The following is a 144,179-nucleotide window of genomic DNA, read 5'->3' on the forward strand; positions in this document are numbered from 1 at the left end:
ACAAATTGCATAAATACCTTGTCCGCTCAAGCAGCAGAGCTCATCGCTCTGACACAAGCCTGTATTCAAGCCACAAATAAAAAAGTCAACATATACACTGATTCACGTTATGCATTCGGAGTTGTACATGACTTCGGCGTGCTGTGGCGAGAGAGAGGTTATTTAACTTCTCACGGTGCCCACATTCAGCACGGACCCCTTATTCATGCCTTATTAGATGCAATACATCTACCCACTGCAATATCAATTATGAAATGTAAAGCTCATACGAAAGTTACCGATATCATTTCTCAAGGCAATGATCTAGCTGACAGAACAGCTAAACAGACTGCTCAAACTCAAACATCCGACATGACAAAGACAATAGTCCCGACATCAACATATTGCATGATGGTTAAGGATCCCGCTCTTGACGTAATCGACATACAGACACATGCTACACCAGACGAAATAAAGAAATGGACTGAATTAGGAGGGATCCAAACGGATCAAGGATGGATGACGAAGGAAAAATCTGTGTGGTTCCTTCCTGATTCAATGGTCCAAGTCGTTATTAACACTGTACATAGTCCAGCACATCTAGGAGAAAAAGCTATGCTAGATAGCATCCAACACATTTGGTTCAACAAACATTTACGAGCAGCAGCTAAACAAAAAGTCCGTACCTGTATGATCTGTTGTCAGTTTAACCCAGGTAAAAGCATTCCCGTAGAGCAGGGTGGATTTCAGCCTCCTGATCACCCTTTTGAAGTCCTCCAGATGGATTATATCCAGATGGAACGATGTCGAGGATTCAAATATGTTCTCGTAGTTGTCTGTGCTCTTTCCCGTTGGACAGAGGCATACCCGGTTTCAGATTACACTGCCCCGACTACTGCCAAACAGTTAGTTCGAGAATTCTTCCCACGGTACGGTTTACCACGTGTTGTCTACTCAGATAACGGCCAGCCGTTCTCATCCGAATTAATGAAACACGTTTCACTTTTGTTAGGCTATCAGTGGAAGTTTCACTGTGTCCGACACCCCGAGGCAGCAGGTCTCGTGGAAAGACATAACCAGACCCTGAAAATTAGATTGTCCAAAATATGCAGAGAGAAAGGTGTCGACTGGGTAGTAGCCTTACCCGTTGCACTCTTTTACATGAGAATGGTAGCACACTCTCGAACAGGGCTATCCCCTTATGAAGTGATCTTCGGTAGACCACCAAATATGTGGGGGACGCCTATACCACGCAAAATAACTGATATTGACTGTAATATGCTGACAGATTACTTGGCTTCCTTGATGTCTGCACTACAATCTTGTCGTTCACAGGTAGCTGCAGCCTTTCCCGACAACACCGAGTTGAAACCCCATGACGTAATTCCAGGGGATTTGGTTTTAGTGAGGAACTTTGATCGGAAGTCTCAACTGGATCCTAGGTGGAAGTCGCCTCAGCTCGTACTGCTAACGACGAGGACAGCCGTAAAGATCGAAGGTCGAAAAGGCTGGATACATTCAAGTCATATCAAGAAATTTCATGGACTACCATCAGACGTAAACGACACACCTTGCGTGTCTTCCCCGATTGACTCAAAACTTCCTTTGGTTGAACTGAATAGCCATGAACTATATAAACTAAAACTTAGGTCTAACAAGTCAGGCAATTTGATTGTTTAAGTCCTCTCCAAGGTGAAGCGGTCGAATTTGTCTCTGACATGTACCCCTTAGACCTGTATAGAGAAAGAAACAAAAGGATAAAGCTGAAACGACATGCGTACTGTAAATCACTGCGTAGTCATTGCACAGTGACGTTATTAATTCTGTTTTCCTTAAGTCTTTTAGTAATTACTGCAAGTATATTGTTGCACACATATTATCCTATTTCTAGACATGTTTATAATGTTACTGCTGAACATTCTTTTAGTGAATTACCTCCGCATGAATTGTCTTATAGATTTGCGCTGCGCAATAACACTTTTATTAGTATGTTACATCATTCCCATCAGGTTAGCAATGCTACAAATTGTTGGATATGTGGCCGACTCCCTCCCTATCAGAACTATAAAGGAATTCTACCTCTCTTTCCATACCCGTTCACACACAATGGCTCCTGTGGAGCATGGTTTAGTTTAATTAATTCCCTAGATTCGAATTCTGCAGTTTACCAGAATAACTGGGTATGGGGAAATCTGAACTTAGTTTTACTCAAAGCCTGCCACCCCAACAAGGAGGGACTTCCCAAAAGAACAGGAACTGATCTAGAAAATGAAGTGTATGGATTAGGTAATTTTACGCTTAATCTCATGATCTTGAATGTCGAATCCGAAGCTACTCCAATTTTGCCCGCCATGTCAGTATTTCCAGTAAAAGGTGAATTATGTGTAAGAAAGAATGGTTCCATACATATGGGCCATAGTAGATGCACCACTGTAATAGAATTTAGTGATCAAGGCAAGTCTACATTTAGAGCTTCCCGCCATTCCTACTTCATATGTGGTCAGACGGCATACATACGTTTGCCACTAGATTGGGATGGTACCTGCTACATCGGATTCCTTTTGCCACCTGTTTTCCTAGCTCCTCCTGATTATCACAGAAATACTCATTTAGTACACAATAGAGAAAGGAGAGATCTCCCAATAGTCGATTACACTGAGACCGCATGGGAAAAATACACAGATTTTAATAAAGGTCTCTTTCCCTATAAAGGTACAGTTACCAATAGTAAGCTGATACGTAGATTGACCAGAACCCTTGAAGCAGTAGTGAATGAAACTATTTCCGCCTTAGGCAATTTAACAGAAGAGCAGTCTGCTATGCGGATTGTTGTGCTTCAAAATCGTCTTGTCCTTGACGTCATCCTGGCCGATAGGGGCGGAGCTTGTAGGGTCATCGGATCAAGTTGTTGCATTTTCATACCAGAAAATTCGCCATCTGTATATAAAGCCATAACTCGCCTTCATAAGATTGTAAGCCAGATACACCAGAATCCAGGCACCTGGACTTGGTCCGGTTGGTTTTGGAGTGTATTATCTACCTTTGGATGGAAGGTCCTATCCTTCCTAGGTATTGGCTTCCTCATATTATTCAGTTGCTGTCTATGTCTACAATGTGGACCAGCGATCTGTGGTCTGTGTGCCACATCGTGTATTCCACCATCAAGATTTCATTCATCACGGAAGAAGAAAGAAGAACAAATGATGCTATATGAACAGATCGATGGATTAATGAAGATTGATATCTCTTGACGGGCAAGTAGGGGACAAGGAGGGAATGTGGAAATATGGATTTTTCTGGTCAGTTATGTCCCCTATCTTGGACCCCAACGGTTTCATGTATAAATCACAAGTACATGTATGTTCCCTCCAGTTCCAGTTATGAAGACGCAAACACATGTGCGTCCACCGCCAACATGTCCTCTTTCAGATCCGCCATGAATGGGCTGGATACTCCATTCCTAAGTATGAAAGGCCACCGCCTTTATATGGTTCACTTATGCCATTTTACAGTCCAGGCAAGTAGGCCCTGATTCTGCCATCAAGCTTTTCCTGCCTTCTGCCTCTGAAAGCTCCAGTTTGAGCTCGCATCTGTATCCATGAACTTTGTCCTCATTCTCTGCGCAGCTAACGGTGCCTGACATCAGCCTGTTGCCTGCCAAAAAACTGTATTTCACCTTGTGATTATCTGCTCCGCTCCCTACCCAATGCATTCCTGTCTAGTAGTTTAAGTAAACATTCTTCCAGCTACCGAGCAAAGGGCCCGGCTTCTCTGTCTTTATGCAAGTAATTCATAGCCCTGTTACTATGGAAGATTCCTGCCCTCGCATCTAGTGTAGACACTTAGACGCTTGTACACGCACTAACAGTCAGTATAGTCAGTATAGAATAAGATTCTACTCTAAGAGACCTCTCTTTTGGATAACATAGTTCTTTAAACATAGGATGTTAGATATGATTTGGGATTAGGTTGACTTGACCCTCCAGACTTCTGTCGCCACATGTAGAGCTAAATGTCAAGTCCCCTTCACCCCCTAGTTGCACGTCAATCACACGTCATGCTGCTGCGCGCGCATTTCTGCCAAGTATTTCTGCTGACATTGCGAAATTCTTTCATGGAACCACCCTATTATGACATCATACCTGATGACGTTCTTTAGTTACGCCCAGTTACACCCACTTTTGCTACGCATGTATGTTTTATCTTTACTATCAATTTTTACGCCTCCTGCATTTGTTTCACTGTAATGCCTATTGTATAAAAATGATTACCTATCAATAAAGTACGGTCTTCACTTCCTGAACCTTCGTGGTGATGGAATCTGGAGCTCATCAATTTAAATTGATTATGGAATAAAGCCCGTTCCGAACCTCTAATACCACGGATTCTGCCTCTTATTTTACTGAGCTATTGTTATAGATTTTCCGCATCAAATTAAGTCCCGGTAATTAAATTATTTACCACACCCCCAACAACTGCTACTACCCCTCGGTAGCTACCTGATTTGCTTTGATTTGGTTATTTGTAAAGCGCAACTGTCCCTCTGGCGGGAGCATCCTGGCACTATGCGGAGAAGGTAAATAGGAAACAGGAAGACATAAGAAAGACATGATGTGTCTCAGTTAAATTAGTGAGAGACAGAATGCATCGGTGGACCCAAAGATCCAGGTCTTCAGGGCTTTCCGAAAGTGTGTTTCTGATTCTGTCAACCTTCAATGTATTGGCATGCACGGATTCCTAGGACTGCCAGAGTTTTACCTCCTTTTCATTTAACCCTGTAGCCAGGTGGCTTAAGGAAGTTGGCTGAGGAGGGTCTAAGAGTCCTGACAGTGGTGTAAGGGGAAACTCTGGCCAATAGGTATTTTGGTCCTGAGTTTCTGAAGGCTCAGAAAGTAATTAATAGTACCTTAAACAGGATTATTGTATGAATGGGCAGCCAATGTAATTTTTATAGGGCTGCCGAGGCAGATGATTTACGAGACAATTTTAGCACTTGACGCACTGCTGCAAGTTGTACAATTTGTAGTTTTTTAAATACTTGTTTGTTGGCTCCTGCAAGTAGGCTATTGCAGTAGTCTAATGTGGATAAGATGAGAGCTACCGCCACTGTCTTCCTAGCAGAGAAGGGAATGTAATCAAAGATCTTTTTAAGAGTTTTAATAAGGTTAAAGCAGATTCCTGCAACTTCAAGAGCTTGAGGCCAAAAAAAAGAGAGGCATCACATTTTAACCCCAGATTCTAAGCCACTTCCACTGTGTTAGAAGGGGTCGGAGCGTCTTCTGACCACCACTGGATTGGCTTAAAGGGATTGTCCTTCCCTATTAGCAAGATCTCGGTTTTATCAGTATTGCATTTAAAATGATTTTCCTTCATCCAACTGATAACCTCTGTGAGGCATAACTTAAAGTTAAACTCTGCTTTATTATCATCTTCATCTAAGGACAAGATCAGAACTGGAGAACGTGGAGGGAACAAAGCACTTGAATCTCTGTGGGCATATCCTGGCTACGGTGTGTTTGCCTCCCTATAATGGGGTTAACTTAATCAATGAAGTCCAATGGCCAGCCTGCTCAACCTGCATGTAGTATTAAACTGCTCCACTTTCTGCTCAATTAAAGTTACACATATCCTAAAAATCCTTTCCTTTCTCCCTCTTCCCCCTTGGTGTGCAGCCAGACTGCACATTTGCCTCACCAGAGCATAGGGTGTAGCCATTTTATGGATGTAATGTGAGTTCCACCCCTTTTACAGTTTGCACCTGGTTACCACCTACTTCAAGATGATGGTATTTTGCACATGCAATTTCCCTGTTTTGTGACCATTTGCTAATTGGGAATGCTTAATACATACAACTAGCAATTTGCTAATGATAAGCCTGCATTAAAGAACTGCAGAAATAGACTGCAAAAAATACAGTTCAAGTCACTTTTCGGTCTGTTGTGCAAATCAATTTTATGAAATCCATAACGACCTGCCTGCTCAGCCTGCATTTAGTATAATCCCCCTCCTCTTTCTTCTCAAATAAAGTTACACACATACATGCCAACCTTCCTGATTCAAGTGGGAGACTACTGATTTCAAGGCTAGTCTCCTGCCTCCCAATTCTTGCATGCAGAAACCCGAATCCTTTGCCGGTTTCTGCAAACCGGGACTGGTCTAGTGAGACTCGTAGTATTCACTACCAGTAACATGCTCCTGCAGGCGAGTGCACAACAATGTTGTCATGCACTTTCTGTCTGCCATAGCGCCAGTAGTGGCCGCCATAAAATTAAAGTGGGGGATGCAGGGGATGGAGAGGTGGGGGAGGGAAAAGGGCGGGATATATTTGTTTTTAAAAAACTTACCTTTCCCTTCGCTACTGCTGCCGCTGCCTCCGACGCCCGCCACGGTGCTCTCCCAGCAGTCTCTGGGAAAGCAGGTTCCCTCCCCAATACAGGTGTCACTTTCATGCTATGAGAGCAGCACCAGGATTGGTGTAAGCGGCCTGGTCTGCCGCTCAGACAGTCCCTGGAAGCCTGCAGCTTTACTCCAACCCGGCTGTGAAAACAGCTGGGTTGGAGAAATAGAAATGCGCATGTCTGTTTGGCCAGTCTAATACTGCCGGCCAAACTTACATGTGCACTTCTAAGTGCCTACCACTCCTCCCGGCCATGCTACATCCTGCACTGCACACATGCGTAAGACAGTCCCAGAAAAATAAAAGGATGTTTTATTATCATTTTATTTTTCAGTGATTGACCAGTGGGGCAACGCTCCTCCTCCATTACGGAGGAGCCACCACTGCATAGCGCTTTCTCCATGCTCCTGACAGCTAAGGGAAAAAAAATATATATCTGCATTTCTGATATCCGATCCTGCAACAGCACACTTTCAAGTCCCATACATGACAACAGACCCGATTCAGGACTTGATATAGTCAATGGGAGAAATACAGTCTTCCGATAATTTTTCTAAAATCTCCCACTTTTATCCTCCAAAATGTTGGCAGGTATGGTTACACATATTCTAAAAATTGCTGCCTTTCTCCTCCTTGTCACTTGTTGCGCAACCAGGATGCACATTAGCCTCACCTGAGCATAGGGTGCAGCCATTTTATAAGTGTGTAGTGTGAGTTTCACCCCCTTTTATAATTTGCAATTGGTTACCACCTACTTCAAATTGATGTCATTTTGCACATGCAATTTACCTGTTTTGTAATCATTCGCTAACTGCAAATGCTTAATACATACAGTGATTCTTTAATTCTGAATTGTATTAAATTATTTTAGATACACGCCCAAAAATATTGATTCAGTAATTGTTCGGTTTGTTGTGCTAATTTAAGAAATCTTTCCTTTGAGCCATTTAGTACTTTCCAAAGGGCAATTTTAGTGGTCGAAACGCCATATGAGACTGTTGGTATTTGCGATTCATAAATCACATGTACTAAACAGTCACAAATAAAAAATGTTTGGAAATTCTAGCAATTGTACATGCAAATTAGCATCAAGTGGAAGCAGGTGGTAATCATCTGTAAAGTATAAAAGAAAGTGTTTCCTCTTTTTCTACTTTCACAGTGCTGCACTATATGTGAGAGCAAGGAGAATGGGGCTTCTGGAAATGCAGCATAGAAGGAGAAAGCAGCTGGAGAGAACTTTCAGGGTTAGAGCCATTTTATTGGAGGAGATTTAAATCAAGTACAGATTTAGTAGACAGGTCATTAATGAATGACACAAACTGAAATGTGTGCTCCTTCTTAATATATCACTACTCCGAAGTAAGGCACTGTACAATGAATGGCGTACTCTTCTAGCTGCCTATCATTGTGCATTGCATGTTCTGGTTTGAGATGCTAGGATAGCACTTCTTCGGATTTACTGTGATGCATTATGACATCTATCAGTAGGCGGTGATGCTGAGCTCGTAGAAGGTTCGCCCTCTATACATTTCTCAATATGTTCTTCAATGTGTTGTCATCTTCTTACCTAACTTAATCTGTCTGCACTGGAAATGTTTCAGCAAATAAGTAAGTAACTATTTATTACTCTATAAATGTGTTTTTGTATTAATTACATTCATATACATTAGAGATGTTGTTAGAATCCATGGTCTCTGGTTGGCGCAGGTATGCGCTTGCGACAAGCAGGGACCCTTTCCTCTAAGTCAGGGCAAAGGATTACTCTTAGAAAATAACCCCTGATCACCCTCTAGGTAACGTGGCACGAGCAGTCAGGCTAGATTCCAGAGGGCATGAGGTTAAGCATTTAAGGCGTCCCACAATAACCACCAACCCACCACACAGAGACACCAGACTGTATTTTGTAAAAATAAAGTTCTTTATATAAAGTTCTTTAAGCAGGCTTAAAAAATACACTCTTCGATTCAATCTTGCTCAAGTTACTTGTTCAGAATGTTCAAGGATGCCACAGTTCTTTAAATAGCAAATTTTGGTGCGATCTGCACCCTTTGGAGGTCTGTGCGCTTCGAAGTGCCTTTCGTACGGTTCGTACGGGTGTTGGTACACGTCGTACCACTCTTCGTACGGGCCGTACAGTCTTCGGGATGCTTCCTGCGCTTGCTCACGCTTCCCCCGTGGATCGGCGTACGCTGTACGGACCATACCGGTGAAGGTACGTGCCGAACAGCTGTCAGTACGCTTCGTACACCCAGGGCCGCTTCCCCTGTGATTCCTCACGCTTCCCGCTGGGATCAGTGTACGGGGAAGCCAGTCCGGGCCGACCAGGTGAAAGTACGCACCGTACAGGTGTCTGTACGCTCCATACCCTCAAGGCCGCTTCCCCTGCAATTACTCACGCTTCTCGCTGGGATCAGCGTACGGGGAAGCCAGTCCGGGCCGCACAGTGGAAGTACGCGCCGTACAGTTGGAAGTACGCATCGTACAGGGGCACACAGTACCTTAGTCTTTTGTGGGGAGTTCGCGGCGGCCTCAGAAGTCCGTAGAGGGGCGTCCCACGTCGCGTTGTAGTCCCGCTTGGGAAGTGGACGACGATGCTTCGTGGGGTGCTTCAGGACGTCGCAGCACACCTCGGGGGTCTTTTGTAGGGAGTTCGCAGCGGCCTCAGAAGTCTGTAGAGGGGCGTCCCACGTCGCGTTGTAGTCCCGCTTGGGAAGTGGACGACGATGCTTCGTGGGGCACTTCAGGACATCGCAGCACACCTTGGGGGTCAGAAGCAGGAGGGGCAGCTCGGGGTGATTTCTCAGCGTGCAGCACTGTCGCGTCGACCAGGATCGGCGAACCAGGGCACCGTCGGTCCTCACAGTGATCTCCACGGCCTGGGGTCGCAGAGGATCGGCGCTTGGACGTCAGTAGTCTCTTCTTCGCGTTGCGAGCTATGGCTCGAGGGGGCAGCTGTTTACTTTGTTTCAGCCAGGCAGGGCAGGCCTTCACGGTGCTCACAGCAGCACAGGCGGGCAGAAGTCACGTTGCTCAGCGAGATGGGGGCACACAGGTTCTCTGGGGTCAGCGTCAGCAATCCACCCACAGCAGCTTCCTTCTCTTCCAGGGAGGGGTAGCGCCCACTGTTCCTGGGGCGCAGTTCAGGGGGCATGTTCACAAGCAAGCCCTTGGAGATTGTTTTAAAAGCACAAGTTGAATTTCAAAGTCTTTCTCAGTCTTTTCCTCCTCTCCTTCAGCAGCAAGGCACCCACCACAGGCCAGTCTCTCAGGCTTAGAGACAGTACTCCTCCATGCAGCTTTCCCCGGTCCTTCTCTTCGGGCAGAGGTTCTTCTTGGCAAAACAGGATCTGATTTCTTAGGAGCAGGGCTCCTTCTTTTATACAGAGTTTCTTTTGTTCTTTGTCGCCAGGGGGCCTGTGCCTGGCTCAGTCCGGTTTTGGAGCACTTTGTTGTGGTGACTCTGCTCTTTCCTTTCAGTGCACAGGGCAGAGACATCAGCCGCTCCACAGGGGGCGGAGCCAGCATTGTGGTGGCAGAGCACAGGTCTATTCAGAGTCAAGGTGTACTCCTCCCACCCATCCTGGTGTAATCTCTCTACCCACCACCTGGCAGTCAGTCTGTCTCCTGGAATTCCCCAGCCCTGCCCCTCACTGAAACTAGGCAGCACACACACACAAAGCAGAGGCAGACTGAAATGGCTAAGCAAGTAAATACAAACTTTCTAAAAGTAGTATTTACAAACCCAGGATATTAAAATAAACTTTACTAAAAGAAGTATTTTATTATTCTGAGTTCAGGCATACTAAACTTGACTTTCTACCATGCTCTCTGAGTCCGCTGGGATTATAGCGTGTAATAATTCCAGCAGCCCATTCTGGCCTATGGAGAGCAGGTAGCCTTCAATAGTGAAAAACGGAAATGGCTGTAATTCACTATTAGGACATGCCACACACATCAGGGCATGTCCTACCTTATGCCCACAATGCACCCTGCCCTTGGGCCTACCAGAGGGGTGACTAATATGTAGTTAAGGGAAGGTTTAGGGACTGGCAAGTAGGTGCACTTGCGCAGTCAGCATGACAGTACCAGACCTAATATACACGTTTTACAAAACATTTAGTTTAACTGTTAGAACAATTCAGAGCAATGAAAATATGATTGATGGTCTGCAGCGCACACTTATTTCATACAATTTGCCTTAGTTCAAAAGACACCATGCCAACCCCAAATTTTAAAACCCTACCACAACCTACATTCATTTAATGAATGAGGAATAGAATAAAGTGTTTGACTAACACATCTGCCTATTACAGAACTACAGCTCACCTTATGTATTGCTATGTGTTATATTCCCTTATATACTTATATATTTATATGTACTGTTTCTTTAATCTGCTTCTTTTAAAATTCTTTCCCCGGCCTTTTGTTGCTCGAGTTGTCATGGCAAGCATTCTGTATTCTATTGGAGATCTCTGGAGTTTAAGACCAGAGCAGGAGTGCTGTGTTGTTCTCCTAAAGAATAAACCTTCATTTTATATTTAATGTTTCCTGGTGAACTTCGATTGAACCCTAGGATAAAGAAAAATCAGTTTATGGATTTGTTCCACATTTTGTTGAATAGTCATATCAAACACATTTTTTTAAATGAGCCAATAAAATGGTAGTAAAACAGGTGGTACTATGCGCAAGGTTTCCTTATACATACCTGTTTTTGGTGGTAGCGAGTATCCGTTTCACTCTCTACCCTGATACTCTCATGCAGCCGCTGCCCGTGCAGGTAAGAGCGGTGGGAAATGAAAAAACAACAGTTGATGGACAGAATGCAGAACAATGTCATACATTCACCCCAGTCCAGAGATCTGGGCCTAAATCCATCGTTTTTTTGCTCACCATGCCATTCCAGTTTCAACCCAGCCATATGCAAATCAGTCTTGACCCTGTGCCTTATGGGAACAGTCCATCCCGAACTGCCAAGCCAGGTCCTCCCTGGACTGAAACCAAGCTTCCTAGGACCGGTTTCGGGGTTTCACCCCTCTTCAGCCAGGATAGCTTGATTCGAGTAGCATGGAGAGCACGGGACTCACGTCTGAGCATACCCGTCCCACTCGGTGTGACAAATGCAAAAACAACAGTTGATGGACAGAATGCAGAACAATGTCATACATTCACCCCAGTGCAGAGATCTGGGCTGGGGGCTGGGTGGGGCGATTTTGAGAGACAAAAACGAGGGAAAATTTATTATTTACTTAATTTTCCCTCTCCATCTCCTGTCGAAATCCCCCCCCCACCCACCCGGCTCCACCGCTCTTACCTGCACGGGTCACGGCTACTTCAGGTGCAAAAGTACTTTCAAATGCCTCCCCAACTGGGGTGAATGTGCCTCAGTAGATTGTCTGCCCCGAGTGTGAGATTCTTCATACGGTTTGCAAAATGTTCTTGGGTTCTGGTGCACATTTAATGCCACCATTAAAAGATTTCTTCTGTCCTTTAGATTAAAACTCATACGACATTTATATTCCTTATTTTTGATGGATCAGGAACTGAGCGTACTTTTATGAAATAGTGTCCTTTAGTTTGCCACACTCCTCCACTAGGATTTCTAAGGAATTCTAAGGATCCTCACTTGCCATTGTAGTGGATATGAGCCAATAAGAATCGGCAAATCAATTCCTTTCAAATCTTCTCACAGCTCCTCTGACCTCTTCTGTGTAAAATGTAGCTTACTCCATATGTATGAGATCTTCAGCATGTCCCAAAGTAACTTTCCATAAAATTGTGAAACACTGTTTATCAACTTGCACAGTTGTGACAGTGAAGAAAACATTATTAGGAAAACGCAATATCAAAAAGCGATTTTTAGGAAATCACTAATTTAGTACTCTGCATCCGTGTTGCAGCTGCTATTAAGTAGGTCCTGGAAGAGGGGAGAATTGCAGGGTTCTGTAATGTCAATTCCTGTGCTGATGCATGATGGGGAATGAAGCCTTCTTGTATTCTATTAGATATATATTCTATATATATATTTTTAACTGTACAGTGCCCCGTTATTTAACTGCATAACGGGGCACTGCCAATGTGACTGGAACTCAGCTGCCACGGCCATAGACTCTGCCGCAGCCGTAATAGCGAAGCCCATTCCCTGGCGTTAGTCAGGACATTATTATGTGTATGAGCAGGGGTTACTGAGCCAACACTCACAGATATAGGCTGGTGGCGGCTGAATGAGGGGCGCAATGTACTGTTTGAATTCAAGGGACTGAGGGGCAGATTTACAATAACTGGCGCATCCCTGCATATTAGCAGGGATGCGCCAGTTATTTTGCGTGACTCAAAATCCTCCTTGCGCCACCATGGATGCGCCGCATTTACAATGCGGCGCACCATGGCGCACGGTTAGACAGATGCGTGATGCATCTGTTGCCGTAAGGGTGACGCAGTGCTGGAGTTGTGTCACAAGAGCGACGCAACTCCAGCACTGCTCAGGGGTGCCCTATACCTTATATGCTGCGTCACTCCTTACGCCTGCTTCAAGCAGGCGTAAGGATCTGACGCTGGGGGACGTAAAAGTGACTCAGTGAAATCTTTCAGATTTTACTGAGTCACTTTTACGAGGCTTCCTTGCGAGGGAACGCCCACCCTGCATACATTATACCTGATGCAGGTATAATGTAGCGCAGGGCTTTACAACGTGACGCATCTCACTAGATGCGTCACGTTGTAAATATGTCGCATATTGGCGCATTGTTTACGCCACCGCTGCGTCACAAAAGTGACGCAACGGTGGCGTAAAACCGTCGCAAGGGGCTTGTAAATCTGCCCAACTATATTTTAAAGTGGCTGATATGGACTAGGAGTACTGTGGGAGTTTGGTGCTGCGAATAATAATCAAGTATTACATATGAATTCACAGGCCTTCTTTTATGGCCAAGGAATATTTTTCAATGGGAGTCAGTCCTTCTGTATATAAAGACCTACAGCTGGTAACCCTTCGTCTGTAACCTGCATTGAAAAAGGCAATTTAGCCAAAACACGTCTGCTTTGAGCAAGAAACTTCCAAAAACCTGGAGTGGTGGCAAATAAACGTACGTGTCGTGAACCCAAGCAGTGTCAGTGCCCGTTCTTGATGGGGAGCAGGCAATTTGAATATATATATATATATATATATATATATATATATATATTACCTACTGGCGGTAGTTATAGTTAGGACCTATTTTCCATAGGAAATCCGCAACATTCTATTCCAAATAAGTCTGGCGCCGGTTGCCGAATCTTCGCGAAATTTTCCAAACTTTTGGCCAGCTCCGGTCCGCTCCTATCCTGAAAGTTTCGTGGTGATTCGTCAAGCAGGGGATGAGAAAAAAGGGGGGTCCCAAAACGCATTTTCCCCATGCAATTTCCCATAGGACCTGTTGACGCAGCCCGAACTGCTGAACGGAATTACACCAAATTTGGCAGAAAGGTAGACCTTGGTTCAGAGTCGTGCCTTTTGCTTAAATGGTGTAAATCCGTTCAGTAGTTCCTGAGAAAATCAAAAGTAAAATCACATATATATCTGGGCGGAGTCTAACCACACATCTCATCGTGAGATCTGATTGGCTGTCAGCACTTCAACAAAGAAGTGTTGGCAGCCATCTTGGGACCAATATACATGATAGCACCTCATTAAAAAGCATTGCAGTTAATAGAAGTTTTTAAGACTTAAGTTACATTATAAATCATTTGTTGATGGTACCATACTCATTTTAGGAATTGTGGTATGTTCTAAGGTGATTTTACCATGTGAAAAAGCCTTCTGCTGGGATATCATGAATCATGTTTGAGAGAAAACTATTTTCACATGCTTTTCCTACAGAGATTTGGAAGGTGATCTATCAGCTAAACTGAGAGCATATTTTCTGTAAATTCACATTATCTTTCTTAGTCATGTGAGAATGAAGTCTGACATTCTCAGTAAAACATATACATCCAACAAGGGCAGAGACTGTCAGTTGATTCATTTGTGTTCTACTGCAGCTTCCCAGAGTGTTCCAAAGAACAACTAGAGCGCTAACACTCCTACTTATGATAAACGTATGGCACACCTGAAGCCATCTTGATTGGAATAAAGTGGTAACTCTTAAAACATTTAATTTAAAAAGGAACAAAATGAGGGGGTTCATTTTGCCATAGAATGTATGACTAGTGCTGCAGAAAGAAAAATTAGGGCACATTTTGAGTGACTTCTCAAATCCTCTTCTATTTCATAAAGAATTCTGACATGCAGACTGAAACATGCACTTTCAATACCAGCAGCAGACTTCCCTGGTGAGCAGTAGCTTTACTACAGTGATCTAATGAGCAACTAGAGTGCTAACATTCTGAATTTATGGCAAATGTGTGACACATCTGAATGCCTTCTTCATTGAATCAAAGTAAAAAACTGACAGTATGCCTACTGAGGAGACTGTAGTAAATGAGGAAATTAGGAAACTTCATAACAAGTCTCCCAAGATGGCCACCAGAGACAAAAGAGCACAAATGTAGCACAAATATCACTGAGATGTAGCCCAGGTATAGCCCAATGGCAGAAATCCCAGAGTGTTTTAAAGAACAACTAGAGCGCTAACAGTCTTACTTGTGACAAAAGTATGGCACACCTGAAGCCATCTTAATTGGAATAAAGTGGTAACACTTAAAATATTTAATTTGCAAAGGAACACAATGAGGGGGTTCATTTTGCCATAGAAATTATGATTAGTGCTGCCGAAAGAAAAATTAGGGCACATTTTGACTTCTCAAATCCTCTTCTATTTCATTAAAAAGTTCTGACATGCAGACTGAAACATGCACTTTGAATACCAGCAGCAGACTTCCCTGGTGAGCAGTAGCTTTACTACAGTGATCTAATGAGGAAGTAGAGTGCTACCATTCAGAATTTATGGCAAATGTGTCACATCTGAATGCCTTCTTGATGGAACCAAAGTAAACAAGCATTGAAAATGTAATAGGTCTCGCCCTCGTTTAAGTTAAAGCAATTCTATTTGTAATTAGGTGGCTTTTTAGCTTGCTTTTATTCGTGTTTTTCAAAATTTCATGTACATAACATGCATATATGTATATGTATGCATGCATTTATATTTGTATTTATATAGATATGCAGATTATATATATGTTTATATATGTATGTTTATATATACACATACATATATATAAATGCATATGCATATATGAGCATATGTGTGCGTGTAGAGAGAGGTAGAGGTGTAGAGGTAGAGACGTAGAGGTAGAGAGGTAGAGGTAGAGAGGTAGAGAGAGGTAGAGAGGTAGAGAGTAGAGGATGAGTAATAGAGAGTAGAGAGAGGGTAGTAGAGAGTAGTAGAGAGAGTGAGTAGGAGAGAGTAGGAGAGTGAGTAGTAGAGAGTGAGTAGTAGAGAGTAGTAGAGAGTGAGAAGTAGAGAGTAGTAGAGAGTAGTAAAGAGTGAGTAGTAGAGTGAGTAGTAGAGAGTAGTAGAGAGTGAGTAGTAGAGAGTAGTAGAGAGTGAGTAGTAGAGAGTAGCAGAGAGTGAGTAGTGGAGACTGAGTAGCAGAGAGAGAGTAGTAGAGAATGAGTAGTAGAGTGAGAAGTAGAGAGTAGTAGAGAGAGAGTAGTAGAGAGTGAGTAGTAGAGAGTAGTAGAGAGTGAGTAGTAGAGAGTAGTAGAGAGAAGTAGAGAGAGAGTAGTAGAGAGTGAGTAGTTTCATTTCAAAAGCTTTATTTCGACAGTTTGTCATAAAAGCACAACAATACAAACACATAACAATCAATAAATAACACAGAATATAATACAATTGCAAGATAAAAAATTCTTAAATTCCATGACTGTCTGATATCTAAAAATTTTTAAGAAAAGTACATTACTGTAACAACTGTTTCCTTACAGATCTTATCCTCCAAGCCCAGCCCAAAAATTTAGCCAAGCAACAGGCATAGAAGGGACGGGCATCTGAACGCAATATGCGTAAAGCTTCCAGATAGGATCTTGTACCTAGACACCTACATAAGGGCTTCAACCATCTCGACCTGGGCACAGAATAAGCATAGCACTCAAACAACAAATGGGCTGTGGACTCAACCCTAGAATCACAAAAGGGGCAATAAGGAATAGTTTGGTATGGAGGTTTCCAAGTAGACGTGAACAGACCTAAAGGAAGAACGCCCACCCTAAATTTAAAGTATAATTCTCTGTCACCCGGGTTAAGGATTGAATCCAGGTAAGGTTCTCTACAAGGGATCTCCTTAACCAACAGAAACTGGGCGACAGATTTGCAATGGTTAGGGTTACACAACCTCTCATTATCCACCCAGAGCCAATAGATCTTCTTAAGCAATTGTTTTGAGGGTGCTGTTCTATTGACCCAGGCATCACCTAATCCCAGGTCCCAAAGGAGACGCTTAACCTCCCTGAGCCAGGTTACCTTATGCCAGCCAGATAAGGATAGAATTTCGCTAAGGGCATCTGCATAACTACTCAGTTCAGGGACATTCCATATCCTGGCCCATAATAAAAGGGGGCGTAGCCTAGCTTGCTCACAAATTGGGCGTGTGCCTGCATCTAGCAAGAGAGGAATTGTAGGGGTACTGTGGGGTAACCTCATAAGATCTTTGTGGAAATTATTTTCGAGGTGTGTCAAGATGTCAACTCTCTGTATACCCCACAGTTCCGCACCATACAATGCTGCACTCACCACCCTTGACCTATAAATATCAAGAAGTGCCCCTATAGGTTTTAAAGCTGAAGCACGATGTTCCTTGAGCAGGGCCCCTGAAACCCTCTTATGTCTCAGGAACACCTTCTGGTGATGCGCCTTCCAACTCATATTGGCACACAAACGAATACCTAGGTAGTCAAATTCATTGACTCTATCCAAGGGAACAGAGTCCAAGGTAGGGGGAACAACCGTTTTCCTAGGAGGATTAAGAACGAGGAATTTGGTCTTGCTTATGTTTATAGACAGGCCCTTGGTATCACAAAAGGCCTTAAAGCTAGAAAGCAGCTTTTGGATACCTACTGGTGACTTAGAAATTAGGAGGGTATCATCTGCAAAAAGGAGCGTAGGAATTTTCCTACCAGCCAAGGATGGTGCATCTGACGGCTGTTGAAGCAGATGCTCCACCACTCCGTTAACATAGAGAGAAAACAGAGTGGGGGCAAGCACGCATCCCTGGCGGACGCCCCTGTCTACGGAGATGCGAGATGTTTTATCCCCCTGGGTACCCCATCTAATCTGAGCAAAGTTGCTTTCATGAAACTTTATGAGCAAGGCCAACAAATAGGGGGGTATACCCAACCTACCTAAGACATTCCATAGTTGGGCTCGTGGGACCAGGTCGAAGGCAGTTCGCAAGTCTATAAAGACTAAATACAAGCTTCCCCCACCCAGCACAACCACCTTCCAATATATCATTAAAAGACGGAATGTCTGCTCGATGGTACCCATCCCTGATCTAAAACCTGCCTGGAAATCGGACAAAACCTGGTTTTCTTCGACCCACTGCAGGATCCTGCCTAGAACCACTTTGCCCGCAACCTTTTGCGTTGAGTCAAGCAGGCTAATAGGGCGATAGTTAGCTGGGTCGTCCCGACAGCCTTTTTTTAAAATAGGGACGACCTCAGCACGGCTCCATGAGTCAGGGAGAGAACCTCCCAACACTGCCTCATTCAGAAGAGAGGCAATTAATCTACTCCACAATGATGGATATTTCTTCAGCAAGTCGCCCGGAATTCCATCGGGACCAGCAGCCTTATTAGATACAATACGACTGATTGCCCCTTCAACTTCCTCTGTGCTGAAGGGGGAGGCATTGATAGAAATCTCAGCTGGTAAGCTGGCAAGAAGGCCCGTTTTAAGAAGGGGTACCCCACTTTGAACAGAGTACAGTTTGGAGAAGTGGGCAAACCAGAGATCGCCAGGAATATTACAAGTGAACTGAGAATCAAGAGGTTTATCCCTAGCTCTCAGCAGATCCCAGAACCCTTTGGAGTCTTTTCTGGTACTTGCCTCCGCTAAATCCCACCAAAAACTGAAATCATGGGCCTCCTTCGCCTCTGCCACAACTTTTTTATAGAGATTCCTCGCCAATCTAATATTGCCTGAATCCTTATTTTTCACTGCGGAAATAAGTTCCCCCTTGGCAACCCGACATTTAGAAGAATACCATTTATTTCTTGCCCTAGGAGCACCTTTCATAGAAACCTTCGCGCTGGATTGGGGTATAATAAACAAATCGCTTAGCACCGCAATGGTTTCTGTGAATAATGGTAAAACAGATTGGCTGGTGACACCCAGGGCATCCAGGCGCAGCCCCACCGCTAACATGGTGGTCCCTGCCTGTGCCATCCTTCCCTCATCCGCTGCTACTTTAGCCCATTTTAGGCGCCTACCACAGGCCGAGGGAACAAGCTCATGGGAGGATTTCCACTTATAGGGAATCTTAATTGGGTTCCCCACCTGCCAGGGCGGAATCAATGATAAGGAGAGAGGATTGTGGTCACTATCAAGAAGCAATGACATCCATATCATGATGGAATGACCACAAATTATAATTCAACACAATATAGTCTATTCTGGAGGTATGGCCTATCCTGTTATAAGTGTGCGCACCCAGAGTATCCGATTTAGATCGGCCATTAGTTGGTCTTAGGTCATGTTCCATACAGAGCGCGTTGATGTCTACCGCACTCTGGGTCCACTTAGGAATCGGATCTAGGGTCAGGATGGGAATACCTCTCCTTGTGTCCTCATCCCAAGTATCCAGTATATCCTCCACAGCCAATGGCTCAAAACAGCAATTAAAGTCGCCTGCCAGAAGAACATAAGAATCAATGCTGCAGGCGGCTAAATCGCTGTTTAATCCTGTAGAGGATAGTGTGGATGACCCGCCCCTGGCCCCCCTTAGATAGAGGTTAAAGACTTCCAACTTCCTACCCCCTGGGCATAGAATGGTTATCCTCTGAAGATCAGGAGAATGCGTGGACTTTTGATTTACACTTAAACCTAGAGCAATATTAACCCATATGAGAAGGCCACCTGACGGGCGACCTTTACCTCCATATTGATGGGAAGCTGGAACAAAGTAGGTCGTGAAGCCCACTCTATGCCTAGGCTCAAGACACCAGGTTTCCTGCAAAAGACAGATGTTGTAGGGGGCCAGAAAGGCATTCCATTCTGGAATTTCGAAGTTACGGGCGAGCCCTGCCACATTCCAACTTATGATCTTTATCAAGGGGTCGACTGAGGTAATCTGCCTTGGAGGGTAATCTAATGTAGCCAATTTAGTCACAAGTCCTGCCCCCCCCGCAGCAGATCTATTTGGCCTAGGTAATGGCTCAGTCTGATGGTGATAGGGAGCCATTGTTACATCAGTCAGCTTCCTAGTTGGAGGAACATTCTGGATTGGAAACAAGGGAATCACACAGGGTAGGGCCAGTTGGTCCATTACAACTTGGGAATCAGAAATACACAACGTATTTGAGGCCGCCTCCATAGGTAAAACAGACAACATTCCCTCTAAAGATGGAGGGCTAACAGCCGAGGGTTCAGTTAGCACACAAAAAGAGGAAGATGATTCATTGTGCCCTAATACCTGTGGTAAAGGATCCTGGGGAACGGGTTGACATGCGAGTCAATCTACCTCCTCAAGCCCAGCAAACCGATTAAAAGTGGAGAAGCCATTCCAATTTGTGGAGAAATCTTGGAATTTTTTGGGGTGGCTCCTCCAGTTGTGGTGGTGTACTAAGGACCAGTCCTCGTCACGTGTAGATCTAGAACACGGTGAATAAAAGAAGGACAATGGCCTAGGTGTAACGAGAGAACCTTCACCAATAGGCCAGGAACAGATGTGGTGTGCCGTAAAAGGATCTTCAAAGGTCACCACTATACAATCCCCAGGACTATATTTCCTTGAAGGGCCCACCCAAGGGGTTCTACGTACCATTAAAATTCTACTTCTCTGACCAATAGGGATTGGTCTATTCGCATTAAGCCAATGGATTATCTTATTCTTCAGAGACCAGTGGTTCTCGTGTTGGCCATTTCCTAACTGGGGGACACCCGTCAGCACAACCACATAATCATTGGCCTCTGGAGGAAGATCAATGTAACCCCCTCTAAAGTTATTCTTAGCAGGAGGGCTCTTAATTGAATGGAGCACCGCTTCCCTAGTAGGGGGTCTATGCAACACACCTGCATTAGGTTTAACTACTGGTTGGGGGATGGGACGCTTAGGAACTTTAGGTATGGAGGCGGTAGTACTAAGATGCACAGCCGCAGGCCCTAATGTAGGCACCGATCGTGCGATAACTGGTAGTGGAGGGGAAGATTGTGGGACTTGAAGGATCGAGTCATGGGGAGGTGGCTCAGCAACAGGAACGCCCTGGTTTTCTAGACTTCTCAGGCCGAGAGTGGCCAGAGCAATAATGCTCTTTTCCATCTCGAGTAAATTATTCTCAATGCGTGAGAGTCTAAGATCAAGAGGAGAAAGAAGTTTCTTAAGGGTTTCCCAAACTAAACTTATAAATTCCCCTTCATTCCTATCCCCACTCTCAACATGTAAGCCCTCTTCTTCTGCCTCGGTAGCCATAGAGGTGGTCAAGAAAGCAGGAACTGGCTCATCTTTAACCCCCTCATAATGTGAATGTTCCCCGGTCACACACCCTCCTATAGAATTTAAGACCGGAGCACTGGTCGCATTCAGATGATCAGCAATCGCAATTTTAGCCTTCTTACGACGGTAAGCAGACCGAGAGGTGCATTTTCTTTTAGCTTGATGATCTCTACTAAAAGTGCGCTTAGAAGAAAACATTGCAGAGGTAGGAATATTAGAACCAGTATCCTGCTTAAGAGGGATAGTGGAAAGGTTCGCTGCACTATCCTGCATCGATGGCTCCAAGGTGGGGGGTAGTACAGAGAAAGCCGGAGTGTGGTGGACATCAACATGTGTGACTACACATTGGGGGATAGCTGGACGTGGCGGGGTAACCGCGGTGGCTATATTGCCCAGGGAAGATTTTTTTGACAAATCAATTACCTCGGACAATCTCCTAGCAGACGCCAATTCCAGGGAAACACGAGTCTGAAGTTTAGAAATTTCATGGTCTATAGCTGTGTTGGTACGAGTAATAAAATCGTCCATAGGACCATTGATTGGAAGACCACCATTTGGGGCCTTGCTCTGTGTTAAACTGGTAGACATAGCTTAACAACCATAACAAGGGCAACCCCCTAACCTAACTGTGGGGATATAATAATAATAGATTGTATAACAATTACACTCAGCACAGACCCGCTGGTAAAATGCGAAAGAGGGTAGCCCAGACCAGACCTCACAGACCTCGAACGGCCTCAAACGGCCCGCTCTTTGCCCGGTCTTCGCCCCGCACGCGTCCCGCTTACGCGTGGGTGGGGAGACAGTTATAGTGGTCAAGGAGGGAGGGGCCGGGAAGAGCCAGCAGCTGCAGCAGATAATCAGCAAGGCAGTAGGGCTGCTGGTACTCGCAGTCCCGGGGATTTGTGCAGAAGAAAGTCACCGCTCCCGCACTTCTCCGCCCAACAGATGCCTCCGGTGAGTTGTAGGCTGGTAGCAAAGTTCGTGGACCAAGTCAGGTTCCGGGCGGCACCCGCGAAGCGGGGGCCGCGAGGCGCTTTATAGTGGGAGGGAGGGGCCGGGAAGAGCCAGCAGCTGCAGCAGATAATCAGCAAGGCAGTAGGGCTGCTGGTACTCGCAGTCCCGGGGATTTGTGCAGAAGAAAGTCACCGCTCCCGCACTTCTCCGCCCAACAGATGCCTCCGGTGAGTTGTAGGCTGGTAGCAAAGTTCGTGGACCAAGTCAGGTTCCGATCGGCTCCCGCGAAGCGGGGGCCGCGAGGCGCTTTATAGTGGGAGGGAGGGGCCGGGAAGAGCCAGCAGCTGCAGCAGATAATCAGCAAGGCAGTAGGGCTGCTGGTACTCGCAGTCCCGGGGATTTGTGCAGAAGAAAGTCACCGCTCCCGCACTTCTCCGCCCAACAGATGCCTCCGGTGAGTTGTAGGCTGGTAGCAAAGTTCGTGGACCAAGTCAGGTTCCGGGCGGCACCCGCGAAGCGGGGGCCGCGAGGCGCTTTATAGTGGGAGGGAGGGGCCGGGAAGAGCCAGCAGCTGCAGCAGATAATCAGCAAGGCAGTAGGGCTGCTGGTACTCGCAGTCCCGGGGATTTGTGCAGAAGAAAGTCACCGCTCCCGCACTTCTCCGCCCAACAGATGCCTCCGGTGAGTTGTAGGCTGGTAGCAAAGTTCGTGGACCAAGTCAGGTTCCGAGCGGCACCCCGTGAGTAGTAGAGAGTGAGTAGTAGAGAGTGAGTAGTAGAGAGTGAGTAGTAGAGAGTAGTAGTAGAGAGTGAGTAGTAGAGAGCAGTACAGAGTGAGTAGTAGAGAGTGATTAGTAGGGAGTAGTAGAGAGTGAGTAGTAGAGAGTAGTAGAGAGTGAGTAGTAGAATGAGTAGTAGGGAGTAGTAGAGAGTGAGTAGTAGAGTGAGTAGTAGAGAGCAAGTAGTAGAGAGTGTGTAGTAGAGAGAGAGTAGTAGAGAGTGAGTAGTAGAGAGTGCGTAGTAGAGAGAGTAGTAGAGAGTAGTAGAGTAGTAGAGAGTGAGTAGTAGAGAGTGAGTAGTAGAGAGTAGTAGAGAGTGAGTAGCAAAGAGAGTAGTAGAGAGTAGTAGAGTAGTAGAGAGTGAGCAGTAGAGTGAGTAGTAGAGAGTAGTAGAGAGTGAGTAGTAGAGAGTGAGTAGTAGAGAGAGAGTAGTAGAGAGTCGTAGAGTGAGTAGTAGAGAGTGAGTAGTAGAGAGAGAGTAGTAGAGAGTGAGTAGTAGAGTAGTAGAGAGTGAGTGGTAGAGAGTAGTAGAGAGTAGAAGAGTGAGTAGTAGAGAGTAGTAGAGACTGAGTAGTAGAGAGAGTAGTAGAGAGTGAGTAGTTGAGAGTGAGTAGTAGAGAGTGAGTAGTAGAGAGTAGTAGAGTGTAATAGAGTAGTAGAGAGTGAGTAGTAGAGAGTAGTAGTGAGTGAGTAGTCGAGAGAGAGTAGTAGAGAGTAGTAGAGAGTGAGTAGTAGAGTGAGTAGTAGGGAGTAGTAGAGAGTGAGTAGTAGAGTGAGTAGTAGAGTGAGTAGTAGAGAGCAAGTAGTAGAGAGCATGTAGTAGAGAGAGAGTAGTAGAGAGTGAGTAGTAGAGAGTGAGTAGTAGAAAGAGTAGTAGAGAGTAGAAGAGTAGTAGAGAGTGAGTAGAAGAGAGTGAGTAGTAGAGAGTAGTAGAGAGTGAGTAGTAGAGAGTAGAACAGAGTGAGTAGTAGAGGGTGATTAGTAGAGAGTAGTGGAGTAGTAGTGAGTGAGTAGTAGAGAGTAGGAGAGAGTGAGTAGTAGAGTGAGTAGTAGGGAGTAGTAGAGAGTGAGTAGTAGAGTGAGTAGTAGAGTGGGTAGTAGAGAGCAAGTAGTAGAGAGTGTGTAGTAGAGAGAGAGCGGTAGAGAGTAGTAGAGAGTGAGTAGTAGACAGTGAGTAGTAGAGAGAGTAGTAGAGAGTAGTAGAGTAGTAGAGAGTGAGTAGTAGATAGTTAGTAGTAGAGAGCAGTAGAGAGTGAGTAGCAGAGAGAGTAGTAGAGAGTAGTAGAGTAGTAGAGAGTGAGTAGTAGAGTGAGTAGTAGAGAGTAGTAGAGAGCGAGTAGTAGAGAGTGAGTAGTGGAGAGTGAGTAGTAGAGAGTGAGTAGTAGAGAGTGAGTAGTAGAGAGAGAGAGTAGTAGAGAGTAGTAGAGTGAGTAGAAGAGAGTGAGTAGTAGAGAGAGAGTAGTAGAGAGCAGTAGAGAGTGAGTAGTAGAGTAGTAGAGAGTGAGTGGTAGCGAGTAGTAGAGAGTAGTAGAGTGAGTAGTAGAGAGTAGTAGAGAGTGAGTAGTAGAGAGAGTAGTAGAGAGTGAGTAGTTGAGAGTGAGTAGTAGAGAGTGAGTAGTAGAGAGTAGTAGAGAGTAGTAGAGTAGTAGAGCGTGAGTAGTAGAGAGTGAGTAGTAGATAGGGAGTAGTAGAGGGAGAGGTAGAGAGAGGTAGAGAGGTAGAGATTAGAAGATGAGTAATAGAGAGTAGAGAATAGAGAGAGAGTAGTAGAGAGTAGTAGAGAGAGTGAGTAGGAGAGAGTAGTAGAGTGAGTAGTAGAGAGTGAGTAGTAGAGAGTAGTAGAGAGTGAGAAGTAGAGAGTAGTAGAGAGTAGTAAAGAGTGAGTAGTAGAGAGTAGTAGAGAGTGAGTATTAGAGAGTGAGTAGTAGAGAGTGAGTATTAGAGAGTGAGTAGTAGAGAGTGAGTACTGGAGAGTGAGTATTAGAGAGTGAGTAGTAGAGAGTAGTAGAGAATGAGTAGTAGAATGAGAAGTAGAGAGTAGTAGAGAGAGAGTATTAGAGAGTGAGTAGTAGAGAGTAGTAGAGAGTGAGTAGTAGAGAGTAGTAGAGAGAAGTAGAGAGAGAGTAGTAGAGAGTGAGTAGTAGAGAGTAGTAGAGAGTGAGTAGTAGAGAGTGAGTAATAGAGAGAGAGTAGTAGAGAGTGAGTAGTAGAGAGTAGTAGAGAGTGAGTAGTAGAGAGCAGTACAGAGTGAGTAGTAGAGAGTGATTAGTAGGGAGTAGTAGAGAGTGAGTAGTAGAGAGTAGTAGAGAGTGAGTAGTAGAATGAGTAGTAGGGAGTAGTAGAGAGTGAGTAGTAGAGTGAGTAGTAGAGTGAGTAGTAGAGAGCAAGTAGTAGAGAGTGTGTATTAGAGAGAGAGTAGTAGAGAGTAGTAGAGAGTGAGTAGTAGAGAGTGAGTAGTAGAGAGAGTAGTAGAGAGTAGTAGAGTAGTAGAGAGTGAGTAGTAGAGAGTAGTAGAGAGTGAGTAGCAGAGATAGTAGTAGAGAGTAGTAGAGTAGTAGAGAGTGAGCAGTAGAGTGAGTAGTAGAGAGTAGTAGAGAGCGAGTAGTAGAGAGTGAGTAGTGGAGAGTGTGTAGTAGAGTAGTAGAGAGTGAGTAGTAGAGAGTGAGTAGTAGAGAGAGAGTAGTAGAGAGTAGTAGAGTGAGTAGTAGAGAGTGAGTAGTAGAGAGAGAGTAGTAGAGAGTAGTAGAGAGTGAGTAGTAGAGCAGTAGAGAGTGAGTGGTAGAAAGTAGTAGAGAGTAGTAGAGTGAGTAGTAGAGAGTAGTAGAGACTGAGTAGTAGAGAGCGTAGTAGAGAGTAAGTAGATGAGAGTGAGTAGTAGAGAGTGAGTAGTAGAGAGTAGTACATTAGTAGAGAGTGAGTAGTAGAGAGTGCGTAGTAGAGAGTAGTAGAGAGTGAGTAGTAGAGAGTGAGTAGTAGAGAGAGAGAGTAGCAGAGAGTAGTAGAGAGTGAGTAGTAGGGAGTAGTAGAGAGTGAGTAGTAGAGTTAGTAGTATAGAGCAAGTAGTAGAGAGTGTGTAGTAGAGAGAGAGTAGTAGAGAGTAGTAGAGAGTGTGTAGTAGAGAGTGAGTAGCAGAAAGAGTAGTAGAGAGTTGTAGAGTAGTAGAGAGTGAGTAGTAGAGAGTGAGTAGTAGAGAGTCGTAGAGTAGTAGAGAGTGAGTAGTAGAGAGTGAGTAGTGGAGAGTAGTAGATAGTGAGTAGTAGAGAGTGAGTAGTTGAGAGAGAGTAGTAGAGAGTAGTAGAGAGTGAGTAGTAGAGTGAGTAGTAGGGAGTAGTAGAGAGTGCGTAGTAGAGTGAGTAATAGAGTGAGTAGTAGAGAGCAAGTAGTAGAGAGTGTGTAGTAGAGAGAGAGTAGTACAGAGTAGTAGAGTAGTAGAGAGTGAGTAGTAGAGAGTGAGTAGTAGAGAGTAGTAGAGAGTGAGTAGTAGAGAGTAGAACAGAGTGAGTAGTAGAGTGTGATTAGTAGAGAGTAGTGGAGTAGTAGCGAGTGAGTAGTAGAGAGTAGTAGAGAGTGAGTAGTAGAGTGAGTAGTAGAGAGTAGTAGAGAGTGAGTAGTAGAGAGTGAGTAGTAGAGAGAGTAGTAGAGAGTAGTAGAGTAGTAGAGAGTGAGTAGTAGAGAGTTATTAGTAGAGAGCAGTAGAGAGTGAGTAGCAGAGAGAGTAGTAGAGAGTAGTAGAGTAGTAGAGAGTGAGTAGTAGAGTGATTAGTAGAGAGAAGTAGAGAGCGAGTAGTAGAGAGTGAGTAGTGGAGAGTGAGTAGTAGAGTAGTAGAGAGTGAGTAGTAGAGAGTGAGTAGTAGAGAGGGAGAGTAGTAGAGAGTAGTAGAGTGAGTAGAAGAGAGTGAGTAGTAGAGAGAGAGTAGTAGAGAGCAGTAGAGAGTGAGTAGTAGAGTAGTAGAGAGTGAGTGGTAGAGAGTAGTAGAGTGAGTATTAGAGAGTAGTAGAGTGAGTAGTAGAGAGGGAGTAGTATAGAGAGAGTAGTAGAGAGTAGGAGAGAGTGAGTAGTAGAGTAGTAGAGAGTGAGTGGTAGAGAGTAGTAGAGAGCAGTAGAGTGAGTAGTAGAGAGTAGTAGAGAGTGAGTAGTAGAGAGTGAGTAGTAGAGAGTAGTAGTAGAGAGTAGTAGAGAGTAGTAGAGAGAGAGTAGTAGAGAGTGAGTAGTATAAAGTAGTAGTTTAATTTAAAAGGAACACAGTGAGGAGGTTCATTTTGCCACAGAAATTATGATTAGTGCGGAAAAAAGAAAATTAGGGCACATTTTGAGTGACTTCTCAAATCTTCTTCTATTTCTTAAAAAAATTCTGACATGCAGACTGAAACATGCACTTTCAATACCAGCCACAGACTTCCCTGGTGAGCAGTAGCTTTACTACAGTGATCTTATAAGCAACTAAAGTGCTAACATTCCGAATTTATGGCAAATGTGTGTCATATCTGAATGCCTTCTTGATGGAATGAAAGTAAAAAACCTGAAAGTATTTCCTACTGAGGAGACTGTTGTAAATGAGGAAATTAGGAAACCTCAAAACAAATAAGTCTCCCAAGATGGCCACCAGAGACAAAAGAGCCCAAATTTAGCACAAATATCACCGAGATGTAGCCCAAGTATAGCCCAATGACAGAATGTACCAGCGTGTTTTAAAGAACAACTAGAGCGCTAACAGTCTTACTTATGACAAAAGTATGGCACACCTGATGTCATCTTGATTGGAATAAAGTGGTAACACTTAAAACATTTAATTTGCAAACGAACAAAATGAGGGGGTTCATTTTGCCATAGACATTATGATTAGTGCTGCAGAAAGAAAGATTAGTGCACATTTTGACTTCTCAAATCCTTTTCCATTTCATTAAAAAATTCTGACATGCAGACTGAAACATGCACTTTGAATACCAGCAGCAGACTTCCTTGGTGAGCAGTAGCTTTACTACAGTCATCTAATGAGCAACTAGAGTGCTACCATTCAGAATTTATGGAAAAAGTGTGACACATCTGAATGCCTTCTTGATGGAATCAAAGTAAACAAGCATTGAAAATGCAATAGGTCTCGCCCTCGTTTAAGTTAAAGCAATTCTGTTTCTAATTAGGTGGCTTTTTAGCTTTGCTTGTATTAGAGTTTTTCAAACTTTCATGTACATACCATGCATATGTATGCATATATGTATATGTTTGCATGCATTTATATTTATATTCACTTAAAAAACCATAGGTGTCACACATGTTATAGTTAGGTGGACATTTCACTCGTAAAAAACCAATGAAATTCCCCCGTTATAGTTAGTTGAGATAACTATAACTCGCGCGCCCGCAATCCTCTGCTCATGACGTCACATATTACATCACTCATGACATGGTCAGTGGCATCACTCATGACATCACTGATGACATCATCCTTGTGATAGAGTGGCGGTCGCGCAAGTTATAGTTATCTCAACTAACTATAACGGGGGAATTTCATTGGTTTTTACGAGTGAAATGTCCACCTAACTATAACATGTGTGAAACCTATGGTTTTTTAAGTGAATTTGCAAGGTTTTTTAAATGCTAATTCCTAACTATAACGTGTGTGAAACCTATGGTTTTTTCGGTGAATTTGGACGGATTTTTAAATGCTAAGTTATGTATTCATTATTATATTTTTTATTTATTTATTTTACAATAAACTACGTTTTAAAATTGATTTTTTTTTTAATGGTTTTTCACCGTGCGCGCACGGTGTGCGCACGGGGCGTGCACCCCGCGATTTTAAAAAAAAAAAATTAAATTGTTTTTTTCTGCCTTCGGGGTCCTTCAGGGACCCCCTGACAAAGGCTAAGGGGTCAGGAACTCTCTAGCCTGCCTGCCCCCTTTTCACGTTCGCCACCTTCCTTTTTCACTCTCGCACACAAAACAAACAAAATGGCGGCCGACACTTCCTGATTTCGACCAATTCGAACGTTGACAGACATGTAACCACCAATCAGAATTACGCTCGCGCACGTTAGCATTTAAAAAAACCTTTGAAATTCACTGAAAAAAACATAGGTTTCAGAGACGTTATAGTTAGAAATTAGCATTTAAAAACATTAGAAATTCACAGAAAAAAACATAGGTTTCAGGGGTGTTATAGTTAGCTGCCCATTTCACTCATACAAAACCATAGAAATTCCTCCGTTATAGTTAATTCTGCTAACTATAACTCACGCGCCCGCAATGCACTGCTGATGATGTCACATATTGCATCATTCATGACATGGTCAGTGACATCACTGATGACATCACTGATGACATCAGGTATTATACACACATTATTTCCTTTCATGTAATGTTTCCCAGTATGTATTGGTATCATAGGTTATCTTCCAGAAATTATTTTACTCTTTGTGGAAATAACTATCTACATGGTTGCTTGTTTGCACGTTTTCAGAATGGAATACTCTATCCTTTATCACTATAATGCTTCTCTGCAATTCTATCTTGAGCCACTTCTACTTACTCCTCAGCCACTGTGCTTCTTAGTCAGCGCCCTCTTTCAAGCGAATCAATGATATTGTCCTTTAGGATCAGGTTGCCTCCTAGTGCATTAGCTGATAATGTGAGGAAGTGGAGGCTGTATTAAGAGGCATGACTTCAGTATCAGGAGGAACCTATGATGCACTAGTGAAGTTACTTAAAAAGGGAGAATTCCTTCCCAGACACGCTGTCAAAAGAAAAATTTGCATCTAAAAGGAGCATTGCTATAGAAGGACTAGTTATGGTTTCAAGATCAAACATTATAATTGCTCAGTTAACATGGTCCTTTGTGACCTGGCTGGAAATGAATCACTGTTAGCATGCAAAATCTAACCTAGAGGTGAGTCCAGTCAGGCTGCAGGTTAAAATATTAGAAATGATCATTAACAAAATCGGTTGGTGAGACACACACTTCAAAGGCAATTTTCCTTTATTTGGGTGCAGAACAGCATTAAGTCTATTCCACGTTACCATCCTATTTAGGGACAGCCCAAAATATTCTTCTGTATATCTCACATATAAATTAGATATGGTTTGTGTGAGAAATTAGGTTACTGCTTTGGGGGAGTGAAAGACTACTAAAGCAGCAACCACACTACTTGACAGGGTGAGGCAAAGCAAAACCCCAAATTAACCAGTGTTCAACCCTATTGTAGCTTGGCATAGAGCAGTTAGGCTTATCTTAGAAGCAATGTATAGGATAGTTATGCAGCGCTTCAAATAGTAATAAAGGGAAAACACCACATTAATTTAGAAAAATTGATTTTTAATAAATAAATCCAGACCGAAACAACAAAAATCCAATCAGTATAATCGGGGTGCATGTGATGGAAAATCTGGCGTTGAGAATCAGGCACACAATCGAGGAAATGTGCTAGTTCCAAGGAGCATTGAAATGACACAACTATAAGAAATTGGGCTGCTGGTTGAGAGGTAAAGCCCTACTCAAGCAGAAACCACAATCCTTATAAGAGTGAAATCACAAGCAAACTCTAAATTAACCTGTGCCCAACCCCCCTGGAAGCTTGGCACAGAGCAGTCAGGCTTAACTTAGAGGCAATGTGTAAAGTATTTGCGCTGCACATCAAACAGTAACACAGAGAAAACACACCACATTAGGATCCCACACCAGCTTTAGACATATAGATTATTGTTTAATATATAATTCAAGACAAAATGAAAAAAATCCAACCAGTTGCACCAAAGAGATGCAATTTTAAAGTTTTCAGTAAAATTAGGGCCAAAAATCACAAAGCGTCAACTGCGGCTAGTGAGTCGCGCCAGACCAGGACTAAGTCACAAGTTCAGGCTGACTGCGATGGAGTGCAGGCAAGCTACAGGGACCCAGTAAGGCCCGCTGAACAAGAGTACCTTGAGACCTGGTTTTGCAGAGCATTGAAGGTCCCAGGCTGAAAGATTTGTTGCACAGCAGAGGCGATGCATCAGTTACGAGGAGCTGCACAGCTGTGATGGCAGGGCAGGACTTACAGATTGGAGAGTCCAGGTGCTGGGTTCAAGGTTGTTCAAACATTCTCTTCCTGAAGCTGTAATCAGGGGGCCTGCCAACTAGCCCTTGGAATCACTTTGGGTTTCTGGGTTCAACAGATGCAGGTCCGGTGCTTCTCACCCAGGCAAGAGGGCAGCAGGCAGCAGGTCAGCACACCAGGGCAGCAGTTCCTTGAGAGCAGTAGTCCAGAAGAGTGGCAGTCCGTTCAGTCCAGACAGCAGTCGTTCTTCCTGGCAGAGTATCCACAGGTCCAGAAGTGTGCTCAAGAGGTGGTATCTGAAGTCCAATATTCATACCTGGTGCCCTTCCCTTGCATGGTGGAAGATGCCTTTATCAATTTGCTGTGAAGTACAAAGGCTTCCTGCCTTCCTTGCCCTGGCTCCAGACTCAGTACAGTGGGTATGCAGCCCTTTATGTGGAGGCAGGTCACATCCTATTCAAGTTTAAGTAGTGCTGTACCCAGCTCTGTCCTCTCATCCTGCCATTGAAGGCCTATCTAAGCACACCTAGGCTTTCTATTGTGTGTGGCTGTCTAGGAGGAATACTCAAAGCCCAACTGTCAGCTACACCCAGTCAGGTGGCCCAGAGACAGGCTACAGGCACTAAATGGCTAAGGCAAAAAAATGCCAACTTTCTAAAGGAGATAAGACATTGTTGAGCGAATGCACTCCTTCCCTTTATGCGTTAAGCTTATTTTCCAACTCAATCGATGAAATGCGTGTGAACAGGAGCTGTGAAAACGCCTCTAATCACAGCTTCGTGATAAAACGTCTCTCCCAAAGGGCACTTTCCTTCTGCACCCAACTGTCGCACTGCAAAAATGGAAATCATTCCTGAAACACTTCCTTTGGAATTACTTAATTTTTGCCAGTTCATCTGTCATAATCCAGAACCTTATCTCATATGACTTCCTCTTTACTTCACCACCACGGAGACAACATGTTTGTGCTATGATAATTTATTCAACATTTTCAAGTGCCGACCATTGCCAATCCAGGCTTTTACAGAGGCATGTGAGATCAAACATGTTTAAAAAAGGGGGCTTGTGTTGTATTTTCCCAATGCATTTCGAATCTTTACAATTCTTCGTCAGGGGTTAACTGAAATGAAATGAAAAGAACAGTTCAACTAGCTACTCAAACTCTCTAGTGCCAAAAAAACTTTACTCATTACTCTGCCTCCACCCACTCCCAAATTAAACTTTTGTTGCAAACCAACCACTGTTAACACTAAACAAAAAGTAAAACCCCCACCATATTCACAATCTTTACACCTATCAGAGTGTGCGTCCCGAATTTTACCATCAAACGCAGTAACCCACAACTCTCTCCTAACTAACAAATACCTCAAAATTCAGTGCCACCCTCCTTATCTATCATTTACCTTCTCAGCGCCACAACCGGCAGCATGACCTCACTTCCCTTCCTTTTCCCAAGACTCATGCTCGTTTTCTCTGCCACGGCCTGGCATGTCGGGTGGGATTCTGCCCAACACTGACTCAGTCCTGGGACCGACCAACACTCGGTCGGCGGTCCTGACTGCCTCGTTAGGATGTGACCAAACACTGTTCAGTCGCATTTTTATATTTCACTATGAAAGCATGCATTACAGCCGTAAACAGGCCGTAATTCATACTCCCATGGTGAAATGAGAAGTGCGGGGATCAACATGGGGGAACCTGTGGTGCCCCCTCAGCCTCCAACCGGAGGCCGTGCACCAAAGGGTTCCCTGTTGCTGGCCCCCAAATACGCTTTCTGACATGGTTTCAATATCGGACAGATCGGCATGGAAACCATTTCGGAAAAAGAGCATTGCAATCTCAAGGGCGGAAAGGCATGCCCTTGAGATTACTAGCAGGCTTCCGACTGGTAGATGTGCTCTCCGAGCCTGCCAGTAGCCAGCCAGAATGACCGGCCAGTTGCCTTTCTGACCACCTCCATCAAAATGAGGCGGTCGGAAAGGAAACCGAGTGGCCTATTATGATGCGGCAGGTCGAAGCCTTTACGGGCCGCATTGTTATCGGAACCCAAGTCTGACAGATTTAACAACAACCCTTGCTAAAAAGTTCTTTTGTCACCTGAGTAGTAAAAATTGACAGCATCCCTGACCTAACCAAAAATATTTGATACATATTAGTGATGCCTGTTGTGCTTGACCTATACAATGGGCTCCAGCAGGCTCCCTCTGTAAGACACCAAATGTTATCTGCAGAATCTTTATCTTGCACCGAAGAATCTTTGGTAATACTTTGGAAAAACCTCTGAAACACTTAAAATTAATTAACCAATTAATTCCTGCTGTTTCAAAATAGTGCAGTCGATTGGCCAGTAGTAGGCACTTCACACACAGTTCCCCATTATAAGTTGCTCATAGCAGTATCCCTCGGGTGATACAGCACCAGGCAACTAATTTTTACCAGTGCGTCAGTGTTCAGAATCATCAGGTCTGCAACCTACGGACCAGTAAATTGTGGACCCAGAGCCTAGACTTCCCTGCGAAGCTGCAGGGGCTGTGGACAGGTGCTGAGCCCCCTCCTCCATCCGCATTCCTCAACTGGGGGGAGCAGAAGAAGCGCTACCCAGCTGAAGTAAAAAGTAACCTGCATTCCTGAGACCCCTGCCCCCTATCACTCTCTCTTGGGCAAAAGTCAAAGCTACCATAACATTTGTCTCCTGATCCAAGCAGTTGGTAGACCTTTGCAGATTTGGCTCATTACTAACACAAGGGGGAAAACATGTGATATTGATTCAGGTATTACCAGGTCTCCATGTTATTGCCCATTCTAGGAAAAATGGCCCCAGTATCATCCCACAGAAAAAACGGGGAATGCATAATTGGGTCTTTGTGTTCACACCTTCACTTATTGATTAAAGATGCTCATAAGGGAGTATTATTACGCAAATTTAACACACTATAATCACGATTCTATACCCGGCCAAACTCTCCAGATATGGACAATTTTTTTATGGAAAAAATATTAGATGAATATAAAATCACAGATCCGATGAGGATAGCCAAGAACCCGAAGAAAGTGTGATATAAGGTTCTCCAGTGGCTTATAAAACAAAAAACCCAACTGTTGAAGTTCTATGGTATCCCACGGATACACGGCTCTACAAAATTGGCGGAGCTATACACTGGGGAGGTCAGATTGTTGCAAACAGGTGTAATAAAGAAATGGGAGGAAAATACGTACAGGCAAGTGAGAGACTTTCTTAACTCAGAGTCCTGGAAAAAGTGGCCGGAGATAGAGATTGGGCGGCTTCATTCAAGTGATATGCTTAAGTGGTCATTTATTCGAATCAATCACTTTTTAGAAAATATAGAGCGCTAAGAGTAGGATCAAAACTAAGTGAAGTGATACAAGAAACAACGGCTAAGCGGTCAGTAAGCAGCTGGGTGAAACGTTTTTATGAAAATAAATCTTCCGCTGTCTACGAAAAAGCCTGAGATAAATGGCAGAAGAAAGAAGGCTTCCAGATCCTTTGAGCGGTCTGGAATAGAAGGAATAAATTTAATGTAACAACAATAAGAGGCGCCAATTTTAGAAGAATGCAATTTTACACAAAATTATTGATATATAGGACACCATCATTTCTCCATAATATATACCCCCAGATTGAGGACAGATGTTTTCACTGCTCCAAGGTGGGAGGAGGTACTTGGTCTCATATTGTTTGGGATTTCCCAAAGATCAAGCAACTATGGGAAGAAACTGAGAAATATCTCAGAACTAATACAGCTCAAGCATTAACTATTGACAAATATATTGCAGTTCTGGGATGCACTCCAAGCATAACAATGGAGAAAATACAAGAGGAATGGTTATTCATATCAGCCCTGGTGGCAAGATCATTAATTCTACAAAATTGGTGAGTAATATTGTATCCACTTTCCAAGCCTGGAGGGCTAAACTTCATAAAGTTAAAGAGCTGGAGAGACGCAATTCTTTAAGATTAGGGTCTCTGATAAAATTTGAGAAACGCTAGAAGTCCATAGGAAATTAATCTGCGATTTGTTTAAAATGAAATGTTAAAGGGAAATTGTGCGAACTGTGGCTCTATTTGTCTATTTCTGATTTTATGTATTTTATTTATGAATTCTGGCATTATGATATTGATGTGATCTAAGGATGGATTATGCTTGTGGAAATATGTCAACCAAAAAATTGAAATTAAGCACCGTAAGCACTTTATTCTGTATATGTATGTTGAATTATGTACTGAACTCTCAATAAAAAATGAAAATAAAAGATCCTCATATGGGCGTGTAAATGATCAAAGTACTCCCATTTTACAGAGGGGTGAAGTGAGGGTTTCAACAAAAGAACAAAAGTCTATTGGAGAAACAAGCACTGGCAAAGCCACTAGGTTCTGACTATGCTCACTTAGGATTTAAGGTATTGTTAAGGCCACTGGATTTATGTGGCAGGAGAGGGCCTAATCATGTGACAAACAAAATAAAATGTAGAATTTACTAAAAATAAAAAACATATGAAAATTTTAATAATTATACAAATTATCATTTTAAATCAACAAACACATAATAATATATATTTAAACAATATAAAGTAAACTATAAAATGTATACATATACTATTCCCACTACACTTTATACAAGAGTAGGCAAAGTGTTGGACTCTGGATGGGTAAATTGTACTTTTCCCACTCCAGTCAGTGCAATACTAGGGAAGTGTTGGATTACAGAGGGGTAGAATTTACTATTCCCACTCCAGTCAGTGCAATAGTAGAGAAAGTGTTGGATTGGAGAGGGTTTCAAAATGTCCTATTCCCGCTCCAGCCAGTGCAAGATTAGAAACAGGCTAATTAACTTACAAAACACATATCTCGCATCTGAATGTTCATTTAAAAAACAATCAAACTATTAACATAAATAATTATCAATTTAATAAACATATTAACTAAAGATTAATTATTAATTAATTTGCTTCCCACCATATACCCCTATAAACCCCACAACCCACTACAGTACTAAAAATTGAAAAAATAAATAAAATACAATTTCAAACAACTAACAATTAAGCTACTATATGAAAAAAATAACAATAATTTAACAAACATTTGATAACATATGCAATTAAAATGCACACTAAAATACATACAAAATAATTAATAACTAATATTCTTACCCAACTATATTTTTGTAAACTATATTCATGATTTCAATATTTTTAAAATCGATATCACTTACCTTAAAATCCACATTCTTGACAACGATATTCTGACACATGATGTTTCTGCGTGAAGGTATTTCAGACGCAATATTTCTGTCTGACGATATTTAATTTCCGATATTTTGTCTGATCACCAAACGAGTTGGCAATATTTTATACTTGCCCAAAATATAAGAGAAAGAGAGCTACAAATCCAGAAATTAGAACACTTTTGAAATTTCAAAAGCAAGTTCCAATTCATTACAAATACAACATAGATATAGTACCAACCAAAAGCAGCTGTTAACACAAAAACTAGCTGCAGTATAAATAGCCAAGCACACCCACACCACCATGGATGGAGGACCTATACACTTCCAGTGCCTGGAGAAAATGTCCCTTTGCTCCAAAATATCTCGTGTTACACCATCAAAGGCAATAAGTGAGATGGCTCAGATGAACTGTGTTATGTATATCTGTATTATTATTTGCTTTGGAGATGCATTTACATGATGTTTCAGAGACCTGTCATGTATGTTATGCCATATTAGCAACTAATATGGGGGCATATTATCAAGGACGGCATTAAAATTATCGTCGCTTTAGCGGCAGGAAACTGCCACTAAAAGCGGCGATAATGGGCTTGATAATATGCCTCAGAGAATTCCAATAGAAGCCCTTGATCTGGTGTGAACATAGACTTCTATTGGAATTCCCTGCGGCATATTATCAAGCCCATTATCACCGCTTTAGCGGCAGTTTCCTGCCGCTAAAGCGGCGATAATTTTAACGCCGTCCTTGATAATATGCCCCATGTAAATTACGAATGTGTAAAGGAAGAGTACTGCATCATTCCATGCGTGGAAGAAGGAGATGGTGAGATGAAATAAATTAATATACAATTATGTGATGTAAAAACAGCTAGCATTTGTAATTGTTTAGAGTGAGAGAGTGAGTGAGTGACAGCATTTGTATTACTCCTGTTGCCTTTCCACACTACTGTAAGAAACTTTTTAATGTAAAAGGTGAGCCTTCTGCTTTTTTCTGAAATTTATTAGAGTGGGAATAACTCTGATATCTATGGGTATGTATTTATTTCTAACTCAATAAATGAAAAGCAACAACCTCCACAGGAGTTGAGACTGCATTTGGGGACCAGTAACTTTAACCCCTTGGATGCTCATGACGGAGCGGTTCCGTCATGAGCATCAGTTGGGCTGTGCTCATGACGGAACCGCTCCGTCATGAGGACAGCCCCTGGGGGAAGCGCTGGCGCTCCCCCCCTGGGGCACCGATCGTGCCCCCACAGACGGGGATGGCAGCGGAAGAGTTTCCGCTGCCACCCCCGAGCCCCCCCACGCTTCCTGGTGACGTCAGCGCGCACAGCGCGCGCTGGCGTCATCAGGAAGTGCTCGGACGCCTGGAAGCCATTTGCTTCCAGGCGTCCATAGAGGAAGGTGAGTGGTGTTTGCTCCGGTGGGGTGGCGGGGGCCTTGTAGAGTGTATTGAGGCGTCGGGGGAGAGGAAAGAGTATTTCCTCTCCCCTGATGTCTCAATACAGGGCATTCCTGCTCCACGATCGCGCACAGCGTCGCGATCGTGGAGCAGGGATGCCCCACTAGACACCAGGGATGTGTTTTTTTTTATTTTGGAAGCGACCCCTTGGGTAAGGGTCGCTTCCTGGGGCCAATTATTATCTGTAGACTTTTCTGCCCCCTCTGGGGGCAGATCGGTGTTTTTTTTTCACCGTTTCTGCTCCCAGGGGGGGCAGAAAAGCCCACTAGACACCAGGGATATTAGTATTTATGTTGGAAGCGACCCCTTGGGTAAGGGTCGCTTCCTGGGGCCAATTATTATTCTGTAGACTTTTCTGCCCCCTCTGGGGGCAGATCGGTGTTTTTTTTTCGCCGTTTCTGCTCCCAGGGGGGGCAGAAAAGCCCACTAGACACCAGGGATATTAGTATTTATGTTGGAAGCGACCCCTTGGGTAAGGGTCGCTTCCTTGGGGCCAATTTATATCTGAAGACTTTTCTGCCCCCTCTGGGGGCAGATCGGTGTTTTTTTTTCGCCGTTTCTGCTCCCAGGGGGGGGCAGAAAAGCCCACTAGACACCAGGGATATTAGTATTTATGTAGGAAGCGACCCCTTGGGTAAGGGTCGCTTCCTTGGGGCCATTTATTATTTGAAGACTTTTCTGCCCCCTCTGGGGGCAGATCGGTGTTTTTTTTTCGCCGTTTCTGCTCCCAGGGGGGGCAGAAAAGCCCACTAGACACTAGGGATATCAGTATTTATGAAGGAAGCGACCCCTTGGGCAAGGGTCGCTTCCTAGGGCCCCTAAATATTTGGAAGACTTTTCTGCCCCCTCTGGGGGCAGATCGGTGTTATTTTTTTGCCATTTCTGCTCCTGGGGGGGGGGGGGCAGAAAAGCCCACTAGACACCAGGGATATAAATATTATTGTAGGAAGCGACCCCTTGGGCAAGGGTCGCTTCCTTGGGCCCCTAAATTTTTTGAAGACTTTTCTGCCCGGGGGATCGGTTTTATTTTTTCGCCGTTTCTGCTCCCACGGGGGGCAGAAAAGCCCACTAGACCCCAGGGAATTAGTTCAAATAAAAATAGAAGTGACCCCTCGCTTCCAGGGTGCAATTTGTTTTCTGCCCCACCTGGCACACAACCCGATTGACCATTTGGGTAGTGACATAGCATGTTAGAATGTTTATTGTTATATTTTTTGTGATTTCCAATTGTAATGTTTTTTTTTTGTTTACTTTTTTGTTCTAGGTGAAGGCTTTTCTTCTTTTCACGTTGCCGTTTTGTGGCTGGTGGTTCTGCTGTTTGTGTAGTTTGGTAAGAGACTTATTTTTGTACAATGTAAATGTGTTTGATTTCTCTGCCTGTTTTTTTTTTGCAAATGGTGTAATAATAGCAGTATGTTTGGTTTTTGAGTGTCAAAAACTTTTTGCATTGGTGCTCGATGTGTATTTTGTTGTCTTGTGAGTAATTTGTTTTTTTTTCTTCTTTCTAGTTTGATATCGTTGGTCTTTGCTGTGTCACTGCAGAGTTTATTTCTGGTGAGTGCAGCTGTCTCTTGTAATTGGATTGTATAGTTTTTGAGTACATTGATCTTTGTGATAAAGGTACACAATTCTTTACTTACTTGGTGTGCACATTGTTGGTTGTTGTTGACTTGTTTGTGCAGTCTTCCATCTTAGTAGGTATAATGGCTAGCCGCAGGATGACTGCTCAGCAGGTTGTTGGTTTGCTGTTTGAGTCTTCCTCTGATATTGGGTCAGAGACTGACTCTGCTTCTGAGGGAGAGGGGGCAGGGGAAGATTCTGGCAGTGAGTTTTCTCTCCGTATGGGGTCATCGGATGATGAAGATACTCTTAGTGCGGATGAAGTGCCTGTGTTAGAGGAGGAGACTGATGTGCCGATAGTGCGGCAAGAGGCATCTGGGCTGCAGCCTGCGGCTGCAAGGCTTCCCGTTGGTGTAGTGCGGCAAGAGACATCTGGGCTGCAGGCTGGGACTGCAAGGCTTCCCGTTGGTGTAGTGCGGCAAGAGACATCTGGGCTGCAGGCTGGGGCTGCAAGCCTTTCCGTTGGTGTAGTGCGGCAAGAGACATCTGGGCTGCAGGCTGGGGCTGCAAGTCTTCCCGTTGAAAGTGATGACCTCTGGGTTGCCCCTGGCATGGTGCAGCCGGAATTTCCTGAGTTTACTGGTGTTCCAGGGTCTAGAGTGAATACCGAGAACTTTTTGCCTGTAAATTTTTTTCAGTTGTTTATGGACGATGTGTTTTTGGCAGAGATTGTTGAGCAGACTAATTTGTATGCCGAACAGTTTTTGAGGGACAACAGTGCCAGTCTTAAGCCACACTCTAGAGCTACCCGGTGGACTCCCACAAATGTTGAAGAGATGAAGAAGTTCTTGGGTTTAACTTTTTTGATGGGCTTGCTAAGGAAGCCATCATTGGCTTCATATTGGTCTAGCAGTCCCTTGATGGCAACGTCTATTTTTCCGGCAGTCATGAGTCGTGACAGGTATTTGCTTCTGCTTCGGATGATGCACTTTGTAGATAATGGTTTAGCGTTGCCACGAGATCACCCTGATTGTGACCGTCTTTTTAAGATTAGGCCTGTCCTTGATCACTTTGTTGATCGATTTTCTGAGATTTATGCCCCTGGTAGAGAAATTGCAGTGGATGAGTCTTTGGTGTTGTTCAAGGGCCGCTTGGTTTTTAGGCAATACATTCCTAGTAAGAGGGCACGCTATGGAATAAAGCTGTATATGCTGTGTGACAGTAGGACTGGATATGTCTCCAATTTCAGGGTGTACACCGGTAAGGAATCTAGGTTTAACCTCCCTGGTTGTCCGTCCACTTTTGGAGTGACTGAGAAAATTGTTTGGGAACTTGGAAGAGGATTTTTTAACAAAGGCCACCATTTATATGTAGATAACTTCTACACTGGTGTACGGTTGTTCAGGGAATTGGCCAAAGTGGACACTTTTGCTTGTGGCACAGTCCGCTGTAACCGTAAAGGTTTTCCGAAAGAACTTGTTTGTCAAAAGCTTGTGCGGGGACAGTGCAGTGCGTTGCGTTGCCAGGAGCTTCTTGCTGTGAAGTTTACAGACAGGAGAGATGTCTACATGCTGACTTCCATCCATGATGAAAGCACTGCACCTGTGACTGTTTGGGGTCAGGTCGCTGAAGCGCGCAAACCTGTATGTGTTTTAGACTATAATAGGTACATGGGTGGTGTTGACAGAGTAGATCAGAGGTTGGAACCTTACACTGCTCTTCGTAAGGCTTACATTTGGTACAAGAAGTTGGCTATCCATCTTTTCCACTTGGCAATGTTTAATGCTTTTGTTGTGTTCCAGGATTCTTGCCATGAGTCAAAGATGACTTTTGCTAAGTTTCAGGAGTCTGTAATAGGCAGCCTTGTTGTAGTGGAACAGGCAAGTGTTCCTAGAGTTGGACTGGTGGAGGATGTTGCTAGATTGAAAGAACGCCACTTTCCAGATCACATTCCTCCCACACCCGCAAAAGATTTTCCCAGTAGGAGATGTAGAGTCTGTTGGCGAAGAGGTACGCGGAAGGAGTGTCGTATGTACTGCCCCGATTGTCCCTCTCATCCTGCACTGTGTCTCTCTGCTTGTTTTAGAGCGTACCACACGCGAAAAAATTTTTGGGAGGATTCTTGAGTGGTAAAGTGAACTGGCTGGTCTGTATTCTTTGGATAATTTGATTCTGTTTCAAGGTTGGTGTTAGTGCAATGTATTTAGTTGCTGATTTTCTGTTAGAAAATTTGTATCTATTTGCAATTTGTTTGTGTTTTTATTTTTTTCTAAAAAAATCCAAAATGTGATGGCGGTGTGTGTAGGCTTGCGCTTGGCTGTTGGTGTGTGTGGACTGGCACTTGGTTGGTGGTGTGCGTGGAATGGTGCTTGGCTGACGGTGTGCGTGGACTGGCGGTGTGCATGGACTGGCGGTGTGCGTGGACTGGTGCGTGGCTGGTGGTGTGCGTGGCTGGTGGTGTGCGTGGAATGGTGCTTGGCTGGCGGTGTGCGTGGAATGGTGCTTGGCTGGTGGTGTGCGTGGAATGGTGCTTGGCTGGCGCTGTGCGTGGACTGGTTCTTGGCTGGCAGTGTGTGTGGACTGGTGGTGTGTGCGGACTGGTGTTTGGCTGGTGGTGTCCGTGGACTGGAGCTTGGCTGGTGGTGTCCGTGGACTGGAGCTTGTCTGGTGGTGTGTGTGGACTGGAGCTTGGCTGGCGGTGTGTGTGGAATGGTGCTTGTCTGGTGGTGTCCGTGGACTGGAGCTTGGCTGGCGGTGTAGGTGGATTGGCGATTGGCTGCCGGTGTGCCTGGACTGGCGATTGGATGGTGGTGTGCCTGGACTGGCGCTTGGCTAGCGGTGTGCGTGGACTGGCGTTTGGCTAGCGGTGTGTGTCGACCGGTGCTTGGCTGGCTGTGTGTGAGTAGTGACTTTCTGCTGGTCACTACACACACTGCTAGCTGAGTGCCACTCCACGCAATCCTTCTGCCTGTGTAGTTGCTGTGTCTGGATTGTGGGCGTGTGAAAGTGATGGGCCCTTGAATGGCGCTGTGTGCCGGTGTGAGTTTTGTTATGTGATGGGCCCGCGGCTGGCGGTGTGAATGGTTTTGTATGTCTCACACGTATGAAAGGTGTATGAATGGCCTGTAAAGAGGTTGGTGCCTTGTCGTGGCTTTACAGCTCACGAGCTGTGAGTCAATGGTTCAGTTTCTTGCCCTTTCAATTATTACCAGTGCATTTCATTTTTTGTGAAATCACTTGGTAATACAATTTTATCTACTGAACCATCACTCACCCTCGTGCCAAATCCAACCAGTATGTGCGTGTGCTTGCGGGTTAGATGACTGTGCAGTAATATTTGTTTTTTTGAAGCAGGGTGTACCTTGTCCCTTTTTGGTGATTTTTGTACTGTGTTGCTTTTGTACCTGGTGGTGCGAATGGTCTTGTTTGTATCACGTATGAAAGGTGTGTGAATGGCCTGTAAAGCGGTTGGTGCCTTGACGTGGCTTTACAGCTCACGAGCTGCAAGTCATTGGTTTGGATTTTTGTGAATTTAATTATTGACAGTGCATTTCATATTTGTGAAATCTCTTGTTAATAAAATTTAATACACTGAACCATGACTTGCCCTCGTGCCAAATCCAACCAGTATGTGTGTGTGTTTGAGGAATAGATGGTTGTGCAGGAATCTTTTTTTTTTGTTTCTCTGCCAAGGTACACTTTCCATGTAAGAATAACCCACCAACTGTAGATATTGTCGAAAACCTTTGGGAGTTCATGGTGATGTCTCTCTAGTGATTTGAAAAATATTTTTTATCCCCATTGTCCTGTAAACCTCAAATTGTCTGCCACATTTTCTTTGCAGTATTATTCCTAAATTCTCACGCTGTAGTAACAATAGGTAATCTGGTTATGCAAGGGGGGTTACTTTTGTTTTTTGCCCAGGGCTCGGCGGCCATCTAGGGAAACCTACCAAACCCAGGCATTTTTGAAAACTAGACACCCGGCGGCTTCCAGGGAGGTATGGCTTGCGTGGATCCCCCAACGTTTCCTTACCCAGAATCCCCTGCAAACCTCAATTTTTGCCCAAAAAATCACTTTTTTCACACATTTTGGGGTGGGAAAGTAGTGGCATCACCGGGCTCACACAAATTTACCACCACCCAGCGTTCCCCCAGGTCTCCCGGTAAAAATGGTGCCTCACTTGTGTGGGAGGCCCAAGTACCCGCGGCAGGCAAGGGCCCCAAAGGTAGTGAGGCCACCTCAAGATGGCCTATCGCCAAACCACCTGGTTTTGCAAGGGGGGTCACTTTGGTTTTTGGCCCGGTGCGCGGCGGCCATCTAGGGAAACCTACCAAACCCAGGCATTTTTGAAAACTAGACACCCGGCGGCTTCCAGGGAGGTATGGCTTGCGTGGATCCCCCAATGTTTCCTTACCCAGAATCCCCTGCAAACCTCAATTTTTGCTCAAAAAATCACTTTTTTCACACATTTTGGGGTGGGAAAGTAGTGGCATCACCGGGCTCACACAAATTTACCACCACCCAGCGTTCCCCCAGGTCTCCCGGTAAAAATGGTGCCTCACTTGTGTGGGAGGCCCAAGTACCCGCGGCAGGCAAGGGCCCCAAAGGTAGTGAGGCCACCTCAAGATGGCCTATCGCCAAACCACCTGGTTTTGCAAGGGGGGTCACTTTGGTTTTTGGCCCGGTGCGCGGCGGCCATCTAGGGAAACCTACCAAACCCAGGCATTTTTGAAAACTAGACACCCGGCGGCTTCCAGGGAGGTATGGCTTGCGTGGATCCCCCAACGTTTCCTTACCCAGAATCCCCTGCAAACCTCAATTTTTGCTCAAAAAATCACTTTTTTCACACATTTTGGGGTGGGAAAGTAGTGGCATCACCGGGCTCACACAAATTTACCACCACCCAGCGTTCCCCCAGGTCTCCCGGTAAAAATGGTGCCTCACTTGTGTGGGAGGCCCAAGTACCCGCGGCAGGCAAGGGCCCCAAACGTAGTGAGGCCACCTCAAGATGGCCTATCGCCAAACCACCTGGTTTTGCAAGGGGGGTCACTTTGGTTTTTGGCCCGGTGCGCGGCGGCCATCTAGGGAAACCTACCAAACCCAGGCATTTTTGAAAACTAGACACCCGGCGGCTTCCAGGGAGGTATGGCTTGCGTGGATCCCCCAACGTTTCCTTACCCAGAATCCCCTGCAAACCTCAATTTTTGCTCAAAAAATCACTTTTTTCACACATTTTGGGGTGGGAAAGTAGTGGCATCACCGGGCTCACACAAATTTACCACCACCCAGCGTTCCCCCAGGTCTCCCGGTAAAAATGGTGCCTCACTTGTGTGGGAGGCCCAAGTACCCGCGGCAGGCAAGGGCCCCAAACGTAGTGAGGCCACCTCAAGATGGCCTATCGCCAAACCACCTGGTTTTGCAAGGGGGGTCACTTTGGTTTTTGGCCCGGTGCGCGGCGGCCATCTAGGGAAACCTACCAAACCCAGGCATTTTTGAAAACTAGACACCCGGCGGCTTCCAGGGAGGTATGGCTTGCGTGGATCCCCCAACGTTTCCTTACCCAGAATCCCCTGCAAACCTCAATTTTTGCTCAAAAAATCACTTTTTTCACACATTTTGGGGTGGGAAAGTAGTGGCATCACCGGGCTCACACAAATTTACCACCACCCAGCGTTCCCCCAGGTCTCCCGGTAAAAATGGTGCCTCACTTGTGTGGGAGGCCCAAGTACCCGCGGCAGGCAAGGGCCCCAAACGTAGTGAGGCCACCTCAAGATGGCCTATCGCCAAACCACCTGGTTTTGCAAGGGGGGTCACTTTGGTTTTTGGCCCGGTGCGCGGCGGCCATCTAGGGAAACCTACCAAACCCAGGCATTTTTGAAAACTAGACACCCGGCGGCTTCCAGGGAGGTATGGCTTGCGTGGATCCCCCAACGTTTCCTTACCCAGAATCCCCTGCAAACCTCAATTTTTGCTCAAAAAATCACTTTTTTCACACATTTTGGGGTGGGAAAGTAGTGGCATCACCGGGCTCACACAAATTTACCACCACCCAGCGTTCCCCCAGGTCTCCCGGTAAAAATGGTGCCTCACTTGTGTGGGAGGCCCAAGTACCCGCGGCAGGCAAGGGCCCCAAAGGTAGTGAGGCCACCTCAAGATGGCCTATCGCCAAACCACCTGGTTTTGCAAGGGGGGTCACTTTGGTTTTTGGCCCGGTGCGCGGCGGCCATCTAGGGAAACCTACCAAACCCAGGCATTTTTGAAAACTAGACACCCGGCGGCTTCCAGGGAGGTATGGCTTGCGTGGATCCCCCAACGTTTCCTTACCCAGAATCCCCTGCAAACCTCAATTTTTGCTCAAAAAATCACTTTTTTCACACATTTTGGGGTGGGAAAGTAGTGGCATCACCGGGCTCACACAAATTTACCACCACCCAGCGTTCCCCCAGGTCTCCCGGTAAAAATGGTGCCTCACTTGTGTGGGAGGCCCAAGTACCCGCGGCAGGCAAGGGCCCCAAAGGTAGTGAGGCCACCTCAAGATGGCCTATCGCCAAACCACCTGGTTTTGCAAGGGGGGTCACTTTGGTTTTTGGCCCGGTGCGCGGCGGCCATCTAGGGAAACCTACCAAACCCAGGCATTTTTGAAAACTAGACACCCGGCGGCTTCCAGGGAGGTATGGCTTGCGTGGATCCCCCAACGTTTCCTTACCCAGAATCCCCTGCAAACCTCAATTTTTGCTCAAAAAATCACTTTTTTCACACATTTTGGGGTGGGAAAGTAGTGGCATCACCGGGCTCACACAAATTTACCACCACCCAGCGTTCCCCCAGGTCTCCCGGTAAAAATGGTGCCTCACTTGTGTGGGAGGCCCAAGTACCCGCGGCAGGCAAGGGCCCCAAACGTAGTGAGGCCACCTCAAGATGGCCTATCGCCAAACCACCTGGTTTTGCAAGGGGGGTCACTTTGGTTTTTGGCCCGGTGCGCGGCGGCCATCTAGGGAAACCTACCAAACCCAGGCATTTTTGAAAACTAGACACCCGGCGGCTTCCAGGGAGGTATGGCTTGCGTGGATCCCCCAACGTTTCCTTACCCAGAATCCCCTGCAAACCTCAATTTTTGCTCAAAAAATCACTTTTTTCACACATTTTGGGGTGGGAAAGTAGTGGCATCACCGGGCTCACACAAATTTACCACCACCCAGCGTTCCCCCAGGTCTCCCGGTAAAAATGGTGCCTCACTTGTGTGGGAGGCCCAAGTACCCGCGGCAGGCAAGGGCCCCAAACGTAGTGAGGCGACCTTTGGGATAGGCAATGTTGATGTTGCCTCACTACGTTTGGGGCCCTTGCCTGCCGCGGGTACTTGGGCCTCCCACACAAGTGAGGCACCATTTTTACCGGGAGACCTGGGGGAACGCTGGGTGGTGGTAAATTTGTGTGAGCCCGGTGATGCCACTACTTTCCCACCCCCAAATGTGTTAAAAATGTGATTTTTTGAGCAAAAATTGAGGTTTGCAGGGGATTCTGGGTAAGGAAACGTTGGGGGATCCACGCAAGCCATACCTCCCTGGAAGCCGCCGGGTGTCTAGTTTTCAAAAATGCCTGGGTTTGGTAGGTTTCCCTAGATGGCCGCCGCGCACCGGGCCAAAAACCAAAGTGACCCCCCTTGCAAAACCAGGTGGTTTGGCGATAGGCCATCTTGAGGTGGCCTCACTACGTTTGGGGCCCTTGCCTGCCGCGGGTACTTGGGCCTCCCACACAAGTGAGGCACCATTTTTACCGGGAGACCTGGGGGAACGCTGGGTGGTGGTAAATTTGTGTGAGCCCGGTGATGCCACTACTTTCCCACCCCAAAATGTGTGAAAAAAGTGATTTTTTGAGCAAAAATTGAGGTTTGCAGGGGATTCTGGGTAAGGAAACGTTGGGGGATCCACGCAAGCCATACCTCCCTGGAAGCCGCCGGGTGTCTAGTTTTCAAAAATGCCTGGGTTTGGTAGGTTTCCCTAGATGGCCGCCGCGCACCGGGCCAAAAACCAAAGTGACCCCCCTTGCAAAACCAGGTGGTTTGGCGATAGGCCATCTTGAGGTGGCCTCACTACGTTTGGGGCCCTTGCCTGCCGCGGGTACTTGGGCCTCCCACACAAGTGAGGCACCATTTTTACCGGGAGACCTGGGGGAACGCTGGGTGGTGGTAAATTTGTGTGAGCCCGGTGATGCCACTACTTTCCCACCCCCAAATGTGTTAAAAATGTGATTTTTTGAGCAAAAATTGAGGTTTGCAGGGGATTCTGGGTAAGGAAACGTTGGGGGATCCACGCAAGCCATACCTCCCTGGAAGCCGCCGGGTGTCTAGTTTTCAAAAATGCCTGGGTTTGGTAGGTTTCCCTAGATGGCCGCCGCGCACCGGGCCAAAAACCAAAGTGACCCCCCTTGCAAAACCAGGTGGTTTGGCGATAGGCCATCTTGAGGTGGCCTCACTACGTTTGGGGCCCTTGCCTGCCGCGGGTACTTGGGCCTCCCACACAAGTGAGGCACCATTTTTACCGGGAGACCTGGGGGAACGCTGGGTGGTGGTAAATTTGTGTGAGCCCGGTGATGCCACTACTTTCCCACCCCAAAATGTGTGAAAAAAGTGATTTTTTGAGCAAAAATTGAGGTTTGCAGGGGATTCTGGGTAAGGAAACGTTGGGGGATCCACGCAAGCCATACCTCCCTGGAAGCCGCCGGGTGTCTAGTTTTCAAAAATGCCTGGGTTTGGTAGGTTTCCCTAGATGGCCGCCGCGCACCGGGCCAAAAACCAAAGTGACCCCCCTTGCAAAACCAGGTGGTTTGGCGATAGGCCATCTTGAGGTGGCCTCACTACGTTTGGGGCCCTTGCCTGCCGCGGGTACTTGGGCCTCCCACACAAGTGAGGCACCATTTTTACCGGGAGACCTGGGGGAACGCTGGGTGGTGGTAAATTTGTGTGAGCCCGGTGATGCCACTACTTTCCCACCCCAAAATGTGTGAAAAAAGTGATTTTTTGAGCAAAAATTGAGGTTTGCAGGGGATTCTGGGTAAGGAAACGTTGGGGGATCCACGCAAGCCATACCTCCCTGGAAGCCGCCGGGTGTCTAGTTTTCAAAAATGCCTGGGTTTGGTAGGTTTCCCTAGATGGCCGCCGCGCACCGGGCCAAAAACCAAAGTGACCCCCCTTGCAAAACCAGGTGGTTTGGCGATAGGCCATCTTGAGGTGGCCTCACTACGTTTGGGGCCCTTGCCTGCCGCGGGTACTTGGGCCTCCCACACAAGTGAGGCACCATTTTTACCGGGAGACCTGGGGGAACGCTGGGTGGTGGTAAATTTGTGTGAGCCCGGTGATGCCACTACTTTCCCACCCCAAAATGTGTGAAAAAAGTGATTTTTTGAGCAAAAATTGAGGTTTGCAGGGGATTCTGGGTAAGGAAACGTTGGGGGATCCACGCAAGCCATACCTCCCTGGAAGCCGCCGGGTGTCTAGTTTTCAAAAATGCCTGGGTTTGGTAGGTTTCCCTAGATGGCCGCCGCGCACCGGGCCAAAAACCAAAGTGACCCCCCTTGCAAAACCAGGTGGTTTGGCGATAGGCCATCTTGAGGTGGCCTCACTACGTTTGGGGCCCTTGCCTGCCGCGGGTACTTGGGCCTCCCACACAAGTGAGGCACCATTTTTACCGGGAGACCTGGGGGAACGCTGGGTGGTGGTAAATTTGTGTGAGCCCGGTGATGCCACTACTTTCCCACCCCAAAATGTGTGAAAAAAGTGATTTTTTGAGCAAAAATTGAGGTTTGCAGGGGATTCTGGGTAAGGAAACGTTGGGGGATCCACGCAAGCCATACCTCCCTGGAAGCCGCCGGGTGTCTAGTTTTCAAAAATGCCTGGGTTTGGTAGGTTTCCCTAGATGGCCGCCGCGCACCGGGCCAAAAACCAAAGTGACCCCCCTTGCAAAACCAGGTGGTTTGGCGATAGGCCATCTTGAGGTGGCCTCACTACCTTTGGGGCCCTTGCCTGCCGCGGGTACTTGGGCCTCCCACACAAGTGAGGCACCATTTTTACCGGGAGACCTGGGGGAACGCTGGGTGGTGGTAAATTTGTGTGAGCCCGGTGATGCCACTACTTTCCCACCCCAAAATGTGTTAAAAAAGTGATTTTTTGAGCAAAAATTGAGGTTTGCAGGGGATTCTGGGTAAGGAAACGTTGGGGGATCCACGCAAGCCATACCTCCCTGGAAACCGCCGGGTGTCTAGTTTTCAGAAATGTATAGGTTTGGTAGGTTTCCCTAGGTGCCGGCAGGGCTAGGGTACAAAATCTACAGCTAGTCACTTTGCCAAAAAAAGGGTCATTTTTCACTCCAAAACCACGTTGCGTTTTGCGCCGTTTCCTGTCGCGGGCACTAGGCCGACCCGCACAAGTGAGGTACCATTTTTCTCGTAGGACTTTGGGGAACGCGGGGTGGGTGGAAATTTGTGGATCCACGCAGATTCCAGAACTTTCCATCACAGAAATGTGGGGAAAATGTGTTTTTTTTGTCAATTTTTTACGTTTGCAAGGGATTCTGGGTAACAGACCATGGTGGGAGGCAGTCAAGTCACCCCATCCTGGATTCCCCTGGGTGTCTAGTTTTCAGAAATGTATAGGTTTGCTAGGTTTCCCTAGGTGCCGGCAGGGCTAGGGTACAAAATCTACAGCTAGTCACTTTGCCAAAAAAAAGGGTCATTTTTCACTCCAAAACCACGTTGCGTTTTGCGCCGTTTCCTGTCGCGGGCACTAGGCCGACCCGCACAAGTGAGGTACCATTTTTCTCGTAGGACTTTGGGGAACGCGGGGTGGGTGGAAATTTGTGGATCCACGCAGATTCCAGAACTTTCCATCACAGAAATGTGGGGAAAATGTGTTTTTTTTGTCAATTTTTTACGTTTGCAAGGGATTCTGGGTAACAGACCATGGTGGGAGGCAGTCAAGTCACCCCATCCTGGATTCCCCTGGGTGTCTAGTTTTCAGAAATGTATAGGTTTGCTAGGTTTCCCTAGGTGCCGGCAGGGCTAGGGTACAAAATCTACAGCTAGTCACTTTGCCAAAAAAAGGGTCATTTTTCACTCCAAAACCACGTTGCGTTTTGCGCCGTTTCCTGTCGCGGGCACTAGGCCGACCCGCACAAGTGAGGTACCATTTTTCTCGTAGGACTTTGGGGAACGCGGGGTGGGTGGAAATTTGTGGATCCACGCAGATTCCAGAACTTTCCATCACAGAAATGTGGGGAAAATGTGTTTTTTTTGTCAATTTTTTACGTTTGCAAGGGATTCTGGGTAACAGACCATGGTGGGAGGCAGTCAAGTCACCCCATCCTGGATTCCCCTGGGTGTCTAGTTTTCAGAAATGTATAGGTTTGCTAGGTTTCCCTAGGTGCCGGCAGGGCTAGGGTACAAAATCTACAGCTAGTCACTTTGCCAAAAAAAGGGTCATTTTTCACTCCAAAACCACGTTGCGTTTTGCGCCGTTTCCTGTCGCGGGCACTAGGCCGACCCGCACAAGTGAGGTACCATTTTTCTCGTAGGACTTTGGGGAACGCGGGGTGGGTGGAAATTTGTGGATCCACGCAGATTCCAGAACTTTCCATCACAGAAATGTGGGGAAAATGTGTTTTTTTTGTCAATTTTTTACGTTTGCAAGGGATTCTGGGTAACAGACCATGGTGGGAGGCAGTCAAGTCACCCCATCCTGGATTCCCCTGGGTGTCTAGTTTTCAGAAATGTATAGGTTTGCTAGGTTTCCCTAGGTGCCGGCAGGGCTAGGGTACAAAATCTACAGCTAGTCACTTTGCCAAAAAAAGGGTCATTTTTCACTCCAAAACCACGTTGCGTTTTGCGCCGTTTCCTGTCGCGGGCACTAGGCCGACCCGCACAAGTGAGGTACCATTTTTCTCGTAGGACTTTGGGGAACGCGGGGTGGGTGGAAATTTGTGGATCCACGCAGATTCCAGAACTTTCCATCACAGAAATGTGGGGAAAATGTGTTTTTTTTGTCAATTTTTTACGTTTGCAAGGGATTCTGGGTAACAGACCATGGTGGGAGGCAGTCAAGTCACCCCATCCTGGATTCCCCTGGGTGTCTAGTTTTCAGAAATGTATAGGTTTGCTAGGTTTCCCTAGGTGCCGGCAGGGCTAGGGTACAAAATCTACAGCTAGTCACTTTGCCAAAAAAAGGGTCATTTTTCACTCCAAAACCATGTTGCGTTTTGCGCCGTTTCCTGTCGCGGGCACTAGGCCGACCCGCACAAGTGAGGTACCATTTTTCTCGTAGGACTTTGGGGAACGCGGGGTGGGTGGAAATTTGTGGATCCACGCAGATTCCAGAACTTTCCATCACAGAAATGTGGGGAAAATGTGTTTTTTTTGTCAATTTTTTATGTTTGCAAGGGATTCTGGGTAACAGACCATGGTGGGAGGCAGTCAAGTCACCCCATCCTGGATTCCCCTGGGTGTCTAGTTTTCAGAAATGTATAGGTTTGCTAGGTTTCCCTAGGTGCCGGCAGGGCTAGGGTACAAAATCTACAGCTAGTCACTTTGCCAAAAAAAGGGTCATTTTTCACTCCAAAACCATGTTGCGTTTTGCGCCGTTTCCTGTCGCGGGCACTAGGCCGACCCGCACAAGTGAGGTACCATTTTTCTCGTAGGACTTTGGGGAACGCGGGGTGGGTGGAAATTTGTGGATCCACGCAGATTCCAGAACTTTCCATCACAGAAATGTGGGGAAAATGTGTTTTTTTTGTCAATTTTTTACGTTTGCAAGGGATTCTGGGTAACAGACCATGGTGGGAGGCAGTCAAGTCACCCCATCCTGGATTCCCCTGGGTGTCTAGTTTTCAGAAATGTATAGGTTTGCTAGGTTTCCCTAGGTGCCGGCAGGGCTAGGGTACAAAATCTACAGCTAGTCACTTTGCCAAAAAAAGGGTCATTTTTCACTCCAAAACCACGTTGCGTTTTGCGCCGTTTCCTGTCGCGGGCACTAGGCCGACCCGCACAAGTGAGGTACCATTTTTCTCGTAGGACTTTGGGGAACGCGGGGTGGGTGGAAATTTGTGGATCCACGCAGATTCCAGAACTTTCCATCACAGAAATGTGGGGAAAATGTGTTTTTTTTGTCAATTTTTTACGTTTGCAAGGGATTCTGGGTAACAGACCATGGTGGGAGGCAGTCAAGTCACCCCATCCTGGATTCCCCTGGGTGTCTAGTTTTCAGAAATGTATAGGTTTGCTAGGTTTCCCTAGGTGCCGGCAGGGCTAGGGTACAAAATCTACAGCTAGTCACTTTGCCAAAAAAAGGGTCATTTTTCACTCCAAAACCATGTTGCGTTTTGCGCCGTTTCCTGTCGCGGGCACTAGGCCGACCCGCACAAGTGAGGTACCATTTTTCTCGTAGGACTTTGGGGAACGCGGGGTGGGTGGAAATTTGTGGATCCACACAGATTCCAGAACTTTCCATCACAGAAATGTGGGGAAAATGTGTTTTTTTTGTCAATTTTTTACGTTTGCAAGGGATTCTGGGTAACAGACCATGGTGGGAGGCAGTCAAGTCACCCCATCCTGGATTCCCCTGGGTGTCTAGTTTTCAGAAATGTATAGGTTTGCTAGGTTTCCCTAGGTGCCGGCAGGGCTAGGGTACAAAATCTACAGCTAGTCACTTTGCCAAAAAAAGGGTCATTTTTCACTCCAAAACCATGTTGCGTTTTGCGCCGTTTCCTGTCGCGGGCACTAGGCCGACCCGCACAAGTGAGGTACCATTTTTCTCGTAGGACTTTGGGGAACGCGGGGTGGGTGGAAATTTGTGGATCCACGCAGATTCCAGAACTTTCCATCACAGAAATGTGGGGAAAATGTGTTTTTTTTGTCAATTTTTTACGTTTGCAAGGGATTCTGGGTAACAGACCATGGTGGGAGGCAGTCAAGTCACCCCATCCTGGATTCCCCTGGGTGTCTAGTTTTCAGAAATGTATAGGTTTGCTAGGTTTCCCTAGGTGCCGGCAGGGCTAGGGTACAAAATCTACAGCTAGTCACTTTGCCAAAAAAAGGGTCATTTTTCACTCCAAAACCACGTTGCGTTTTGCGCCGTTTCCTGTCGCGGGCACTAGGCCGACCCGCACAAGTGAGGTACCATTTTTCTCGTAGGACTTTGGGGAACGCGGGGTGGGTGGAAATTTGTGGATCCACGCAGATTCCAGAACTTTGCATCACAGAAATGTGGGGAAAATGTGTTTTTTTTTTCAATTTTTTACGTTTGCAAGGGATTCTGGGTAACAGACCATGGTGGGAGGCAGTCAAGTCACCCCATCCTGGATTCCCCTGGGTGTCTAGTTTTCAGAAATGTATAGGTTTGCTAGGTTTCCCTAGGTGCCGGCAGGGCTAGGGTACAAAATCTACAGCTAGTCACTTTGCCAAAAAAAGGGTCATTTTTCACTCCAAAACCACGTTGCGTTTTGCGCCGTTTCCTGTCGCGGGCACTAGGCCGACCCGCACAAGTGAGGTACCATTTTTCTCGTAGGACTTTGGGGAACGCGGGGTGGGTGGAAATTTGTGGATCCACGCAGATTCCAGAACTTTGCATCACAGAAATGTGGGGAAAATGTGGTTTTTTTTTCAATTTTTTACGTTTGCAAGGGATTCTGGGTAACAGACCATGGTGGGAGGCAGTCAAGTCACCCCATCCTGGATTCCCCTGGGTGTCTAGTTTTCAGAAATGTATAGGTTTGCTAGGTTTCCCTAGGTGCCGGCAGGGCTAGGGTACAAAATCTACAGCTAGTCACTTTGCCAAAAAAAGGGTCATTTTTCACTCCAAAACCACGTTGCGTTTTGCGCCGTTTCCTGTCGCGGGCACTAGGCCGACCCGCACAAGTGAGGTACCATTTTTCTCGTAGGACTTTGGGGAACGCGGGGTGGGTGGAAATTTGTGGATCCACGCAGATTCCAGAACTTTGCATCACAGAAATGTGGGGAAAATGTGGTTTTTTTTTCAATTTTTTACGTTTGCAAGGGATTCTGGGTAACAGACCATGGTGGGAGGCAGTCAAGTCACCCCATCCTGGATTCCCCTGGGTGTCTAGTTTTCAAAAATGTATAGGTTTGCTAGGTTTCCCTAGGTGCCGGCAGGGCTAGGGTTCAAAAACTACAGCTAGACTCTTTGCAAAAAAAGTGTAAATTTTCAGTGTGAAAATGTGGTGTGTTCACCTTAGGTTTTGAGCCACTTCCTGTCGTGGGCACTATGCCTACCCACACAAGTGAGGTACCATTTTTCTCGGGAGACTTAGGGTAGTTCAAATTTGTAAAGCTACTGTTATTACCTGTTGATTTTTGATGCATTTCTCCCTTCCAAATGAAAGACATTGTGTAAAAAAAAAGTCATTTTGAAAAATGACCAATAATTGTCATGCAAATATGAGTATTCCCAATTTCGAAAATGTGCAAATATGCACTGTTTCTGAACTCTGTAATTTGTTCCCATTTCAGAAATACATAGGTGACTTTCATACCGATTTTTCCAAGTATACATTTTCCCACAATAATTGCTATATACCCGGACCAAAAAAAAAAAACATTACAAAATGCTGCTCATTTTTCTACTCTGGGTTCGTTGGGCTCTTGATGAACCTACAAGTCCTATATGTCCACACAACCAGGAAGGTCTACCGGATGTAACGGTACATTGCTTTCAAAGAGATGTCATAATTCGAAGAAGTTACAGGTAAAAACGTTGACTCAAGAGGCTGCTTTTTTCAACAAATTTTTAATTTCTCATATATTTGCCTGTAAATTTCTATAAAGAAACCTTGATGGATCTACGCAAATGACCCCTTGCTGAATTCAGAATTTTGTCTACTTTTCAAAAATGTATAGCTTTCCAGGATCCATTATTGTTTTGTTACCCTTTTCTACCGTTAACTGGAAGGAGGTTGAAAGCACAAAAAATAGCAAAAATAGGGTATGTCCCAGAAAAATGCCAAAACTGTGTAAAAAATGTTGGTTTTCTAACAAAAGTCTGTCATTCCCTAAAAGCTGGAGAAATTGTGATTTCAGCCCCACAAACCCTTTTTTGATACCATTTGCAGAGAAAAACCCAGAAGCTTTCATTTGCAGCCCATTTTTCACATTTTTCACAAAAAAAAAAAAAAATTGCTGTATTTTGACTAATTTCTGGGAACCCTCTAGGAGAATCCACAAACCCTGGGTACCTTTAGAATCCCCAAGATGTTGGAAGAAAAGGACGCAAATTTGGCGTGGATACCTAATGTGGTCAAAAAGTTACAGGGGCCTAAGCGCGCACTACCTCAAATAGCCCAAAAAGGGCTTAGCACAGGAGGGGAAAAGGCCTAGCAGCGAAGGGGTTAATTGAGGAGGCCTGTTGATCTCATGATTGGACACCGGATAATTAATTTTGGAGTCCAAGTAGCTTGTGATCTATTCATACAGGCATGTGCCAAAGCACAGAGCCTTTAATGTAGTACATTGTTTAATTTGGAGCCATTTCCCTGTCTGGATGAGGGTTCACATTTCTAGTATAATAATTGCAATCAGATCTCTGCTGTTTAACTCTAGCACATAAACCTGTAAATTACAGCCTAGTGATTAGAATATGCAGTTCAAAGCATTCAATTTTGGTTTGGGAAAAAGTCAGCTTTGAAAAAGGCCTGATCCTGGTTTACTGCCGAGAATAAAAGATACAGGCAGAGGCAGTCTATGTGAATCTATGAACCCAGACTGAATATACCCAGTGACTTCAAAAACCCATTAAGAAAGCCTGTCTGTTTTCCATGAGATGTATTTTCTACATATTGGCCCTGATAGAGGATGCCTTTTAGCCATACAACCTGTGCAAGACAGAAGTGTCACCAACACTGAGGTTGCTCTTTTACTATACTTCTGTGGAAAATGAACATTCCACTACACTGAGTGGATTTCATTCACTTTTGTGTCATTTTATTTCATAAATATTTCTCTACTTTGTGGAATTTTTCTTGTTTTGTGTTTTCACTTTATTACTGTTTCAGTTCTGTAAAAATACTTAACAATGGTCCTCTAACACAATCATGACTGCTTTTGTGCCTAACTACCAGAGGGTTAAGAACAGGTTAATTTAGTGACTTTTGAGGTTCACCCTGACAAGGAATGTGATTGTTGCTTCAGAAGGGTTTATAGCCCCCTCAATCAAAAACCCAATTTCTTACAGGTATGATGAGAGCTCCGTTGAGGCTGTTCTTGTATATAAAAGGGGTTTTGAAGGAAAGCTTGTGTGGAAGTCATCCAAGATGGTAGTGTATCTTTAATGTAACTGTGTGCTTCCTATTGAATAATTTGAGCATCTTCTGATAATGTTGATGATTTCAAAGCTCTTTCAATGCTTTCCTCAGTCCATTGTAGCAGTCTTGAAAATCACAAACAATTAGCAAAGGGTACTTTATGGGTTGATGGTCTCCTTTTCTTCACAGTGTGCCTGTGAGTAAAATGATTCCCACAAAGTTTATAACTCATTTTTCCCATATTGAAGAACAACTTCAGGTTGCAAAGTTTTAGATAGAAAACTCATATTTTTGAATTGTGTCAATAAAATCAGTGTGGTATTTTGTGAACTAACGTAGGTACTTATACGTCCCTTTGCAAAACAATGAATTGTGGTGGGTCACAATTCGACCTAAGTCATAAATATTAATGATATAGGTTGAAAAGTGTGTTCAACTACAATTTACTGCCATTGTAAGGGTGGTTGCTCCAGGAGTCAGCAGATCACCATGTCTGTGATTGCTATTTAATTAAGCAAACTGGTAAGACAGCCCTTTTCCTTACAGAAAACGGGACTGTTTTAAAAAGAAAATTTCCTCTTTTTGATTTGCCAGTGGTCCTGAGGGTCCCAAGGTCCAAGGGTAGACTTTCCCTTTTGCACATCCGTTGAGATCACAAAACATTGATATACAGCTCACTGATTTGATATTTTTAAGGGATGCCTAAAACAAGGCCTTTGAAATACCAAATCTGTGACCATTTCTAAACACATTTTAGTAAATGGGAAACACTTTTTCGTATCGCTAACTGTATTTAGTACATCTAAAAAAGGGCTTTATCTTTTGTAAACCCTCGGATTTACCAATTCAAAGGGTTTGCGAATGCTAATATCCTTTGTTCATCTGGCCCTAGTTTACAATACAAATAGCTGGACCGCCGGAAGGCATTAAAAAATATCCAGGTCATGGTTGGACATCGGCAGGTGGTAATCTCAAACTTCTCCTGCTCAGAATGTTCCTACCTAAATCAACAGCTTCTGTGGGACCTCGCCCAATATCTATCCAACTTCGCATCAAGTTTGCCAGGTGCAGCATGCTGCTTTGTCCCACTAGAAGACTTTTTCCTCCACTGTGCAGACTAAGGGGCATATTTGTCAAAGTTGTGAGTCACACTTGCCCAACACAAGGGGATAGAAGGGCGATCAAAAATCTAATTGAGATTTGTCAAGCTACACAAGGCCTTCTCTCGTGGCCCTGAGTGGCTTGATAAATCAAGGGTAACGCAAGGCAGCGCAAATCACCAATTTACATTACTTTGCGGCAGGGTGGCATTCCATGAGTGGAGCATGGGTGTTACCACACATTCACCCATGACACTGACACATTCCCAGATTTATCAAAATTGGTAGACCGAAGAATGTGTCAGAATTATACACCCCCCGATGTTCAACGAGGAAAAATATCTTTATTTCTCCTCATTATTTCCTCTATCTACGTGTGCTGCATTCTGAGAAAGATGAAATCAGTGATGTCATCTGTGATGTCACTGACCATGTCATGAGTGATGTAATATGTGAGATCGTTAGCAGTGCTGAATTTCAAAGATTTTGCACAAGTGAAAATTGAGCCTAACCTTTGTTTTTTTCAGTGAATTTCTAAGGGTTTTTTTTTCTAATTCCTAACTATAACGACCCTGTAACATTTGGTTTTGTTTACATGAGTGTCTATGTTTTTTTAACAAGTATTCCCATTTGCAGAGTGGTGGAGAAAGGGGGCAGGGCCTCCGACCAGTTCTCAAGAATCCTGCAAATGTCTGACGCCCCCTTCCACTGTTAAAAAATTCCCACAAGACCTGGCCCGCCCGGAGGACGATAATAAATGGCGTGCGGGAGCTCACGCTTCCTTTTTTTAAAACATTTTTGTTGAAATTGCAAAAGACGTACAAACACAATCTCCTCAAACGCTGGCTGGAAACACTTATATTGGACACATATACTACCTCTAAGGGCACTCTGGTGTGGGACCTATTTTCTACACGAACAGAAGAGCCCAGTGGTAAAAGACACTTAGCTCTATACTGAGTACCAAGCTATTGGCCAAACCTCCGCACGGTTTCCGCTTAACCATGTCACCGTTCCCTGCCCTTAGGGCTGAGTTGACCATCTCCATATATAATAATGGGAACATCCTCATCCAAGCCACGGACAGAAATCTCAAACGCTTTGACAATATCTTTATGAGGATTAAAAACACTCTTAATAACAAGACTGCTACCTCTACTCAGGACAATAACCTTACCTCTATACCTTCATCCTCTGCCTCGTGCACCGCTACTTCTTTCAATTCTATATCCCAAGCACTACCTTTGGGCTTACCCTCTGGAATGGCACTGGCTGCCCATTATGCCTCATCTGCCTGCTTGGTTGAGTCCACACTTCTACCTGTGTACCGAGCTGAAGGCTCCATCAACTCAGCAGACATGTCTAGCAGGCACACCACAATCACTGACATTCAGGTTATTCCTCCACTTGGCTTTGGGAACACCGCTCCTAGTCCAGTCCACACAGGGGTTGCTCCTAGGAATTCTCCTCTTCTCCCCCGCCTGACGTCTAATGGCGAGTCACCGGCACTTCACACTGTTCGACCCGTTAGCTGCGACACCATTAAGTCTGTTTTCACTTTTTACGTTATGTGGTCACATGATAATTTATAAAAACACTGGATTTGCATGTCACCCTTACTCGTGAACAAGGAGCAGAACGCTCTGAAACGTGTAGAGTGACTTGGCTATAAGAAATAAAATCACACTATAATGATTTTTGAGGCCTTGACGTATTGTTTCCTTGCACTTTGGAACACGATACAGTTTTGCATTTGTAGGGGTTCGTGACCCCGTCACGGTCCGCCATTGTTAGTGGCTCCGGCAACTACGCAAACAAGTTTGTTTGGATATATATTTTGAACACATTTTTTTGGGTGTAGTCCTTTGACTATTTTTTTACTTTCACTGTTTAAAATGAATTATGATACCATTGCTTGTTTATGAGTGTGAGCAAGGCAAAAGCTGAAATGGTTCGTTTGAAGCCATTAAAAACATATTTTGCAGCTTGTAAGGGTGTAAGAGTATTTTCTGCGGATTTGGTAGAAGTATGGGAAGGATTGAAGGGTTTCCGGTAACCCAACTCGGACCGCTCGTGAGTTTTACAGCCTCTAAAAAAACCTAACCGAGACTGGTGTGGCATATATATATATATGCGTGATATGTATGACCTACAACAAGAGGCTGGTAACTCAATGTCATCATTCAGCCAAGAAATAACAAGGCAAGATGTGGGGGCGTTAACATCTTTTAAACCCAAATCAACATTTTGCCCCATCATGATTAGAGACAACATTGATCTATTTCATGATAAGGTTGTACAGGAATTAAAAACTTTGTATAAAAGACAAGGGGCCATCAAAAGAAAGTATACTGCCCAGGACAATCAGTATTATCTTCTGATGAAGAAACTTCAGGACAACAAGGACATCATTATCAGACAATCTGACAAGGGTGGCAACATCGTTCTTTGGCCACGCAGTATGTACATGGCGGAAGCCTTTTGTCAATTGAATTTGACTGATTGTTACAGAAGGAGCGACATGGTTCTGGTCAAAGCCTTTTGGAATATGTTCTATTCGAACTTACTGGCATGGAAAAGCAAGGGGTTCTTAACATCGGACGAATTCCATTTTCTTAAGAATGACCATCCAGCCATGCCAGTACTTTATTTCATACCAAAGGTTCACAAGAATGCCCTACTGCCACCAGGGAGGCCAATCATATCAGCCCACAATAGTATCTTAGAGAATGCGAGTAAATATGTTGACTTTTTTCTACAAGAACTTGTGAGACATTTACCCTCATTCATTCTCGATACAGGTGACCTTCTGCGCAAATTGGAGGATGTTGTGTGGCATGATGACTATTTGCTTATTTCCCTTGATGTCTCTTCACTGTATACCAGTATTAACCACAGAGACGGACTAAAGGCTGTTGAGTATTACTTGAGTAAACGCCCTATCTGTTTCGTTGAACACAACAAAATGTTAATGTCAATCATCTCTATGTGCCTAGAGAACAATTTCTTTCTATTTCAAAGACAGGTCTACCAGCAGATAAGGGGCGTGGCGATGGGGGCCTGTTTCTCCCCAAGTTACGCCTGTCTGCATATGGGACTTTGGGAGGAACAGGTCCTCAAGTCATCATTTGAAGAAGTTATTCTCAACCATATAGTACGCTGGTATAGGTACATTGATGATCTTCTAATTATTTGGAAGGGCCCGGAGATTGGGGCTCTCCAAATTATTGATGACATTAATGAGAATAACTTAAATCTGAAATTTTCAGGTCAAATCAGTTGTGACAGCATTTGTTTCTTGGATGTTGAACTTTTTATCCTTGACAACCATTTGCATTCTAGACTCCATAGGAAGGCGACTGCTGGTAACTCTCTTTTACATGCTTCAAGTCACCACCCTGCACACTTGATCCACAGTATTCCCTTTGGGGAGATGTTGCGTATCAGAAGAGTGTGCACCATTGATTCAGACTGTTTGAGGGCACAGTCTGAATGCCGAGCTAGATTTCTCAGACAGGGATATACCACTAGAATGATAGACATAGCCATGTCTAAAGCCAACAATCAGGGTAGAACACAGGCATTGGCCATTAAATTGTCTATCGTTCCTACCACTGAACCAGGGACCTCACAACCATCCAGATTAATCCTAACTTATAGCCAACAACAACACACTATAAGGAGGATTATTACTAGAAATTGGGCGTTGGTCAAAAGTGATTTGGTCCTGGGCGACACACTTTCTCGGTCACCTAATTTGACTTTCAGAAAGGCACGCTCCATGAGTGATTCCCTAGTTAAGAGTAGCCCGGAGTTGACTGAAAACACGATGTGGTTATCGACTAGCAAAGGTTTTATCAAATGTGCTAGTTGCAAAGCATGTAAACATGGAGTGAACAAAACAGAATATACTACTCCATTGAATAACAGGATCACGAAAATTGATAAGAAACTCACCTGTAAAAGAGAGTTTGTCATTTATGTGCTTGAGTGCCCATGTGGACTACGCTACGTGGGTAGCACAAGACTGCAGGCACATAAAAGAATTTTACAGCACATCCGAGCTATTAATCATGGTGATCCCACATATCCAGTAGCGCGCCACTTTGATGAAGTACATGCAAGGAGATCTAGTGAGCTACGATACTTCCTAATTGACTCAGTTCCTCCCCTAAGAAGAGGTGGGAACCGCGATTCTCTGTTAAGAAAACTGGAAACCAGATTCATACTTGAGTTAGATAGCAAGATTCCAAATGGATTGAATTCTAGTGAGGATTTTTTTACTCACTTATGATTTTTTTAATTATTTGATATTCAATCCTGCTGTCCTCAAACATTTAAGCTGCTAGCTCTTTTTTAACCTCTGAAACCACTAAATTCCTTTTATATATATTTTATTCTATTTAAGCACAATTTTGCACAATAGGTTATTGACACGATTCAAGGGAGACATCGGGCGGATAGCAAACTTTAGGTGCTTTCAGTACTTGGATAATTGTCTAGCAAGTTTCTAACAATTTTAACAAGGTGTTAACTGGGTACCAGTACGATCGGTATAACAAGAAATTTGATATATCTGATTTTGATATTGTTACGATTCAACAATATCAATATGGGAGTAGGGTATTGTACCTAAAATGTTCCCCTTTCAATCTCTGTTACTCAATTTCAAAGGTTCACTTACAGATGGTTTTAACCCACTTTATAATGTGTATTAGGATTTTTATAATATGTGAGTGTTTATACAACCTTGTTTTAACCTTGTTTAACCTTGTATGACTTTTAATAAGTATATTTATTTATTTATTTATTAGTCATGAGTGTCTGGTATTTAGACCAAAAACTTGCGTTATTTTGCACATAGCGTTACTTTGCACATAGCGTTGTATCAAATTGGATTTCACAATTTGTATTTGAAAATCTGAAAGCGCTTTACGCAGCATTTTGCTGAAATGTCTTCAGTTTCTATGATTTAGACACGGAAGTGTTTGCCTGTCCTTCCCGCGCACTTGTCACTTTAAATGGTGTAGTAAGAAACATGTGACGTATCATGTGACCAAGGCCCCTAGAGGGCTGAAACCCGTAATGGCAGCGGTGCAGGGCACGAAATAAAACTTTGAAAGCACTGAATTTTGGGTTCGCCTCGTCCTTTCATAGCACACGGATCGTTGGACGAGTACCGGATATATATATATATATATTACCTACTGGCGGTCGCCAGTAGGTAGTTATAGTTAGGACCCTGTTTCCATAGGAAAACCGCAACATTCTATTTTGAATAACTTTGGCGCCGGTCGATGAATCCTCGCGAAATTTTCAAAACTAATGGGGCGCTACGCTCCGCTCCTACCCTGAAAGTCTCGGGGGGATTCGTCAAGCGGGGGCTGAGAAAAAAGGGGGGTCCCAAAACGCGTTTTTCCCATGCATTTTTCCATAGGACCTTTAGACACAGCTACAGCCCGAACGGCTGAACAGAGTTACTTGAAATTTGGCAGAGAGGTAGTCCTCAGGTCAAGGAAGTGCCTTTTGTAGGTCTGGTATAAATCTGTTCAGTAGTTCCTGAGAAAATAGCATTTAAATCAATATATATATCTGTGGCAGCTTACGGTGCGCTTACGGTAAGCTTACCGTACGCGTACGGTGCCGTGCGCGAACGCGAATCTGATTGGCTGTTAGATTTTAGTAAACATTCAGATCGTTCGAAACCAGGAAGTGGCGGCCGCCATTTTCTCTCTCGCACTCTGAGAGGGGGTTAAAAAACAAAGGCCAAAAACATGTAAAGGGGCTGTTTAGACAGCTCCTAAGCACCTAGCCATGTTGAGGGTGTACTCAAAGCTCCCCCAAGGTGAAAAACGGAATTTTAATTTTTTCGATAATTTCGCCGATTACGCTTACCGTACGCGTACGGTAAAAATGTATTAAAAAAATAAAATATCCATACTTTCCCCACCCCATGTGCAAATGGTGCCCGAAGGGCACCATTTCTGCATGGCATATTACACTTGTAAAAAATTAAAATATTACTTTTCACAACGAAGCGCATCATATGTCCTCCATGTGCGCACGGTGCGCGAAGCGCATCGTGCGTACATGGCCCATGTAGCGTAACGTGGGCACGCGGTGCGCATAGCGCACCGCGTGCCCACCGTGCGTGCACGGCACTAACTGCGTAAAGTGGGCGCGCGGTGCGCAAAGCGCACCGCGTGCTCACTGTGAGCGCACGGTGCGCGAAGCGCACCGTGCGCGCACGGAACGAACTGCGTTAAGTGGGCGCGCACGCCACGAATGGCGTAAAGTAACTTAGCATTTAAAAAACCGTACAAATTCACTGAAAAAAACATAGGTTTCACACACGTTATAGTTAGGAATTAGCATTTAAAAAACCTTGCAAATTCAGTGACAAAACTATAGGTTTCACACATGTTATAGTTAGCTGGACATTTTACTGATAAAAAAACAATGAAATTCCCCCGTTATAGTTAGTGCAGGCAACTATAACTCACGCGACTGCAATCCTCTGCTGATGACATATGTGTCTTTATGAAAAAAAAATATTTGTAATATATGTATAGCTAAAATTTAATGAAAGAAGACATGGGCAAATAAGTGTCTAAATACAGTATTAGCATCAGCAGAGGATTGCGGTCGCGTGAGTTATAGTTGCCTGCACTAACTATAACGGGGGAATTTCATTGGTTTTTTATCAGTAAAATGTCCAGCTAACTATAACATGTGTGAAACCTATGGTTTTTTCACTGAATTTGCAAGGTTTTTTAAATGCTAATACCTAACTATAACGTGTGTGAAACCTATGGTTTTTTCAGTGAATATATATATATATATATTTATATATATGTATTACCTACTGGTGGTCGCCAGTAGGTAGTTAGAGTTAGAACCTAGTTTCCATAGGAAATGCATTTTTTGATTTGCTAATAACTTTGGCGTCGTTTGATGAATCTTTGTGAAATTCTCCCCAAAAAAGTCTATCCAGGTCAGTTCCTATCCTGAAAGTTTGGGGGTGATTCGTGAAGTGGGGGCTGAGAAAAAAGGGGGGTCCCAAAACGCGTTTTCCCCATTTTAATTTCCATATGAAATTTTGCGACGAGCTACAGCCAGAACTGCTGAACAGAATTACCCCAAATTGGGCAGAAAGGTAGAGCTTGGTTCAGAAAGCAGCCTTTTTTTTAAATGGTGTAAATCCGTTCAGTAGTTGCTGAGAAATTAGAAAAATAAAAGCTTCGATATCTGGGCGGAGCCTAAGTGCTGTGCACGAGCTTCACTGTGATTGGCTGTGAACACTCCAAACCAGGAAGTGTTGGCAGCCATCTTGTTTAATGGTAGAAGCGAGTCATCAGAAAACAGAGGTAGAATACAAGAGAAGGGGGCAGGGTAGAAACACCCTGAACCCTGCTCAGGGGGTCCCAGAAGGACCCCCATGGCCCCCCCAAAAAAAGAAATCGGTGCAATTAGCGCTGGGGTCACGGGTTCCTGCGTTTTAGTTTAATGGGGGCTGGGGTCTGCGCAGTCCTGGGGCTTTACTCACGTTGGGAGGGGTGTTGCGCGTCTCCTCTCCTGGAGCCCTTCATGTGCTTCTAACTTTTTGCGGGTTCCTGCATTTTATTCTCATGAGTTCACGGGTTGGGCTAGGTCTCAGGGGAATTTTTTTTTTTTTTAATTGCGGGGGCTCGCTGGGGCTGTGGGGGCCCACTGGAGTCCCCGCAGACTCTTGCTTTACTCATGTTGGGAGGGGTGTTACGCAGGCCCTCTCCTGGAGCCCTTCATGTGCTTATAACTTTGGCGTCGTTTGACGAATGTTTACGAAATTTTCCAAAAAGTTTCTCTTTTTTGATCAGCTCCTATCTTGAAAGTTTAGGGGTGATTGGTCAATGGGGGGGTTAAGAAAAAAGGGGGTCCCAAAACGTGTTTTCTCAATGCATTTTCAATACGAAAGTTTAGACAAGGATACAGGTGAAACTGCTGAACTGAATTATGGCAAATTTGGCAGGGGGAAAGGTCTTGGTCCAGAAAGCGCGCTTTTGTAGAAATGGTGTAAATCCGTTCAGTGGTGTTTTGAGATATTAAAGGAAAACAATATATATATCTGGACGGTGCCTAACTGCTGAGCATGAGCTTGCATCTGATTGGCTGCTGACACTTCAAACCAGGAAGTGTAAGCAGCCATCTTGTGCCTCGCATCGAGTGAAAATATAAAAGAAATGTTCTGGGGGCAATTTAATATAGCAGAGCTCTGTGTAAAGATGATTTGGACGCAGTTAAGGTTTAATATTTATTAACAATAAAGGAGAAACAGGTGAGTGCCAGGTAGTACGACTTCCACTCCAGGACAGCAGTAGGAAGATAACCCTTTCACGCTTCTTGTGCCCAACATCACCACTTGGCAGCTATGCCATTAGAAGCAAGTCCGTCGGCACGCAGCTCTCTACCTTTGCGAGCTAGTATGCTGCTGTGCCTATACCTCTGTGAGCTACTACGCTGCTGTTCCTTTGGGAGCGGACGGCTCGTAGTTCTGCATTTGTGAGTCAAGCGGACGGGCCGCAGTTGTCCCTCTGCGAGCCTGGGTGCGAACTGTTCATAAGTCACACTACATAAGCATTGAAAAGCCATTTTGTTATTCAGTCCGTCAGCTGGCATCTGTCCAAGGCACTTCTGAAAACATACCGGAGTTCTTTCTGTGAGAGATACCCCTTTCACGCTGCCTCTCCCCACATCAGCAGGTAACGCACCCTCTTCCCACATTACCAACATACCCCCAACAACCTTCTTGGGCCCGGAGGTGTCCCTGTGCGGTTGGACAAACAAGAAACTTAGTCATGTATAGATTTACATATAAAACATTTTATTTAAACAAAACAAAAACAAATAAAACTAAAGGGAGTCTGGTGCTCTGGTCGCTGCCATGAAGTTCGGATCACTGCCATTCAGGACTCAGGACACAGTTCCACATGTGGAATCGGCTTGTGTTGAACAGGGTTAGTGGCACCACGTGTCGCACCTTGTGTTGTACAGGGTTAGTGGCACCACGTGTTGCCGGCCTTGCATATGGAAATATGCATAATTGATCAAAGGGAGTCTGGTGCTGTGGTCACTGCCACGGACTTGGTGTCACTGCCATTCAGGACTCAGGACACAGTTCCACATGTGGGATTGGCTTGTGTTGAACAGGGTTAGTGGCACCACGTGTTGCCGGCTTCTGTTGAACAGGGTTAGTGGTAGGCCTGGGCGGTAAATTCCGTTCCGCTCGCGGAATTTGCGGAATTTAGGTAATTTCGCGTTCCGCGGAGAACGCGGAATTGCCCGAAATTCTGCTTTCCGCAGCTTCGCGGAATTTTTGCTTGTTCGCGATCTCAAACTGCGTGTTCGCGAGATATTTCCCCCCGAGCACGCAAACAGCGGTCGCGAACAGGAAAAAAGCATCGCGAACAAGCAATTCAGCGTGTTCGCGGAATTTCTGCGTGTTCGCGGAGATTTTAAACCATTTCGCGGAGATTTGCGTAACGCGACTTCGCGAATTCCACCCACCCCTAGTTAGTGGCACCACGTGTCGCGGCTTGTGTTGAACAGGGTTAGTGGCACCACGTGTCGCGGCTTGTGTTGAACAGGGTTAGTGGCACCACGTGTCATTGGCTTGTGTTGAACTGGGTTAGTGGCATCATGTGTTGTGGCTTGCGTTGAATTCTGCCTCAATAAGGCCACGTGGCGATGACTTGTGGTGCAGTGAGTGAGACGTACCTTTTGCGCTGAGCGTGTACGTACCCTGCGATGATGCGTTGTCTGGGGGGGCCGCACTCGGACCAATGTCTTTTGTCTATCAAATTCTGCCTCAATAAGGCCACGTGGTGTTGACTTGTGGTGCACTGAGTTAGTGGCACCTGAAGCACTCAGCGTGTGTGCACCCTGTGATGATGCGTCATCCGAGCGGGCTGCACTGGGAGAAATGTCTTTTGCCTACTGAATTCTGCCTTCATAAGTCCATGTGGCGATGACTTGTGGTGCAGTGATTTAGTGGCATCTGAAGCACTAAGCGTGTGCGCACCCTGCGATGATGCATGGTCCGGGAGGGCCACACTGGTAGCAATTTCTTTACATGCATTGAAAGAATCCTCATAGCAGTCAAATTCTCCAAGTAATTCCATTTCAGTCCGCCATGGTTTGAAGGGTTGCAGATGAGCTAAATAGAAAAACTCTCTCTTATCTGGAGTATCACAACTTAATTTCCTGTGATTAATCAAATTTCCTTTGGCATTCTTTACGAAACATCCATCAGATCCAATTACAGCATATTTCCCTTCATTTATTTTTTCTGTAACACTTTTTCTAAAACTATAATGTTGCAGTATTTCATATAGACATATGTTTTCCAGGTATGGACTACTATTTGGATAGTATGCGAGGAACAGCAATTGAGTTGTCTGCAGCATATTGTATGTCCATATTTGCATTCCACATGTTCAAAATTACTGGAGTGTAATCATTAATGTACTTTGATTCTTCAGTTCTTTTTATATTATAAGTCTTTTTGGGTGATTTTTGAGTGATAGTATGCCTCACTGCTGACACAAAACTGTTCACTCTTCCTTGCGATGACTTATGGTGCACTGAGTTAGTAGTACCTCTGGCGTTCACCGTGTACGTACCCTGCGATGATGAATGGTCCAGGACGGCAGTGCTCGGACCAATGTCTTTTGTCTATTTAATTCTGCCTCAATAAGGCCATCTGGTCATGACTTATGGTGCACTGAGTTAGTAGTACCTTTGGCGCTCAGTGTGTACGTACCCTGCAATGATGCGTGGTCCGGGGGAGGGCCGCACTCGGACCAATGTCTTTTGTCTATTGAATTCTGCCTCAATAAGGCCACGTGGCAATGACTTATGGTGCACTGAGTTAGTAGTACCTTTGGATCTCAGCGTGTATGTACCCTGCGATGATGTGTGGTCCGGGGCGGCTGCACTCGGACCAATGTCTTTTTTCTATTGAATTCTGCCTCAGTAAGGCCACGTGTCGATGACTTGGGGTGCACTGAGTTAGTGGTACCTTTGGCGCTCAGCATGTGCGCACCCTGTGATGATGCGTGGTCCGGGGGGGCTGCACTTGGACCAATGTCTTTTGTCTATTGAATTCCGCCTCAGTAAGGCCAGTAAGTTCCAGCAGGAATGGGGGTCTTTGAGGATCAGAATGTACACTATCTCTCTTCCAAGGGGATCTTTCAGCACCGGGACACTCCTCGGAGTAGCCGTGCGCTCTATAAATCCCCCATAACATTAAAATTAACAAGGCCACATGTCGATGACTTGTGCTGCACTGAGTTAGTGGTACCTTTGGCGCTCAGCATGTGCGCACCCTGCGATGAAACGGCCACATTGGGAACAATGTATCTTGCGTGCTGGACTGTGTCATGTCCAATCGCTACTCCATGTGAATTGTGATGCCTGCTGTCCGCAGTGTAGATCGAAGGCAGTAGTCTGAACAGACATAAGGATGCGGTGCTGTGCCGCTGGGTTCGCAGGGGGCTTGTGTTGAGGAGTAAGTAAGTAAGTAAGTAAGTAAAAATCTTTATTGCATGATTAATTAAAATCTTTGCAAGATAGCACAATTAGATTAGGTCACATATACCAATACGTTTGTTAAAAAAAAAAAACTCAAAATATGTTCCAATAAGAATAATTAGTTGTAAATCACAAATTTTATCGAAGAATTAACTAGTGTAAAAGCAGATAAAGAAAACTCCTGGTTTAGCTATTGTAATTCTGAGGAGCAGTACCCTGCGTTGTGTTCCATTGGTGTCCAATTTTGATGTCCGGTTATAACAGTAAGTAGCAGTTTTGCGACTTCTGCTATATTAAAAAACGGATCTCCTGGTTTATTCTGTTATGTTACAGTTAGATTTGACATAGCTTTTGCAATATTAACAAATTTACCCAATCTGCATGCTAATTGAATGTCTCTTCCCTCAAAGCAGGATTTTAATGCTTGCCTGCGGGTTCGAATCCCTCTCACGTTCCAGGCTGGTTTTAATAGCAGTTTGCGTTCTTTGTCTAAGCAGCTGCACAGCAGATGGAGCATGTCGTCTTTGGGTTCACCACAGATTTTACAGTTTGTAATTGTATCTAGCCTTTGCCAAGGGGGTAGATGTTGGTTAACAGGTAGAAGTGCTGAGGAGACCCGCCGTCATGGCTGCAGCCTTATGGCAGGGTGAGGCCACAGTCGTTGGTCTTCACAGTTCACAAGTGAACCACGCTCAGAGCCCCGGCCTATTTATTCACACTCCTACGTCGAACCAGCCCACTCCGGTTACGCTTTTGCTTACAGGGGTGGACGATACAGCTACATGCTGAGATCTTCCCTAGTGTTTGACGTAACATGGTTGGGTCCACTGTCCACAACACTACAAGCACCAGTAGTATTTGTGCACATGGAGAGGTGTGTGTTCTGCATACTGAGATGTGTCCAGCACATCACTGCTACACTTTGCATTGTGTGCATTGTTTTTCATGGGTGACTTGCTTCCTTCACATATAGCTTGTTCACACCAGTCCCAAAATTCAGCTATTGTATGGCTGAGGGGCCATGCCATTTTCAGAAAGTTCGCTGTCATTTTCTGCGCTGTCTCAGTGGTAGGGGGGTCCTGGGGGTTGTGGTGGGTGTTTTGGCGTTCTTGGGTGTCGGAGCTGCTTGATCAGTAGGTCTATGACATGTGTTGGTCTACAGATGTGGCTCTGGGCTGGGCTCCCTTTCATACTGTATGTAGTTGTTTAATATTTAAAAAACAAGAAGACATTATATAGTTTAAATAACAAATAAAAAAATATTAAAGTTACAAAATATCAGTTTTTTTAAAAAATATTACTGAGAAAAACATAGGTTTTATGAACATTATAATTAGAAATGAGTATTTAAATAACCTTTGAAATTAACAAAAAACATAGGTCTCAGGAACATTAAAGTTAGAAATGAGTATTTAAAAAAAAAATCCAATTTAATGAAAAAACGATTACCACATTTCCCAACATTGAGCTAAAATATGGCTGAGGGACCATGCCATTTTTGGAGGGTTCGCTGTCCTGTTCTGCACTGCCTTGGTAGTAGTAGGGAAAGGGGTGGTATGGGGGAGGTCCTGAGTGTTGTGTCAGTGGGTGTTGTGTCCTTCTTGGGTGTCAGAAAAAACTATAGGTTAAATGAACATTATAATTAGAAGTTAGCATTAAAAAAAACATTGAAAGTCACTGAAAAAACCATAGGTTTCAGGCATGTTATAGATAGAAATTAGCATTTAAAAAAAATTTGAAATTCACTGAAAAATCCACAGGTTTCAGACATGTTACAGTTAGAAAGTAGCATTTAAAAAACCTTTGAAATTCACTGAAAAAACCATAGGTTTCAGGCATGTTATAATTAGAAATTAGCATTTAAAAATCCTTAGAAATTCACTGAAAAAACCATAGGTTTCAGGCATGTTATAGTTAGAAATAAGTATTTAAAAAAACCTTAGAAACTATAGGTTTCAGACATGTTATAGTTAGCTGGACATTTCACTTGTACAAAACCATAGAAATGTCCCTGTTATAGTTAGTTCAGCTAACTATAACTCGTGCCCTCGCAATGCACTGCTGATGACTTCACATATTATCTTAACCTGTACTTACTGCGCTTAGTTGTTACCAAACAGTCAAATAACTTGCATTTACCGCAGTTTAGTATAAATCAGAATTGGAAGAAAGGGGTTTAGAAATCTAATTTCTTTTACACCTTTCCCCATGGATTATGAAATCATTCGGAAAAGTCATGAAGGCATTTCAATTCCTATGAGTATTATCAGAACATTTATGTTCGCTCCGAATATATATATATATATATATATATTACCTACTGCCAGTCGTTATAGTTAGGACCTAGTTTCCATTGGAAAAGTGTTTTTTTGATTTGCCAATATCTTTGGCGCTGTTTGACGAATCTTTGCGAAACTAATGGCTGCTCCGGTCAGCTCCTGTCTTGTAAGATTCAGGGTTATTTGTCAAGCCTAGGCCAAGAAACGCATTTTCCCTATGTTAATTTCCATAGGAAAAATTAGAACAGGCTACAACCCGAAGTGCTGAATTACACCAAATTTGGGAAAAATAGAAAGCTTTCGATATCCGAGCCCCGAGGAAGAGTTGCGACTCCTTCCGAGCACGAGCTGACTTCTGATTGGCTGCCAACACTCCAAACCAGGAAGTGTTGGCAGCCATCTTTTGACTGGTAACCGAGTCACAAGAACTCAGTAGACAAAAAAGGTGAAAATCAAGAAAAGGGGGCAGGGTAGAAGCACCCTGACCCCCTAGGCCCGCTCAGGGGGTCCCACAAGGCCCACCAGGGCCAAAAAAAACATTTTTTTTTTAAACGGCCAAATTCGCGCTGCATTCATGAACCTGGCCGAGAAAATAAAAAAAACAAAGCACGGGCTCCCGTGCTTCCTTGTACTTAAACCCCCAGGTGGGCCAGGTCCCGGGGACAATGCATGAATAATTTGTGGGGGCCCAAGAGGGCCCCCACAGTCCAGAGGACCACCACCTCCCTGGGGCTTATTTAATAGTGTGGGGGGCACGTAGCCCCGGAGACTACCACCTCCTCGGGGCTTCAATAATAAATGTGTGGGGGGTCCCAACCCCCCCACTGCTGCCCTGGGGATTGCCACCTACTTTTATATAATAGGGTCAGGGGGCCTTGTGGGCCCCCAAAGTCCCAGGGACCACCACTTCCCTGGGGCTTTCCTGATTAGTGGGGGGCCTCATGTGCCCCCAAGCCCTGGGGATCACCTCCTCCCCAGGGCTTCTGTTTCTAATCAGTGGGGCCTTGCGGGCCACCCAAGCCCCAGGAACCACCACCTGAACAGGGCTTAAGAAAAGCTGGGAGGGGGCGTCCTCCTGGAGTCCTTGATGGCCCTGGGGACCGCCACCCCCCAGGGCTGGCACGTGCAATGTCCCAGGGTGCCCACCCCCGGGACATTGCTGTTTGCTATGGCAGGTTGGGATCACGGCTTCCATCCTGTCATAGCAAACTCTGCTTTGGTTTTTTTAAAGCAAGACTGCTCTTGCTTCCAAAAACCAAAGCAAAATTGCTTTTGCACAAGCAGCTCCCCTTGTGCAAAAGCAATGCTGGCTCCCGCAGGAGGCAGGGAGCCAAGCTGGGAGCCGGCAGTACAGTGGGGGCATTGAGCCTCCCCCCTTGGTCCCCAACGGTGAGGGCCAGCCCCGGGGAATGGGGTCCTCTGAGCAAGAATTGGCCCGGGAGGGGTGCCACACGGACTCGCTCCCCGCAATATAAAAAAGATAGAAAGGCTGGCCCCGGGGGATGGGGTCCCTGGGGCCATAATTGGCCTGAGGAGGGGAGATACTCGGCTCCCCTCAAAAGAATTCAATTTTTTTATTAAAAAAAGACTGGCCAAATGATAAAAGAAGGGGGGCCACAAAGCCCCCTTCTAAAAAAATAAAATAAAAAAAGCTGGCATCTCGCCGGAGGCCCCACCCCCTCCCTTGAGATGTCATCAGTGATGTCATCAGTGATGTCACTGACCATGTCATGACGTAATATGTGACATCATCAGCAGTGTATTGCGGGGGTGCGAGTTATAGTCAGACGAATTTCACTGGTTTTGTACGACTGAAATGTCCAACTAACTATAACGTCCCTGAAACCTGTGTTTTTTTCAGTGAATTTCAAAGGTTTTTTAAATGCTAATTTCTAACTATAACGTCCCTGAAACTTATGGATTCTTCAGTGAATTTCAGAGGTTTTTTAATGCTAATTTCTAACTGTCCCTACAGAGGTAGGGCATGTGCAGAAAGAGAAAGAAAGTCGCAGAAAGAAGCAATAGAAATGCATTAAGAGGTGACAAAAGTCTAGAAAGACAAAGAAAAGTGCACAAAGAAGCAAGATATATGCAGAAAGAAGCAACATAGGTGCAGAAAGAGGTCTTGTTGCAAAGTCATCCTGTGCCCCCAACTTTTTGCTGACTGGTACTGGTGGTAACTGATTTTGACTAACCAGGCCCGGAGCCAGTGCTATGTTAAAAGACACTTAAATACAGTGAAAACACCTATATACACTAGGGTACACTATGGGTTGGGGTACCCCTGTGTTTGGCATGGCCTCCCCTGTAAGGCCCTAGTATATAATAGAGCAGGGGGATTAAAACTACCTCTAAACCAGAGGTATAGACACATGATACTTTAAGTAGTAGTTGCATTTGCAGAGTGGTAGAGAAAGGGTGCTGGGCATCCGACCAGTGCTCAAGAATTCCGCTGCGTAGGACTTACAGGAGGTACCAGGAGGGCTTCTTGGTCCCCAAAGTCCCCCAGGAGTAAATTGGACTTCATCCCCCATCCTGTAGTCTGCCAGGAGGTGAGTTTGCAGAGTGGTAGAGAAAGGGGGCATGGCCTCCGAAGACATCTAAGCAATTCTACTGTGTGGGACTTACTGGAGGTAACAAGAGGGGTAGTTGGCGCCCAAGGACATCCTTGGGGGCCAACTACCCCTCCTATTATCTTCAGTAAGTCCTACACAGCAAGAGCACTAAGTTCTTATAGCAGGCCACGCCTCCTTTGCCCACCACTCTGCAAATGTTCTCCCTGGTGTGCTCTTGGATGGGGATTGAAGTCCCCTTCCCTGCTGGGGTCCTTTAGGGGCCGACTAGCCTACCTCTTACCTCCTGTAAGTCCCTCAAAGTGGGCTTACTGAGAGGTGGACACAGGCCATGCCCCATTTCTCCACCACTCTGCAGACGCACCTCCTGGCGCGTTCTGGGTTGGGGGATTAAGTCCTCTTGAATCCTGAGGGTCTATGGGGGCCAACTAGCCCACCAGGTATCTCTAATAAGCACCACAGAGCTGCATTGCAGAGATTTGTTCCAAGACCACGCCCCTTTTTACACCACTCTGCAAATGCAGGTCCTAGCACACAGCAGCTTGGAGGATGAAGTCCACTAGTGTCCTGAGGTCCTCAGGACACACAAGGACCTCATCACCCCACCAGCAGTGCACCGAGAGGCGCGTTTGCAGAGTGGTGTAAAAAGGGGCACGACCTCGGACCACCTCTCTGCAATGCAGCTCTGTGGTGCATATTGGAGGTACCTGGTGGGCAAATTGGCCCCCATGGACCCTCAGTATTCAAAGGGAATTAATTCCCCAACTTACAACATGCCAGTGGACGTGTTTGCAGAGTGGTGCAGGGAGGGGGCAGGGCCTCCAGCGAGATGCCGGCTTCTTTTTATAAATTTATTTTTTTCAAAGGGGGGCTGAGTGGCCCCCCTTCTTTTACTATTTTTGGGGCCATTGGGGCCCCATCCTCCAGGGCCTGGCCCCTTTAAAAAAAACAATATGGGAAAGGGGCCGCACGGCCAAATTCAGCCCCGGGAACCTCTTCCCCGGGGCATGACCTCTTCTTTTTAACATTTTTAGAGGGAATTGGGGCCATGTCTCCCCCTTCCCTGGGCCTCTATTGGCCCCTGGGGTCCATCCCCCAGGGCTTGGCCATTATTTTATTTTTTAGGAGGGGCTGCGCGACCCCCTCACTAGGCCAATTCTGGCCTCGGGGACCCCATCCCCTGGGGCCTGGCCATTCTTTTTTTTAAAGAAAAGGGAGGGGGCCACGTGGCCCCCCTCCTAGGCCACTCCTGGCCCGGGGACCTCACCCCCTGGTGCCGGCTCTTTACGTTGGGGACCGTGGGGCAAGCCCCAATGCCCCAACAGTCCCGCTGGCTCCCCGCCTTCTGCGGGAGCCAGCATTGCTTTTGAGCAAGGAGAGCTGCTAACATGCAGCTCCCTTTGCTCAAAAGCAATAGTGTTTTGCTTCATTGAAGCGATAGCAGGTTTCCCTACTCTCGCTTCAACAAAGCAAAGCAGAGTTTGCAATAGCAGGGCGGGAGCAGTGCTCCCGCCCTGTCATTGCAAACAGCAATGTCCCGGGGGTGGGCAGACCCCGAACATTGCAGGAGCCGGCCCTGGGTGGTGACGGTCCCCAGGGCCATCAAGTGCTCCTGGAGGGGGACCCCCTCCCTAAATTTGTAAAGCCCTGGGGAGGTGGTGGTCCCTGGGCCCGGGGCGCCGTAAAGGACCCCTGATTTTGAATAATTAATGCCCCGGGGACCTGGTGGTTCTCGGGCAGTGTGGGGGAGTAGGAGCCCCCACACCTTAATTCTTAAATTAAGCCCTGGGGAGGTGGCAGTCCCCGGAACTTGGGAGGGCCCATGAGGCCCCCCACGTATAATTATACAGTGCCCTGGGAAGGTGGTAGTCCCCAGGGCAGTGTGGGGGGACAGAAGCCCCCCACATATTCATTAAACAGAGCCCCAGGGAGGTGGAGGCCCCCAGGGCTGCGGGTGAGGCAGCGTGCACCTGCATATTTTTAAAGAAAGCCCTGGGGAGGTGGCGGTCCCCAGGGCTGTGGGGGACCCCGCGGGCTCCCACAAATTAATGTGGCATAGACCCCGGGACTAAGCCAACCCAGGGGAGTCAGCCGAGAAGCTAAGTATCAACCTGACATTTGTTGTTTCATCATCCGTGCTTGTGCTGCTTACAGGTTTGCATGTCAGTGGCTCTTGCCTCTCTTTATAATGTACCTTTTCTGCAGCTCCCTGCAGTACTCTTCTCTGGTACCCTCTTTCCATGAATCTATTAAGGGACTCCCTCTCTGCCTCTTGGTAATCTTTAGGATGGGAACAGTTGTGCTTATGCCTTAGTAATTTCCCATAATGGATGATGTTAATTAAACTACATGGATTCTGGCTTTGTGAATGCAGTACAGTGTTCCCTGTCATTGGCTTTCTATACAATTGTGTGCATAATTTATCGACTGCCACAAATACCAGACGATCTAAAAAAGCAACTTCTGTTCTACTCATGTTGCTTGTGAATCTCAGATTTAAATCATTATCATGTAATATTGGAATATAGTCTTCCACTTCTGTTTGTGTTCCTTTCCAGACAATAAAAAGATTGTCTATATATCTAGCCCAAAGGGCTATTTTCAACACCCAGACCTCTTTTTCGTCTGCCCATGCCACGTTCTTCTCCCACCAGCTTACGAAAAGTTTTGCATAGCTGGGGGAGAAGCACATGCCCATGGCAGTCCCCTGCGTCTGTAGATACAGTTGACCTGCAAATAGGAAAATATTAATATTGAGGCCGAATTTGACAATTTTGTAGCAACATTCTACCATGTTCTTAGAATTTAAGTGGTCCGGTTTCCAGGAAAGATTCTAGCGTCAACAGACCCTTCGAAAGTACAATGCAAGTATAGAGGCTCGTAATATCCAAGGTGATCAGCAGGAGGTCCTCATCCCAACAGATATTCAGAATTAGATGTATGAAATCAGTGGTGTCTTGAATAAAAGAACTAGGGGGCATATTAACAAGCCAGGCGATAAAATTATCGCCGCTTTAGCGGCACAAAACTGCCGCTAAAACGGCGATAATATGCTCTATGGAATTCCAATTGAAGCCCATGTTAAATGTGAAGGACGTCTAACATGGGCTTCAATTGGAATTCCATAGAGCATATTATCAAGCCCATTATCGCCGTTTTAGCGGCAGTTTTCTGCCGCTAAAGCGGCGATAATTTTATCGCCTGGCTTGTTAATATGCCCCCAAGCTCCTTCACCAGGGGAAACAGGAAAAAGTCAGCATAATTGGACGCTTTCTTCAAAAGGCTTCCTTTGGAGGACACGATCAGGCGACCAGATGGCTTCCTCATGTCCTTATGTATTTTAGGCAGATGATAGAATGTGGGAAGAACCGGGTGATCCACCTTAATGTATTGGTATTCATCTTCCTATGAAATGCCTTCATCCTCCAATCCTGGAGCAGCTCATAAAAGGACATAACACTTGTATTATAATTATCCCTGCTGATGTTTGCATAGCTCTGTATATCACCTAGAATGCATAGTGCTTCTTTGTATGAGTCCTTTGACATAACCACAAAGTTTCCACCTTTATCCGATTGCTTAAGGACCAATGATGAATCATCCTTAAGTGCCTTGACGGCATTCCATTGTGCCCTAGAGACGTTATATTTCCTTCTTGTTGCCGGTTGGGTGAATGTTGTTCTCAATTGATCCAGGTCTTAGATCAGGGCCTCAAAGAAACAATCTATGGCATCAAATGGGTTTCCAGAATACATTTTGATTTAGGTTTAAATTTACTCTTGCCACTTCCTTCCTGGATCCCCATATATTCCAGAAACTCGGGTGCATGGTCCATGTTGATGTCCTCTCTTTCAATCTGGGTACCCTGCACTTCATGTAGGATTTGCAGTGTCTCTAGATCATGGCTGGTGAGGATGTCAATTGAGGTTGCTGATAAGACAACCCCTTCCTCTCTCCATTTTGGATTTTAGACACGATTTGTTTTTCATTTTAATTTCCGAAGGAACTGGTACAAATATATATATATATATATATATATATATATATATATATATATATATATATATATATATATATATATATATATATATATATATATATATATATATATATATATATTATATATATATATATATATTTTCACTGAAAAAACCATAGGTTTCAGGGACGTTATAGTTAGTTAGATATTTCACTTGTACAAAACCATAGAAATCCCCCTGCAGTTAGTTCAGCTAACTATAACTCGCGTCCCTGCAATGCACTGCTGATGACGTCACATATTAAATCATTCATGACATGGTCAGTGACATCACTGATGACATCATCCAGTGACTGTGTGTTTCTGTAAAGTTTAAATATGTTTCATATATATATGCCAAGGTGTATTGAAGAATGAGTGGGTGTATAAGTGTCTGGATGAAGGATTTAGTAGGTGTGTGACTGACTGAATAAGTGAGTGATTAAATGTGTCTTACTGAATGCATGGGATAGTGACAAAACTGTGTGAATGTCTGTATCAGTCTGTCTGTTGTTGTGTAAGCTTCTGCATGGGTTGGTCAGTAGCTACGTGATTGTCTATAGGGGTTATTGATTGGTTGCCTAAGTATTTGTATGGGAGAGTGTGTGTGTGGGTGGGAAGGAGGTATGTGACTGTGTGCAAAGATGTCTGAGTTGTTGATTCACTGGGTGTATGGGTTAAAGAGCATGTAGAAACAGCTGTTTGGGTGGTTGAGTGTGTGAATGGGTGTGTTGGTGAGTGAACGGATGTCTCAGTGGTACATGTCCAAGTAACTACATATGTAAAAGGCAGTGTATGTGAGAGTTGGAGTATATAAATGACTATCCGTGAGAGTCAGTGATTGTGAGAGTGGCTGTATGGATGAGTGTGTACTTGTATCAGTGATTGCATAAAAGAGTAAGTATGTGTTAGTATATATTTGAATAAGTGAGGTGGTGTGTGTATAACTGTATAGGTGAGGAAATAGGAGTGTGATTGATTCTTTGCATGACTGACTAGGTGTGTGAGTAACTCCATGGATGAGTAGCGGTGTGTGTCTGTATAGGTGTATGAGTGCATATGATAGTGTTGAATTGATGAGTGACTGCATGTATGAGTGATTGTATGGGTGAATGAGTGGATGTGTGTGTAGACCTAGGAATCAGTGAGTGCGTATGTAGTAACTGGTATTGGTGTGTCGATGATTTCGAAAATGGTAGTCTGTATTTTACAGTGGGTGTATCAAAGATAATATTAGAGTGTGAGGAGGTGCATCAGATTTTGATGTGGATGATGTCATCAGTGATGTCATCAGTGATGTCACTGACCATGTCATGAATTATGTAATATGTGATGTCATCAGCAGTGCATTGCGGGGGCGCGAGTTATAGTTAGCTGAACTAACTATAACTGGGGAATTTCTATGGTTTTGTACGAGTGAAATGTCCAACTAACTATAACGTCCCTGAAACCTATGGTTTTTTCAGTGAATTTCTAAGGTTTTTTAAATGCTAATTTCTAACTATAACTTGCCTAAAATCTATGGTTTTTTCAGTGAATTTCAATGGCTTTTTAAATGCTAATTTCTAACTATAACGTGCCTGAAACCTATGGTTTTTTCAGTGAATTAATATATACATATATATATACATATATATATATTCACTTAAAAAACCATAGGTTTCACACATGTTATAGTTAGCTGGACATTTCACTCATAAAAAACCAATGAAATTCCCCCGTTATAGTTAGTTCAGATAACTATAACTCGCGCGCCCGCAATCCACTGCTCATGATGTCACATATTACATCACTCATGACATGGTCAGTGGCATCACTCATGACATCACTGATGACATCTTCCTTGTGATAGAGTGGCGGTCACGCGAGTTACAGTTATCTGAACTAACTATAACGGGGGAATTTCATTGGTTTTTTACGAGTAAATCTGTTCAGTAGATTCTGAGAAAATAGCCTTTAAATCAATATATATATCTGAGCCAGCTTACGGTGCGCTTCCGGTACGCTTACCGTACGCGTACGGTGGCGTGCACGAGCGCGATTCTGATTGGCTCTTAGATCTTAGTAAACATTCGAATCGGTCGAAACCAGGAAGCGGCGGCCGCCATTTCGTGTGTTTCACTCAGAAAAAAAAGAGTGATAACAAGAAAAGGGGGCAAGGAGGAGAGTTACAGACCCCCTAACATTTGTAAGGGGGTCAAAGAAGGACAGAAAAGTACAAAGAAAACATTTATTGATTTTAAAAAAAATCACGGGGTACGCGTACAGTAAGCGTACGGTAAAAAAAAAAAAAAAAGAAATGAAAATCAGATTTAAGTGTTTAGATATTAGGGGGCTCTAAAAAGAGCCGTTGTGTTTATGAAGTGATTTTTTTGTGGTACCTACAAGTAAGTACCGATGCAGAGTCTAAGGTTCAAGAGGAAGACTCTGTTCCCTTCATCATTGAAGTGTACACCATCTCCTCTATAAATGTCTTGCATGTCATAACGCAAGTTGTTGTGGTAAATGGAACCCATACCATAGTCACGGAGGAAAGCAGAAACAGATTTGTTGACGTGCTTTCTTGCTTTGTCAATCTGCGGACAGAAATGATTGGACCAGTTCCATTTTTGCCTTTGGCATATGTTAGAAAACACAAAGGCAGTTTTAGGGAAAAGTGAAAACAGTTGTGCAGAGGTCTCCTTCATAAGCATTTCCAGACCTACCCCAGTCAAAGTGCCTAGGTCATTGCCACCACAGTGCACTATTATGAGGTCAGGGTGTTGGATGTGCATGAAGGATTTCACCAATGGCATCAATTGGTGCCACTTTAACCCTCTCTGACCAATCCATTTAATGTCTACATTTGGCAAAGCAAGGTCTCTCACCATATCTGTTTTCTCTGCATACTTTTCACTCCAGAAGACATAGCTGTGCCCTACAATCCACACTGTGAACATCTTCAAAGGAGAACTGGATGCACTCAGGAGGTGTCTTTCAGTAGAATGGCAATATGAAAAGAAAGACAGTTTGGAAATGGAGGCATACATATTTTTTTCAAAAAAAAAGAACTGATTGGCTGTTTCATACCATTCTAGAATAAAAACTAGGCTGTATGTGTAAATTAATAGAAGCATGTTTTGTATTGGTACAGAAAAATGTGTTACCAAAGAACAGTACTATGGATTTGCTGTTAGGTTTGAAAAGTCAAGCACTCTTGCTCTGTGGAATTGAAACATTGTTTGGCGAACTTCTGACCTGACTCCACACAGCAGTGTTCCATGAGCTGTTGCTATGGTAGCAGGCAGAAGTCAAGTTGGGGGAAGGGTACTAGGCAGAAGTCAAGTTGGGGGAAGGGTACTTTTGGAAAAGGGTTGGTTTTCAACCAATAGAAATGTGTGATTACATTTGAAAAAAAGGGGCAAGCGCTGAGATTTGAAACTAACATGTATATGTGTGGAAAAAGAGAGGGAAAGTTTGCCATTATCTGGTTCTGCTGAGAGGAGAGAGGTGTAGAGAACAGAGATCCTGGCTCTGATAATCTGCTGTTTGAGTGCCACATTTCTTTCACAACTAACTAATTTTAAAGGTGAGTTTAGAGTTTGAGAGGGGATGTATATGGTAAATTAAGAAATGAATAATAGAAATGCAATTCTTTTTGTTGAAGTTGTGTTTATTATTTTCTGTTTTGGGAGAAATTTAAATGTGAGGAACATGTAAAATAATATGGACTATGTTTTCACAATAAATTAAGGTGTACTGGTATAATAAAAGAATAGTTTAAGGGTTTGAGGTTGGACTCAGTAATGCAAATACATTCAGCATCACTAAGGCTGGTTGCCCTTGCTGGAGTGTAGGCAGACACCCAGGTTACAAATGATGCTGGTCTGAAAAAGCAGTTTGGACATGTGCTTTTTAAAAAATCTGAAAAGTGGATTCATAATGTGTCAGTCTGTAAAAGTGTTTATCACTTGCCAAAAAAAAGAGCAGTAAGTGTGCTTTCAAATTGGCAAAGAAATTTCGTTTTGTGACTAATGTGAAAACATGACTCTGTGTGCAAATAGGAATTACAGGCAGAGATTTATTGCGTATTGCTCTGGTGATTTCACAGTTGCATTAGATGGAAAGGGGGAGCCATTTTTTGGTGCAGAAGCAGACTCTTAGCACACAGGTAGCTGCTTACCATGTGGAATCATGCACAGTATTCACAAGCGAGTGGGGTTTGAGGTTTCAGTCAGTAATGCAAATACATTCAGCATCACTAAGGCTGGTTGCCCTTGCTGGAGTGTAGGCAGACACCCAGGTTACAAATGATGCTGGTCTGAAAAAGCAGTTTGGACATGTGCTTTTTAAAAAATCTGAAAAGTGGATTCATAATGTGTCAGTCTGTAAAAGTGTTTGTTACTTGCCAAAAAAAAGAGCAGTAAGTGTGCTTTCAAATTGGCAAAGAAATTTCGTTTTATGACTAATGTGAAAACATGACTCTGTGTGCAAATAGGAATTACAGGCAGAGATTTATTGCGTATTGCTCTGGTGATTTCACAGTTGCATTAGATGGAAAGGGGAAGCCATTTTTTGGTGCAGAAGCAGACTCTTAGCACACAGGTAGCTGCTTACCATGTGGAATCATGCACAGTATTCACAAGCGAGTGGGGTTTGAGGTTTCAGTCAGTAATGCAAATACATTCAGCATCACTAAGGCTGGTTGCCCTTGCTGGAGTGTAGGCAGACACCCAGGTTACAAATGATGCTGGTCTGAAAAAGCAGTTTGGACATGTGCTTTTTAAAAAATCTGAAAAGTGGATTCATAATGTGTCAGTCTGTAAAAGTGTTTATTACTTGCCAAAAAAAAGAGCAGTAAGTGTGCTTTCAAATTGGCAAAGAAATTTCGTTTTGTGACTAATGTGAAAACATGACTCTGTGTGCAAATAGGAATTACAGGCAGAGATTTATTGCGTATTGCTCTGGTGATTTCACAGTTGCATTAGAAGGAAAGGGGGAGCCTTTTTTTGGTGCAGAAGCTGACTCTTAGCACACAGCCAGCTACTTACCATGTGGAATCATGCACAGTATTCACAAGCGAGTGGGGTTTGAGGTTTCAGTCAGTAATGCAAATACATTCAGCATCACTAAGGCTGGTTGCCCTTGCTGGAGTGTAGGCAGACACCCAGGTTACAAATGGTGCTGGTCTGTAAAAGCAGTTTGGACATGTGCTTTTTAAAAAATCTGAAAAGTGGATTCATAATGTGTCAGTCTGTAAAAGTGTTTATCACTTGCCAAAAAAAAGAGCAGTAAGTGTGCTTTCAAATTGGCAAAGAAATTTTGTTTTGTGACTAATGTGAAAACATGACTCTGTGTGCAAATAGGAATTACAGGCAGAGATTTATTGCGTATTGCTCTGGTGATTTCACAGTTGCATTAGATGGAAAGGGGGAGCCATTTTTTGGTGCAGAAGCAGACTCTTAGCACACAGCCAGCTACTTACCATGTGGAATCATGCACAGTATTCACAAGCGAGTGGGGTTTGAGGTTTCAGTCAGTAATGCAAATATATTCAGCATCACTAAGGCTGGTTGCCCTTGCTGGAGTGTAGGCAGACACCCAGGTTACAAATGGTGCTGGTCTGAAAAAGCAGTTTGGACATGTGCTTTTTAAAAAATCTGAAAAGTGGATTCATAATGTGTCAGTCTGTAAAAGTGTTTATCACTTGCCAAAAAAAAGAGCAGTAAGTGTGCTTTCAAATTGGCAAAGAAATTTCGTTTTGTGACTAATGTGAAAACATGACTCTGTGTGCAAATAGGAATTACAGGCAGAGATTTATTGCGTATTGCTCTGGTGATTTCACAGTTGCATTAGATGGAAAGGGGGAGCCATTTTTTGGTGCAGAAGCAGACTCTTAGCACACAGCCAGCTACTTACCATGTGGAATCATGCACAGTATTCACAAGCAAGTGGGGATTGAGGTTTCAGTCAGTAATGCAAATACATTCAGCATCACTAAGGCTGGTTGCCCTTGCTGGAGTGTAGGCAGACACCCAGGTTACAAATGGTGCTGGTCTGTAAAAGCAGTTTGGACATGTGCTTTTTAAAAAATCTGAAAAGTGGATTCATAATGTGTCAGTCTGTAAAAGTGTTTATCACTTGCCAAAAAAAAGAGCAGTAAGTGTGCTTTCAAATTGGCAAAGAAATTTCGTTTTGTGACTAATGTGAAAACATGACTCTGTGTGCAAATAGGAATTACAGGCAGAGATTTATTGCGTATTGCTCTGGTGATTTCACAGTTGCATTGGATGGAAAGGGGGAGCCATTTTTTGGTGCAGAAGCAGACTCTTAGCACACAGCCAGCTACTTACCATGTGGAATCATGCACAGTATTCACAAGCAAGTGGGGTTTGAGGTTTCAGTCAGTAATGCAAATAAATTCAGCATCACTAAGGCTGGTTGCCCTTGCTGGAGTGTAGGCAGACACCCAGGTTACAAATGGTGCTGGTCTGAAAAAGCAGTTTGGACATGTGCTTTTTAAAAAATCTGAAAAGTGGATTCATAATGTGTCATGAAAAAAAAGATTGCTCATGCACATCATTTCATCCAATCAGGATGTATGTAAGCGGACAATCTGGAACTGGAAAAAGTTTCCTAATAAAAGTCATCAGAAGCTACCTACAGCAAAAAACGGATTCTACTTTGTCTTGTGTGGTTACTGCTCTAACTGGGTTAGCAGCATATAACATAAAAGGAATCACTTTACATCGTTTGCTAATGTTACCAGTGGAGCATGAGAACAAAATACAATACAACAAGCTAACTGGAGAAGCATGCTTGGAAGTTTCAAGAGTATTGAAGAAGATGCAAGTTCTCATTATTGATGAGGTTGAGCATGGTGTCGAACTTAATGCTTGCCTTTGTGCATTTAAGAATGCAGCAAATTCTGAAGTCAGACTATGACGTGTTATTTGGAGGAAAACACGTCATAGTTTTTGGAGATCTTTTGCAACTTACTCCAGTTAAAGGACAACCAGTGTTTAATACTGTGACACATGAAGACACGAAGAAGTCATTGGGAAGCATCGGTAATACAAATATTTGGTCCTTCTTTGAGTACAAGGAACTTACAACTAATATGAGGCAAGCAAACGATGAAGGATATGGAAGTATTCTGAAAGATATCAGGATTGGACTACTCACAGAAGCTGGCAAAAAAGCATTACAGACTCGGCTGCTACATAATTTATTTCCAAAGGAAGAAATAGTTGCAGAGAAGATATACAAGAACATTGCAGAAAACAAAAGTGTCATCTGCTTAATGCCAACTCTACGTGAATGCTCAATATTCAATGAGGAGCTTTTGAAATTGGAAAAGGAAGATATCAGGAAATTGGAAGCAGTGGACAAAATTGAGGATGGAAGAATTACTGTCACATTAACAGGCACACTGAAAAATAAATTGGATTCACCAGAGAAGAAGATTTCCAAAAGCTGGATTAGAAAAAAATCTATATGTTTGCATGAACTGTAGAGTATTTTTAAGGAGAAATTTGGATGTTGAAAAAGGTTTAGTTAATGGAGCTATGGGAAGAGTTGTGGGTTTTATTAATTATCAGAAAAAAGATGGAATTGAATGTTTAAAAATAAAATTTGATCAGATAGAAGAAGTTAAAGATATTTGTCGTTGTACAGTTCGTTTCATGCTTGTGAAAGACTTATATGTACGTAGGAAGCAGTTTCCGTTTTCTCTAGCATATGCTGTAACTATTCACAAGTCTCAAGGATTGACTGTAGATTGTGCATTTGTGAACATTGGTTCAACTGTGTTCAAAGAAGGTATGGCATATGTTGCTTTGTCACGAGTGAAAACATTATCAGGTTTATTCATGATAGACTTTGATGATTCAAAAGTTAGTGCTGATACAAATTGTGTAAAGGAGTATAATAGATTAAGAAGAAGCTATGCTCCTCATTTAGGTCAGTATCCTGTGTTGGAGAAACGTGTAGTTTCTCGTAAAAGGAGAAATGAGAATATCTGTAATGAAGATGTAGAGAGGAGGAAAAAAAAGAGGAGTGATGTAATTGCAAGCAAAAAGAATAAGGAAAATGAAGAACAGGTTGTAGGATGTTATTTTGAAAATAGCTCTGGTGTCAACTGCTACGCTAATGTAGTGCTGAATGTTGCATTTTATCTGGAAAGTTTGCAAGAGCAGATAATAGTAAATCAGGGAAAAAGATTCTGTACTGTGCTGAGTCTCCTTTTTGAAAAGCTGAGTAATGATACAACTCAAATAGAAAGTGCTACTGAAATTAGAAAAGTTTTAGATGTATGTTCAGGACGAACACAGTTTTCTCAAAATGTACAGCAAGACGCACAGGAATTCTTGATTTATTTTCTTCAGGTACTGGAAGAAGAAGGGGTTAACATTGAAAATGTATTTGGTCTCTCTTATAAATGGGAACATAGTTGTGAAAACTGTTATAATATATGTGGCTCTAATGTTGATTCTGAAAGGTTTATTTATTTAACATTGCCAGAGAGTAAAACAGTCACTTTTGCTAAATTAGTTAAAGATGCTAATCATAGCATGCAATGCAGTGAGTGTAAATCTGACATGTTTTCAACATTAATTTTAAAGGAATACAGACAGTATGTAATTTTAATGATGCAACGATGTAGAGCTGATGGTTCAAAATTGGATACTTTAATAAAGAAGTTTACAGGACAGCAATTATCAATTTCAGGAAAAACTTTTGTAACAGTTGCAATAATTTTCCATGATGGACCTACTGTAACTTCTGGTCATTACACAGTTTATCTTAAATGTGAAAAAGGCTGGACACTGTGTAATGATTCCCAATTGATTTTTAAGCAATGTTTGCCTTTTGATTTAGCAAATTCCTATCTAATCTTCCTGAAACCTAAATTTTAGAGAGATTTGACAACATCTGGAGAAAACAATTTTACCATTTTATTGGATTACCATTTGGAATTTACAAATAAAAAGATTTAACAAATTATCATTTGGCCTAATGGAAAGGTAACCAATTGTAATGTGGAATTTTTCAATTTTTTAAGGAAACTTTGGAAAACCAAAAATTTAGAAAAAATCGGTAACATCTGCACAATTTAAATTTTGGAATGTTATTGGATTGCCAATGGAAATTTTTTCAAAAAAGATTTTTAAAATTACTATTTGGCCATGCGGAAAAGTAAACAATTCTATTGTGGACTTATTTAATTATTAATTAATCTTTCGGAAACCAAAATGTTACAGAGAATCGGTGACATCTGTACAATTTAAACTTTTGTTTTTTATTGGATTACCATTGGAAATTAAACAAAAAAAGAATTTTAAAATTACTATTTGGCCTAAAGGAAATGGAACCAGATGTATTGTGGAGTTATTTGACATATATTATTGTGATTATACTTCTGAAACAAAAATATCAGACGGTATTTTAAAGAAATAAGTATTGATATTAGATGATATTTTTTTAGAATATTATGCATTTCTTTAAAGTTATGTTTATGGAAAAAGAGATTGTGGGCTTTTTTAAAAACAATCTTTGAGATTGTTAATTTTTTTTTGGCTGCTGTTAAATGATGAATGCAATTGCTTTCACAATTTATAGTGAAATGCAATATTTTCTGAAAACAGCAAAAAAAAGGCAAAAATATTTTTTGAAAAATATGTAAATATGTGTACTGTATTATTAAATGTTTTATTAAATATTAATACTTTTTTCTTTTTTTTCAGATTGAGATAGAAAATTTTCGAAAACTAGAACCATTTTAAAAGCAATTAAAAATAAATTAAATGAATAAATCTTTTTTTGAGTGGGTATGGTAAGTCAATAATGTCATGGTCCCTTTTTTCCACTTCTCTACAATCACATTTGCAGTTTTTAATTGTAGTCTCTCAAGGACTTTGTAATGTGATAATTGATTTTTAGTGTTTTTTAAAAAAAAAAAAGTTTTAAAAAAAATGTATAAAAAATAGATGAAAGGTAAGGTTGGCTCTTAAAAGAGCCGTTGTGTTCATGCAGGGACAGAGGAAAGAAAGATTGGGAATATTAGACGGTACGACAAGTGTGCTGATCTATTTTACTGTTCACTAGGGAAACACTGGTCTCCCTATAAGTAATTAGATCGTGACAAGTGGCGCACCGTACTTCAACCGTCGCAAACCGAGGGTTAATTTCCAGAGGACCAGAAAAAGGAGATGCTCCCCCCACAGATGAAGGGCTCACCTGACCTGCAGAAGAAGGACTCGGCCCTGCAGATGATGGTCCAGGCTGAGCTGCTGTGGATGTGCTTGGTTGATTTACTGAAGGGTTACCTTCAGTAAGTCGAGCATGTGTCCTTCTGTGTACATCCTTAAGGTGTCTCATCATGGTGTGATTCCCAAAGGAATACTTCCTGTCAGGATTACCTCTTGAAAGTACACGCTTACACAGCTTGCAAGTCACTAAGGGTGCATTTACCTTTTGCTGGCCTTCTGGAAAAGTAAAATACTCCCATACGTAAGAGGTCTTTTGTTTCCTCGCTCTCTGCCTCAAGGTAGTGCTGCTACCCTCACTCTCAGAAGAGCTCTGCTGTTCTGCCATCGTATCACAAAGACAACCCAGCTCCTTCTCCCAAGGGATCACAAGCAGAAATGAGGGGAATGGGTGTGGTGTAGGAGAGTTCTAGAACTGAAAGTAGTTTCAACCAATCAAAAGTTGTGTTTCATGATCACATGACCTACCGTACGCTTACGGTACGCTTACGGCAAAAGTACGCATGCACGTAAAAAAGACACGCGCTTGCGCGCATGCGCATAACAGTCACTCCCCGACACTTCCGCGTAACGTGCGCGTGTAGCGTACACGCGTACGCGCCCCACGCGGAGTACGCGCGGCTACGCAAATTGCGTAACTATACGCAAACAGCGTAGATAAATTACGGACATTGCGTAAACCGTACGCTTACCGTAAGCTTACGGTACGCGTACTAAAAAAAAATTTAAAAAAAAGGAAAAAATGTATTGCTAATAAATTTTACCTGTTTATTTTATAAAATATGTTAAAAAAAACATATTGTAGAATTTTAAAAATTTAACCATAGTCTTTAAAAAAGGATAGAAAATTAAAATAAAAATATGTAAAAAAAAAAAGAAGAAAAAAAAAAAATTAGCATTTAAAAAACCTTGCAAATTCACTGAAAAAACCATGGGTTTCACACACGTTATAGTTAGGAATTAGCATTTAAAAAACCTTTGAAATTCACTGAAAAAACCATGGGTTTCACACACGTTATAGTTAGGAATTAGCATTTAAAAAACCTTAGAAATTCAATGAAAAAACCAAAGGTTTCACACATGTTATAGTTAGCTGGACATTTCACTCGTAAAAAACCAATGAAATTCCCCCGTTATAGTTAGTTCAGCTAACTATAACTCGCGCGCCCGCAATGCACTACTGATGACGTCACATATTACATCACTCATGACATGGTCAGTGACATCACTCATGACATCACTGATGACATCTAACTATAACGGGGGAATTTCATTGGTTTTTTACGAGTGAAATGTCCAGCTAACTATAACATGTGTGAAACCTTTGGTTTTTTCATTGAATTTCTAAGGTTTTTTAAATGCTAATTCCTAACTATAACGTGTGTGAAACCCATGGTTTTTTCAGTGAATTTATATATATATATATATCCACACCAAACTCCTTCGCTGTCTGCAAGAAGCTGAGCACACACGGGGATTTTCGAAAACAGCGCTTTAATTAGAACACTCGGCATGACGCGTTTCGTTCTGGCGAACTTCCTCAGATGCCGTAGTATAGTGAACTGTTTGCCGCCCTCAGTTTAAAAACACAGTGATCCCTTGCGATTGGTGGGATACACTACGGGCACTGCTGCAGGGAAAATGTGGTCCGGACCCAACTGTGTGTTTCCGTGTGTAGCAGGCATCAGGCGTAGGTACTGGCCCAAGTGGACGGTGTCTGCTACTTTTCCCCCGCTTGCCAAAGATCTTCTGGGGCGTGATGTTTATACCGGCTGCAGTTTCTCTGGCCCCTCACCTCACCGCTAGAGTCCCGGAACAGGATCGAAAGGCACCACCTAAGTAAGCGATCACCTCCTGCAAAGTCGCAGTCCATTAGTTTATGGCAACATTCACTGTTCCAGGTAAGCAGGGATCCAGCGCGTTCAAAAAGTTTTTAATACACCAAGTTGCCACAAAATCTGCTGGTTCACTTGTAAGGTTGGCGCTCACTGGGTGCTAGTGGCTGCACCCAAAACATCCACACCAAACTCCTTCGCTGTCTGCAAGAAGCTGAGCACACACGGGGATTTTCGAAAACAGCGCTTTAATTAGAACACTCGGCATGACGCGTTTCGTTCTGGCGAACTTCCTCAGATGCCGTAGTATAGTGAACTGTTTGCCGCCCTCAGTTTAAAAACACAGTGATCCCTTGCGATTGGTGGGATACACTACGGGCACTGCTGCAGGGAAAATGTGGTCCGGACCCAACTGTGTGTTTCCGTGTGTAGCAGGCATCAGGCGTAGGTACTGGCCCAAGTGGACGGTGTCTGCTACTTTTCCCCCGCTTGCCAAAGATCTTCTGGGGCGTGATGTTTATACCGGCCGCAGTTTCTCTGGCCCCTCACCTCACCGCTAGAGTCCCGGAACAGGATCGAAAGGCACCACCTAAGTAAGCGATTATATATATATATAAATATATATATAGCCTACTGGCAGTCAACAGTAGGTAGTTACAGTTAGGACCTAGCTTCCATAGGAAAAGCGTTTTTTGATTTGCCAATATCTTTGGCGCTGTTTGACGAATCTTCGCAAAACTTTCAAAACCAATGGCTCTTGGTTCTGAAAGTGTTCTTTTTGTTAAATGGTGTAAATCCATTCAGTAGTTCCTGAGAAATGTAAACATTTACAGATATCCATATTTCACCGCGAAAGATCTGCGAACCTTCCCGATCTCATGCATGAGATCTGATTGACTGCCAGCACTTCAAACCAGGAAGTGTTGGCAGCCATCTTGTGATTCAGTTGAACTGAGTCACAAGCAAAAACTATAATAAAACAAGAAAAGGGCACAGGGTAGAAACACCCTGACCCTCTAGGCCTGCTCAGGGGGTCCCACAGGAACCCTGAGGGCCCAAAAAAGCATTTTACAAAAAAAAATATTTAGGCAGGATTCGTGTAGGATCCTGGAATCCCACAGAAAATGTACAAAAAAACAAACCGCCATCTCCAGTGCTCTTTTTTTTAAATAAATACTCATTGTGCAATAGTGCAATAAAACAGGATTAGTTGAGAGAGCAGGATTTTCCGCAGTCGAGGGGCCCCAGCTTCCATTCCGCTTCGGCCGGTCCCTTTCCCCGACATACACTTTCCATCCAGTGGTTTAGTGAATTTGGGTATCCCATCTGCCTCTTGGGACCCTCTTCCACACCTTTTCCCATACTTCCTTCTTTGGGAGTGATATCTGTGCCAGCAGTTCCCAAGTTACTCTTATTGCTGTTTTACTTAATCATTGGACCATGTTTTCGTATCACTTTGTTTCAGCATATCAGACTACCCCTATATCTTTGCAAAAACAACAATTGATGGACAGAATGCAGAACAATGTCATACATTCACCCCAGTACAGAGATCTGGGCCTAAATCCATCGTTTTTTTGCTCACCATACCATTCCAATTTGAACCCAGCCATATGCAAATCAGTCTTGACCCTGTGCCTCATGAGAACAGTCCAGCCCGAACTGCCAAGCCAGGTCCTCCCTGGACTGGAAACAAGCATCCTAGGACCGGTTTCGGGGTTTCACCCCTCTTCAGCCAGGATAGCTTGATTCCAGTGGCATGGAGAGCACGGGACTCACGTCTGAGCATACCCGTCCCACTCGGGGTGACAAATGCAAAAACAACAATTGATGGACAGAATGCAGAACAATGTCATACATTCACCCCAGTACAGAGATCTGGGCCTAAATCCATCGTTTTTTTGCTCACCATGCCATTCCTGTTTGAACCCAGCCATATGCAAATCAGTCTTGACCCTGTGCTTCATGAGAACAGTCCAGCCCGAACTGCCAAGCCAGGTCCTCCCTGGACTGGAAACAAGCATCCTAGGACCGGTTTCGAGGTTTCACCCCTCTTCAGCCAGGATAGCTTGATTCCAGTGGCATGGAGAGCACGGGACTCACGTCTGAGCATACCCGTCCCACTCGGGGTGACAAATGCAAAAACAACAATTGATGGACAGAATGCAGAACAATGTCATACATTCACCCCAGTACAGAGATCTGGGCCTAAATCCATCGTTTTTTTGCTCACCATGCCATTCCAGTTTGAACCCAGCCATATGCAAATCAGTTTTGACCCTGTGCCTCATGAGAACAGTCCAGCCCGAACTGCCAAGCCAGGTCCTCCCTGGACTGGAAACAAGCATCCTAGGACCGGTTTCGGGGTTTCACCTCTCTTCAGCCATGAGGCACATGGTCAGACTGATTTGCATATGGCCATGTCTGAACTGGGGTGGCAGAGTGGGCTAAAGAACGGTGATGGATTAAACCCAGATCAGTTGACTGGGGGTGAGTGCTTGCAATGTTCAACACTCCGTCCATCATTTCCTTTGGTTTTTGCTTTGTTCCCCATAAGGTGGCAGGGTATGCTCAGACGTGAGTCCCTTGTTCACTTTGCCACTGGATTCAAGCAAGCCTGGCTGAAGACGGCTGAAATGCCAGAAACCGGTCCTAGGAAGCTTGTTTCCGGTCCAGGGAAGACATGGCTTGGCAGTTCGGGTTGGACTGTTCCCATGAGGCACATGGTCAGACTGATTTGCATATGGCCATGTCTGAACTGGGGTGGCAGAGTGGGCTAAATAACGGTGATGGATTAAACCCAGATCAGTTGACTGGGGGTGAGTGCTTGCAATGTTCAACACTCCGTCCATCATTTCCTTTGGTTTTTGCTTTGTTCGCCATAAGTTGGCAGGGTATGCTCAGACGTGAGTCCCTTGTTCACTTTGCCACTGGATTCAAGCAAGCCTGGCTGAAGACGGCTGAAATGCCAGAAACCGGTCCTAGGAAGCTTGTTTCCGGTCCAGGGAAAACATGGCTTGGCAGTTCGGGCTGGACTGTTCTCATGAGGCACATGGTCAGACTGATTTGCATATGGCCATGTCTGAACTGGGGTGGCAGAGTGGGCTAAAGAACGGTGATGGATTAAACCCAGATCAGTTGACTGGGGGTGAGTGCTTGCAATGTTCAACACTCCGTCCATCATTTCCTTTGGTTTTTGCTTTGTTCGCCATAAGTTGGCAGGGTATGCTCAGACGTGAGTCCCTTGTTCACTTTGCCACTGGATTCAAGCAAGCCTGGCTGAAGACGGCTGAAATGCCAGAAACTGGTCCTAGGAAGCTTGTTTCCGGTCCAGGGAAGACATGGCTTGGCAGTTCGGGCTGGACTGTTCCCATAAGGCACATGGTCAGACTGATTTGCATATGGCCATGTCTGAACTGGGGTGGCAGAGTGGGCTAAAGAACGGTGATGGATTAAACCCAGATCAGTTGACTGGGGGTGAGTGCTTGCAATGTTCAACACTCCGTCCATCATTTCCTTTGGTTTTTACCCCTATATCTTTCCCAGATGTCCCAGCCTCTTACTACGTATGCCAGCCCGTTCAAGTTTATTTGTCCTGATAACTGATAACACCCATTCTGCTTATGATGGTGGGTCTTGGTATATCCATTTTATGCATATTTCCATTCTTGCTAATAATATCAAAAGGAATAGTAAGCTATTCTGTTTTTTACTTAAACTAAGTCCTTCCCTGTTACTGTTAATCCTAATATTCCTCACCCCAAACATAACTAGCCCCAGGCTTACCGCTGTGTTCTGCTGTAGTACTTCTGAGAGAGTCTCACCCACTTCTTCCCAAAAGGTTAGTAGTGTGGGGCACCTCCAGAACATATGATCATCATCTGCTCTCACCACACTTGGGACACTTTTTTGCATCGCCCCTCAACAGCTTGGACAGCTTCTTCGGTGTCCAGTAGACTCTATGTACTGTGAATAAATGGTTCCTTTTTAGGAGAGCAGATTTGACTATATGCCAGCATGTAGACATTGATACTTGCCATACATTCTGTGTATCCAGCATAGGCAGGTTTTTCCCCCAGATCTCTATGGGCAAGCTGAAATTTTCTTCTCCTGCTGATATGAAAGACCAATACCAATGTGCTACTTCTTTCTTCATTACTCCCACTTGGATTTTTGTCTCTATTTCCAGATATCCTGTGCCGTCCTTCCCTAAAATCTTTATCAAGCTTGACAGCTGGTAGTATATTACATTTAGAAATTGTCCCATTGGTCAGCTGTGACAATTTTTCCCACCCAACTAGTGATTTTCCTGTTATTATCTGTCCCCATTTCTCTACTCCCCCTACTCAGTGGAGTTGATAATGTGTCTCTTGAGCATTCTGGCATACCTGATGAGTCCCAGATTGGGGCGTTGTCACTATAGTACGGGATTTTCCATGAGCGTCTGGCTTGATACCATAGTTTGGCAGCTGCCTCTAGTATCTTTAGTTTAACTTTTTTGAAGAATTTTGGATGACCAAATTTGTATAGGAAATGGCTTAGTGCCGACATTGTCATGGCTTGCAAGTATGTTGGGTATAGTTGTTATTCTTTAAATAGCATTCTTAAAGTAAAAGGCCCTGTAGTAATGATATATGTCTGGGCTAGCAATCCCTCCGTGCTCCTTCCTCCTCCTGATCTTTTTCCAGGCTATTCTTACTCCTCTTGATGCCCAGATAAAACTACTAATATCTCCCTGTATTATATTGAACCACTCTCTCCTAAATTCTAGGGGTATGGTGTTGAAGATGTATGTGAACTTAGGGAGTATCATCATCTTTATTAAATTAGAGCGGCCCAGGAAGGACAATGGTAAGCTTTTCCATGCATTTAACAGTTTCTCAGATTCTGCTAGAACTCTGTTGAAATTTACTTGAGCGATTTTCCCAATCTCCCCTACTACCTTGATCCCTAGGTACCTTATCTGTTGTTTTACTATTGGGCTGTTACACTGGATGTTCCACTGCATAACTTCAGTTTTCTGTTGATTTATCTGATATCCTGATAATTTCCCAAATGCTTCAAGCACCTCTGTTGTATTGGGCAATGTGCCTTCCAGGTCATCCATGAATATCATTAGGTTGTCTGCATATAATGCGACCTGATTTTGCCTCAATGCATTTGCTAGGGGCTCTATGTACAAATCAAACAATAGTGGGGAGAGGGTGCATCCCTGTCTTGTTCTTGTATCTTATTTGTGAGTGCGCCATTTACTAAAACACGTGCTGTGGGGTTCCTATATAGAGTCTTTGCTATCCCTATATAACTGCTTCCCAAATTGTACTTTTCTAACACTTTATGCAAATAGACCCAACTAACCCTATTGAACGCTTTTGCAGCGTCGAATGTGATTATAGATAATCGGCATCTTTCATTGTTGGCCAGATCTATTGCACCCACCAACTCGTGTGTTAATTCATGTATATGCCTGCCCTTTATAAAACCTTTTTGATCTTCATGTTTCAAGGTGCTGACTACCTGGCCCAATCTTTTTGCAAGTATTTGGGTGTATATCTTATAGTCGCTGATTAATAAAGACAGTGGCCTGTAAGACTCACACCATTTTGGGTCCCTCCCTAGTTTCAATAAAATGCATATTGTCGCTTCTTCCCATGATTTCGGCAATTCCTGCCCATCTACGAGTAACTCATTAAATAATTCCGTCAGCTGTGGGGCGAGCACTTCTTTTAAGGATTTATAAAGCTCATTTGGCAGTGCGTCTGGCCCTGCTGCTTTCGCATTTTTTAATTCTTTTACTATCCCCATTACTTCTTCTTCTGTTACTTTAGCATTAAGTCTGGCCCTGCAATTTTCTGGTAACTCTTGATTTATCCAATTCTTGAGAAAGTCTTCTATCTGCTGTCCATCGGCCCTTATGTCCTCAGTATACAGGTTCTCGAAGAAGCAACTGAACGCCCTCCTAATCTCTACTTCGTCTGTACTCAGCGTCATTTGATTTACCTCCTGTATACTATAAATCTTATTGCGCCTTTGTTCTGTCTTGGTTTTCCAGGCCAAGATTTTGCCGCAGCCCTCGCCATAGTGATAGTGAGCAAGTTTACTAGCCTCCCATTTGTCCTTAATTTTAGTTTCAAGAATGTCATTGAGTTCGTCCCTTAGCTTGTTCCTTTCCCCTTCTAGCTTTTCGATCTTATGGGCATTATTTTCCTCGTCCATTCTCCTTTCTAAGATCATAATACCCCTTTCTTTCTCGTTTATCTTATTCTTGAACTTTTTGTGTCTGTAGGCTCCTGTGCTTGTTAAAATCCCTCTTATTGTAGCCTTGTATGCATCCCACCGCACCTGCGTTGATGTCTCCTTTGTATTTATTGTGAAAAAAGACCTTGTTTCCACCTTAAAATGTTCTACTATCTCTGGGTCAAGGAGCAGCGTTCTATCTAGCGTCCACCAAGGAGTATCTTGTGTCTTCTGCAGGCACACCTCCTGAATGCTGAATGGTCTGATGGATGCGCCGGGAGATGTTCAACCCTCTTTACTTTATTAGATAGAGTCTTATCTACTAGGAAGTAGTCAATTCTAGATGAGTGACCCAATTTTTTATTCTTAAAAGTAAACTTGTGAGATTTTATTCCTTTTTCTCGCCAGATGTCTATCAAGCCTAAATCTTCTAAATAAAGCTTTAAGCAGCTCCTCTTTCTTGGCATGGTTACGGTATTCCTAATTGGCAGTCTGTCTTTCCTGGGATCTATAACCAAGTTAAAATCCCCTCCAATTATAATTTGCGATGGAGCATCCAGACGATATGTCTATAGTTCCTGCATTGCTGTTGGGTCGTCCAAATTTGACCATAGTATCCAGCAATTACACAGCTAACCCCACTCAGGCAAACATTTGCTACGGACTAACTTCCTTTCAAGTCGTAATGAGATGATTCTATTGTTGCATTCGCTGATCTTTTTAAAAGAATGCTCACTCCCTTGACACAGCAAGCCTGATCTGTGCATGTATAAGCATCCACCCACTTTTGCTTCTTTATAATTTCTACCCACTCTTTCTTTAGGAGATGTGTTTCTTGTAGAATTATCATATCGCTCTTTATATTTTTTAGATACTCAAATATTCTGCACCTTCTACCTCTGACCCTCAAACCACTTACATTTCATGTTAGAATGTTAACTTCCATGACCAACAATATTGTTCTTTTTTGTATCAAGTTTTTCCCTGTATGCTCCCACACCCTCTGTGATCTTATTCCCATTACTGTGACCCCTTCCCCGCTCTCCCCCTCTGTCCCTCGCCCTCCCATGGAGAAACCTCCCTATGTCTCTTTGGTGATGTATCTCGCCTATTTGAGCCCCGGGCACTACAGGCTATTCTTTATACTTTCTGGGATTTGATTCTGACTATTAAGGACTCCACTTCCTTGGGTTCTTTCAAATTGTGCATCTGGTTGCCCCACATTATTTTCAGGGATGCTGGGAATCTCATCCATACTGTTGCCCCCAGAGATCTCAACTCCTGCATAAATTGCCCTAACTCCCACTGTCTATCCAGAGTTGGTTTGGAGATATCTGATCTTATTTTGAAGGCCCAATCTTTTTTTGTGTGGTATCCAGCTCTTATTGCCTCACTCAATATTCTCTCTTTCAAGGTATATGTTCTAAAGTTGATCAAAATCTTCCTTGGGTTTTTCCTAGGTTTACCTTTGCCAAACGGGTCTCTGTGTACCCTCTGTATGTCCTCCGCCAGCTCATTTGTTTCAATCCATGGAAAAAAACTCCTTTAGAAGTGTAATCATCTAGCCATTATTGTCATTGCCCTCTTGTCCCTCCGGAACATTTAAGACTTCTAGATTATTTCATCTAGCCTGATTTTCCATTGACTCAATTTTATCCCTGAGTTCCTTTTCACTATCTTTCAGGGCCTGTATCTCCACCTTATTCAATTCTACTCTTTTACCCATTTCCTCCACTGTTGATTCTATTACAGTGATACTTTCCATTATGGAGATAATTTTGGTTTCCATTGCTTCGCAGGCTCCCTGAATCCTTTGATGATTTTTTTCTGAGGTCGCAAAGTTCTCTCTCATTTCTGTGATCAGTGTTTCAATTAAACTGTCTGTACTCCTTGTTCAATCTGCATTACTTTCGCCTTTTGAATGAAGCTGACCACCTTTCTCCATGGTCTCCAATATGGGATCCCCCCCATGGCTTCGATCAACTCAAGTACCTCAAACCTATTCTTACTTGTCGGAAAATCATTCACAGGGCTAATTTCCATCGAAGAGTCAATCACAGGGCTAATCTCAGTCATTGCTGATTTAACTCCTTTTTTACTTGGCTCTCTTTCTGTTACTGTTGTTTCACTTGGGAGGGTTTGCTTTACTTCAAAATATGATCGGAGGGAGGGAGTTATCTTAACCGTTGAGCCTGCTGTTCATGCCTTTATTAAGACTGGGGTGGGGGCAGTAACTGGGCTTGAGGGGGGTAGACAGCTTTCTACTTTTGTCACTATTTAGATTTTTAGAGGTAGTTACGGTGATGACAGTATTCTTGACTGCTTCTGGGGCAGGTATTAAGCCCTACTCCTCAGGCAATATCTCAACCCCCTATTCATTGCTTCTTTCTGCACTTCTCTTGCTTCTTTCTGTACCTCTCTTGCTTCTTTCTGCACACCTGTTGCCTTTTCATGAACCCCTCTTCCCTCTTTCTGCACATCTCTTGCCTCTTTCAGCACCTCTCTCGCCATCCCCTGTGCTTTGTTTAATTAGGCCCCGGGTGGGTAAGGTTCCGGGGCAATGCCTAATTATGATGCGGGGGCCCCCATTGCCCCGGGAACCGCCACCTCCCCAGGGCTTTGATCATAAAATGCGGAGTTCACACGGCCCCCCACAGCCCCATGGTCTGCCGCCTTCCTGGGGCTTTATTTTTTAAAACGAAGCATGGGGGGGCACTTGCCCCCCCATGCAGCGCCTGGGACCGCCATCTCCCCAGGGGTTTAATTATTAAATGAGGGGGGGGCAATGCACCCCCCTGCAGCCCCGGGGACCACCACTTCCCAAGGGCTACCTTTAAAAAATTAGGTGTGTGAGGGCTCAAGCCCCCCACACTGCCCCTGAGACCACCACCTCTCAGGGAACAAATTATTTAAATGTGGGGGTCCTTTGTGGCCCCCCGGAGACCACCACCTCCCAGAGGCTACACAAATGTTGGAGGGGAGGTGGGGTAAATAAAGCATGTGTCCATGCCTCGGGGGATGATGTCCCCGGGCTATATTGGCCTCAGGAGGAGGGCTGCATGACCCTCCTCCCCAATTTTTTTTAAAATAGAGGGCAGGCCTGGGGCATGCGGTTACTGGTGCCAAAACTTGCACAGGGAAGGGAGGCCATACAGCTCCTTTTCCTGAATTAAAAAAACACAGAGAACTGCAACTTGCTGGAGGCCCAACCTCCTTTCTCCACTATTCTGCAATCGATTCATCCCCAACCAAGAGCATGCCAGGAGGTGTGTTTGAAGAGTGGTGGAGAAAGGGGTTGTGGCCTGTGTACACCTCTCATGAAACCCACTGTGTGGGGCTTACTACTAGTAACAGGTAGGCTTGTTGGCCCATTAGGGACCCCAGGAGCAAAGGGGACTTCATTTTCCGACCAAGAACATGCCAGGAAGTGTGTGTGCACAGTGGTGGGTGGGTGACGGCCACGACAATTTTCACATAATTACACATTTACCGCATTTGCCACATAATCCATGATCTGCCACATAATCCGCAGATTTAAAAAAAAAAAAACTTGTTTCTAGCTCAAACGGCACAAACGTTACCAAAAATACAGCAACATGTGTTACAGCAGGGTGGAAGGACCTTTGCAAAGCTGGAATGGTCACCTGTTACCTATTGCTAAATGTGGGTGTTAAATTGGTACTAATGGTGCGCAAACCTCTCCTGCTTCTTTCTTCACATCACTTGCTTCTTTCAGCACCTCTCTTGCTTCTTTCTGTCCTTCTCTTGCTTCTTTCTGCACCTCTCTTGTCTCTTTCTGCACATCACTTACTTCTTTCTGCACCTCTCTTGTTTCTTTCTTGCCTCTTCCTGCACACCCCTTGCCTATTTCTGCACCTCTCTAGCTTCTTTCTGTACTTCTCTTGCCTCTTTCTGCACCTCTCTTTCCTCTTCCTGCACGTCTCATGCCTCTTTCCGCACCTCTCTTGCCTCTTTCTACACCTCACATGACTCTTACTTTTTTCTGCACCTTTCCTCCTCTTTCTGCACCTCTCTTGCCTCTGTATGCACTTCTCTTGCAACTTTCTGCACCTCAGTTGCTTCGTTCTGTACTTTTCTTGCCTCTTTCTTTTATCCCTTTTTCCCTTTTGTGTACCTCTCTTGCCTCTTTCTGCACCTTTCTTGCCTCTTTATTCACTTCTCTTGCCTCTTTCTACATCTCTTTTGCTTCTTTCTGCATTTCTGTTGCTTCTTTAAACACTTCTTTTACTTCTTTCTACACCTCTATTGCTTCCTTCTGTATCCCTCTTGCTATTTTCTGCAGCCGTCTTCCCTCTTTCTGCACCTCTCTTGTCTCTTTCTGCACCACTCTTGTCTCTTTCTGCACTTCTGTTGTCTCTTTATGTACCTCTGTTGCTTCTTTCTGCACCTCTCTTGCTTTTTCTGCATCCCTTTTGTCTATTTCTAGTCCCCTCTTTCTGCACCTTTCTTGCTTCTTTCTGTACTTCACTTGCCTCTTTCTGCACCTCTCCTGTTTCTTTCTGCACTTCTCTTGCCTCTTTCTGCAAACCTCTTGACTCTTTCTGCACCACTGTTGCTTCTTTCTGCACTTCTCTTGCTTCTTTCTGTACCTCTATTGCTTCTTTCTACACACCTGTTGCCTTTTCATGTACCCCTCTTCCCTCTTTCTGCACATCTCTTGCCTCTTTCAGCACCTCTCTTGCCTCTTTCTGCACTTCCTTTGCCTCTGTCTACACCGCTGTTGCTTCTTTCTACACATCTGTTGCTTATTTCTGCACCTCTCTTGCTTATTTCTGTAACCCTCTTGCCTCTTTATCCTCCCCTCTTCCCTTTTCTGCACATCTCTTCCCTATTTCTGTACCTCTCTTGCCCTTTATGCACCTTTCTTGCCTCTTTATGCACTTCTCTTGCCTCTTTCTACACCTCTTTTGCTTCTGTCTGCACTTGTGTTACCTCTTTCTGCACCGCTCTTGCCTCTTTCTGTACCTCTGTTGCTTCTTTCTGCACTTCTCCTGCTTTTTTCTGTACCTCTGTTGCTTCTTTCTGCACTTCTGTTACCTATTTCTGCACCGCTCTTGCCTCTTTCTGTACCTCTGTTGCTTCTTTCTGCACTTCTCTTGCTTCTTTCTGCACCTTACTTACTTCTTTCTGCACCGTTCTTGCCTCTTTATGTACTTCTCTTGCAACTTTCTGCACCTCAGTTGCTTCTTTGTGCATCTCTCTTGCTTCTTTCTGCACCCCTCTTACCTCTTTATGCACCTCTGTTGCTTCTTTCTGCACTTCTCCTGCTTTTTTCTGTACCTCTGTTGCTTCTTTCTGCACTTCTGTTACCTATTTCTGCACCACCCTTGCCTCTTTCTGTACCTCTGTTGCTTCTTTCTGCACTTCTCTTGCTTCTTTCTGCACCTTACTTGCTTCTTTCTGTACCACTCTTGCCTCTTTATGCACTTCTCTTGCAACTTTCTGCACCTCAGTTGCTTCGTTCTGTACTTCTCTTGCCTCTTTCTTGTACCCCTCCTTCCTCTTTCTGCTCATCTCTTGCCTCTTTCAGCACCTCTCTTGCCTCTTTCTGTACTTCCCTTGCCTCTGTCAACACCACTGTTGCTTCTTTCTGCACTTCTGTTGCTTCTTTCTGCACCTCTTTTGCTTATTTCTGCAACCCTCGTGCCTCTTTATCCTCCCCTCTTCCCTCTTTCTGCACCTCGCTTCCCTTTTTCTGTACCTCTGTTGCTTCTTTCTGCAATTCTCTTGCTTCTTTCTGTACCTCTCTTGCTTCTTTCTGCAGCCCTCTTACCTCTTTCTGCACACCTGTTGCTTCTTTCTGCACTTTTCCTGCTTCTCTCTGTACCTCTGTTTCTTCTTTCTGCACCCCTGTTGCCTCCTTCCGCATCTCTGTTCCCTCTTTCTGTACCTCTGTTGCCTCTTACTGCACCTCTCTTCCCTTTTTCTGTACCTTTCTTGCCTCTTTCTACACCTCTCTTGCCTCTTTATGCACTTCTCTTGCCTCTTTCTACACCTCTTTTGCTTCTTTCTGCACTTGTGTTTCCTCTTTCTGCACCGCTCTTGCCTCTTTCTGTACCTCTGTTGCTTCTTTCTGTACTTCTCTTGCTTCTTTCTGTACCTCTCTTGCTTCTTTCTGCACCCCTCGTGCCTCTTTATCCTCCCCTCTTCCCTATTTCTGCACCTCTCTTTCTTTTTTCTCTACCTCTCTTGCCTCTTTCTGCACCTTTCTTGCCTCTTTATGCACTCCTCTTGCCTCTTTCTACACCTCTTTTGATTCTTTCTGCACTTCTCTTGCTTCTTTCTGCATTTCTGTTGCTTCTTTCTGTACTTCTTTTTCTTCTTTCTATACCTCTATTGCTTCTTTCTGCAGCCATCGTCCCTCTTTCTGCACCCCTCTTGTCTCTTTGTGCACCTCTCTTACTTCTGCTTTTTCTGCATCCCTTTTGTCTATTTCTACACCCCTCTTTCTGTACCTCTCATGCTTCTTTCTGCACTTCTCTTGCCTCTTTCTGCACCTCTGATGCTTCTTTCTGCACTTCTCTTGCTTCTTTCTGTACCTCTATTGCTTCTTTCTGCACACCTGTTGCCTTTTCCTGTACCCCTCTTCCCTCTTTCTGCACATCTCTTGCCTCTTTCAGCACCTCTCTTGCCTCTTTCTGCACTTCCCTTGCCTCTGTCTATACCAATGTTGCTTCAGTCTGCACTTATGTTGCTTCATTCTGCACCTCTCTTGCTTATTTCTGCAACCCTCTTGCCTCTTTATCCTCTCCTCTTCCCTCTTTCTGCACCTCTCTTTTCTTTTCCTGATTCTTTCTTGCCTCTTCCTGCATATCCCTTGCCTATTTCTGCACCTCTCTAGCTTCTTTCTGTACTTCTCTTGCCTCTTTCTGCACCTCTCTTTCCTCTTCCTGCACGTCTCATGCCTCTTTCCGCTCCTCTCTAGCCTCTTTCTACACCTCACATGACTCTTACTTTTTCTGCACCTTTCCTCCTCTTTCTGCACCTCTCTTGCCTCTGTATGCACTTCTCTTGCAACTTTCTGCACCTCAGTTGCTTTGTTCTGTACTTTTCTTGCCTCTTTCTTTTATCCTTTTTTCCCTTTTTCCCTTTTTTGTACCTCTCTTACCTATTTCTGCACCGCTCTTGCCTCTTTCTGTACCTCTGTTGCTTCTTTCTGCACTTCTATTGCTTCTTTCTGCACCTCTCTTTCTTCTTTCTGCACCCCCTTACCTCTTTCTGCACCTCTGTTGCTTCTTTCTGTACTTCTCCTCTTCTTTCTGTATCTCTGTTGCTTCTTTCTGCACACCTCTTGCCCCCTTCTGCATCCCTGTTCTGTCTTTCTGCACCTCTGTTGCCTCTTTCTGTACCTCTCTTCCCGTTTTCTGTACCTCGCTTGCCTCTTTCTGCACCTCTCTTGCCTCTTTTTGCACTTCTCTTGCCTCTTTCTACACCTCTATTGCTTCTTTCTGCACTTCAGTCACCTCTTTCTGCACCATTCTTGCTTCTTTCTGCATCCCTCTTAGCTCTTTCTGCACCTCTGTTGCTTCTTTCTGCACTTCTCCTGCTTCTTTCTGTACCTCTGTTGCTTCTTTCTGCATCCCTGTTCCCTCTTCCTGTACCTCTGTTGCCTGTTTCTGCACCTCTGTTGGCTCTTCCTGCACTTCTGTTGCCTGTTTCTGCACCATTCTTGCCTCTTTCTGCACCTCAGTTGCCTCTTTCTCCACCTCTCTTGCTTCTTTCATCACCATTCTTCCTTTTTTCTGCACCACTTGTTTCTTTCTGCAAATCTCTTGTCTCTTTCTACACTTCTCTTGGTTCTCTCTGCACCTTTCTTCCTCTTCTGGCATTTCTCTTGCCTCTTTCTGCATTTCTCTTGCTTATTTCTGCATTTTTCTTTCTCTTTCTGCACTTCTATTTTCTCTCTTTCTGCACCACTCTTGGTTCTTTCTTTACTTCTCTTGCTTCTTTCTGCTCCTTTCTTCTTCTTACAGTACCTCGCTTGTTTCTTTCTGCAACTTCTCTTGTGACTTTTGTAAAAAGTTGGCCTGGTATATGCTGTCCACTAATTATAGTGGTCACCTTGCACCAGTCCAAACAACCTCTTATTGATGATAGGTTAAAGACAACCTTTAGTGAAAGCTATCCTACTGTTAGCTATGGAAAGCAGCCTTCAGGCTAAGTCTTGAAGGAATGTAAAGCAGCTTGTTTTACCAGTCTATAATCTCTTGAATGGCTAAATGAAAGGCAACCACGCCAGGTATATATATAAAGTATATGTATTTATTTCTAAACACGCCCTACTAGTCTCTTTATGAGGCTAGAGGTCCAAACACATAAGTTACACTTCAAATATTACAGTAGAATAGCACAAATACACGTCAGGCCTAGGGGAGAGCCAAACCATATACTAAAATAGTGATATAAGAACCACGACTTAACTAGACACAAGGCCTAGTGCCTGTAGAATCGCTGGGAGCCCAAGGAACAACCCAAGGTAGTGACACAGGGGACCCATGGGGGCCGTGTGTAGTGTGAGAACACAGCCACAAGCTCCCGTTAGCTTCTATGGGGAATGTCGCAGTTAGGTTTTTAAAGATTAGGGACACTTAGAGATGAGCTAGGACCAAACCCTTTTGGACTTAGGAAGTTCCAGGGTCAACACCCATGGGAGCACCGGAGTACCCAAGTTACCTCACCCAGGGAAGCCGGGTGCATAGTTGTCAAATGGTGTCGGGTCGTGTCATCGTTTTCAATGGGAGCTGGCAAAGAAGTGCTGCTGCCGGGAAGATGCGAAGTGTCCGAAGAGATCCAAGCCTGGATTGAAGTTGAGAAGAACCTGAAAGCAGAGCGGACAGAGTCTGGGTCACTAGCCAGTGACCAGGGGCATAATAGGTGAATGCCCACCGATGTCGGGTGATTTGAGGTGAAGAAGGTGAAGCTTGACTCTTCAGCCATGAGGACCAGGAGGCGTTGAGGACAACAAGGAGCTGGATTCGAGCTGTTCCACAAAGGATGTTGAGTGCGACAGTATCGGTGCCCGGATTGGCCACAACAAGCCTTGGCAACAGCAACCCACGCAGAAAGGAGAAAGATGCTCCGGTGCATACCAGCAAGGTCAGAGGGACTCACCACATGGTGGGGAGTCAGGATGTGTCTGGAGCACCCAGGGAAGCCCAAGGAAAATCAAAGTTGCCTTCACAGGGACCCACCAATTGACAGAGCAGGGATCGTGACGGAGCCTCAAGCTGAAATGCAAGAAGTGGGCTCACGGAACACTGGTGGAGTGTAATCCCACAATCTTCAGTGCAGAGGGTGCTCAGGGCTTGGGCTACACGTAACCCAAAGCACGACTTCAAGAGACGTCGAGAAGTTAGTGCACTTGCAAATGTGCATGGTGACCAGGAGTTCTGGTTCCACATTACTCACGAGGGCTGTGTGTCTCAGCTTTTCTGGGGACTCGGGTCAGCCTCTGAGAAGTCTGAAAATCCTCTTCATGGGCTGCAGATACTTCAGAGTCTGTCGGGAGCTTCAGAGATGCAGACTGGCAAATGCTTTGTTGGTGCCTGCCAAGCAGGGGAGTAACTCCTTGACCCCAAGGGAGATTTCTTCCATCCTCTAGTCTTGACTAGAGAGTCAAAGTTCCAGGATTCAGTTGCAGAGTTTCATCCAGGGATATCTAAAGTTCTGTTGCCAGGGGTTCCTTACTTATACCTAAGAAAGGGGTTGGACTAACTCAGGGGACCCACCTATGGGAGGGTTTGGAAAGAGGGGTGGCTACACCCATTTCCTTTGTCCAGTTTTGTGCCAGAGCAGGGGCTGGAAGCCCCTGAACCGGTTTGAGCTGGACTATGCACAGGGATGCCAAATGTGCCCCCAGTTCAGGACTTCAAAGCACTCTGAGAGTGCTCCCACCCAGCCCCAATACACATCAGCCTGTCTGGGAGGTGGTTACACCTCCCAGTGACAGGAAGCCTATTGTCCAGGCCTCCGCTGCTGGAGTTTCGTTCAGCAGCAGGAGGCCAAACCCGTGTCTGTGGCTGCAGCATCCATTTTGTGATGCCAGGGCTCTTTTAAGTTGGTACCAGGTAAACCAGTGCTGTCATGTCTCTCCCTCTAGAAGGGTGGGATCATATTCTCACACCAGCTATTGATGTGGGGGTATGATTGCAAGGTGTTTGACACCAAACACGACATGTTTCCGTGCAGCCAATCCAAATTTGGCATTCACCATTTTAGTTATAATGCACTTAAGAGTCTATGGTCAGGCTGTACTACTGACAACCCCGGAGGATAGATTCTGAAGGCTGCAGAGGGGCTCAGCTCATGCCTGGGCACGTTCTCACATATAACCAAGCACCCTGCCTTCAGGATTGTTAAGGCCTGCGATAGGGTTGACTGATAAGTTTCTATGTGCAGTGATAGGTGAGATATAGTGAACCTATATTTCAGAAAGGGGTGCATGCACCACCTTACTCAGGCTGTAGTAGCAGACTTGTGGTGTCATTTTGTAGGGCTTTCCAGGGGTGGCATAATACATGCTTCAGACCCTGGTAGGCCTATGGGGTACCTATGCCCTGGGTGCATAGTATACCATATACTAGGGACTTATAAGGTCACCTCAGAATCCAATTTGTGATGTATCTAAGGTACATGGAATCAATTTAGAGAGGAAGCAGCTAGGATGGGGCCCTGAGTAGCAGGGCCCCAGCCAGACTAAAGTCGAAAAACAGTGTTACAGCAGCAAAAAGTGGGGGTAATCATGTGAAGCAGATCCTACTCTCCTACATCTTTTTATACCTTTCTTCTTCTATCTGCACTTCTCTTGCCTCTTTATATACCGTTTTCCACTTTCTGTACTTCTATTGCTTCTTTCTGCACCTCTCTTGCTTCTTTCTGCATTCTCTTGCTTCTTTCTGCACCTCTCTTGCTTCTTTCTGTACCTCTCTTGCCTCTTCCTGCACATCTCTTGCCTCGTTCTGCACATCTCTTGAATCTCTTTGTACCTCACATGCCTTTTTCTGCACTTCTCTTGCTTCTTTCTGCACCTCTCTTAATTCTTTCAGTGCCTATCTTCCTCTTTCTGCACCTTTCTTGCCTCTTTCTGAACATTTCTTTTCTTTCTGCAGTTCTATTGCTTCTTTCTGCACCTCTCTTGCCTCTTGCTGCACCTCTCTTGCCTCTTTCTATGCCTCTGTTGCTTCTTTCTGCACTTCTCTAGCTTTTTCTGCACCTCTGTTGCTTCTTTCTGCATCCCTCTTGCCTCTTTCTGTACCCCTCTTACTGCAACTCTCTTGCCTTTTTATCCACATCTCTTGCCTCTTTCTGTAGTTCTCTTGCCTGTTTCTGCACCTCTGGTGCTTCTTTCTGCACTTATGTTGCCTCTTTCTGCACCCCTCTTGCTTCTTTCTGCATCTCTCTTGCTTCTTTCTATACCCCTCTTGCCTCTTTCTGTACCCCTCTTGCTTCTTTCTGTACTCCTCTTCCATCTTTCTTCATACCTCTTGCTATTTCTGTACCTCTCTTGCCTCTTTATGTAGTTCTCTTGCCTCTTTCTGCTCCTTTCTTCTTCTTTCTGCACCTCTTTTGCCTCTTTCTATACCTCACTTGCCTCTCTCAGCATATTTCTTGCTTCTGGCTGCACTGCTCTTGCTGCTTTCTGCTCCTTTCTTCTTCTTTCTGTACCTTTCTTCTTCTTTCTGCAGTTTTCTTGCTTCTTCCTGTACTTCTCTTGCCTCTTGCTGCACCACTCTTGGTTCTTTCTGTACTTCTCTTGCTTCTTTCTGTGCCTTTCTTCCTATTTCTGTACCTCTTGCTCTTTCTGTACCTCTCTTGCCTCTTTATGTACTTCTCTTGCCTCTTTCTGCTCCTTTCTTCCTCTTTCTGCCCCTCTTTTGCCTCTTTCTGTACCTCACTTGCCTCTTTCAGCATATTTCTTGCTTCTGGCTGCACTGCTCTTGCTGCTTTCTGCACCTTTCTTCTTCTTTCTGTACCTTTCTTCTTCTTTCTGCAGTTTTATTGCTTCTTCCTGTACTTCTCTTGCCTCTTGATGCACCACTCTTGATTCTTTTTCCACCTCTCTTGCCTCTATCTGCACCTTTCCTCCTCTTTGTGCAGTTTTCTTGCTTCTTTCTGCACCTCTCTTGCCACTTTCTGCTCCTCTCTTGCTTCTTTCTGCACTTCTATTGCCTCTTTCTGTACCACTCTTGGTTCTTTCTGTACTTCTCTTGCTTCTTTCTGCACCTTTCTTCCTCTTTCTGTGCCTCTCTTGCTTCTTTATCTACCTCTCTTGCCTCTCTCTGCACCTTTCCTCCTCTTTGTGCAGTTTTCTTGCTTCTTTCTGCACCTCTCCTGCCACTTTCTGCTCCTCCCTTACTTCTTTCTGCACTTCCATTGCCTCTTTCTGCACCACTCTTGGTTCTTTCTTTACTTCTCTTGCTTCTTTCTGCTCCTTTCCTCCTCTATCAGTACCTCATTTGCTTCTTTCTGCAACATTCTCTTGTTCTCTTTCTGCACCTTTCTTCCTCTTTGTGCAGTTCGCTTGCTTCTTTCTATACCTCTCTTGCAACTTTCTACACCTATCTTGCTTCTTTCTACACATCTCTTCCGTCTTTCTTTACCCCTATTGCCTGCTTCTGCACCTCTGTTGGTTCTTTCTGCATTCCGTTCCCTCTTTCTTCACCTCTTGTGCCTGTTTCTGCACCTCTCTTCCTTCTTTCTGTACCTCTTGTGCCTTTTTCTATACTTCTCTTGCCTCTTTCTGCACCCCTCTTGCCTCTTTCTGTAACCCTCTTCCCTCTTTCTGCATACCTCTTCCCTTTTTCTATACCTCTCTTGCCTCTTCCTGTATCCCTGTCTTCTCTCTTTCTGCACCTTTCGCCTCTTTCTGCACACCTGTTGCCTTTTCCTGTACCCCTCTTCCCTCTTTCTGCACACCTCTTGCCTCTTTCACCACCTCTCTTGCCTATTTCTGCACTTGCCTTGCCTCTCTCCACACCTCTGTTGCTTCTTTCTGCACTTCTGTTGCTTCCTTATGCACATCTCTTGCTTATTTCTGCAACCCTCTTGCCTCTTTATCCTCCCCTCGTCCCTCTTTCTGCACTTCTCTTCTCTTTTTCAATACTTCTCTTGCCTCTTTCTGCACCTCTCTTGCCTCGTTATGCACTTTTCTTGCCTCTTTCTTTCCTCTATTGCTTCTTTCTGCACTTCTGTTACCTCTTTCTGCACCACACTTGCCTCTTTCTGTACCTCTGTTTCTTCTTTCTGCACTTCTCTTGCTTCTTTCTGCACCTTTCTTGCTTCTTTCTGCATCCCTCTTACCTCTTTCTGCACCTCTATTGCTTCTTTCTGCACTTCTCCTGCTTCTTTCTGTACCTCTGTTGCTTCTTTCTGCATCCCTGTTCCCTCTTCCTGTACCTCTGTTGCCTGTTTCTGCACCTCTGTTGGCTCTTCCTGCACTTCTGTTGCCTGTTTCTGCACCATTATTGCCTCTTTCTGCACCTTAGTTGCCTCTTTCTCCACCTCTCTTGCTTCTTTCATCACCATTCTTCCTTTTTCTGCACCACTCTTGTTTCTTTCTGCAAATCTCTTGTCTCTTTCTACACTTCTCTTGGTTCTTTCTGCACCTTTCTTCCTCTTCTGGCATTTCTCTTGCCTCTTTCTGCATTTCTCTTGCTTATTTCTGCATTTTTCTTTCTCTTTCTGTACTTCTATTTTCTCTCATTCTGCACCACTCTTGGTTCTTTCTTTACTTCTCTTGCTTCTTTCTGCTCCTTTCTTCTTCTTTCAGTACCTCGCTTGCTTCTTTCTGCAACTTCTCTTGTGACTTTTGTAAAAAGTGGGCCTGGTATATGCTGTCCACTAATTATAGTGGTCACCTTGCACCAGTCCAAACAACCCCTTATTGATGATAGGTTAAAGACAACCTATATTGAAAGATATCATAGTGTTAGCTATGGAAAGCAGTCTTGACGGAATGTAAAGCAGCTTGTTTTACCAGTCTATAATCTCTTGAATGGCTAAATGAAAGGCAGCTACGCCAGGTATATATATAAAGTATATGTCTTTATTTCTAAACACACCCTACTAGTCTCTTTATGAGGCTAGAGGTCCAAACACATAAGTTATACTTCAATTATTACAGTAGAATAGCACAAATACACGTCAGGCCTAGGGGAGAGCAAACCATATTCTAAAATAGTGGTATAAGAACCACGACTTAACTAGACACAAGGCCTAGTGCCTGTAGAATCACTGGGAGCCCAAGGAACCACCCAAGGTAGGACCCATGGGGGCCGTGTGTAGTGTGAGAACACAGCCACAAGCTCCCGTTAGCTTCTATGGGAAAAGTCGTGGTTAGATTTTTAAAGATTAGGGACACTTAGAGATGAGCTAGGACCAATCCCTTTTGGACTTAGGAAGTTCTAGGGTCAACACCCATGGGAGCACCGGAGTACCCGAGTTACCTCACCAAGGGAAGCCGGGTGCATAGGTGTCAAATGGTGTCGGTTCGCGTCGTCGTTTTCAATGGGAGCTGGCAAAGAAGTGCTGCTGCCGGGAAGATGCGAAGTGTCCGAAGAGATCCAAGCCTGGATTGAAGTTGAGAAGAACCTGAAAGCAGAGGGGACAGAGTCTTGGCCACTAGCCAGTGACCAGGGGCACGATAGGTGAATGCCCACCGATGTCGGGTGATTTCAGGTGAAGACGGTGAAGCTTGACTCTTCAGCCATGAGGACCAGGAGACGTCGAGGACAACCAGGAGCTGGATTCGAGATGTTCCACAAAGGAAGTTGAGTGCGACAGTGTCGGTGCCCAGGTTGGCCACAGCAAGCCTTGGCAACAGCAACCCACGCAGAAAGTAGAAAGATGCTTCGGTGCAGGCCAGCAAGGTCTGAGGGACTCACCACATGGTGGGGAGTCAGGATATGTCTGGAGCAACCAGGGAAGCCAAAGGAAAATCAAAGTTGTCTTCACAGGGACCCACCAATAGACAGAGCAGGGATTGTGAAGGAGCCTAAAGCAGAAATGCAAGAAGTGGGCTCACGGAACACTCGTGTAGTGTAAGCTCAAAATCTTCAGTGCAGATGGTGCTCAGGGTTTGGGCTACTCGTAACCCAAAGCACGACTTCAAGAAACGCCGAGAAGTTAGTGCAATTGCAAATGTGCATGGTGACCAGGAGTTCTGGTTCCACATTACTCACAAGGGCTGTGGGTCTCAGCTTTGCTGGGGACTCGGGTCAGCCTCTAAGAAGTCTGAAAATCTTCTTCTTAGGCTGCAGATACTTCAGAGTCCATCGGGAGCTGCAGAGATGCAAACTGGCAAATGCTTTGTTGGTGCCTGCCAAGCAGGGGAGTAACTCCTTGACCCTAAGGGAGATTTCTTCCATCCTCTAGTCTTGAGTAGAGAGTCAAAGTTCCACGATTCAGTTGCAGAGTTGCATCCAGGGATATCTAAAGTTCTGTTGCCAGGGGTTCCTTACTTATACCTAAGAAAGGGGTTGGACTAGCTCAGGGGACCCCCCTATGGGAGGGTTTGGAAAGAGGGGTGGCTACACCCATTTCCTTTGTCCAGTTTTGTGCCAGAGCAGGGGCTGGAAGCCCCTGAACCGGTTTGAGCTGGACTATGCACAGGGACGCCAAATGTGCCCCCAGTGCAGGACTTCAAAGCACTCTGAGAGTGCTCCCACCCAGCCCCAATACACATCAGCCTGTCTGGGAGGTGGTTACACCTCCCAGTGACAGGAAGCCTAGTGTCCAGGCCTCCGCTGCTGGAGTTTCGGTCAGCAGCAGGAGGCCAGACCCGTGTCTGTGGCTGCAGCATCAATTTTGTGATGCCAGGGCTCTTTTAAGTTGGTACCAGGTATACCGGTGCTGTCATGTCTCTCCCTCTAGAAGGGTGGGATCATATTCTCACACCAGTTATTGATGTGGGGGTATGATTGCAAGGTGTTTGACACCAAACACGACATGTTTCCGTGCAGCCAATCCAAATTTGGCATTAACCATTTTAGTTATAATGCACTTAAGAGTATATGGTCAGGCTGCACTACTGACAACCCCGGAGGATAGATTCCGAAGGCTGCAGAGGGGCTCAGCTCATGCCTGGGCACGCTCTCACATATAACCAAGCACCCTGCTTTCAGGATTGATAAGGCCTGTCATAGGGTTGACTGATAGGTTTCTATGTGCAGTGATAGGTGAGATATAGTGAACCTATATCTCAGTAAGGGGTGCATGCACCACCTTACTCAGGCTGCAGTAGCAGACTTGTGGTGTAATGTTGGAGGGCTTTCCAGGAGTGGCATAATACATGCTTCAGCCCCTCGTAGGCCTCTGGGGTACCTATGCCCTGGGTGCATAGTATACCATATACTAGGGACTTATAAGGGCATCTCAGAATCCAATCTGTGATGTACCTAAGGTACATGGAATCAATTTAGAGCGGAAGCAGCTAGGCCGGGGTCCTGAGTAGCAGGGCCCCAGCCAGACTAAAGTCGAAAAACAGTGTTACAGCAGCAAAAAGTGGGGGTAATCATGTGAAGCAGATCCTACTCTCCTACATCTTTCTATACCTTTCTTCTTCTATCTGCACTTCTCTTGCCTCTTTATATACCTTTTTTCCACTTTCTGTACTTCTATTGCTTCTTTCTGCACCTCTCTTGCTTCTTTCTGCATTCTCTTGCTTCTTTCTGCAACTCTCTTGCTTCTTTCTGCACCTCTCTTGCCTCTTCCTGCACATCTCTTGCCTCGTTCTGCACATCTCTTGAATCTCTTTGTACCTCACATGACTTTTTCTGCACTTCTCTTGCTTCTTTCTGCACCTCTCTTAATTCTTTCAGTGCCTTTCTTCCTCTTTCTGCACCTTTCTTGCCTCTTTCTGAACATCTCTTTTCTTTCTGCAGTTCTATTGCTTCTTTCTGCACCTCTCTTGCTGCACCTCTCTTTCCTCTTTCTATGCCTCTGTTGCTTCTTTCTGTAACCCTCTTACTGAACCTCTCTTGCCTCTTTATCCACCTCTCTTGCCTCTTTCTGCAGTTCTCTTGCCTGTTTCTGCACCTCTGGTGCTTCTTTCTGCACTTATGTTGCCTCTTTCTGCACCCCTCTTGCTTCTTTCTGCATCTCTCTTGCTTCTTTCTACACCCTTCTTGCCTCTTTCTGTACCCCTCTTGCTTCTTTCTGTACCCCTCTTTCTGCATACCTCTTGCTCTTTCTGTACCTCTCTTGCCTCTTTATGTACTTCTCTTGCCTCTTTCTGCTCCTTTCTTCCTCTTTCTGCACCTCTTTTGCCTCTTTCTGTACCTCACTTGCCTCTTTCGGCATATTTCTTGCTTCTGGCTGTACTGCTCTTGCTGCTTTCTGCACCTTTCTTCTTCTTTCTGTACCTTTCTTCTTCTTTCTGCAGTTTTCTTGCTTCTTCCTGTACTTCTCTTGCCTCTTGCTGCACCACTCTTGGTTCTTTCTGCACTTCTCTTGCTTCTTTCTGTGCCTTTCTTCCTCTTTCTGTACCTCTCTTGCTTCTTTCTCCACCTCTCTTGCCTCTATCTGCACCTTTCCTCTTCTTTGTGCAGTTTTCTTGCTTCTTTCTGCACCTCTCTTGCCACTTTCTGCTCCTCTCTTGCTTCTTTCTGCACTTCTATTGCCTCTTTCTGTACCACTCTTGGTTCTTTCTGTACTTCTCTTGCTTCTTTCTGCACCTTTCTTCCTCTTTCTGTACCTCTCTTGCTTCTTTCTCCACCTCTCTTGCCTCTTGCTGCACCTCTCTTTCCTCTTTCTATGCCTCTGTTGCTTCTTTCTGCACTTCTCTTGCTTTTTCTGCACCTCTGCTGCTTCTTTCTGCATCCCTCTTGCCTCTTTCTGTACCCCTCTTACTGAACCTCTCTTGCCTCTTTATCCACCTCTCTTGACTCTTTCTGCAGTTCTCTTGCCTGTTTCTGCACCTCTGGTGCTTCTTTCTGCACTTATGGTGCCTCTTTCTGCACCCCTCTTGCTTCTTTCTGCATCTCTCTTGCTTCTTTCTACACCCCTCTTGCCTCTTTCTGTACCCCTCTTGCTTCTTTCTGTACCCCTCTTCCCTCTTTCTGCATACCTCTTGCTCTCTCTGTACCTCTCTTGGCTCTTTATGTACTTCTCTTGCCTCTTTCTGCTCCTTTCTTCCTCTTTCTGCACCTCTTTTGCCTCTTTCTGTACCTCACTTGCCTCTTTCGGCATATTTCTTGCTTCTGGTTGCACTGCTCTTGCTGCTTTCTGCACCTTTCTTCTTCTTTCTGTACCTTTCTTCTTCTTTCTGCAGTTTTCTTGCTTCTTCCTGTACTTCTCTTGCCTCTTGCTGCACCACTCTTGGTTCTTTCTGTACTTCTCTTGCTTCTTTCTGTGCCTTTCTTCCTCTTTCTGTACCTCTCTCGCTTCTTTCTCCACCTCTCTTGCCTCTATCTGCACCTTTCCTCCTCTTTGTGCAGTTTTCTTGCTTCTTTCTGCACCTCTCTTGCTACTTTCTGCTCCTCTCTTGCTTCTTTCTGCACTTCTATTGCCTCTTTCTGTACCACTCTTGGTTCTTTCTTTACTTCTCTTGCTTCTTTCTGCTCCTTTCCTCCTCTATCAGTACCTCATTTGCTTCTTTCTGCAACATTCTATTGTCTCTTTCTGCACCTTTCTTCCTCTTTGTGCAGTTATCTTGCTTCTTTCTATACCTCTCTTGCAACTTTCTACACCTCTCTTGCTTCTTTCTACACATGTCTTCCCTCTTTCTGCACCCCTTATTGCCTGCTTCTGCACCTCTGTTGGTTCTTTCTGCATTCATTTCCCTCTTTCTGCAAATCTTGTGCCTGTTTCTGCACCTCTCTTCCCTCTTTCTGTACCTCTTGTGCGTTTTCTATACTTCTCTTGGTTCTTTCTGCACCTTTCTTCCTCTTTTTGCATTTTGCTTGGCATTTCTCTTGCTTGGGTATACATCTTTCTTTCTCTTTCTGCACCCCGCCTACCTCTTTCTGTACCCCTCTTCCCTGTTTCTGCACCTCTGTAGGTTCTTTCTGCACTTCTCTTGCCCCTTTCTGCAAACCTCTTGCTTCTTTCTGCACCCCACTTGCATCTTTCTGCACCTCTATTGCTTTTTTCTGCACCCCTCTTGCGTCTTTCTGCAGCCCTCTTGCCTCTTTCTGTACCCCTCTTCCCTCTTTCTGCATACCTCTTCCCTCTTTCAATACCTCTCTTGCCTCTTCCTCTATCCCTGTCTTCTCTCTTTCTGTACCTCTCGCCTCTTTCTAACCTCTCTCCTCTTTCTGCACGTTTCTTCCTCTTTCTGCAGTTCTCTTGCTTCTTTCTGTACTTCTCTTGCCTCTTTCCGCACCACTCTTGGTTCTTTCTTTTCATCTCTTGCTTCTTCTTGGAACTCTGTCTCTTTCTGCACCTTTCTTGCCTCTTTCTGCACCTCTGTTGCTTCTTCTGCACTTCTCTTGCTTCTTTCTGCATCTCTGTTGCTTCTTTCTGTACCTCTCTTACCTCTTTCTGCACCTCTGTTGCTTCTTCTGTACCTCTCTTTCCTCTTTCTGCATCTCTGTTGCCTCTTTTTGCATCCTTCTTCCCACTTTCTGTACCTCTTTGCCTGTTTCTGTACATCAGTTGCCTTTTTCTGCACCTCTCTTGCTTCTTTCTGCACCCCTCTTACCTCTTTCTGCACCTCTCTTGCTTCTTTCTGTACTTCTCTTGCTTCTTTCTGTACCTCGCTTACCTCTTTCTGCACTTCTATTGCCTCTTTCTGCACATCTCTTGCTTCTTTCTGTACTTCTTTTGCTTCTTCTTGCAGCTCTCTTGCCTCTTTCTGTAACTCTCTTGCCTCTTTCTGCACCTCTGTTACTTCTTCTGCACTTCTCTTGCTTCTTTCTGCACCTCTGTTGTTTCTTTCTGCACCTCTCTTACCTCTTTTTACACCTCTGTTGCTTCTTCTGTACCTCCCTTTTCTCTTTCTGCACCTCTTTCCCTGTTTCTGCACCTCTCTTGCCTCTTTCTGCAATTTTCATGCCTATTTCTGTACCTCTCTTGCCTCTTTCTGTACATCAGTTGCCTTTTTCTGCACTGTTTGTTGACCTGATATTGTGCTACCATTTTCCTTTAGGTGTCTATAATGGCAATTAACATTGCTGCACCTAACCGAGTCACAGGTACTGCGCATTTGATCCAGCATGGAGGCCCGGCTGCGGGAGCGGATTTTATATTTGTCATAGAGGCGGAAGCTGCTTTCCACTTCGAGGCTTTTTACTCCTGGGTTAAGTTTCCAGCGGTTGATGGAAACAATAATTTCTTTCATAAATATGAATGTGATGCAGTTCCACAAGTTCACACTCCATATTGTTTACTTGCAGTTCCGTTGTCAGCTTGGGAGCATACCTTATGGTTTTCTGGCACCCTTCCTCACCCTATTCCAGTGGTCCGTCTCGTTCCCTTATCGGTTGACGGGGCCACATGGCCTGTTTTGGTGGGATTTACAGCATATCCAAATTATCTTGGTGTTTCACATGCAGACCTGTGCATATTACACATGTCATATTCACAGAAGTGTCATTCAGTATCTGTCTCACAATGTGCCGGCGGCTTCGCTCAGCTGCCATGGCGGCATGGTTATTAGTCCTAGCATGATTAATTCCGTGATGGGGAAACGTCCTCAGAATAGGGATGATTTTCCTTTTTGGTGGGCCGAAAAATTTGAGCAACTCGAAGCTATTTTTCCACACATGTCTCCTGTAGATAAACACAGGATACTTACAATGAGCTTGCCTAAAGGCAATATTCCCAATCTGGCTGATTGCACCACTTGGGGGAAGGTGTTTGCGGCAGTTTATCAGCTGTGTTTTGGCACCCCCTCCATAACCGTGCTTCTGACGGTTCTTAAGAAGGTTCAAAATGAACATAAGGCAGAGGCCTCCCTGAAGTTGGGGATAAGATTAGTAGGCGTGTTCCCTATTGTCTCCGACCTGATTCTTGCTAAAGTCAAGGGGGGAGCCGTTAGCTTGCAAGTGAGTCAGCGCCTAGAGGCAGTAGCTGACATAGATAAACAACTTGAATTGCCAAAGATTATTGCGAAAGTATATAAATCCTTGGGGTGCAATAATCTGGGAATTAGACCTTTTACTCAAACACAGAATAAGCCCCGCCTGAAAAGGAGGGGCAGCTAGTCTTTCCTAAAAAGGCTTGGAATAGAAATCAGTGGCAGTAACAACAGAAGCACGGTTCGCGTGCAGGTTCACCGACACCTGATACTTCTGAGCGTATATGTGATTTGTGTGACCGCTCTAAAATTAAGACTCCAGAGAGGTTTCAGGTTCCTGATCCTCGCTCCCCCCTGTTCCTTTCAGATATCATCGGAACAACAATTCAGTGGAGGGGAGCGACAGGATCACAGACAAGGCGAGACCACTCAACGACATGATCCGCAGCGCCAGTTTGACGTAAAAGAAAATGAGAGGGACTACCTCCTCATTGCGCCCAGTTTCAGAAGAAGAAAGTTGCTGCTTTAACAGCAAAGTATGCCTCAGACGGTGAGAACCCTACTCTTCGATTGGAGATGGGCGGTGACATTCCTCAACAGCGTGGCGGAAGTTACCATAAGGCGGCAGGCACTCCATCCTTGTCTGGAAGCGAGAGCAACTGATACTTTATTAGTGGAAACAGCAGATACACAAGTTGTGCCCCCTGATAGGCTTTATGAGATAGTCATCCAAATTGAAGGTGACATAAAGCGGACAATTTTGGCAGTCTTTTGTGACAACCTTTCCTCATCTTATGATATATTGTAGACAGAAGCGGATTGGCCTCCTCCTTTCGTTTTGGCTTCTTCCTGGGGGAGGACGTAATACTTCTGTGTTTTTCCCGTTACGTCTCGGAGGAGTAGAAACAGGCTTACATGTCGGAATGGGCATTAGCCCTAGCGCCGGCTGTATATCGTAATCAAGTCGGCTGGGCTAGAGATTCACCAGCACATGATATTCCATTATGTTCTATGCCTCAGCCACAAGCACAATATCTGATCAAGCGTGATGCAAAACCATCCGTAACTGAAATTTTGACCCAGCTGGAATATCAGCATGTGATTGAACCCTGTGTTTCATCAATGAATAATCCTCTTTTTCCAATAGTGAAGCCATATGGTTCATATCGCATTGTCATGTTTGGAAACATTTACAGTACAGAACACTCACATCTCTGCGTTGATAAATAACATAGTTTGTAAGAAGTATAAAACCACTCTGTACATATCCAATAGATTTTATAGTCACAATTTGGCTCCCGATAGCCGTGACTTAACCGCATTCACTGCGGTCGGCAATCAGCAACGGTTTATACGTTTGCCTATGGGCTATAAGAAAAGCACTGGGGCTTTTGCAGCACGTGTTGTGTCTCTTTTACACAACATAGACCCTGATGCTTTCTCATACGTCGATGACATTTACTTGACAGATGACAAATTAATACTGCAACTTGTGCGTGTGGATCACATCATTATGTCTTTTGCTGACTTAGGGTACAAATGTAATTTTGCTAAGTCCTATTTGGCAGTATTCTTCTTGGGTTACGAGCTCAACAATGAAGGTAGGAGGTTAGCCCTCCACTTTTTGGTGAAATGTGCTCAGTTGCAACCTCCGAACAATCTAAAGAAGTTACAATCTTTGCTGGGTTTTTTTAATTCTGGGAGGACATATATACCTGATTATGCCCAGCGTATCAAACCGCTTTACGCTTTGATACAACCCTCTTTTTTGTCTTCCAGCTGGCTTCCGGAACATACCATGATTCTTCGGTCTTTGCATTCTGATCTGCTTGTGATCAATTTCTTGTTAACTTGTGACAATTCTAAGAAATTTGGTTATAAGGATTGTGCTAGGTACAGTGGGTTTCACTTATTTGACGTTCTTTTTATACAAAAATATAAACAAACGTTTGTTTATATTTTTGTATAAAAAGAAAAAAAACATTTACTAAAATAGAGATGAATTGTACTGTATGAGAAAATAATGTGAAGAAGGTATTAATCATGATGAAAAAATAACTATAAATAAAAAAAAGTTATAAAAATGGAAATATAGTTGTGATATCTATTCCCATTTGTACCCACTTTAAGCAAAGTAAGATAGGTCGAGAGGGATACTGTTCAGCATAGTTGCTTATCATTTATCACCTGAGCAAGTCCCATTTATTACGATACCTTCCGTTGCGGATTGGCTGATTCCTAACGAGGACCGCAGACCTCCTTTGATCATTGCCACCCATGAAGGCATGGCTTCTGCTCTTGCAGGAGTTTCAGCAATGGTGTCTTTCTTGCAGCAACATTTTTGGTGGTGTAGCTTGTATAGACAGACTCGTAATTATGTCCTTTCTTGTGACAGTTGTCAACAGATTAAGCCGTCCACAGTTGCACATCCACCACATACACAACTTTACAATTCAAATCATCCATTTGGTTGTATTTACCTTGATCACTGTGATCCTTTGTCGTCAGACACTGCATATAAACATATTTTAGTTGCATGTGGATTTGTGCACTAGATTCCTTTGGGTTTGGCCGCAACATAGTGCTGACGCTTGAAATGTCATTAGAGATTTGCTTTTCTTTGTCGTGACATTTGCCTGCAGCACCTTCCATTCAGACCAAGGTCCAGCGTTTGCCTCTAAGGCTTACAAGGACGCGATGAAGTCACTGGGGGTGCTGGTGCAGTTTTCGTCTCCATACCGGCCATAGTGGAGCGAATGAACTGAGACTTAAAGCAATCTTTGACAGCTAGAGTTTTAGGTACTGGCAGGAGTTGACTGACTCCTTTGTATGGAGTCCAACGTACACTAAATAATCTCCGAGAAGATTTCTGGGTGGGCGGACCTCATACAAAATGCTCTTTGGCATTAAAATGTTTGTGCCAGACCTTGATGGTCTGGACGTTGTGACGGCTGCCGCAACCTTCGACGTAGATAACCATTGTGCTATGTTACAGGATCTACAAAAGACTCAAGATGCTCTTGCAAAAAATAATTTGTCCTCCTCCACGGATGCAGCGGTGCTGATTCCTGTAACTGGCTGGCTTCCTAAAGTTGGTGATCTGGTCCGAGAGAAGTTGGAGAACAAAAAAGAATTTGGTCCATTCTATTGTGCACCAGTCCCAGATCTTGGTCCCAGTTCTTGGATTGCAGGGTACTCGTACTGTGATTTCACCTTTTCTGCCTGGACCGAAGGAGATTCGGTTCATTTCTATTGAAGATGTCAAGTTACACCATTTGGCCAATACTGAATAATATGCTTAGGAGTGTTCCTCGACGGGATGTTTCTTTGCACCCGATGTCTTCCACAAGGAGTCCTTTGCAAATGGAACACGAAGTAGAGACCTCCGTTGATTTGTTGCCTGTTTTGTCATCAACTTCCAATGCAATGCATCATGACAATGCTTCTCCGCCGTTGGAACCTACCGTTGCCATTCCCGATACAATGCTGCATTCAACATTTAATGCTGATAAGCCCCCATTTGTTTGGGTGCTAGTGGTTATTATTTGGACAGAGATAACTTTTCTCCAAATTCTTCATCATCTTCATCAACTACCACTAAGGCGAAGACCCCAAGTCAATTTTCAATTTTCTTTTCCTGGTTTCGAAAAACCCATGGACATACATTTGGATGGTGCTTATGATGATGTTCCTCTTTATGTGGATAGGGTTTGTGACTTTTTTTCTCCTTTTAATCAATGCCCATTATTTACCTGAATGCTCTGCTGTCCATTCAGTCAGTGGAATATTGGCACCACATACTTCGTTGCATAAAATGAAATGGGGTCAATCCAACGTGAACATGTCTGCATTTCCGGTCGGCGATGGCATAGTTTGCGATTAGATTTCATATGAAATTTACGACCTGACTGAGACCATTCGGATGCCATACGTTTTTCTTGTTTCCTTAGGTGATGTCATTATGCGAGGAGTGGATTCTGATGACTGCGATATTAATTATGTGCATGCACTGTTTTCAGATTTACGATATTGCACTGCTTTTGAGACTGAAGATTTATCTTTGAATTTGGCTAATTATGCTGATTTATTCTGTTTTCAAAATTATGGTCATCATTTTTTAAATAAATCTAATACATTCCGAACTCAGGTGAATTATACACAATGAGAACATTGACCTACACCTACTCAGGGTAGTTCACTAACTCAAATGAAAAAGTATGTCTATTTTTCTGGTTATAATCTCTCAGACCTAAAATCTTATTATTTTCGGTTGAATGCATCAACACACATGAAATTCATGCTGACACAAACAACATTGGTATATTCTTCAACTTTCAGAACTGACTTATGCTTAAAAGGTTATAATTATTGAAAGGACATGATTGATTTGAAATCAATATGGGGTACCAAAAATTGGCAGGTGCAGGGAACTGAATGATTGCATCTTGCGTGTTTGATACCATCGCAGCTGATATTCCTGAATCAGACTGTACAACAGACTACTTTTTTGTGGTTTAGCTACTGCAAAAAATTAAAACTTTCCTTTGTTTCCTTTGTTGGCAGCCTATGATACCTTGCAACAATATACAAATTATAATCTGGATGATTTAACTACTATAGTCCAGAATGGCACCCTAAATTCGTCCATTAATAATCCCTTGGATTGGTTAATATGGCCTCTCAATACTAATGCTTGCTAATTGTGCTTTTCAGGTGCATCCAGTGGATTTACGTTCAGTAGAGTGGACCCTCGTTTCACACAATCACACTCGGTGACTACATATTCTGTAGGTAAATTGTGTCAGGAGTGGTTGCACCATTCTACTGTGTCGTCTGTTAAACAACACCTTTCACTTTGATCGGGTGACATCGAATAGGCTGACTTCTTTAGTTCCAAAATCACCTCACCCTAAACAGTTTGCATATGCAGCCTATCATGAATTTTGGAAACTGTCACAGATGGAAGGTGCGTCCCGCTTAAGACAAATTGATCAAGACAATTTGTGAAATGTTTTCGATGTGAATACAAATAATCCTGAGCACTACACAACGTGTGCTATATAATTAGAGTCCAATCAGTTTTCTTTCATCTCCATGGTTTTATTCTTGGAAACTTCTCAAACTGGTCATTATACTGCCATAAATTGCAATCTTCTCCAGGTAGCAACAATAATTCTGGCGATGATATTAGGACTTACACTTTTTATTAATTTGCAATTTAGGCTAATAAGGATATTACTGTACTGCTCAACTGATGGGGTGGACAATAAAGTTGTGCCCGCTATTTGAGCAGCTTCAACAAGTTGGGATTTAACTTGTTTAGAATGAAAAGTATTTGGTGGCCATCTTTGATAAGGACATCTCGACATATTTTATCTCTGATTGATATTTATGAATATTCATTACAGTGATTATGTGCATGCCGAAGATTGGATAATATATTAGATTTTATAAATAGAAATCTTAGTGAGGACATTTTTATTAAATGTTCTTATTAATGTGTAAATCAGGTTCTATAATGACATAAATGTACTGCTCTAATGATGGTGTGGACAATAAAGTTGTGGTCACCATTAGAACAGTATCAGTAAGTTGGGATTCAACATTTTTAGACTCCGCGTCTTGTGTGAAGTATTTGGTGGCCATCTTGGATAAGGATAACATTACAATATATGTTATCGCCGTTTGAAAGTTTATAATGACCCCATGTCAGGGAAGTGTATGGCCATTATGATACCTGTTTTATAAGTTAGATTCTACAATAAATGCTACCAGGCTGTAGGTTGAGTACAAGCTTGGTATAAATAGAAGAGATTCAATAGGGTGCCTGAACGAGATGCCGTGATAGCGAGTAAGGAGTACTCTCTACTGCTTTGGTGAGTACGGAACGAGTTTTTGTCTATTTTACATTAGATTGATTTGTAATAGTTAGCGATAAGATAGTGTGATGTAGCTTGTGTTTTTAATCTACTTCAGCATGCACGCGATAGAATAAAGTGAGTATATGTTTTACGGACACACTGTGAATAATGATGTGTGTTTGTTAAGAGGACACTAAGTTATGGTACCTAACGGGTGGACGATTGGGGTGTCCAAAGATGTTGGATGTTTATATTAGTACGAGTTGTCAAGTCGCCGAGTTGAGTCTCTTTAAAATGATGTGCCCGGTATAGAACCACATGATGATTTTAATGCTCGTGCTGATTTAAATATAGACTTAATGGTTAATATAGGGAGTTGTATTAATAAGGAATCAACCCTCATAACGCACTTTTTTATCAATAGGATTGACGATTTTATGACCATCTGCATACTCGGGGTGGAAGACTTTAGAATATAAATGGTGAGGATTGACACTTTTTTTATTATGAGAGTTTGGTATTTAGTTTATAGGGCGGAAGTGAACTCAAATTGCAATCTTATTGTAGGTTGCACAGGAACTATTCTTTGACAGTATAGATATCTGAAACTAAGAAATATTCAGTAAGGTGAGCACGCTATTTTGAACAATTCTTTAATGAGGTGTCTGTTGTTTTTCCATGTACTGTTTGGATGTCAGGCTATGTATATTCTATTGATTTTTTAGAACATGATCTAATGTAAGAAAAACTTTGGAATTTATTTGTTCCCTCTGTTCATGAGGATACAGTGATGGCAATTTTGTCACAAACTGCTTCCCTTCTTTTTGCACAGTTATTGATGAATTGGTACAAGATCATCGTGCACACGGGTGTCATGGTGGAGGTGACACTATGTATATATTTTTGTGTGACTCAGACATATGTTGTTAATTTGTTTATAGCCCTGATGAAGTCAGAGATGCGGAAGCATCGCATCTGACGAAACACGTGTTGGCTATTGTTGCTACTTGGAGAAGATTGCAATTTATGGAAGTATAATGTGCTATTGTTGCTACCTGGAGAAGATTGCAATTTATGGAAGTATAATGACCAGTTTGAGAAGTTTCCAAGAATAAAACGATGAAGATGAAAGAAAACTGATTGGACTCTAATTATATAGCACACGTTGTGTAGTGCTCAAGATTATTTGTACTTGTTTGATTGGACCCGAGTCTTCTGGTTTAATATTTGAGGTTATGAGTGGCTGCTCTCTTCCTTGGAGCACACAAGTAGATATTGACATTACTGATTGGAGGGACTACTAGGAATTTTTGCGCACAGTGCCTTGCCATATCCAGCTTGTTCTCATGTTTTCGATGTGGTCGATAACAGTATTAATACTTTATCTTCACAAATTTACTCATTGGATAATATTGTTTCATCAGTTATTGACATTGTACAGAATGATGTATCTGTGTTGTACCATGGTCAGAATCAATTGTGCTCTGTAATGCAGTTTGGGTGAACGTTACAAACGTAAAAAGAAATAAAAAGTCCCATGGGATTATTTGAACACTACTGCCCTGCTTTTGCCTTTGTAGGAGTGTTTAGTAGGGCGAATAAAACACTACAGCTAGTCGGTCTGAGGCTCATAGGAACTAAGGCAGTAGGCAGGCACAGCCCCTGTACGCCAAGGTCCCATAATCCGGTGTATAGTTCTGTGTATGTGCAGAATCCCTGCGACATTTCTGTACTTCTCTTGCTTCTTTCTGCACCTCTCTTGCTTCTTTTTACACCCCTTTTGCTTCTTTCTGCACTCCTTTTCTCTCTTTCTGCACCTATCTTACCTCTTTCTGTACCTCTATTGCTTCTTTCTGCACTTCTCTTACTTCTGCACCTCTTTTGCTTCTTTATGCATCACTGTTGCCTCTTTCTTCACCCCTCTTCCCTCTTTCTGCACCTCTCTTGCCTCTTTCAACACCTCTCTTCACTCTTTCTGCACTACTCTTGCCTCTTTCTGCAACTATCTTACCTTTTTATGCAGTTCTCTTACTTCTTTCTGCATGTCTGTTTCTTCTTTACGGCACTTCTCTTGCCTCTTTCTGCATTTCTATTGCCTCCTTCTGCAACTCTATTGCCTCTTTCTGCAGCCCTCTTGCTCTGTTGCTTCTTTCTGCACTTCTCTGGCTTCTTTCTGCACCTCTCTTGCTTCTTTCTGTACCCCTCTTGCCTCTTTCTGTACTTCTTTTACTTCTTTCTGCCCCTTTCTTCCTCTTTCTGCACCTCTCCTGCAGCTATCTGCCCCTTCTTCCTCTTTCAACAGTTCTCTTGTGTCTTTCTGCACCTTTCTTCCTCTTTCATTACCTTTCTTCGTCTTTCTACAGTTATCTTCCTTCTTTCTGCACTTTGCTTGCCTCTTTCTGCACCACTATTGCTTCTTTCTGCACCTTTCTTCCTCTTTCTGAACTTCACTTGCTTCTTTCTGTAACATTCTCTTGTCTCTTTCTATACCTTTCTTCCTCTTTGTGCTGTTCTCTTGCTTCTTTCTGCACTTCGCTTGCCACAGTCTGCACCTCTATGTGTTCTTTCTGCACATCTCCTCCCTCTTACTGTACCCCTTGTTGCCTGCTTCTGCACCTCTGTTGGTTCTTTCTGCACATCTCTAGCTTCTTTCTGCAACACTCTTGCCTCTTTATGCTCTTCTCTTGCCTCTTTCTGCAACTCGCTTACCTCTTTATGCAGTTGTCTTTCCTCTTTCTGCACCTCTGTTGCTTCTTTTTGTACCTATATTGCTTCTTTCTGCATACCTCTTGCCTCTTTCTGGACTTCTCTTGCCTCTATCTGCACTACTCTCGATTCTTTCTGTACTTCTCTTGCTCCTTTCTGCGCCATTCTTCCTCTTTCTGTACCTCATTTGCTTCTTTCTGCAACATTCTCTCTGTACCTTTTATCCTCCTTGTGCAGTTCTCTTACTTCTTTCTGCACCTCTCTTGCCACGTTCTGTATCTCTCTTGCTTGTTTCTGTACATCTTCTCTCTGTTTCTGTACCCCTTATTGCCTGCTTCTGCACCTCTGCTGGTTCTTTCTGCACATCTCTAGCTTCTTTCTGTACCTCTCTTGCTTCTTTCTATACCCCTTTTGCCTCTTTCTGTACTCATTTACCTCTTTCTGTACCTCTCTTTACTCTTTCTATACCTCTCTTGCTTCCTTCTTCATCCCTCTTGCCTCTTTCTGCAACCATCTTCCCTCTTCCTGCACCTCTTTTGTCTCTGTGTGCACCCCTTTTGCCTCTTTTTGCACTTCTGTTGCCTGTTTTTGCACCTCTCGCTCCTCTTTCTGCACCTCAGTTGCCTCCTTCTCTACCTGTCTTGCTTCTTTCTGTATCAGTCTTGTTTTCTTAGGCACCTCTCTTGTTTCTTTCTGCAACACTCTTGTCTCTTTCATCACTTCTCTTGCTTCTTCCTGTACCTCTCTTGCTTCTTTCTACAATTCTCTTGGTTCTTTCTGCTCCTTTCTTCCTCTTTCTGCATTTTTCTTGCCTCTTTTTGCTTTTCTCTTGCCTCTTTCTGCATTTCTCTTGCTTGTTTCTGCATGTCTCTTGCTTCTTTCTACACTCCTCTTGCCTCTTTCTGCACTTCTCTTGCCCCTTTCTGCACATTTCTTACTCTTTCTGCCCCTCTCTTTTTTATCTGCACTTCTCTTGCCTCTTTCTGTACTTCTCTCGCTTCTTTCTGTACCCAAATGGGAAGTGCAAGCTGTCAAGTTTAAAGGTCTTTGTGATCTTGTGACTGAGGTATATGTCTACTTGTACATGTATTCTCACATGAGTTATACATCTGAAGATGGTAGCTTAAAATGTTGTTCGCTTCTCCTATAGGTGGTCAAATCTTCTCCGTTCTGCTCTGACATTCAGTTTCACAGGCAGACATGTCTTACATGTAGGTGTTATAGAGCCCCTCAAATATGCTATTGAATACCCATGTGCACTGTATTATGAGCAGAAAGAAATACATACACCTTCTTGTAAACAGATTTACAGAGTATGCTGTTTGAAACACAGGTATTCAAGTGTTTGTATGTTTATTTTTATGTAACATGTCACTAGGTAAAATCACACACACACACGTATGCATATCCTCACAAACTTGGTGAGACTTACATCAGTGATATGGTTAAGATTACTGTTTTATATTTGGTAGGCCTAACATTCTGAGCATTCTATGAATAGTGAACCTTCAAGAGACAAGTGAGGTTTAAGACATCATGGGAGAAGGATTAGTGATTAGGTTACTTTGTATGAGTCTGTGGAAAGGTACAGCTGAATTGGGCCTCTTTCTGCATCGCTGTTGCTTCTTTCTGCACTTCTCTTGCTTCTTGCTGTACCTGTCTTCTGCTTTCTGCACTTCTTTTGCCTCTTTCTGCACTTCTCTTGCTTCTTTCTGCGCCTTACTTCCTCTTTCTGCACATAGGCATAGTTAGAATTTAGCATTTACAAAAAAACATAGAAATTCACTGAAAAAACCACAGGTTTCAGGGATGTTATAGTTAGAAATTGTATTTAGAAACTCTTAGATGCATTATAGATAGAAATTAGCATTTATAATACCATAGCAATTCACTTAAAAAAACACAGGTTTCAGGGACATTATAGTTAGAAATTTGCTTTTAAAGAGCCTTAGACATTCACTGAAAACACCACTGGTTTCAGGGACATTATAGTTAAAATTTACCATTTAAAAAACCTTAGAAATTCACTGAAAAAAACACAGGTTTCAGGGAAGTTATAGTTAGAACTTAGCATTTAAAAAACCTTGGAAATTCACTGAAGAAAACACAGGTTTCAGGGAGATTATAGCTAGGCTGACATTTCACTTGTACAAAACCAGAGAAATTCAGCCATTATAGTTTCCTGAGCTAACTATAACTTGTGCCCCCGCAATGCACTGCTAATGACGTCACATATTAAATCACTCATGACATGGTCAGTGACATCACTGATGACAACTCAAATGACATCACTGATTAAATCACTAATGACATCATCCAGTGACTGAGTGTATCTAAAAAGTTTAAGATTGTTATATATATACGCCTAGGTGTATTGAAGAATGAGTGTCTGAATGGATGATTAAGTGGGTGTGTGACTGACTGTATAAGTGTGTGAATAATCATGTCTTAGTGAACGCATAGGTGGATGACTAATCTATGTAAATGTCTGTATCATTCTGTCAGTTGGTGTGTAAGTGGCTGCATGGGTTGTTGAATAGATACATGAGTGTCTAAATGGGTTAATTATTGATTGCCTGAGTACCTGTATGAATGTCTGAGTGTCTATGTGGGTGGGTGGGGGGTGTGACTTCCTGCATGGATATGTGAGTGGGAGATTCACTGGGTGTATGGGTTCATGAGTGCATCTGCGAGGGGATGTATGAGTGAGAGAGTGTGCTTATAGCTGTGTTGGTGAGTGAATGGATATCTCAGTGGGATATGTGTGGGTAACTACATATGTGAAAGGCAGTATATGTGAGTGTTGGAGTATATAAGTGACTATATGTGAAAGTGAGTGATTCTAAGAGTGGCTGTATGGATGAATGTGTGCTTGTGCTGCACATTTGGCAAACCCAAGTCCCTGTCAATACCTCTCGTTTCTGCAGTCTCTTTAGCTCAAAAGATGTAGCTGTGGCCCACAATCGATACTCTAAGCATTTTGATGTGAAAGAGCAATAGCAGTCAGGAGAAGGCTGGAGCTGAATAAGGCGGTTTTCCAAACAAAAAACTATTATAATATAGGTGTTTTTATTTATAAAGGTGTATTTCATTGGATGCTGTCAGCTTGAAAGTGAATAACATTAGGTAGTGTGTTGTATACCTTAGCAAGAAGTCTTATTATTGGCTGTTGTTTAAGGAAAGAAATGAAATGCAGACATTGATATGCTTTTGAATCTGTGGAGTAAAGCACACCTGCTGTATCTTATTTGAAAGCAGCATGTTCCTTCTAGAATGTGTTAGGTACTTGTCACCTATTGGTTACACTGGGTTGCTAGGTACACTAAGATAAGAGTGTATTGGGGAAGGGTGTTAAAGAGACAGAATTTTTTTTTTTAAGTTGAGAAGTGATAACGCAATTTAAGTAATGGGAAGATGTAATTCCCAACTCAGGACTATGTAATAAAGTGCTGTGTAGGATTTACATTTAAAAAAATTAAGCTAGATATAGGTTTGGAGTCACGCGCACCCCGACCTAAAATGGCCACCTAGCAACAAAGCTCCACGCTGCTTCGGACACCGCTGCTTAATTTACAGCATTCTGTTTTTCTCTCACCATGTTTTGGAATTAGGGCCAATTTTCTTCAGGTGATGTTCTCAGCCACTTAACGGCCGCCATCTTGAATTTTTTTTTTTTTTCTCCCCAAAACTTCACTTTATTTTTGCTTTTCTGTGGAGGGATTCTTGTCAAACTGCCGGTGCGTCAGTGCACAACCCCTTTTTTCTGGTTTACTGGATATACTCTTCCATGGGAAGGAGTAAAAGTTTACTGCACTCCTCCAAAAAATATAATTCCAGTGGTTTGGTGTCTTGTCTTACATACTCTGCAGCTCCCAGTGATTCATCTCAGCTTTCTGAGGATTTACTACAAGTGGCGCATTCGACTATGACTTCTAAATCACAAATACCTTCCACTACCATTAAGAGAGTTAAACATGACCCTCCTTCTCCTCCAAAATCTGCATCTCCGGTCTCTTTGGACTTAGTTCTGGAGGAAATTTGCGCTCTCAGACCGTGTGTTGAGTAAACAAACTCTCGTCTGCAGGCTATGGATAACAAGTGGTCATCCTTGGATTCCCGCCTTTCTGTGGTGGAACAATAAATCAGCAATGTACAGGACTCTTCCTCCAGAATTTTTTTCGTTGGCAAAAGAAGTTCTACAACTAAGGAGATCGGCTGAGGAGCTTGAAAACAGGAATAATCGTAACAATCTCCGCTTATATGGTCTTCCTCAAGGTCTTGAGGGTGGAGATCTGGTCACGTTCTTCACCACTATTTTTCCAAAGCTCTTGGACCCTCCCACTTCGACCAAACTAAATATCCAACAAGCTCATAGACTGGGTCCACGCCTGACTTCCTCTTCTGCTCCCTCTAAACCTTGTGGCGTTATCTTTTTATTCCTATAATTCACTGATTTGCTACAGGTTCTCAATGCAGCTAAATCCAAGAAGCAACTTAATTGGGAGGGCGCAAGACTGTTCATTTCTCAAGATGTCTCCTCAGCTACCGCCAAACGTCCAAAGGAATTCCTGGACCTTCTCCCCACCCTTTGCTCTATGGGTGATCGATGTGGCTTGTTTCACCCGTGCTTATTTAAGGTCACCTTTTTAAATAAAACTTCTACATTTGAGGACCCTGTGGAATTTAGAAAATTCATTCATTCTCATTCTGCATCCTCGATGGAGATCGTTGGTCCTCCTCCTACTACTTGACTGGTAATGGTTCCTCTGTAATTTTTATTTTAATTCTGTTTCCACTGTAACAGGCTATTTAACTTTATTACTCTGTTTTTCGAATATGTAACCTTCTGATTTACTCTACTTACAGGTTCTTTGGACCCCATTTTTTGTACCTACCTTATGTTCCCGCTCCGATATATGTTCTTTCATCGATGTCCTTATGTGGTTTGTTGCCCCTTGTTTGGTGTGCCTTTCTTGTTGTCCATTGACACCTCCCACCTTTTTTCCCTTGTGTTTCCCTGTGAAGGTACATATTGCATGTCATCACTTGACATGTACTGTTTCTTCTTACTCATACTTCTTTTTTCCTTCCTTTTTCCCATTCTCTATAACTTTTTCTCTTTCTTTTTCCTTTGTTTCCTCTCATTCTTTCTCTTCTACCTCCTTTCTTACTTCTGCTCTGCAGATATTCTTTTCTTTCTTGTACTACATAATGCAACTTTCTGTTCTACTCTTCCCTCTTTTCTCGCAAACATACTTTTTCTCTACTCCTTGGCTTGGCCTATTGCTCTTTCTATACTCCTCCTCTAATGGCAATTTCATAGTTTTGACTTCCTAGTTATTTTCTTATATTCAGAGTTGTCACATGGAATGTATTTTTCAATGTAACATTGTTATTGGTTCTCTTGTTCTATATGCATTGTTTATTTTCTTACATTCAGAGTATGCTGTAACTATTCATAAATCACAAGGTTTAAAGTGTAGATACAGGTCTTGTTAATATTAGTAGTGTATTCAAAGGAGGAATTGCATATGTTGCTTTGTCGCAAATTAGAACATTTTCTGGTTTATTTATTTCTGATTGATTTTGATGAGAAGAATGTAAGTGCTGGTGTGAGCTGTGTAACGGAGTATAATCGGTTAAGAGCTCAATATGCACCTCATTTAGGCCAGTATCCTGTGGTCCAAAAAGCAATACTGTGTCCAAAGTGGAAAATATCTAAACAGTCTATCACAGTTGACCAGAAAGAGGAACAAAAAGGAAATCAACAAGGAGGAAAGAAAAGAAAATCGTGGCAAAATGAGGAAATACTAGGCTATCACTTTAATAATCAATCTGGAGTGAACTGTTATGCAAAGATAGTGTTAAATGGACTATATAATTTGCCTCATTTTACAAATTCTATTAAAGAAAAGGTAGATAAAAGTCTTCACAACTGTGTTGTTTACTTGAAGAATTAAGAAGTGATAGAAGTATTATACATTCTGCTAACAAGAAAACTCACTGATGACTGTACTGGATCATTAGTGTTCTCTCACAATCTTCAGCAGGATGGTCAAGAATTTCTAATGGTAATGCAAGGACTATTAGATGAAGAAGATGTGAATATCAATGAAATATTTGGTTTAATTTATAAATGAACCCATAACTGTGAACATTGTGAATTTATGTCTAGCACTGAAATCAATGCAGAACAATTCCTCTACTTGAAATTACCAGATTGTGAACCCGTGCTCTTTGAAAATGTAACTACAAACGCCCATCAAGATATGACCCGTCCAAACTGCAGATCAACGTTGTTTGTGCAGAGGTATGGAAAATATATCATAGTCATGCTACAACGATGCAGAGTGGATTGTACTAAGTGGCTGATTACAACTGACCACCACTGACAGGGTGTCATTGGTGGTTTCCCCGCCATCATAACCAACTTTACCGCCCTCCATATTATGATGGTGAGCGGACCTGTGGCTGTCGTAAAGACCAACCACCACGCAATCAATGGGCTCCTTGAGCCCACCGGTGCAGCATAGGGGCTCGTAGTCCCCACATTGCTGGCGGTGCCTATCAGGCACTGCTGTTCGGATTACGATGTCCCTTTCCACCTGCCATTTCTTGGCGGTTTACCTGCCATGAAAAGGCTGGCAGAAATGTACATTGGGGGCCGTAGCGGGGACCCCTTTCCCTGGCCCTTGGTTGTGGGTGTTAGGGGGGCACCTGTACCATGTGGCAGGCACTGCATGCTGCCTGCTACGTAGTGCAGGGATATCTAACATGTCCTTTTTTAGGTCTCGCTGAGCCAAAGGCTCGAAGAAACATTTTATATGTGGGATTTTCAAAGTGCTACCCACAGTCTTTTGGCTGGCCTAAACCTTGAGTGCACAATCACATGCACGTGCACAGCTGCTCCCACTCCCCCCTCCCTTCTCTATAGCTTTCTTTCACTTTAGCCGCTTTGACCCTTGCATTCCCTCCTCCCTTCTCACCCAGCCCTTTGATGCTCTGCTCGATTACTTTCACTTTCGCCGCTTTGATGTTTGATCCTGTTTTCCTGCCTTTCGGGCACTCACGAATCAACTTGTTTTGTCTATCCCAGGAAACATTTGGCAGATCAGTTTGGAATGGAACTCAGTAACCCACTGATTCACAAATGCCTCGTTGTTTAACCACTACTGCTTACAAAATAGACACAGTACAACACTGTCCGGGTCATTGAAAAACCTACAAAAGTAGGATATCGTCAGTCCTTGTTCACAAAGTAACCGGACTGCATCATCCTTTACAAAGTGCGTTCGAAGTAACTCATGTGCCCCGAAGCGCTCGACCTGACACAGCAGAGAAGCAGCTACTGCCCATCAGATCACGTGCAAAAGCCTCTACAGACTTTTACATCACGGGATCTGCGTTGAAGCATTTACAGTTTATATTAAAATTGGATATGTAACCAAGTATCCCCAACACACTCACTTTAATATGTGCTTAAAATTAACATTTCTATCAGCAGCATGTACCATTGTCGATTCTGTATGGGCATTGTCCTTCTGCAGGAAAGGAATGTTATAGTGTTGCTTACATCGCGACAGTCGGGTGTGAAGGGTGGCGATTGGATTGTTTCCATGACACAGGCAATGGGTATTTGACACTAGTCCCATGGCCACAGTGTATAGTGATTTCCCCAGCCTGGCTGTATGAGAAGATGCGCTGCTGGCTCAGATTGAGCCTCGTCGTCGGTAGACAGTATTTCTTGCATTCGCCTCTTCTGCCCGGGACCGTCAGATGGGAATTCTCTTCCGGCCGAGGGTTACTTCCGGCCCAGTATCCCATCCCTCCAGTACGCTAATGAGTACTAATGGCCCGGCACATCTGGTCTAGATAACGTTTCTTCCTTAACCGTTTTGTGAAAAGCCTTTCAAAAGTCTTTTCCTCACGTCGTTTTTCAGTCGCAAACATATCACTGACGGTCCCCAGCGAAGGCCCTTGCAGGTTAATATAGATTATTGCTTTGTGGGGGCGTATCGTACTGTACGGAGTTAAGTCCACCGAGATTGCTATTGCTCGATATACATGTTATAGTTAATCCTAAAATGAAATGTCGCATTTTCGGCTGTATATCACAGTAGGAAATACTTCCTTCCAATGCTTCCATTTTTAGCCCTAACGCTTGAAAAGCTGCATTACCTTTGCAGCATATCGGCACCCAAGCCTGTGGTCCTCTGTTTTTGGAAAGAGACTGGCATTTAGAAAATGAAAGCGGTACAATCTGCTACTTAGAATGCGGTTTGTCAAATGAATACATTTTAGCCAGAACAACATTTCGCATAATTTAAAGCGATGATTGACCAGGGATTTATTCCAAGGTTAATGCCTACTTTATTGTGCAGTAGCGCTGTACCATACACAGGCAGCCTCTGCGAAGCCCCCCAAAATGTAATGTTTTTCTTGAGGTGATATTGTTACTTGCAGCATACCAGCCGATTAACAGTCGCTTGACTCGGTGACAAAACACATTCTAGCCTTCCTGGAATAAATCTGACGCACTCTCGGCCTAGGTATGTTAATCGTTCAGCTCCTGGCACTTAGTCTACTTTGTGTTAAAAACAGCAACCTGCGTTGGGGGGGCGAGGGGGGAGCACTCCTTTTGTTCGAGTCTCATCCGGAGTAGGAGCCAGATGGAGCCTAACGCCTTGATACCAGTGCCACCCAGTAAACATAGATACCCAGTTTGTCACCTAAAATTGCTCTAGAGATTACGTTTGTTTGGGGTGGAGGAAGAGCGTTGATCTCCCCAAGCCCTGTATGCAAAAATATGCATGGACTGTAAGAATGTCAGATGTATTTGTCTATATGAGTAAATTCGCTAATAACTACTGACGTAGCACTTACTGAAAACTGTTTCACTGTGTGGGAATCCTTTTTAGCAACTTTAAACTAGCTGAAGATTGACAAAAACCTGAAAGGTTCGAAACTTCTGCCTTGTAGTTTGCATGGAGCTCCTTGATGCTGGTTCATAATTCAAAAAGCTAGATCATGCAGATTGTAACTTGTGGCCTGCAAGTAGTAGATTGATCTCTTCAACAAAAGCAGTAACCCTTTGAGCTATCTGCATAAGTCTTCACTATACCCAGATCTGTCAAACAAGTGCATCACCCACTAGTAAACTTATCTGCTATTATGTCCTAGAAGTTGCTGGATAAACAAGCATTTGCAATGCAATAGGTCTCGCATTTACGCGAGTTTAAGCTATTGGCATTGTAAATGACAATGCCTTTTATTTGTTTTAGAAAATAAAAATAAAAGGCATTGTTATTTGCAATGTCAATAGCGCATACTCGCGTAATGCGAGACCTATTGCATTGCAAATGCTTGTTTACATTGGGGTGGGTGCTGCCGCCTGCAGCACCCACCTCACTGTTTAGGCCGCGTCTTGCCAATTCACCAAGTGCAAGGTCTTTAACATTTCAAGACGGATTACTGTTTGAGCGCATTCTTTTGAAATCACCTTAATTCATTACAGTTCTCAAAAAGCGGCTCAAAGCACATTCTAATAGAAATAAATGCAGCATTGAATACTGATTGTAGTTGGAAGTTTTTACTGTGGAACCTGATGTTCTTCAGCTTCCCTCTCAAGCTATACAAGTCTTCTCTACTGTTCTTTCGTGAAGAAGATAGAGTTTCTACAGTGTGGTCCAGTCACACTGCTCCTAGTGGTCTTCTACAGCATTTACTGTTCCTTCCAGAGGACAACAGTTTCCAGTTTCCAGTCACACTGCCCCTGGTGGTCTTCTACAGCATTGCACGTCTATATTTCTGTGATGTGCACACACTTTCAATATTAAATGCAAGTCAGCACTTCAGCATTGCACGTTGATATTTCTGTGATGTGCACACACTTGCAACATTAATTGCAAGTCAGTACTTCAGCGATTTGCACACTTTGTTCGAGTTAACACTTATTGTCATTCAATATGTTTTTTAACTGTTACATTAAGGTGCAAATTTATTCACAAGCAATTTGCATGCTAATTATTTATGTATTTATTTATTTATTACTTATTCTATACCAAGTATAACTTGCAGATCCCCAATTCTGAGATTTGTACACTTACAGGCACATGCATCATCATAGGGTTTTGCGATTCCTTAATAGCGATTATTAAGGAATCGCAATTAAGGAATAGCAAAACCCTATGCATGTAGGAATCGCTAAAGAAATAGCGATTCCCACAAATTCCTTAATTGCGACTAGCAAATTGCGAGTCGCAATTAAGGAATGTCTTCCCATTCATTCCTATGGGCCTCCAGGCCCATAGGAATGAATTAGAGATTGCGGGAGCAATTTGCGAGTACCAGTAGGTACTCGCAAATTGCTCCCGCAATTTCGATGGTGCTAGGGTGTCAAAATGACACCCTATTGCACCCATGTATGTTCACTCTGCACAAATGTTGCATACACACATGCTCTAAGGGCATGTGTGTGGGCAACATGAAACTTAGAAAAATGCAAATAAGTGCCTTTTTCTAAATTTTCGCAAATTACCATGAGGTCCAGCCTCATGGTAATTTGCTCACGCTAATAGCGAAATCGCTATTTTCTAAACTGTAATGCATTGCATTTAAGGAATCTCAATTAGGGATTCCTTAAATGCAATCGCTATTTAAGGAATCCCAATTTTGAGATTCCTTAAATAGCGATTTTTGCATTTGGGATGATGCATCCCAAATGCAAAAATACCGGTCGCAAAGGGGCAGATTCTGAGAATCTGCCCGTTTGCGACCGGTTTTGTGCTTGATGCATGTGCCTGTATGTTCTGTGTATGACTTTGTCAGCTATCTGAATGCCGTGAACATCAACAATCTCCGACAAAATGTATAAGTCATGCAAAGCATTGCACCACCTGCACCGTTTATGCAAGAACCTATGGATTCGTTCCTTCAAAGCATATTTAGTAGTAATTGATGCAACATACTTCAAACCTGATAGAAAAAAGGTTTAATGTATTCCATCTTGGTGTTGAAGGGCAGAATATATTTGATCATTTACTTGATTATGAAGACTCAGATGGATCTGAACTTGATGAATTTGACGTTGCTATTGCTTAACTTAACAAGTATTTTACTAAATCAAAAAATCTTGTTGTTCATAGGTTTACATTTTTAACCAGAGTACAAAAACCTTCTGAAAATATTGACACATATGTCACTGCTCTGAAAGTGTTAGCTGCAAATTGTGAATTTGAAGAGTTTACTTCATAGTTAATAAGAGATCAACTTGCAGTCAGATGTAGTTCCAAAACAATTCAAGAACATCTCCTTACTTGTAAAAATCCTTCATTAGACAAAGCTATTGATTTAGCTAAGAGTATTGAGGGTTTGTCCCAAGATGTAAAATCACTCAATAAAATGGCCATTTCAGGTGCAGTCATTAACAAACCCATTCCCAGTGTGGATACCAAAAAGAACAAAATTCCTTTTAAATCTAATTCTCAATTCTTTACAACACGGAATAAACTGAAATCTTTTTCAACCTTCTTTTTGTTTCTATTTAAATTGTACTATTGTTATTTGATCTGTATTAGTTCTTGTTTTTTAAAAAAAGGAGATGTGTGGTAATGTACAATGTTTAAGCTCTAGGCTTACAATGTTATGAGGTCACTGAAGCATGGCATTCTCCCTGTACATTCTCCCTGTACATTCTTTCTTTTGTCAGTTGCTCCAATGTCCCTTCATGAAGAGATGCATCTTTCAGAAGAAACCCACCATTTCCACTATAAACTGTGTAGTGTCATCTTTACAAACATCCACTTGAATCCATTGTTTTTAAGAGTTTATCTCATAGTTTATTTATTACAGTCATTTTCCTCGGAAAAAAAAATTCATTTTACCTTGGTCTCTTCATCTGCAATATATGTGCAACATCAAAATCAATAAATCAAGACACAATTAATTAGAAACATATATACCAAAAAAGAAAAATCATAACAACTCAAGACAACGTGTTAGGCACAATCCAAAATTCTTGTGAAACTTGTGAGGATGTACAATGTCCAAATTGTTTTCAGCTCGCTACATTTAATGTATTCCCCCTCTGGGGATGACAGAACATCTTTCAGATTCCACCTCTTTTTATAACCAATATTTTATTCTTAGTCACGTATATCAATGTTTTATATCCACAAGTGGTATATTACACTTATATGTAGAGAAGGATCTCAAACTTATTCCCCAGATATTATGCCAACGAGTTTGATCCTCTGTGTGGGCTTTTATGTCAAGGTCATCATCAGGGTGTAAACTTCAATCTGGACACTAGTATGAAGAATAAATGAGAATTTGGAAAATGACCATTTATTTTTAAAGACACATGCTTTCATATACATCTACGGCAGACATACTATCCTTTATGGTGCCATGCCTATTTTTTTTTACATGCAGAGTCCCATGCATTGTATAATGTACAGTGTCCAGTATTCATTAACTACTACCAGTGCAGCACAGGTCTTTCCATGCATGTGCAATGGTGGTAGATTTATGATATTTTTATTTAGAGAGTGCCTTAAGATCCATTGCTCTTGCCCTGGAGTTACATTCATAATTAGGGCACGGTGAAAGTGAAAGATGACCTCTTGATGAATTATATTGTTACCTTTTGCCTATCCCATGCTGTAAAATGGTATTAAATAGGCTATTTGAGAAAAATGTATAACGCAGGCTCATCACGAGTTCTACAGCAATTTGAATTCAAGAAGCAATTCTTTTCCTTTTCATCAATAGATCTCGTAATGCGTGTAAAGAATAAAGGGACCAATCGTGATAAACAATAGTTTTGTTTTTTATAAAAATGTTAAGCCTTGTGTAGTACTGCATATATTACATTCTAATTAGCTGACTTACTTTATAGATGTGTTTCTATTTCAGACCGGATTCCCGCTTTGAGAATTAAAAAAACACAGGCCCAACTGGTTTCAGCTCCCCCAGTTCCTTGTTTCCGCAAATGACGTTCACGAGTCAGTCACCGTGTGCGCGGCCAAAAGGGCGGATTATTATCTGTTATGTCGCATTGCCTCCTGGGCAATGTAGTTTGTAAGTATTTTGCATAATGCCTATCACTATGGGACCACCTACAGCATGTCGGGCGGTCCCAATCCCTGATACGATGGCGGATGGACTGAAGTCCGTCCACCATCATAATCAGCCTCTAATTTAGGAACTAAAATTACAAACTTTAAAGCTGCACATATTTCCATCTCAATAAGAACGTTCACAAATATAGCAATCATATTTCATGAAGGAGTTAATATAACCTCTGGACACTACACATTATATTTAAGATGTCAAACAGGATGGACAGAGTTCAATGACATACAAGTGACATTCAAATTGAGCCTACCCAAAAAGTTACCAAACTCACTTCTGCTGTTTCTAGAACCGAAGTTCTAAGGAGAATCTAAGATAAGAAAATGTGATATTGCGTTGACATGTATTTGGGTTATGTGTTTCTGAGACATTATTTTGCATATTGGGGGTATTGTCTACAGCAAGCTGTAAGAAACGAAGGACTCTTTTTAATAGCTGGAAAGGGATTAATAAATATTTGAGGACTACATTGTGTTAATACAGATAAAAAGTAAATGGAGGCTACATAATACCAGTAGCCTTAAGTTGCATGTGAAAAGTCTCTTCAGCACTAAAATAAAGTGCCCTTCTTTTTTACTACAGCAATATCTACTTTGTACTGACTTATGTTTTTCATACATGGACTAAGAAAGGTTTAGCATTCATTTGGTCTAACAGGGATGATGTTTACAAAAGGATATGCAAAAATGAAGACTGCTTCATAGTTATTGGACATTTTGTACGAGATATAATAATATCAGAAACAATTTTACCATATAGTTGTTTTCATTAAGGAAGTAACCTATCAGCAAGCAGGTATTAACAAGCATTGGCATAGCCAATAGGTCTCGCCTTTGGGACCTTATAAGTGTTTAGCCATGCAACAGTTGATGTTGTTGCACCAAGGATATTGTGCTGCATAACTAAATACTTATAAGATCCCAAAAGCCTGACCTATTGGCTATGCCACTGCTTGTCTTGTATGTTTACTTGTCGCGCCCTGCTGAGGCTTTCCTTTCAATCCATGTGTACCAGCCTCCTGTTGTCTGTGTTCTTGCACGACGTGTAATCTCCAATCTGTAATCTTTGCTGTGCCAATGCATTGACATAGTCAAAGCCCACACAATGGCAAGATGTACCTCTCTACAGCAGTTCCAGGCATTGCTAAACAATGCTTGAGCACTGTGAGCTCACAAAAGCATGCACAGACTTGGGAATCTTGTCACTTAAATGCCTAGAAGGAGTAAGCCTTTTCAAAGCAGCGTCCATGGTGCCCTTTTAGAGGTTCTTGTAAATTGTTCCTCTGCACATCCTGCAATAAATCACTTAGTGTGTGCAGTTTTAACAAAAGGACACAGGATGGAGGGTGGGAGGGAAAAAAGCAACAGGACAGCAGAAAACGCTGTGATGTGGCCAGCGCTGGGCATCTCATATCGCTTTTTTCATATGGGAATGGCTAATACAGACAAAGGGAGGGTGAGAGTTAAGAGGGGAAGAAGTAACATGGTTGGAGTGGAGTAGTTGGGAGAAAAAAACACGGCTGACTGATATTCGCCCTCCCACTTACCCCCTCAAGTAAACGTCTTCTGACAATGGAAAGTAGGCTGCTCTAACCCACATTAGAGCATTCCCTAATGCAGCCTCCCCGGCTGTTGACACTCACCCTGCAAGCACCGTGAAAATGAGGTAGACGACTAAATAGCAGAGTGTGCACAGAGAAGCCTGTGTCTTCTACGGTTCGGGCTACAGTTTCTGGAATTCACTAGGCTCCCTTGTTTTCAGGTCGGTTCCTAGATCTCTTCCTCTGGCTGGCACCATGGGTCGCCAGCAGTTGTAACGTACTGCTTAGTCTTCTTCCTGCCGGTAAGCTATTGACAAATGCCTAGTCTGCTGTCAAACGTTGGCAATGGCTACAGCCATCTTGGAAAGGGAATTGCATATTACATATTGTAAAGAAAAAAAAGTTAAGAACCAGACATAAAGGGGCCGATTCCGATCCTGAAAAAATTTCCCCGTACGAATCGTATCCGGATTTTTTTCCGTACGAATCGTACAAGTACCATACAAACTGGCAAGTACGATTCGTATGGGAAAAAGTCCATATGAATCGTATTGGGAAAATTCCCCCACACATCCTCGGGTCGGAAAACGTTTCCGACACGTCCCCGGACGATTTTACGTTCAAATGTGAAAACTCAAGCCCGAGCGCGCAAGTACGATCCGTACCGGGCGTCCGATGTTACAACTGCATGGAAAAAACACCGTACGGACCGAACTCCCATAGCAACCATGGAGACATGTGCCCGCATACGCACCGTACCCCCCCTGCCTCCGTATGTACGCCCCGAACACCCCCCCTGCCCCCGTATGTATGCGCCGAACCCCCCGTGTAAGTACGGACTGTACCCCCAGCCCCCCCGTGTAAGTACGGACCGTACCCCCAGCCCCCCGTGTACATACGGACCGTACCCCCAGCAGTGTATGTACGGAGCGGACCCCCAGCGCATAGCGCTGGGGGTCCACTCCGTACATACACGGGTGGGGGTACGGTCCGTACTTACACGGGGGCTGGGGGTACGGTCCGTACTTACACGGGTGGGGGTACGGTCCGTACTTACACGGGGGGCTGGGGGTACGGTCCGTACTTACACGGGGGGGTTCGGCGCGTACATACGGGGGCAGGGGGGGTGTTCGGGGCGTACATACGGGGGCTGGGGGGGGTACGGCGCGTACATACGGGGGCTGGGGGGGTACAGCGCGTACCGGGCCCCCTATTCCGCTGGCATCGCGGCGTACTTAGCTTTTCCGGCACTTTTTGGGTGCCGTAAAAATATTGCCGTCCGGACTGCTGTGGGTACGAATCGTACTTGCTGGTACGTAAAAAAAAGCCTACCTCCGTCCGGACATCATGTCCGGATCTCATTCGTATGTATTTTTCAGTCGGTCGGTGTTTTTTCTGACTCGTACGGAAATGTTGTTTCCGTACGAATCGTACTTGCAAGTTTGTAGGGGTTTTTTTCCGGGTACGAGTCGGACGGAGAAAATGCTCCGACCGACGGTTCGTACCCGGTTTTTCCAGGATCGGAATCGGCACCAAAATGTAGGAGTAATGACAAGTTGCTAGAATGTGTCGAAAATGTTTCACCAGTATCACCAGTGAAGACATTTTTAGAACAAAAATGTACTTGACATTTCTTTCTAACATTAAAGTTTGCTAGAGTTAACTGTATTCATGTAAACAAACAAATAAAGCAATATTTGATTCTCATGAATATATTAACTTCACAGGATTCGGAATAATACAAGAAAAAAATAATAAGATGGCTCCTAGTTGACGTGAGTTTAGGAGGGGATTTACTCATATTTAGTTTCTCATTCATTTTTGCCCAATGGGGTGTAGTAACGTTTCCATCATCGTTCCCAGTCCAGCAAGTCACAGTCAAGATCATCACCCTTGACCTAGTCAGCTCAAGCCAATGAATACCCGACAAAAACCATCTAGCTCGTGAAACTCGACCAATCACCGCCGTGGACATGGCAAATTACAAAACAAAGTGGGAGTGGGGTATTTATAATGTGCTGGTGCGCATTTTAAACGACACACGACTTCAACTGTTGAAGAAACTATGGTGGCTAGTATTTGGTTGGTGATTTCCTTCACACTAAAGAAAGCACTATGTGTGTGCGCATCCCCTCCCATTCGAGAAATATGGTCAAGAGCTGTGACTGCCGAGGCATTACCTGCTTCGCTTGGTATTCCTTCGCAAAATGTAAAACCCGTGTGTAGTGGGCAAACGAATGTATCATGTGATTGAACAAATAATGCACTTTGGTAAACACAGCTCATGCCTGCCGATTGCTTCTCCCAAACTTCCAGGACCCATCTCTATCATGGAGACCGCGCTGACGGAGGGCAGTTATGGCGCTGAGGTGAGTGCTCGAGTTCGAGGAAGGTGTGGTCGGGAGGGGGGTACAGGATTTAGAAGGGGACACTGGTGGAAGGCTGCGGTGAAGCAGACCCCGTCTTTCTTTCACCCTCTGATGTGGCTGCAGTTGCTGGAAATATGAACCGCAATCTACAAAGCGGTGGTGCACGTGCCTGAATTAGAGCCTCCTCATGAAAAATAACAAGCATTGGCCACGCGTGCGGCCACGAGACGTGATATGTGGTGGGGGATGGGGAGAAGTGGGAGTTGTGCGCCAAGAAAGTCATCGCGATCACGATCGCTGCGAAAGTGATCGCGATGATGCCCTGAAGGCGTTCCTGAGTGCTGCTGGCTGGCCTAGCGCATGGTGGCTGCACGCGTGCATGCTCACGTGCACACAAGCGCTAGGCCAGCCAGCAACACTTTGAAAGCTCACATACAAAATGTCTCTCCGAGCAACGCATGCACGCTGACTCAGCGAGACCTAAAAAACTTGTAGTGAGTGCAGTGCATAGTATGACATTGTTATAATGATCTACTGTGCACATTTGGGTTGTTTTTACAATCCATTGATTGTTTTTCCCACTGTTTCATGATGAGTCTTCATACAAAGCACTGTTAAAAGTAAATAAGTATGAATGCTGAAGACAGGAAAAAACTGTAAAACATTTGTCTATGTTGAATTAAAGTTTTAGTAAAAGAAAATATTGTATGTTGTTTGGTTGCCTAATGTTCGAAATACAATTTTAATATATTGTTGTCTTTTTTATTTCTTCACAGTGGTTGGAGGTTGTAATATATTACGTGTGTCAAATCATTAATCTATTAATTTATTCATTGAGTTACTACTCATGTAATCATCCCATCTCCCATACACAACAGTTGCACTAGTCCAACCATCCAGCCACAACCTAAGCAGTCATCCAATCACTCAGGTACTGCACTTGAATTCATCTAATCTCCCAGCCACTCAGAAATTCATCCAATAACCAAGGTGCTACCCATGCACTATGCAAGTACCCAGACACAATGTATGCACTCATCCTTCCACTGGGGTACTGCCCATGCACTCATTCACACATCCAGTCACTACTCATGGACTCATCCAATCACCCAGGCATTACCCATGCACTCATGCAATCACCCAGGCACTAACTATGCATTCACCCAATCACACAGACAGTATCCATGCATTCATCCAATCACCCAGACCCTATCTGTGTACTCAATCAATCAACAAGGGTCTACCCTTTTAGACATCTAGTCACCTATACGCTACTCACGTACTCATACATTCAACCAGGCACTACCCATGCACTTATCCAATTACTCAAGCAGTACCCATGCACTCATCCACACTCAGGCACTATCTATGCACTCACACAATCCCCAACATACTATCCA

This window comes from Triturus cristatus, chromosome 5_2 (assembly GCF_964204655.1).
Source record: "Triturus cristatus chromosome 5_2, aTriCri1.1, whole genome shotgun sequence".
In the NCBI taxonomy this organism is placed as follows: Eukaryota; Metazoa; Chordata; class Amphibia; order Caudata; family Salamandridae; genus Triturus; species Triturus cristatus.